This window comes from Lytechinus variegatus, chromosome 2, assembly GCF_018143015.1.
Source record: "Lytechinus variegatus isolate NC3 chromosome 2, Lvar_3.0, whole genome shotgun sequence".
NCBI lineage: Eukaryota > Metazoa > Echinodermata > Echinoidea > Temnopleuroida > Toxopneustidae > Lytechinus > Lytechinus variegatus.
The window spans coordinates 67,013,228-67,131,981 of NC_054741.1; the positions used below are offsets into that span (position 1 = coordinate 67,013,228).

The 118,754-nt window shown below is 35.8% G+C and overlaps 6 protein-coding genes and 1 long non-coding RNA gene across 8 annotated transcripts; 2 read left to right on the top strand and 5 right to left on the bottom strand.

The window, feature by feature from the left end:
* Nucleotides 1-21,832: 21,832 nt before the first annotated feature.
* Nucleotides 21,833-33,329, top strand: LOC121408726 (protein moonraker-like). Its single transcript, XM_041600335.1, has 8 exons — nt 21,833-22,556; nt 24,081-24,271; nt 24,820-25,521; nt 27,242-27,406; nt 28,332-28,477; nt 29,492-29,884; nt 31,015-31,218; nt 32,093-33,329. The coding sequence occupies exons 1-7, from the start codon at nt 21,902-21,904 to the stop codon at nt 31,172-31,174; spliced, it is 2,412 nt and encodes an 803-aa protein (XP_041456269.1). The 5' UTR covers nt 21,833-21,901; the 3' UTR covers nt 31,175-31,218; nt 32,093-33,329.
* A 3,290-nt stretch (nt 33,330-36,619) lies between these two features.
* Nucleotides 36,620-37,899, bottom strand: LOC121408727. Its single transcript, XM_041600337.1, has one exon. It carries the CDS (start codon nt 37,891-37,893, stop codon nt 36,727-36,729), a length of 1,167 nt encoding a protein of 388 aa, XP_041456271.1. The 5' UTR covers nt 37,894-37,899; the 3' UTR covers nt 36,620-36,726.
* A 9,021-nt stretch (nt 37,900-46,920) lies between these two features.
* LOC121408728 lies at nt 46,921-48,895 on the bottom strand. The gene is made up of 2 exons (XR_005969081.1): nt 47,225-48,895; nt 46,921-47,071 (listed from the first exon to the last, which is right to left on the bottom strand). It is a non-coding gene; the product is annotated as an uncharacterized LOC121408728 (long non-coding RNA).
* Nucleotides 48,896-52,928: 4,033 nt separating this feature from the next.
* On the bottom strand, nt 52,929-70,902 carry LOC121408729 (proline dehydrogenase 1, mitochondrial-like). Its single transcript, XM_041600338.1, has 12 exons — nt 70,426-70,902; nt 69,440-69,648; nt 68,583-68,617; nt 61,394-61,543; nt 59,578-59,642; nt 58,418-58,614; nt 55,975-56,056; nt 55,569-55,661; nt 55,159-55,305; nt 54,510-54,784; nt 53,603-53,691; nt 52,929-53,309 (listed from the first exon to the last, which is right to left on the bottom strand). The coding sequence occupies exons 1-12, from the start codon at nt 70,819-70,821 to the stop codon at nt 53,125-53,127; spliced, it is 1,923 nt and encodes a 640-aa protein (XP_041456272.1). The 5' UTR covers nt 70,822-70,902; the 3' UTR covers nt 52,929-53,124.
* A 2,489-nt stretch (nt 70,903-73,391) lies between these two features.
* On the top strand, nt 73,392-81,944 carry LOC121406926 (peroxisomal succinyl-coenzyme A thioesterase-like). Its single transcript, XM_041597801.1, has 8 exons — nt 73,392-73,862; nt 74,753-75,052; nt 75,710-75,944; nt 77,633-77,833; nt 79,826-79,937; nt 80,367-80,447; nt 81,111-81,249; nt 81,713-81,944. Exons 1-8 carry the CDS (start codon nt 73,481-73,483, stop codon nt 81,844-81,846), a joined length of 1,584 nt encoding a protein of 527 aa, XP_041453735.1. The 5' UTR covers nt 73,392-73,480; the 3' UTR covers nt 81,847-81,944.
* A 1,924-nt stretch (nt 81,945-83,868) lies between these two features.
* On the bottom strand, nt 83,869-94,047 carry LOC121408730 (INO80 complex subunit B-like). Its single transcript, XM_041600339.1, has 8 exons — nt 93,907-94,047; nt 91,454-91,655; nt 90,930-91,021; nt 89,394-89,560; nt 87,723-87,890; nt 86,318-86,374; nt 85,581-85,696; nt 83,869-84,676 (listed from the first exon to the last, which is right to left on the bottom strand). Exons 1-8 carry the CDS (start codon nt 93,941-93,943, stop codon nt 84,541-84,543), a joined length of 975 nt encoding a protein of 324 aa, XP_041456273.1. The 5' UTR covers nt 93,944-94,047; the 3' UTR covers nt 83,869-84,540.
* A 7,572-nt stretch (nt 94,048-101,619) lies between these two features.
* On the bottom strand, nt 101,620-115,361 carry LOC121408731 (polymerase delta-interacting protein 2-like). 2 transcript variants are annotated; one of them, XM_041600341.1, is made up of 11 exons: nt 115,228-115,361; nt 113,937-114,000; nt 113,259-113,356; nt 111,775-111,883; nt 111,373-111,442; nt 110,643-110,753; nt 107,963-108,099; nt 107,305-107,331; nt 106,536-106,661; nt 103,973-104,052; nt 101,620-102,629 (listed from the first exon to the last, which is right to left on the bottom strand). In XM_041600341.1, the coding sequence occupies exons 1-11, from the start codon at nt 115,326-115,328 to the stop codon at nt 102,515-102,517; spliced, it is 1,038 nt and encodes a 345-aa protein (XP_041456275.1). In that variant the 5' UTR covers nt 115,329-115,361; the 3' UTR covers nt 101,620-102,514. The 2 variants fall into 2 exon arrangements, with proteins under 2 accessions (XP_041456275.1, XP_041456274.1); XM_041600340.1 differs by having other exon boundaries at nt 111,775-111,886.
* Nucleotides 115,362-118,754: the final 3,393 nt, after the last annotated feature.

Consider the following 118,754-nt stretch of genomic DNA (forward strand, 5'->3'; position numbering starts at 1 on the left):
CTAGTCAGATTAATTTTTTTTTTGTATTTGTAAGAATGTAGTTAATTTTTGTCTGGGAGATGACGTCCTGTGAATTATGAGCCTACTGGGCTTGCCCCTTAAATTGTAGGAGAAAGGAACGCCCAGTCAGATTAAATTTTTTCTTCTTTTTCTTTGTTTTGTATTTGTAAGAATGTAGTTACAGTAATTTCTGTCTGGGAGATGGTGTCCTGTGAATTATGAGCCTACTGGGCATGCCCCTTAAAGTGTAGGAGAACGGAACACCCAGTCAGATTATGTTTTTTTTTTCTTATTCTTTATTTTGTATTTGTAAGAATGTAGTTAATTTATGTCTGGTAGATGGTGTCCTGTGAATTATGAGCCTACTGGGCTTGCCCCTTAAAGTGTATAAGAACGGAACGCCTAGTCAGATTAATTTTTTTTTCGATATTTGTGAGAATGTAGTTAATTTCTGTCTGGGAGATAGTGTCCTGTGAATTATGAGCCTACTTGGCTTGCCCCTTAATTTGTAGGAGAACGGAATGCCCAGTCAGATTTTTTTTCCCATATACAATTTGTATTAGAATTAAGTTAATTTCTGTCTGAGAGATGGTGTCCTGTGAATTATGAGCCTACTGGGCTTGCCCCTTAAATTGTAGGAGAACGGAACGCCCAGTCAGATTAATTTTTTTTTGGGGGGGGGTATTTGTAAGAATGTAGTTAATTTCTGTCTGGGAGATGGCGTCCTGTGAATTATGAGCCTACTGGGCTTGCCCCTTAAATTGTAGGAGAACGGAACGCCCAGTCAGATTTTTTTTTCGTATATGTACATGTAAGAATGAAGTTAATTTCTGTCTGGGAGATGGTTTCCTGTGAATTATGAGCCTACTGGGCATGCCCCTTAAAGTGTAGGAGAACGGAACACCCAGTCAGATTATGTTTTTTCTTATTCTTTGTTTTGTATTTGTAAGAATGAAGTTAATTTGTGTATTCGAACGGAACGCCTATTCAGATTATTATTTTTTTTTGGTATTTGTAAGAATGTAGTTAATTTCTGTCTGGGAGATGGCGTCCTGTGAATTATGAGCCTACTGGGCTTGCCCCTTAAATTGTAGGAGAACGGAACGCCCAGTCAGATTAAGTTTTTTTTTTTGGTATTTGTAAGAATGTAGTTAATTTCTGTCTGGGAGATGGTGTCCTGTGAATTATGAGCCTACTGGGCTTGCCCCTTGAATCGTGGGAGAACCAACGCCCAGTCAGATTTTTTTTTCGTATATGTAAGAATGAAGTTAATTTCTGTCTGGGAGATGGTTTCCTGTGAATTATGAGCCTACTGGGCATGCCCCTTAAAGTGTAGGAGAACGGAACGCCCAGTCAGATTAAGTTTTTTTTTTTTTGGTATTTGTAAGAATGTAGTTAATTTCTGTCTGGGAGATGGTGTCCTGTGAATTATGAGCCTACTGGGCATGCCCCTTAAATTGTAGGAGAACGGAACGCCCAGTCAGATTAAGTTTTTTTTTTTGGTATTTGTAAGAATGTAGTTAATTTCTGTCTGGGAGATGGTTTCCTGTGAATTATGAGCCTACTGGGCATGCCCCTTAAAGTGTAGGAGAACGGAACGCCCAGTCAGATTAAGTTTTTTTTTTTTGGTATTTGTAAGAATGTAGTTAATTTCTGTCTGGGAGATGGTGTCCTGTGAATTATGAGCCTACTGGGCTTGCCCCTTAAATTGTAGGAGAACGGAACACCCAGTCAGATTAAGTTTTTTTTTTTTTTGGTATTTGTAAGAATGTAGTTAATTTCTGTCTGGGAGATGGTGTCCTGTGAATTATGAGCCTACTGGGCTTGCCCCTTAAAGTGAACGGAACGCCTAGTCAGATTAACTTTTTTTTTTGGTATTTGTAAGAATGTAGTTAATTTCTGTCGAGGAGATGGTTTCCTGTGAATTATGAGCCTACTGGGCATGCCCCTTAAATTGTAGGAGAACGGAACGCCCAGTCAGATTAAGTTTTTTTTTTTTTGTATTTGTAAGAATGTAGTTAATTTCTGTCTGGGAGATGGTGTCCTGTGAATTATGAGCCTACTGGGCTTGCCCCTTAAATTGTAGGAGAACGGAACACCCCGTCAGATTAAGTTTTTTTTTTTTTTGGTATTTGTAAGAAAGTAGTTAATTTCTGTCTGGGAGATGGTTTCCTGTGAATTATGAGCCTACTGGGCATGCCCCTTAAAGTGTAGGAGAACGGAACACCCAGTCAGATTATGTTTTTTCTTATTCTTTGTTTTGTATGAATTTGTAAGAATGTAGTTAATTTATGTCTGGGAGATGGTGTCCTTTGAATTATGAGCCTACTGGGCTTGCCCCTTAAAGTGAACGGAACGCCTAGTCAGATTAACTTTTTTTTTTGGTATTTGTAAGAATGTAGTTAATTTCTGTCTGGGAGATGTTGTCCTGTGAATTATGAGCCTACTTGGCTTGCCCCTTAATTTGTAGGAGAACGGATTGCCCAGTCAGATTAAGTTTATTTTTTTGGGTATTTGTAAGAATGTAGTTAATTTCTGTCTGGGAGATGGCGTCCTGTGAATTATGAGCCTACTGGGCTTGGCCCTTAAATTGTAGGAGAACGGAGCGCCCAGTCAGATTTGTTTTTTTTTTTTTCGTATGTAAGAATGAAGTTAATTTCTATTTGTGTCCTGTGAATTATGAGCCTCCAGGGCTTGCTCCTTAAAGTGTAGGAGAATGTAACACCCAGTCAGATTATGTTTTCTTTTTTTTTCTTCATTTTTGGGGGGTATTTGTATGAATGTAGTTAATTTCTGTATGGGAGATGGTGTCCTGTAAATTATGAGCCTACTGGGCTTGCCCCTTAAAGTGTATTAGAACGGAATGCCTAGTCAGATTAATTTTTTTCGTATAAAGAATGAAGTTATTTCCTGTCTGGGAGATGGTTTCCTGTGAATTATGAGCCTATACTGGGCATGCCCCTTAATGTGTAGGAGAATAGAACACCCAGTCAGATTATGTTTTTTTTACTCTTATTCATTGTTTTGTATTTGTAAGAATGTAGTTAATTTATATCTGGGAGATGGCGTCCTGTGAATTATGAGCCTCTTTGGCTTGCCCCTTAAAGTGTATTAGAACGGAACGCCTAGTCAGATTAATTTTTCTTTGTTTTGTATTTGTAAGAATGTAGTTACAGTAATTTCTGTCTGGGAGATGGTGTCCTGTGAATTATGAGCCTAGTGGGCTTGCCCCTTAAAGTGTATTAGAATGGAACGCCTAGTCAGATTAATTTTTTTTTGTATTTGTAAGAATGTAGTTAATTTTTGTCTGGGAGATGACGTCCTGTGAATTATGAGCCTACTGGGCTTGCCCCTTAAATTGTAGGAGAAAGGAACACCCAGTCAGATTAAGTTTTTTCTTCTTATTCTTTGTTTTGTATTTGTAAGAATGTAGTTAATTTCTGTCTGGGAGATGGTGTCCTGTGAATTATGAGCCTACTGGGCATGCCCCTTAAAGTGTAGGAGAACGGAACACCCAGTCAGATTATGTTTTTTCTTTCTTATTCTTTGTTTTGTATTTGTAAGAATGTAGTTAATTTATGTCTGGGAGATGGTGTCCTGTGAATTATGAGCCTACTGGGCTTGCCCCTTAAAGTGTATTAGAACGGAACGCCTAGTCAGATTAATTTTTTTTTCGATATTTGTGAGAATGTAGTTAATTTCTGTCTGGGAGATAGTGTCCTGTGAATTATGAGCCTACTTGGCTTGCCCCTTAATTTGTAGGAGAACGGAATGCCCAGTCAGATTTTTTTTCCCATATACAATTTGTATTAGAATTAAGTTAATTTCTGTCTGAGAGATGGTGTCCTGTGAATTATGAGCCTACTGGGCTTGCCCCTTAAATTGTAGGAGAACGGAACGCCCAGTCAGATTAATTTTTTTTTGGGGGGGGGGGGTATTTGTAAGAATGTAGTTAATTTCTGTCTGGGAGATGGCGTCCTGTGAATTATGAGCCTACTGGGCTTGCCCCTTAAATTGTAGGAGAACGGAACGCCCAGTCAGATTTTTTTTTCGTATATGTAAGAATGAAGTTAATTTCTGTCTGGGAGATGGTTTCCTGTGAATTATGAGCCTACTGGGCATGCCCCTTAAAGTGTAGGAGAACGGAACACCCAGTCAGATTATGTTTTTTCTTATTATTTGTTTTGTTTTTGTAAGAATGAAGTTAATTTGTGTATTCGAACGGAACGCCTATTCAGATTATTATTTTTTTTTGGTATTTGTAAGAATGTAGTTAATTTCTGTCTGGGAGATGGCGTCCTGTGAATTATGAGCCTACTGGGCTTGCCCCTTAAATTGTAGGAGAACGGAACGCCCAGTCAGATTAAGTTTTTTTTTTGGTATTTGTAAGAATGTAGTTAATTTCTGTCTGGGAGATGGTGTCCTGTGAATTATGAGCCTACTGGGCTTGCCCCTTAAATTGTAGGAGAACGGAACGCCCAGTCAGATTAAGTTTTTTTTTTTGGTATTTGTAAGAATGTAGTTAATTTCTGTCTGGGAGATGGCATCCTGTGAATTATGAGCCTACTGGGCATGCCCCTTAAAGTGTAGGAGAACGGAACGCCCAGTCAGATTAAGTTTTTTTTTTTTTGTATTTGTAAGAATGTAGTTAATTTCTGTCTGGGAGATGGTGTCCTGTGAATTATGAGCCTACTGGGCATGCCCCTTAAATTGTAGGAGAACGGAACACCCAGTCAGATTAAGTTTTTTTTTTTTTGGTATTTGTAAGAATGTAGTTAATTTCTGTCTGGGAGATGGTGTCCTGTGAATTATGAGCCTACTGGGCTTGCCCCTTAAAGTGAACGGAACGCCTAGTCAGATTAACTTTTTTTTTTGGTATTTGTAAGAATGTAGTTAATTTCTGTCTGGGAGATGGTTTCCTGTGAATTATGAGCCTACTGGGCTTGCCCCTTAAAGTGTAGGAGAACGGAACGCCCAGTCAGATTAAGTTTTTTTTTTTTTGTATTTGTAAGAATGTAGTTAATTTCTGTCTGGGAGATGGTGTCCTGTGAATTATGAGCCTACTGGGCATGCCCCTTAAATTGTAGGAGAACGGAACACCCAGTCAGATTAAGTTTTTTTTTTTTTTGGTATTTGTAAGAATGTAGTTAATTTCTGTCTGGGAGATGGTGTCCTGTGAATTATGAGCCTACTGGGCATGCCCCTTAAAGTGTAGGAGAACGGAACACCCAGTCAGATTATGTTTTTTCTTATTCTTTGTTTTGTATTTGTAAGAATGTAGTTAATTTATGTCTGGGAGATGGTGTCCTTTGAATTATGAGCCTACTGGGCTTGCCCCTTAAAGTGAACGGAACGCCTAGTCAGATTAACTTTTTTTTTTGGTATTTGTAAGAATGTAGTTAATTTCTGTCTGGGAGATGTTGTCCTGTGAATTATGAGCCTACTTGGCTTGCCCCTTAATTTGTAGGAGAACGGATTGCCCAGTCAGATTAAGTTTATTTTTTTGGGTATTTGTAAGAATGTAGTTAATTTCTGTCTGGGAGATGGCGTCCTGTGAATTATGAGCCTACTGGGCTTGGCCCTTAAATTGTAGGAGAACGGAGCGCCCAGTCAGATTTGTTTTTTTTTTTTCGTATGTAAGAATGAAGTTAATTTCTATTTGTGTCCTGTGAATTATGAGCCTCCAGGGCTTGCTCCTTAAAGTGTAGGAGAATGTAACACCCAGTCAGATTATGTTTTCTTTTTTTTTCTTCATTTTTGGGGGGTATTTGTATGAATGTAGTTAATTTCTGTATGGGAGATGGTGTCCTGTAAATTATGAGCCTACTGGGCTTGCCCCTTAAAGTGTATTAGAACGGAATGCCTAGTCAGATTAATTTTTTTCGTATAAAGAATGAAGTTATTTCCTGTCTGGGAGATGGTTTCCTGTGAATTATGAGCCTATACTGGGCATGCCCCTTAATGTGTAGGAGAATAGAACACCCAGTCAGATTATGTTTTTTTTACTCTTATTCATTGTTTTGTATTTGTAAGAATGTAGTTAATTTATATCTGGGAGATGGCGTCCTGTGAATTATGAGCCTCTTTGGCTTGCCCCTTAAAGTGTATTAGAACGGAACGCCTAGTCAGATTAATTTTTCTTTGTTTTGTATTTGTAAGAATGTAGTTCCAGTAATTTCTGTCTGGGAGATGGTGTCCTGTGAATTATGAGCCTAGTGGGCTTGCCCCTTAAAGTGTATTAGAATGGAACGCCTAGTCAGATTAATTTTTTTTTTGTATTTGTAAGAATGTAGTTAATTTTTGTCTGGGAGATGACGTCCTGTGAATTATGAGCCTACTGGGCTTGCCCCTTAAATTGTAGGAGAAAGGAACGCCCAGTCAGATTAAGTTTTTTCTTCTTTTTCTTTGTTTTGTATTTGTAAGAATGTAGTTACAGTAATTTCTGTCTGGGAGATGGTGTCCTGTGAATTATGAGCCTACTGGGCATGCCCCTTAAAGTGTAGGAGAACGGAACACCCAGTCAGATTATGTTTTTTTTTTCTTATTCTTTATTTTGTATTTGTAAGAATGTAGTTAATTTATGTCTGGTAGATGGTGTCCTGTGAATTATGAGCCTACTGGGCTTGCCCCTTAAAGTGTATAAGAACGGAACGCCTAGTCAGATTAATTTTTTTTTCGATATTTGTGAGAATGTAGTTAATTTCTGTCTGGGAGATAGTGTCCTGTGAATTATGAGCCTACTTGGCTTGCCCCTTAATTTGTAGGAGAACGGAATGCCCAGTCAGATTTTTTTTCCCATATACAATTTGTATTAGAATTAAGTTAATTTCTGTCTGAGAGATGGTGTCCTGTGAATTATGAGCCTACTGGGCTTGCCCCTTAAATTGTAGGAGAACGGAACGCCCAGTCAGATTAATTTTTTTTTTGGGGGGGGGGGTATTTGTAAGAATGTAGTTAATTTCTGTCTGGGAGATGGCGTCCTGTGAATTATGAGCCTACTGGGCTTGCCCCTTAAATTGTAGGAGAACGGAACGCCCAGTCAGATTTTTTTTTCGTATATGTACATGTAAGAATGAAGTTAATTTCTGTCTGGGAGATGGTTTCCTGTGAATTATGAGCCTACTGGGCATGCCCCTTAAAGTGTAGGAGAACGGAACACCCAGTCAGATTATGTTTTTTCTTATTATTTGTTTTGTATTTGTAAGAATGAAGTTAATTTGTGTATTCGAACGGAACGCCTATTCAGATTATTATTTTTTTTTGGTATTTGTAAGAATGTAGTTAATTTCTGTCTGGGAGATGGCGTCCTGTGAATTATGAGCCTACTGGGCTTGCCCCTTAAATTGTAGGAGAACGGAACGCCCAGTCAGATTAAGTTTTTTTTTTTGGTATTTGTAAGAATGTAGTTAATTTCTGTCTGGGAGATGGTGTCCTGTGAATTATGAGCCTACTGGGCTTGCCCCTTAAATTGTAGGAGAACCGAACGCCCAGTCAGATTTTTTTTTCGTATATGTAAGAATGAAGTTAATTTCTGTCTGGGAGATGGTTTCCTGTGAATTATGAGCCTACTGGGCATGCCCCTTAAAGTGTAGGAGAACGGAACGCCCAGTCAGATTAAGTTTTTTTTTTTTTGGTATTTGTAAGAATGTAGTTAATTTCTGTCTGGGAGATGGTGTCCTGTGAATTATGAGCCTACTGGGCTTGCCCCTTAAATTGTAGGAGAACGGAACGCCCAGTCAGATTAAGATTTTTTTTTTGGTATTTGTAAGAATGTAGTTAATTTCTGTCTGGGAGATGGTTTCCTGTGAATTATGAGCCTACTGGGCATGCCCCTTAAAGTGTAGGAGAACGGAACGCCCAGTCAGATTAAGTTTTTTTTTTTGGTATTTGTAAGAATGTAGTTAATTTCTGTCTGGGAGATGGTGTCCTGTGAATTATGAGCCTACTGGGCATGCCCCTTAAATTGTAGGAGAACGGAACACCCAGTCAGATTAAGTTTTTTTTTTTTTTGGTATTTGTAAGAATGTAGTTAATTTCTGTCTGGGAGATGGTTTCCTGTGAATTATGAGCCTACTGGGCATGCCCCTTAAAGTGTAGGAGAACGGAACACCCAGTCAGATTATGTTTTTTCTTATTCTTTGTTTTGTATTTGTAAGAATGTAGTTAATTTATGTCTGGGAGATGGTGTCCTTTGAATTATGAGCCTACTGGGCTTGCCCCTTAAAGTGAACGGAACGCCTAGTCAGATTAACTTTTTTTTTTGGTATTTGTAAGAATGTAGTTAATTTCTGTCTGGGAGATGTTGTCCTGTGAATTATGAGCCTACTTGGCTTGCCCCTTAATTTGTAGGAGAACGGATTGCCCAGTCAGATTAAGTTTATTTTTCCGTATTTGTATTAGAATTAAGTTAATTTCTGTCTGGGAGATGGTGTCCTGTGAATTATGAGCCTACTGGGCTTGCCACTTAAAGTGTAGGAGAACGGAGCGCCCAGATTTGTTTTTTTTTTCGTATATGTAAGAATGAAGTTAATTGCTATTTGTGTCCTGTGAATTATGAGCCTCCAGGGCTTGCTCCTTAAAGTGTAGGAGAATGTAACACCCAGTCAGATTATGTTTTCTTTTTTTTCTTCCTCTTTTTGGGGGGGTATTTGTATGAATGTAGTTAATTTTTGTATGGGAGATGGTGTCCTGTAAATTATGAGCCTACTGGGCTTGCCCCTTAAATTGTAGGAGAACGGAATGCCCAGTCAGTTTGTTTTTCCATATATGTAAGAATGAAGTTAATTTCTATCTGGGAGATGGTGTCCTGTGAATTATGAACCTACATGTATTGGGCTTGCCCCTTAAAGTGTAGCAGAATGGAAAGCCCAGTCAGATTATGTTTTTTTTTCTTTTTTGTGGTGTTTGTAAGAATGTAGTTGATTTTTCTCTGGGAGATGGTGTCCTGTGAATTATGAGTCTAGATACTGGGCTTGCCCGTTAAATTGTAGGAGAATGGAACACCCAGTCAAAATTTTGTTTCCATATATGTAAGAATGAAGTTAATGTCTATCTGGGAGACGGTGTCCTGTGAATTATGAGCCTACTGGGCTTGCCCCTTAAAGTGTAGGAGAACGGAACACCCAGTCAGATTATGTTTTTTCTTATTATTTGTTTTGTTTTTGTAAGAATGAAGTTAATTTGTGTATTCGAACGGAACGCCTAGTCAGATTATTATTTTTTTTTTGGTATTTGTAAGAATGTAGTTAATTTCTGTCTGGGAGATGGCGTCCTGTGAATTATGAGCCTACTGGGCTTGCCCCTTAAATTGTAGGAGAACGGAACGCCCAGTCAGATTAAGTTTTTTTTTTGGTATTTGTAAGAATGTAGTTAATTTCTGTCTGGGAGATGGTGTCCTGTGATTTATGAGCCTACTGGGCTTGCCCCTTAAAGTGTAGGAGAATGGAATGCCCAGTCAGATTTTTTATCTCGTATATATGTATTAGAATGAAGTTAATTTCTATCTGGGAAATTGTGTCCTGTGAATTATGAGCCTACTGGGCATGCCTTTTAAAGTATAGGAGAATGCAACGCCCAGTCAGATTAATTTTTTTTTTTTTCTTCTTTTTTTGTGGTGTTTCTAAGAATGTAGTTAATTTTTCTCTGGGAGATGGTGTCCTGTGAATCGTGAGCCTACTGTGCTTGCCCCTTGAATTGTAGGAGAACAGAACGTCCAGTCAAATTTTTTTTTTTCATATATGTAAGAATGAAGTTAAAGGACAAGTCCACCTCAACAAAAACTTAATTTGAATAAAAAGAGTGAAATTCAACAAGCACAACACTGAAAATTTTACCAAAATCGGATGTAAAATAAGAAAGTTATGGCATTTCAAAGTTCCGCTTATTTTCAACACAATAGTTATATGAATGAGCCAGTTACATCCAAATGAGAGAGTTGATGACATCACTCACTATTTCTTTTGTATTTTATTATATGAAATATGAAATATTTTTATTTTCTCGTCATTGTCATGTAAAATGAAGTTTCATTCCTCCCTAAACACGTGGAATTCCATTATTTTAACATTTTGTGCTTCAGGCAAGGAGGTCCTAATTGTCAAATTTGTAAAAATTGAAATATTGTATAATTCAAACAATAAAAAACAAAAATAGTGAGTGAGTGACATCATCGACTCTCTCATTTGGATGTAACTGGCTCGTTCATATAACTATTTTGTTGAAAATAAGCGAAACTTTGAAATGTCATAACTTTCTTATTTTACATCCGATTTTGATGAAATTTTCAGCATTGTGCTTGTCTGATTTATCTCTATTGATTCAAATCAACATTTTTCTGAGGTGGACTTGACCTTTAATTTCTATCTGGGAGAAAGTTTCCTGTGAATTATGAGCCTACTGGTCTTGCCCCTTTAAGTGTAGGAGAATGGAATGCCCAGTCAGATTATATTTCCCTTTTTTTTCTGCTTTTTTTTTGGTATTTGTAAGAATGTATGTAGTTGATTTCTGTGTTGGAGATGGTATCCTGTAAATTATGAGCCTCCTGGGCTTGCCCCTTAAAGTGTAGGAGAACGGAACACCCAGTCAGATTAATTTTTAGCTCATCCGGCCCGAAGGGCAAGAGGAGCTTATGCCGCGGCGTGTCGTCCGTCCACAATTTCAAAATGCTACTACTTCCCCATTTCAAGTCCGATTTCATTTCTGTTTGCTTTATATGATAGCACTATGTGGGGCATTCAAAAATCGTACACAGAATTTTGAAATTCATTAAATATGCTAATTTATGTGCATTTTTCAAAATTCACAAAAAATGCTACTTCTTCTTTATTTGTTGACCGATTTTGATTTTTTTGCTTCCATCTGGTAGAGCTTCATGAGGTTCACCAAACTTCTACACAGAATTTTGAAATTTTGACCAGAACAATTTTTATGCTAATTTCTGTCTGGGAGATGGCATCCTGTGAATTATGAGCCTACCGGGCTTGCCCCTTAAAGTGTAGGAGAACGGAATGCCCAGTCAGATGAAGGTTTTTTTTTTTTGGTATTTGTAAGAATGTAGTTAATTTCTGTCTGGGAGATGGTGTCCTGTGAATTATGAGCCTCCTCGGCTTGCTCCTTAAAGTGTAGGAGAACAGAACACCCAGTCAGATTATATTTTCCTTTTTTTTCTTCTTTTTTGGGGGGTATTTGTACGAATGTAGTTAATTTCTGTCTGGGAGATGGTGTCCTGTGAATTATTAGCTTACTGGGCATGCCCTTTAAATTGTAAGAGAATGGAACGCCCAGTCAAATTAATTTTTTTTTTTTGTAGTATTTGAAAGAATGTAGTTAATTTCTGTCTGGGAGATGGTGTCCTGTGAATTATGAGCCTACTGGACTTTTCCCTTAAATTGTGGGAGAACGGAAAGCCCAGTCAGATTTTTTTTTCGTATATGTATGAATGAAGTGAGTTTCTATCTGGGAGATGGTGTCCTGTGAATTATGAGCCTACTAGGCTTGTCCCTTGAATTGTAGGAGAACTGAGGGCCCAGTCAGATGAAGTTTTTTTTTTCATATATGTAAAAATGAAGTTAATTTCTATCTTGGAAATGGTGTCTTGTAAATTATGAGCCTACTGGGCTTGCCCCATAAAATGTAGGAGAACGGAACGCCCCGTCAGATTATGTTTCTTTTTTTTCTTCTTTTTTTGGGGGGTATTTGTAAGAATGTTAGTTAATTTCTGTCTGGGAGATGATGTCCTGTGAATTATGAGCCTATTGGGCTTGCTCCTTAAAGTGTAGGAGAATGGAATAAAGTGGCTATACCATGCATAAAAAAATTTTGCAAAATATTAGGGATCAGTGGTAATTATATTTTAGTTCATTTTTAATTTCAGGGGTATTAGGATTTATTAGCCACTTTTCCCTCCTGTATTGATGAAAAGAATTATGCAAAGGCCCAAAATAATCATTAATACTCATTGTAACTGAATTACATGATCTGCAGCCATACATGTACACATCAGAAATTTTACAAAAACTGAGGACAGCATGTGATCAAATATATATGCATATTTAGTCAAAAATTTGTGTAGATGGTAGTTTAAAAGATATTCTAAAGCAGCCATTCTTGATTGCTTTTTTTGAAGCTCCACATTTATTGTTGAGAATCTGTAATGCTCCACTATCCATTACGCAAACAACCAACATATTGTGGAGGGGGTCCAGAGGTCCCTGGCGGGGGTCAAAGGGGGCAGAGCCTCCCAGAAGTTTAGGAATATGAGGCCTTTTAAATTGCCCTGAGGGACTCTAATTAATGTCAACAGAAGAAATACAAATGCCAACAAAATAAACAATATTTATTAAAAGAAAAATGATTAGTGACTTTTTCACAACATACCAATGATACCACTATTTCAGACTGTTCTGCACCAGATCTATTGGCTAAAGCAAGTGGTGCAATGAGTAAAAAAAAAATGAGGGGGCTAGGTATGGCAGCTGAAGCAAAAATGTTGAACTTTTCAACAAAAAAATCTATTTTGACATATTGAAAAAATGATACAATATTCCACTCTTTCCTTTTCCTTTTCTTTCCTTCTCTTTCCTTTTCTCCTTTTTTCTTGGCTGTGAAACACTTGGAGGAACCCCCGATCCCCACCCCCATTTATACGCCAGTGGCTGAAGTTACATGTACATTCCCTGATTTTGCAAGGGCTGAAAATCTGGCGTTGCACTGCACTAACGCCCTAAACTGCCCCCTTCTCTCTACAACTCATGTGCAGTATCATTCATTCAGTTCGTGTTAAGCAAGAGTGCATGAAGGCAATCACGGCAGGCAATACATCTGAGCATATTTCACTCTTACAAATTCGGATTTGAATTGTTTGTTTGTTTTATTTTTATTTCTGTCTTCACAATACATTATCAAAAATATATACATTGCTTGTAATATACAAAATAATCCATAATGTATACAATTTAAACATAATAGATTAGAAAAAATGGTGTGGGCATATACATGTATACTTCACATTTTAATTTTAAAAAAGGAACTATAACAAGTGAACGTAGGAGACCGCCATCGCGAGCGGTTAAGCTTGTAATTGATGGTGGCCTCATAAAAAATCACTATATATCGGCTTTGGAATTGGAAACAAAGTTTCTGCTTGTAAAAATTGTCCCAAATGTATGTTTTAGGATCCGGATGTTCCTTAACCAAAACATATAGGGGAGACCTGGGTTAGTTGGAAGATTTTTGACAAAAATGGCTGTAAAATCAAAATAGATTTTATTTGAGAAACTGTATATCAGCTTGAAGCATATATCTCGGGGCTTCAAGTTTACCCCATACAATTTTAAATTCTATTATGGTTACTGAAAAAAATCCACCTTGAACAAGACATCACAAACGTTCCAACTTACCCCCATATTGGGGTAAGTTGGAACACTGCATGGAGTAAGTTGGAACATGGTATTGGGTAAGTTGGAACACTGCATGGTCAATTATGAATTATACTAAAACTACTTATAAATAAGTGTAATATTACATGGTTTGGGCCTATTTGCTTTATCTTATTCAAGTTCAAAATATTTAAGTCTGGATTCGTTGAACTTTATGTTTTCTATTATACAGCCACTCATGCAAGCAGACTGTGTAGTAGAATTCTGCATATTTGGGTGCGTTTGGGTTTACATGCAATTAAGTGTATCAGCAATTTCATGTCCTGCATCAAATTTATAAGACAAAAATTGATAGGTTATATTTTTTTCATGATTATGCAAATAAGCATATAAAATTTTCCCGAATATTTTTTTTAATGTTTTTTGCCTTTAACTCTATTAAGCTAGTAGAATGCTAATTTTTGGTGAGAGTATCAATTTTCACATTAATAAAAAATATCTATCAAAAAATGTGATTTCTTATGTATTTTTTTATTTGTATTTTTGTTTTTTCAAACTTTATTTTTTCCGATGGACTTTGTCAAGAGTCTTTTGCGATCATAAATAGCAGAAAATGAATCTATTTGAACCAGCAAAAGTAAAAAATTATCATACATTTATGACTTGGTTGAAGAACACAATTTGCATTGACCTTGTACATGGAATCATGTTTTTTAACAATTTTGGGTCCGAACATGCACCTACAATTTGTTGTATAATTTTAAAAATCGCGCACAGAGGTATCGCATATTTGGTCTCAAATGCAAGACTTGAAAGTAAAAAGTCAGCGAGCAGTGTAGTCAAAAAAATTTGTGCGATGGCGTAGTGACAAAATTTCTTGAGGGGGGCTCAATTTGACCCCCCCTTTTGATAAGGGTTAACATTGCATTAGGTGCCTACAATAGGCCTTAAATGCACACTCAGACCTAACTGATAAACAAAACAAGCATGGCATATATGTTTTGAAGAGTGTGAAATTCTTTGCTTTTTTCTCATATCCAATGTTTTCATTCATAATCATGTTTGGGGTAAGTTGGAACATGTTCCAACTAGCCCCTTCAATTTTGTTCCAACTAACCCCGGTGGCCCATTTGACGTTTATATTAAAGCTTACAGCACAAAAAAGGGACTTCACCATGACATATCAATAACCTAATTTTGTAGCTTGGTATAATTGTCTATTATACCCCCCAAACTGGCCAACTTGATCTATTAACTTCTCTGAGATAATCAAACATTTCTGAATGAGAAAAAAATTACTCAGAAGGGTCAAAAAAAAAAACTACGCTTGGTTTAGACGGCGCTTCCGCTACGCGGGACATTGCCACGTCAATAACAGTTCTCTCTATGCTCTCAGTACTCTGCAGCAGTTCCCACTGCGTCAGGGCAATTTTTCTTTGACGTAGCGAGAACTGCATGGACGTAGCGTTGGTGTAATGGGGGTATTACTCGCCGTAGAAATAAAAATCCTACAAACAGGGCTTTCAAATCACTTGTGTGGCACATAAACTTTGTACAGCATAGAATAAATAAAAAAGGAGAACACCATCAATCCTCCATAATAGGGGTTATCGAGTGCTAAATTGGACTAAATTTGAGGAAATCAAAGTAAAGAGTTTTTGTTTCTCTTCGTATTAATCCTTATTTCCAGGTTACTGGTAGACACTTTTTCGCCCCAATTTTTCTTTATTTTTTACTTTTTTTAATACTTTCTATTTGGTTGTTCAATAAATGTACTGAAAACACGAAACAGTGCTGAAACCACATGAAAATAGTGTTGACATCCACATTTTGAAAGAATGTTGTGGACAACAAAGCATGAATTAGTTCTTAAATAGTATATTGATTATCTGATTCTCTTTAAAGGTAAGGATTATTTTTCTGTCTATATGTGGCTCACTGAGGACTGCAATTATAGCAGATCTGAGTATAAAGTCAATATCTTCCGGACAGATGTATTTCCCAAATGTGACACTAAGAAACTGCAGTGATTTGATGATCATATGTCATATTCTGAACATTCATTACCTGAGGTGGTTTTCTGAGGCCATGATTTTTTATTTAATATCTTTTATAGAAATATTATCATTCATATAAAAAATGAAAATTTATCCGATATGAATTATCTTTCGTATCGATAAAAGATATATGTGACATAGCAGCCTAGGATGTAGACATGTTCATCGTATATCCAACCATTACCCCAGGATCTAGCTATGATGCTGACTTTGCATGTTTCTGAACATCCATTGCATAGGGGTGGAGAACAGTATTGGTTAGGTGCTAATTAGGACATTTTGAATATCTTTGTCAAAATCCACTACGTCATTTGTATCAAGATTTAGTACCGTAAGGGCACTAGTATTCAACCTGTTTGGAGAGTTTCCTCAAATTTATAGAAATAAAGAATTTACCTTTTTTTTTCTTCAACCAGTCGACCGTGTGCGCGGGCGATCGCATTATAAGGCGATAGTTTTTGGCACTAGTATTCAATCCGTTGGCACTAGTATTCAACCTAGTGATGAAAGATGGCCCTGTCTCTCAATCTGCCCTTGTCCCATGCAACTATGGACTAGACCATTTGAGATGAAACCAAACGGAATTAATCAAAGCCAGAGACGTACATAGATCTAGATCTAATTTAGCAATCTAAACCCTTTTGAGATTTGCTACCTATCCTCACTAGGTTGAATACTAGTGCCATTCAATGCAAAAGTATAATTCGATCCTCCGCGCATACAGTCGACAGATTGATAAAGAAAATACCGACAACAGATTACCCTGGAAATAACAAAGGTATGAAATTAAGATAAATTAACTATTTCTAAATATTTGGGGGAATATGTCAAAATCTTTGAATTATGCCAGGTTGAATACTAGTGCCCATACGGTATGATGTTTTTGGCATGTGGCCCTTGCAGCATCTGCAAATTATAGATCTCACTTCATATTTTCCACTCATTACTTTACTGCTCGCTACACTTGTTCGCCAATGCCAGATTCTGGTCCCTGACCATGGATTGTTGCTAAGAATTTCCAATGTTCCGATGCAAGGAGAGTTACACGGAAGATATCGGTTAAATTATTAGGCAGTAGCATCTGAAAAATGTAACCACATCTGTGAAGCATAAAACTACTCCCAGCCATCTCAGATTTTTTTTTTCCTGAAAAGTTCACTACATACTGTTGAGGGTAAGTTAATCAGAGGCAACTGAAAAAAGAATGAATGCCATTCTTTTCCAAGCCACACACAGTGAACATGGTCACTTCGTGATTGTGTGTCCAGTATTTTGCATCTCATTAGAACTGGTTCTTGGCAGTGACATATTTGGCAAAATCAATCTGGATGAAAAATTTGTTTTGATCATCCTACAATGCATAATCATTCTTCTACTCCACCCCAAGAAGGGATTGCCCAGTAATCATTTGTAAGGCATTCACCTACATTTACCATACATTATATGCTCTATCAGTATACTTTATCAATGCCAATGTACATTATCTTGCCTTTTTTCTGAATGTTATATGGGAGCTTGCTACCAAGGAATTTTATAATATCGTCCTGATTAGGAATGTAATTACTAATTAGAAGGCTTTTAATGTTCATAACTATGAACAGCAAAATACAATTTTGGGGAAAAAATAAATTTCATCATCTTAGCTTCGTTCGAAGCCATCTTTCAGCCTATATCACAGTCAGCATCCCATAATAGTAATTTTGTCTCGCCCACCGGATGTGAAGGCGAGACTTAGGGATCCAAATGTCGTCCGTCCATCACAAACCTAATGACATAACTCCACAACTGTAAGTCGCTTTTCAACCAAACTTAGATAGTAGATGGACTTGGGAATTTGCATGTTATGCTGCAGTCGGAGGTCACATGGTGAGTTCAAAGGTCATTTTCAGGTCATCGTTAAAGTTTACTTACATGCAAGGCTCTCTTATGACACCTATCTCTACCTTAAGTCACTTTTCAACCAAACTTGGATGGTAGATGGACTTCGGGGACCTGCATGTTATGCTGCAGTCAGAGGTCATTTTCAGGTCAACGTTAAAGTTGTTATGCAAGATCGCTCACAACGTGCGGCGCCCTCACCAGCGCAGATGCTGATTGGCCGGCAGCATCGGCCAATCACAGCGCAGCCACACCCGAGTGGAGCCAGACAATAGCGTGCAGCCGGCCCCATGCTTAAGCGAGGGGCTGGAGATTCCATGGAGATATTCATGATATGTTTACCATGATGTAAATCCCTCTTCGATCTGTTGTATCAATCCTCCAAGAAATAAGTATTGAGAAATATTGTATATGCAGGAGCGCTTGAATTTGCAATTAGACACATTACTAAAACCAATTAACTTACATTCAGACACATGAAGAGAAAAAGACAGCACAAATGTAACAACTAATGATGTATTAATATAATAATGTTTAATGATATTAAAAGTGCACTATCTTCTCCAAAGTGAATCTATCTCACACACAGTGCAACTAAGTAGCAGAACCAAAAGGACAACGAAGCTCTACAGGAGAGGGAGAAAAACCCCTCTCGCATAGCCTGGCCTAGATATTGATGGAATAGCACCACCATCTCTAAAACGAACCAACCAACTTGCTCATTGCGTGACGAGGTCTAACAGCTTGCAGACGAAACATTGCTTTCCAACTACATTTAATACATCGTGAGACAAATTATTATTTATTCTACTCAATCCTTCAACATGATGAACCTCTTCCACATCATATTTATTTGCTGTTTGTCAATGTTGATGTCACTGAAAGAATCAACTAAAATATAATAATATATAATAATTTCAGGGGAGAAATCATCCCATCTCCCCCCTCCTTAATTTATTTTGTTTCCTGCTTGGCAAGAAAACATGATCAGATTAGAGGGAAGGGGAGGGGCAAAAAAAAATTACCTGGCTCACCTCAAAAAAATGCTCAGATGTTACACATAAATTCAGGCACCAATTCCCATCCATTCACATACACACCTAAAAAAAAAGTGTGCTACTGCAGCATATATTTGGCACTTTATATTTATTGTGACATCTGAGACACGCATTGATTTATGCATATGATTTGCATTAACAGAAATATGTGTTTTATAATTTCTAGAACATATTTGAATTATAAAAATGATGGAGTTATAAAGTGTACATTACTTTGTATGTATAAAAAAAGACTAATCCATGTCAACTCATCACTGAGAAATTCTTCATAAAATTGATGAGAAATCATGCAAATTGCACATAATTAAATATGCATTAATTTGCATATATTTAAGATAATTTTAAAAAACATACTTTAAAAATGTAGAGCATCCCATAAGATTCAGAATGAATGGTCATGACATACACATTTTATCAGTATCTCCATGTACCAATCACTTTTGTAAAAATCTTCAAAATTTTTGGTGGAATGTTGCATATTCAAGATTAAAAAAACCTACATGTAGTGTAGAGCAAGTCATAGGCCTCAAAATGAATGGTCACATCGATATACTTTTTCTGAGAATAAAAAAAATCTTGTGGCATTTCTACTATGGTATGCCAATGCAGTACACAACACACACCTAAGTATCATTTTCAAAAATTAAATTAATACTTAGGTGAACAAAAATGCTAATTTCCATACATTTGCAATGTATTTTTCATTAGTAACTTTTTTAATTAATTTTGGTAAATTTTTGTATTCACCAGAGCACTCAAAAACTTGAATTTTTGACATATTTTTGTGTACTCCCTCTATTGGTAGAAGGTAATATGGCAAGAAAATTCTCATTTTTCAATCCCTATTTTTGATTGAGAAAAAAAATAAGTAAAAGGATCAAATTTACTAAAGAGTCGAAATATATGATGATTAGCTGCAATGGAATCTGACAGTGTTAAACCAATTGGAGGCAACTGGTTTCAACTGGAACCAGTTGGATCTTCCAGTTGGAATGAACTTTAATAATTAGTTACAAATTGTACCAACCATTGCTCATGCCAACACAGAAACATTGTTATATGTCTATTAATACAGGGCATTGATAAAAATTTAGACTCTCATACATGCATGTATATATTTATTTATATGGAAGAGCTTTGAATATATGTATTTGTATTTGATGTAATTTGGAAACAGTAATTGGTGTACTAATTATCTTTTAATCTGTTAAAGGTCAAGTCCACCTCAGAGAAATGTTCATTTGAATCAATAGAGAAAATCAGACAAGCACAATGCTGAAAATTTCATCAAAATCGGATGTAAAATAAGAAAGTTATGACATTTCAAACTTTCACTTATTTTCAACAAAATAGTTATATGAACGAGCCAGTTACATCCAAATGAGAGAGTCGATGATGTCACTCACAATTTCTTTTGTTTTTTATTGTTTGAATTATACCAAATTTCAATTTTTACGAATTTGACAATTAGGACCTCCTTGCCTGAAGCACAAAATGTTTAATAAAATAATGGAATTCCACGTGTTCAGGGAGGAATGAAACTTCATTTCACATGGCAATGATGAGAAAATAAAAATATTTCATATAATAAAATACAAAAGAAATAGTGAGTGAGTGATGTCATCAACTCTCTCATTTGGATGTAACTGGCTCGTTCATATAACTATTTTGTTGAAAATAAGCGAAACTTTAAAATGCCATAAGTTTCTTATTTTACATCCGATTTTGATGAAATTTTCAGTGTTATGGTTGTTGAATTTTTCTCTTTTTATTCAAATCAAGTTTTTGTTATGGTGGACTTGTCCTTTAAAATTGTAGTCTTTAATATACTTGAGAATGAAATGATACATTGTAAATGATGATGAATCACACAATACATTAATCTGTACACATTGGCAGATGCAAATCAACTGGTTTCAATTGGATCTAGTTGGGTAACTGGAAAAATATTCCAATTTAATTGGAAACCAATTGGAAGTCATTTCCAGTTACCCAACTGGATCCATTTAAGATTTCCAGTTACCCAACTGGATCCAGTTAGGATTTCCAGTTATCCAACTGATGCTAGCGTTGTGTATTAGTGTTGTGTGTTAGCGTGCCTCACCGATGTTTTAAGTGTGGGTGTGAATGCAGTTGGAAAACAACCCGTCCATCGGAAAGGATGCAAATGTTGGTCCCGTGTATAGGAGAGTCACAACCTATGCACTTAAAACCAAGACACTATTCATCAAAGAGAAGGGTATTCACCCGGTGTATTACAGCTGACGGCCCATGGTACTACAATACTGCAAGAATCTTCAGGATTGAAGGAGGCAGTCAGTGTACATGTAGCTTGAAGAAAGGAATTACAAGTCATTTCCAGTTAACAACTTTCCAGTTAGAAGTCATTTTCAGTTACCCAACTGGTTCCAGTTAGAAGTCATTTCCAGTTACCCAACTGGGTCCCGTTAGGATTTCCAGTTACCCAACTGGTTCCAGTTAGGATTTCCAGTTGCCTGACTGGTTCCAATTGGTTTCAATTAAAATTGTTATATTCCAGTTAAAACCAATTGAAACCAGTTAAAACCAATTGAAAACAATTGAAACCAGTTGGAAATCCAACTGGTTTCAATTGGATTTTGGTCTTGAGATGGACTACTATCAAACAGAGAATAAGTGGTTGCATGTAAACCTGAGCTGTGCCACTGAGGCTGAGTCGAATCAATTTCCAAATCGATGTCATCGAGTACCGTGGTGGTGTTGCTGATTTTGCAAATTCGGTGCATTGAAAAAAAATGAGTGTGCACGTGTGAAAAAAGAAATGTGGGGGAAAATATGAACTGCCTTTAGGCCATTAATTTGAAGTTTATTTTAATCCTAGTTCGAGTTTTACTAATTTGTTTGTGCTGATATAATTTTTGTACGACGAATTTAATGAATGGAATTTATCGTCATTGATAGCGCATGCGCAATGTGCTTTAATCAAACTAGTTAAAAATTTATCTATAGAGGAAAATTATGACTATAATAAACCTTGCTTTCATTAAAAATATGACCATAGAACATTATTTCATCGAAATAATTGAACAATAACCATATGAATTTAGACCTTGATGTGAAACATTTGTATTTCATTTCCAAAAAATTGATGCATCGATGTTTGATCAAATCAAAGCTGTCGAACACCGGTTTACAAAATGACTCAGGCCTAGTCGCATGTCACGATCATCAATCACAGTGCTAACGTTAGTGCGAGGTTAGCTATTCTAACTAACCAAGTTAGGCTCTATCAGGCGCTGATTGTAATACAATTATATAGACCAACACTAATAATTATTTGCATGTTATTTACATTTTATTTGTAAATTAGATCTATTTGTATTTACAACTAAAATGTTTATTAATTCAAATCTGAAAATTTTCAAAGTTATTGCATTCAAAATAAAATGAAAGTTGTTATTTTATTTAACTTTTTTTTCATTCACTTTCCAGTTAACATGAAAAATAAGTTGTGGAGACAAAGCAGACAAGGATCTTTCATCAAGCACTAACAATGGCACAACAAAACCAATTACTTTTCAATCTGGGTATTCCGTGCAACCCCCAGAACATGGTTACCAAGTTCCACAATCCAGGCCCGGTTATCATTGAGCGTCTTGCTGGAAGCAAACAGACAAAGCCAGAAGTTACTGGTGAACGCTCAGAGCAACCAGTCGTGTTCAATGTTATCTCCAAAGAAAAGATAGCTTTCGCTATGCAGCTTGCAAGACGGGATATGAAGAACAAGATACAAGAGCAGAAACAACACCACAGGCAGCAGGTTCAAGAGAAAGGAGAATTGGCAAAGCCACGAAAGAATTTAGGTAAAAAGAAGAAGGAAGTTGAGAAAACCAGTAAATCGCAACACAGACCACACGACCGCCTCTCCAAGAAGTCAAATACCAATGCTCATAAGAAGTCAAATAACGATGCCCAGAAGAAGTCGCTGAAAACACAAACACCTTCAAATGGGCTTCCTGGACTTGTTCTGTTATCACACGATCAGCCATGTAATATTGAAAGAGAGGCAAAACGGGGTTTGACCAAGGAAGATTCTCTGTCGAAACCAAATTCAACCCTCAGGAATATCAACTTGCAGCAGAAGCAAGAGATTGCAAGACTAAAAAGGGAACTTCAAACTTACATGGATCAGATGAACACATCAAAACGTATGTAGCCAGGGTTTATATTCACATTGGGGAGGGGGTGGGCATTTCTACAAGCAGTTTCTCTCTCATATAATCTAATACCAAGTATACAAAACCTGTTTTGTTTACTACTAGTTTAGCTGGATAATTGCTGCCTGCTCTACACTTAAATAGGTCACATACCAACTGAGTCTGATTTTCATTTAGGATTATGCCCAGATTGTCTACATGTAGTCCAGTTTGACCCCTGTTAGAGGCCCAAATGCTAACTTTTGCAAAGCCAGCAGATATAGATGAACACTAAAAAATTCCCCAAGACAGAACCTATACTCGCCATCACCCATTCTCAACTGTTGAAATTTTGAAAAGGATGAATGCAGTGTTTAACGAGTTTGTAAATATCCCTCTATGTTGGCTTTGGGTAAGGGTAAGTCTCCGTTTAACAGGGTCCAAACTGGATTAGGTTCCACTGTGTCTACCAATTATTTTACACTTCGTCACAACAATTGACCAGTTAGATACTGTATTAATTAAATGGTCTTGGACCAAGTGGATATAAGATGACGGGAAATCAGGCAAAATAGTTTAGGGCAATCAGACCAAGTAGATGAACTAGGAATTTTTTATTTTTACATACCTCTGCTTAAAATTGAAGTAGTCATCAGAAGCATTTTTTTTGTGTGTGTGGGGAGGTCTCATTCCTGTGGTAATATTCCATGTGGGGATGTCATGGTCTAGTGGTTACGACTCTCGTCTTTCCATAAGAGGGATGTGGGTTTGAAGCCCAGCTTAATCCCAGGTGAATGGGTTCCCAGTAGGAAGAAATTCCTTTAAAGCTTTAGCGCCTATACTCAGCTACAGCTGGGGTAATGATACCAACAAGTATCAAGCGCAGCAGTGTGTATTTATAGTGGAGCTAGGCTATACAAATGGAACAAATTGTTTTTAAATATATTTAATTCATCTACTTTAAATTTGAATTATGTGTACTCTGATTATTTAGGGGTTATCAAGGTCAAAGGTCACAGATAATTAATGACCTGGTAAAGACCTGGGGTTGAAAAAAAGACAGTGGCCTAATTAAATTTTTGTCAATTCGGGAGTGGTCAGGCTTACTATTAGGGGTGAAGATTTTACTTCAATACTATGGATTTAGATGATTTTGTCAATGAGGTTCCATAATTGGTCCATCTCTAAATCTCTTAAAATTATTTTGGCATGAGACCTGTTGTTAATACATGAATGAATTATAATTTTTTTTTTGTGGAGTAACACTTGCACTGACATCTTGTGCCATGGGTTACCCATGGGAGTAGAAACTGGGTTCATCATCCCTTTGGGTGCATGCATATATCTTGCCTTAACCTTTGATATCTTTATGGCTAGCCCTGTATATGTTTTGGCACATCACTATATTACATCACAAATGAGAAAAAAAGTATTAAAAAAAGTGGCCTTGGATTAATTTCATCCCTGATATGTGTGTCATTTAATATAAATTACAAATTTTTGTATTCTAATACAAATTTTATTTGTATTGAATAGGTACTGAATCTGTAGATGTGAAAAGCTCTCCAGATAGAACAGCAATGTTAAGAGCGGGATTAGAGTCTCTTATGAGAGCTAAACCAAATCGTGTTGAAAGGCCTGAGGTCAGGAAATCAAGACAACAGAGGAAGGAAAGAAAACATATTCAAAGTAGCAGTGTTATCCTTCCAATGTCTGTTAGAGCAAGGGTAAGTAGTCATTTTCAGTACATGATATTCATTTACAATTGCATTGAACATAACCAGGGGGGGAGCCTAAGTCATATTTCTAGCTTATACATTTTAGCCACAAATTTTCTACAGGGGATGGAGGGATTGGCAAGGGTACAAAGGTTAGATTTTTCAAAATTTATATGAAAATTAATTAGAATTTTCTTCTTAGTAAAGTTAATGAGAGGTAACTTGTGAAGTATGCATGCTTATATCCCAGGTAAACCCATCTTTTGCTTTTTATGTTTTCCATTAAGATTAGATCATGGTGGGATGATAATCCCTGGCTGTGGTGCCGGGAGGCTGTGATTACCAATTAATCAGCCCTTTTCCAGATTAGTGAAAATCGTTTACAAATTCACTGTTTCTCACTGGGGAAAGAAAGATATAAAAATTCAGCTTTGAATCGCAAAAAGTAACTTACTTCAGATTCATGTAAAAATCTTATTTCCATTTATTCACAGTTTGAAATGGTAATATAATAGTATTTTTACTCATCGTCTATTCAACAAAATTTTCCAAAACAGCATCATAACAAGGAGTTACATGAACCAGTAGAAGGGTCCATGCACTTCACTAAGCCCACCAAGTCATCAACCTCCAAGGCCATACCTGCAGGAGATGTGGTTAGAAGGGAAAGGTCAAGGACTTTATCGAAAGGAGAGGTTAAACCATCATGGGCACCGCCGGGATCCCCTCAAAGCTTTCATAGAGTTCGCTTATCAAAGCATGTTAGGGCTCCCTCACATGGTGATAGTGATTTACATGTAGCTTCCAACGTGGAGTCTCAAGAAGGTAGAGAAAGGACCATTGATTATGAAGAGAGAAGGTTACAACAAGAACAGGAATATCACAGTGATTCTTCAGGTGACAGAGATGAGGAAATGAGGATGAGGCTTTCCAAGCATGTTAGGGCTCCCTCACATGGCACTAGTGATTTAGTTTACTCCAAGGAATCTCTGGGTGATAAATCATGCAGGACAAGAATCAGTGATATCGGAGAACATGTGTCACAGCACAAAGAGGAATATCATAGCCATTCCGCAGGACACAGGGGTGAGGAAAATGCTGGTGCAAGGCTAACCCAAGAAGGGAGTGCATCTCATGCCTATAAATCAAGTGCTGAGAGTGAAGCCAGTGGAAATAGTTCAAGGATGAAATCTTTTAAACCGCGAAGTACCCAAGACTCATGCTTTCCACCTTCTATAGAATCCGCAACTCAACATACGGTAAATATTTCTGCAAAGTACAGAGCAGCCCAAAATACCTCAGGGTGCTCCACCAGGGCAGAGCTCGTGCACATGACCAGGGTCAAGAATTACTGGGTAAAAATTTACAAAAAGAAAAGAAATCAAAGAGAATGTTTCAACTTATAAACATGGATTTTTAGTAAACTATCGAGAGGCTCCCTTCATCAAAATTTTGATTCCAGTTTCTTTTCCATGAAGATAAATAATGAAAAATGAGCATCCAGAATGTCCAATTCAAAAAGCAGTTTGAAATTGGCGAGATCATTGATGTCGTCGAGAGAGCACACATGCACAAAACACAATGCCTTTTATTCATGATATAATGTATACTGTAGGGGAAGGCGGGGTAAGTTGTGACACTTTTTGCATTTTGCATGTTAGAATTGATATGACTAGTACTATTGTAGAAATAAGTACCTTGCCTTTAAATTTGATTCTTGGGAAATGTTTTTCATCTACATATAACTTTCTACCCCCACACTGAAAGTCATCGTGACCTTTGAAAAAACCGATGTCAAATGGCTCAACTTGCCCCATATATGGGGTAAGTTGTGCCACTGTCTGGGGTAAGTTGAGCCACAAAAACTACGTACAAAATGTATGGGGGGAGAACCAGCATGTCAATTTTTTGTTTAAAGTCTTTTCACTTGCTAATTCTCTATAAATACTAACATCCTTTAAAAGGAAAAGAGTAGTCATGTAAATTTGCTCCTTTCAGCCTGCATTTCAATCGATTTTTATGGTTTGTTTGTTTTTAAGATACATTACCATAAGAATTACCATGGCTCAACTTGCCCCATGCTGTTTGGCTCAACTTACCCCAGTCCTAACTTAGTGCGATAATTTTGTATCCACACATTTATTATGCATCCATCATATAAAAGACTATAATAAGAATGAAGATCCATACCTGGACTAACAATGTTGTTATCATGTCTTTACTATGTTCAAAGACGTGTGTGTGTATGAAGCACTTATCTATTTCACACCCTTTTTTACTTTTTTGGCTGAAATTCATACTTTTCCCTCTAAAAAAACTACTTTTTGTTTCAAAGTGGAAAACAATGTGGTGGGGTTAGGGTTATGCTATGGGTCATCAATACATGACACCACCACAATGTCTGACTCATTCATTATTGGCCTGGGGCTGGTGGCTCAACTTGCCCCTATGCTCAACTTACCCCGCCTTCCCCTACATGATGGTGAAGTGGGAAGTCCCGGATTATCATGCATATTCATATATTACAAATGAAAAGCATTGTTTGCTCTCCCAACAACAATCTTGCCTTTTTTCAATCTGATGTTCGATACTCTTTGTGTTGGACATACTGAATGCCAATTTTCTCCTTTTTCATGGAAAGGAACTTGGAATCACAATTTGATTGGTGGGATTCTCTAAACAATTTACTGAAGATTCCATGTAAGTGGAAACTTTTGAATGCCTGCTTTTCTTTTTTAGACAATTTTGTTACTCTTTACCCTATGATTCTTGGCCTTGTTCAGCCACTCAAGTAAAGCCCCCCCCCAAAAAAAAAAAGCATTTCATGACTTTTTTTATAAATCCTTTGCATCTTTTGAGACCAGACTCAAAATGTCTGAATACATGACATTGAACTTCCAACTTTCCATACATGTCAGATTTAAAAAAATCAAAAATTTGATTTTATACAACTTTGTAGTCCTTTGCAATTATTTTCAGGATATGAAGGACAAAGTCTTGACGCTCTTAGTAGATGATGTCTTAGAAGATGTAGTGCAGGAGTTTGAGAGGCTAAATCATGATACAATGTTACCAGGACAGAACCAGATCGCAGACAGTACCCCAACATTTGAGAATCTCATGCAAGAACTAGAATACATGGAGGTAAGAACCTTTTATTCAATATTGACAGATTGAAAATCATAAATGAATTTCATTGTTAGTTTGATGTTTAATAATTGCCTGGTCTATCACCACCTGGGGCCTGTTGCAGAAAGGGTTGCATTTAAATGCAAGTCAAAATATCAAGCGCAAGTCCCGAATACGGGTGCTTCATTGATTGAAAATCAAGTTGCGTAGATTTTTTTAGTTGCGTTTGGTCGCAACTCTTTCTGCAACAGGCCCCTGGTGTGAGTAACCCATTGGTTTCTGACTTGGGTACTTGCCACATGCTTTGTACTTGAACCACCTAGTTCCAGTTGAATTATCTGTAGGTGTTGAAAGGTATTTGCTGGCGGTAAATATGTGTAGCAAGTAAGAGCAGTATGAAAATAGAAGTATGATACTTATAGCCAAGATTCTTTATGTAATTTGTAAAGAATTATTAATATGAGAATGCTAAGGGGGAAAGGTCGGGGCCAATTATTCTCAACCACAACTGCTTCTAAGCTTTCTACTTTGAAATTTGGGATTTATATGCATTTTGGTATACTTATTCCTCTGACTTGGTGTTGCCAGTCGTCAGTATTTCAGGTAACAGGTCAACAATCAAATCATTGCAGTATGGATTGCATGCACACATCTTTAAATATTCCCCGAACATAAATGTTTCGTAATAGTGTGTCACCAGTTTCTTTCTTTTATATGTTTAAATAAACGTGTCCTTGTAGGGTCAGGTGGCATATTGTGAATTTTGAATTGTGGAAATTTGCATCTTGACTTTTGAATTGCAGTACTAGTATGCTAAAAAAATTGTACTCTGTGGCTCTTTCATCCACAGCTTTCTATTTCACTGACTTTGTGATTTCACGATTTGCTCTCATTGGTCATTGTTATTGTGCTGTTTTTCTACTTGGTGTCATTTTTTTAGATGGAAGAAGAAAGAATACGACAACGGTGGAAGCAAGTGAAGTACCATGACCCTCAAGTTTCAAAGTCAAATGAAGGTCATGAGTCCAGGGTAAATGAAATTAATACGATGGGATCCCTACTTGATGATGCCCAGCGAATGGAAAGGTGGGTTATGTCAAATAGTATTTGACACCCCATAAGACTGGGGAGGGGGCTGATTGAGCAACCCTAAGATCTTGGTCATATATCTCTCCAATTTAACCAAACTTGGTACACCCTTTATCCTGTCACATAATCTTCAAGATTTAATATGGGGAATTACGATATCTCTACTTTATAAGCTAAATTTTTGGTTTGTTTATAGCTTTATTTAGTTCTAAAATAATATGCATGCATTGATGCTATTAGCTAAATATTTTGAAGTATGATAATAGATCATTGTCTTTATTACCAGTATGCCTTTCTCAGTGGCATAATTGTTGTGCTGATGATCATATTCCAGACTTGAAGCAAGTGGCATAACTGTTGTTTTTACGGGTCAGTAATAAATAGCGTGGATAACCATGGCTTCCTTGGTTATCCACGCTATTTTATTCATGAGTCCGTTCTTCAAACAGTAGACAGTGAATAAAATAGTGTAATTAACTATGGCAACAGGCATCAATTTGGCGCACTGTGACAAAAGCGCGCATCAGCATTGGACGTTTTTTAATAAACTTTCTAAATAAGTGTAATTTATACAGGAAATATGCATAAACCATGGGTTCAACCAATGGTTTTAAAAACCACCTTTGTGAATTTGAGTCACTGTGACTGCTCCCATCTGTGGACAAGGTTAAGGTTTATCCTTCAGCTTGCAGTAGATGTTGCTTAGAAAGAGGAATCGGAGAGGATGAAATATAAGAAAGATCTAGCTTTCAGTCATCTAAAATTTTCTATGATTTATTCAAGAGAGAATTTAAAAGATATTAAACATATTACAAGATCTAGATTTGTCTTAATGTAGTTTGAATTTTATGCATATTGCAATAACTTCAAAAAAATAAATTGTAAATAAATGAATTTCTTTAAAATCATTAATCATTAACAAATTTTTCTTTCTTTAGAAAGGAAATATGAAAATATCATCTGGCAAAAGAAAAAGATTTCACTTTCATTAATTTTCTTTTTCTGCTAAAGGTTGAATAGTGCCCCTCTGCAACACAGTATCGTATTCACCAATACTCAACACTCTGGCAACCAGAATAGAAGTAATGGCTTTGATCGTCTGTCTGAGTTGCACAACCCTGTCCATGAAGAGGAATTGAGGATTGTACAGCCATCCAACGATTCTATCCATCTAGAAACAGCTGGGCAACCTATCAATGTTAACTCTATCCCGAATGACCAGGAAACAGAGCAACCCTCGGAAAGGATTCATGGTAGCCGTAGGGAAGGTGATGGTATCCCATTATCAGCCCCAGGCAGCATGGTGACAGGGGTGCATGAGGGTAGAGAGGCATTTGAAACCCATCTAAAGCTCACCTCCCATTTCAATTATGGCACGTTTGATCCATGGAAGCTAGTTGAAAAGTAAGTATTTTTTGCAGATTGGTAACTCCTGCTCTGAAATATTTGACACTTCAATCCTAAAGACATTGGTTGATGTTTATTTGATTTTTACTTGCTACTTGTGTGTTGTAAAAATGAAGCCCTGTTAAAAAAATTGCACCTGGAAATCATAAATTATGGTGCTTTAAAAAATGAAAATGATCAGGGAACACTATCCTAATATTATCATATAATTGAATTATTTTTTAGTTACAGATAACTTGAAATTGTCTGCACAAATTTGATTTTTTTTTCTGAGCTGAGATGTTATTTGATCAATGTGAATTATACCAAGTACAACACACAACAAAGTTCAGGATTTTATTTCAACAAGACCTCTAAAGTCTTTAATGTTAAATGCATTTAAGTGAATATATCTAAAGACATAATTGATAATAATAAAGTATGATGATTGGAGAAGGTGATTGGACTAAACACCATTTCCACAAGAACCAGTATTCTTTGCAAAAGAGCAGCTGAAGGAAGACGGCATGTAAGTAACCAAGGATGTGTCTAATTGCCTGAAAGCAAACAGTGTTCTCCCCCCCCTTTTTTTTCCACATATAAAATATCTATAAAAAAGAAAAGGAAGGTTTACTGTTTCCTTCAGTATAGATATACAGTGATGCAAGTTGGGATGACTTCTAAATGATATGATGATACCAATCACATGTTGCTCTCTATCACAAGTGGCAATAGTGTCTGAAATTAAAAGGCCTTTGAAGAGAGCGTTGTTGACTCAGTCACTTATGCGTCTGCCCGTCAAACCAAAGATCGCGGGTCGGAGTCCAACCGGGGCGGATGACTGAAGCCAGTGCATTGTGTGTAAATGTCTCTCCCATGTTTCATAGATGCAGGCTATGTTACAATGGAAAACACTCTGTCTCTCGGATAGGACGTTAAATGGATGTCTCGTGTAGAGGAGAGTCACCACCTTTACACGTTAAGAACCCACTGCACTATTTGTATAAGAGCAGGGGGAAACCCCGGTGTAGTGGTCCACCTGCACTCCCCCCAATCAGTTATATCTTCCCAGGCACAGAAGATGCCAAACAAATAATAATAATAATGAAATTTGATGAATTGTTTATTGTGTGTTATTTTCTTTGCAGGATTGCAGATGACCTGGTAGAAGACATCATTCTTGATATCACTAATGAAGTCAGTGATGTTATTGGTAACTATGTTGAAACCATCTACGCAACAGAGTTTGAAATGAAGACGGAAGATGTATCTATGAAAGAAAAGGCGCGCAAAGCTCTCTTCACATAGTGTAGCCCTCTGCCTCCTCAACAGAACTAAACATTGGTCTTCTGGTGAGTAAGGAAGTTTGTTTTATATTGTGGAAGAGATTTTAAAAATGTTATTTGATACCCCTTTCCCTTTAAGATCATTCAGGCCAGCCTAAATAGGCAAGGTTAATACTAGGCCAGCCTAATAGTTTGACAGGCGTGAATTAACTGGTCTCCAAAAGAAACTTCTCAAACTTTACAAGCGCACTTCACAAATTCCACTCATTCAAAATGTACAAAATTTTGACACAGGCTAGCTTCAATAATCTTTACTCAGCACATGTCAATAATGAAGAGGCTGTAACCCCTCAAATCAATTGGTTTCACAATCCAAATTTACAAAATGGCAAAAAAAAAACAATTAAAATGAGATGGAATTAAACCAAATGGTCATTTTTTGCTTGACTGCTACTGAGTCCATTCATGCATTATGCTTCTTTGACCTCAGTGGGTATGTTTAAAATGTTAATTTTATTTTCCTGTAACTTCTCTAATTAAACATGCCAATAATCATGCTGTGAACTTTAATAAACTGGGAAGTTTGTTAGGACAGCATGAATAGTAAGGCAGTGAGCAAATGATCTTATTAGATTTAGGGAGCACAAGGTCAAAGGTCACAAATGTTTTGATTTACAAATTTCATACATTAGAAGTGCAAAATATTTTTTGTTATATCAATGGTGGAGGCAGGCATAATTTTTTTTACTGCATAAGTGCAGTTGAAGATCCATCCATTTGATGCCTTGTAACAAGAAAATATTGCTTTTCTCTGCAATATTTGATGAAGTGTCCTATTGCACAGTGTATCTAGACAAAAATGATGAAAAATACTTCTGTAAAAATCATGCTAATATATACATGTAGCTCAACCAATATCAAATGTTCTTCTAATTTTCAGGACAAATGCTCTTTGATAGTATCTCTGGACCCATCATCATTTGAAAAGGGAACACATCAGCAAGCTTACTACTCTTCAGTATCTGTGGGTAAATTGCTGATTGGTCTGCACCTGTTTGGTCTCTTCCCGCATGATCTAATCCTTCTTCGTCTTCAACCAGTTCATGTAAATGTGCTAACCATTTGGTCTAATTGCCATTAAGCCCTTCCCATCTTGTTTAATTTCATTTATGCTCTACATATTGGGTCAGATGCATAAAAAGTAGAAATTGCTTTTGCTAGGATTTTGCTAGTTAGCTCAAGCAATTGCTGTCTGGTAGGATTTGCTTGACGATTAAGCTATTGCCAAAAAAGTGTATGCATAAAGCAAACATTTTACTTGTGCGTTTAACCATTTGCTTGGGTTTTTTCAAGCTCCGTCAGAGCAGCTTGAGATATTTGCTTGATTAGAGCTTTCACATTTTTATTTTCAAGTTTATGCACGTGAGAGAGAACCCCAAGGTGTACTTGAATATGTAAAATGAATGAAAACTATATAAATTTATTAATTAGAAACAAGTTAAAGGAATACTTTGACACCAAGTAAAGTCAAAGATGTTACAAAGAGAAGCTGTATTTTTGCACTGTCACACCTTTGCACTTAAGTCCAGCACTTGTTCTGTGAGTCATGTTAGTGACGTTGCTATTGTTCAAACCACTAGCAATTGCTTTATGAAGGTAAGAACAGGTTTTCAGCATAAGCTAGTTGTTATGCATACAAAATAAAGCAGTTGCTGAGGCATGATCTTTTGCTTGGCTAGCATTTGCATGTGCTTGAAGCAATTGCTACTTTTTATGCATCTGACCCAATTTGTCCTATATCCACTTTGTCTAACACCTCTCTCATGTAACGGTTAGATAAATAGGTAATGAACCAATTTTCATTTGACAGTGTAAAAAGTGATAAGTAGACAAAATGGAAATTACTCCAACTGGGTAATAGACAAAATAACAGTTAGGTAGACTAGATGTGTATTAGACCGAGTACAGTGTAAAAGCAAATGACAATTTGCCCATTCAGCCCATGTGGTGACAGAGATAGAGAATCTATGTCAATTGTAGAAGAAAGCATGAACTTTGGGGTGGATTTCATTATAGCATCCAAAGATGATGCATTCGTCTCTCAGGTGGGTGTTTCATAAAGCTGTTCGTAAGTTAAGTACGACTGGTGATTCTTTCTTGTGGTCAACGATATTCATTGGTGATGGTTTAGCGCGTAAGAAAGGTTCACCAGTTGTTCTTAAAGTCGCTCTTAACATACAAAAAGCTTTATGAAACGGCCCCCAGTTCCTATTTATTAAGGACTGTCCCCATTATTAGTGAAAGAGAAAGCCAGTTTGTCCACTGTTGTAATGATGTATATGAAACTGAATTGTCCCTATTTTCAGCCTCTGTCTACCTATTTGTTCCATTTTCTTGGATGTTAATGGTTGGTAGGTAGAAGAATGTAACAAGGGTTGTTTTAGAACGCTGTTCATGTTATGCCCGACTTTATGTATGTTTTATGACTGTTGCGGCAGATTCCATTAAGTTATGGAATGAAATGTAGTTGTTGGTTAATAATTCATGTAACCAGTTACTTCTACAGCAGTCAATGTTTTTATGCAAAATGAAATGTTTCATTATATATCTTGCTTTATATGCACCCCTTGCCCTATCACTCTCTCACTCACTCTCTCACTCACACTCACTCTCTCTTGCTCTCTGTATACTTCCTGTCCACATATACTTTCCTGTAATGTAATATAATGTTTATGGTTATGTGCAGTGGTATACCTGCTTCAGCAACCCAAACGCACTAAGTCCATGAAAATCACTTTGGTCAATAGAATCCTTTGTTTCTTGTTTTTGACCATCCACCTTGGGGGATAAGCTTGGGCATGGATTGGGGTATGTAAAAGAAAGCCTCAATTGAATAGAAGTCAAGATCATAGACACACATGCTGTACTGGTGTGCCTGCCTTTAAGATCTCAACATTTAAGAAAGATGTTCAAGTCTATGTCCTAAGCAAAGTTGTCAAAATCCCAGATAGCCAAAAGTTATAAACTTTGAGGTGTAGCTGCAGAATCAAACCCAGAATCAACACAAAGTTCAAATGCATATCAGCAACAACACCCAATGACAAAGAATAAATCCAAGCAGTGCCTTGTACAGTTGACTGAATGTTTATTCTCAATATATACATGCACCTTTTGTGCAACGTATCATAAGCGGGTGTATGGGTGTGGTCAATCGTGAGACCATTTGTGTGTTCAAGTTAATGTGTGAGCGTGAGAACACATGTTCGTGCACACACACACAAACACACACGTTCTCTCAATTCCTCATTGGGCCAGGTATCTGTTTACCTTCTTGGAGTTGAATTGGGCCAAGTTTTCCTTTAGCTCGCATTGAGCACCTCGGAAGTTTGATCCGTTGTCACCCCAGATTTTTGCCGGCTGGCCTCTCCGATTAATGAACCTCCGGAGAGCATTGATGAATGTGTCTGTTTCGAGCGAATTGGCTACTTCAAGATGCACAGCCCTTGTAGCCATGCAAGTGAAGATACAGCCATATGTCTTCACCTGGAATCTACCTTGCTTGACGAAGAAGGGACCAAAGAAATCCACACCTGTATTATGGAATACAGGGGCCAAAACCACTAACTCGGCACATTTGAGAAATCACCAATACAGAAAAATAAAGTTTCAGTAATAAAACCATTTTTATTACAATATAAAACGTTGAATAGCAAATTTTCAAAATGTAAAATATGAACGCTTAATATTGGTCAGAAAAATCATGACTCAAGTTTGAAACAACGTGTAAAATGCATAATGTAACTTACGTTACCACAATGTCAATTATTTGATTGATATGAAAATACAAATACAAATCAGTTTTTTCTGGTCACAGTGTTTAGTTATTAACATATTCCAATAGAATAAAAATGGAGACAAAAAGAGTGAGAGTAAAAAATCTGACACGTTCCTCCCATATTCTGACCCAAAATATACCTCCTCGTTTTACATGTTAAGTCTTTATCTGAGTGAAGTCATATCTTCTTTGCTAGGCCATCACATTGACATAATATCATTTTTTTCTAAACTCTGTTTGAATGTATGAAGGTCATATTATTCCATTTTCACACAAAAAAGTGATACTAGAAGATAAGATATGATTACCAGCTGCTTGAACATTGGTAACGTATGTTCCACTGATGAGTAACGTATGTTACTGAATAAATGAGAAATGTTGTAATTATATCAGAGTTATAAAATGCAATGTCTTGTATAAAAATGGACTTCTAAAGTACATGGATTCCCTATTACTTCCTCCCACACTTAAAGAAACAGGTTGTAATGAAATTCCTATTTATTCTTTGGTCAGCATCAATCTTGCATTTGCAAATGTTTAAGAACAGTCAATTTATTTTACCATTAAATGACATTCTATGGCAACAGGCATTCCCTATAAGAGTGTGGATGTTGTATATTATCCTTACATGTGAATACATCTAAAATTCAGGACAAATAAGAACGCTATGTATCATGATAAAAAACATGATAGAACTATAGTAACGTATGTTAGTAAGTTTTTCATTAAGTCTTGTAGAAGATTCCTTCTATGTTATGAAATTGTATTTGGAAACATTGACACTAAACATCAATGAGACAAAGACTTGGTGAATGAAATACGCTATTACTCAACAAATGAGCAAAATGGATGTTCCATTTAGCATGTTTATGCCACAGTTGGGTGCTAAATTAGTTCCATATGACCAACTTTTAGGCCTATGCATAAGACAATGGTAAATTTATTGTTCTAAGTTCTCTGCTGTTTAAAAAATTAGGGAAGTATTGTTAGTTCAAAATTATGAAACTTCATCACAAACTTATTTACAGTATAACATTATTGGTAAAACGCATTCAATGTGAGGATTGAAAATGTTTTTGAGGAAAAAAAGTCTACAGAAAAGGTCAAAGAAATAGTTTATTCATTATTAGGCTATCTTTATAAGACCTGCTTATATACTCACATCATTTTCTATTGAAATATGACAATTAGGTAGGAATATAATATAGACGACATAACACACAGGCGAATCTGAAAATGGACTAAAAAACATTTCTTAACTTTGAATGAAACAAACGGTTTTAGAAATAATCCCTTTTTTTATTTGCAGTTTGGTAACAGTGCAAAATAGAGTACATTGTCCGAACTCTCGAATCACAGGCAAATAAGGACGCCCTTATAGTTATGCTGCCCAATTGTTTTTTGTTTTTTTTTCATTTCCCAGAAATAAATACACTATTTCTCTTTGATCATAGCCCTTTGCTGATCAGACAGTACATGCATCCGAGCTGAATCGCGTTCAGGAGGTTCTATGGCACAGAGAACGTTCTTCTTTGCTATCCAGATCAGATCTTTCCGTATGGGCCATTTGTATTTGTTCATTAGTAAAGGACCTGTGCATTCAGCAAGGAAGTTGACGTGAAGTTCTTTTTCGTCAGATTCCAACACTTTACCCAAGTACCACTGTTGGTCGTACACAGCGGCAATCCAGTCATCTGTGTCGTAACTTGGCAGTACTGTGGTGCTCGTTGATGGCTCCTTCATGTTGCTAGTTGACTTCTCGGAATTGGCTTGTCCTTATCCGATGCCTCAGATTTCTTTGTAGGTCTACCCGTCACAAAACGGCGAAGCTGGCATCCATCACACATTGGCCCAGTTGACATGCTTTCAGCAGGGTTATCCTCTCTGCACTTTGTGCAATAGCAGGATACATTTCTCAAGAGAACTCCTTTATCTTTTCCAATGACAGCATGCACTTGCAGAGTTCCTGTAAAGGATTTTACAGATCCCCACTGCTGAGTGATGAATTCACTGCTTGAAGAACACTCCTCTTTGGTCACAAAGAAATATTCTATCTTTGAATTAGTCTCACAACCATGCCCTTGGGTCGCCCATGTGAAGAAATCCTTTGCGTCTTGTATGACTGCTTTGCGTTTGACTGCATTGTCAGCCATGCGCTTGACGGTACCTCCAATGCCATCACAAGGACCCTTTCCATGCCCAGCTTCAAAGAAGTTCCACTGGGCACGGACTCCAGGGAAAACAATGCTGTGATCCCCTACAAGAGAGAAAATCGTTTTGTTCCGATATTGGGAAGTAGGACCATCCGTCCAGTAGTGGATTTTTGATAGATTGGGAATCAATTCCTTGAGTCTCGGAACCACTTTCTTCAGGATGGCGATGACCATGGATGAGTTATGCCCCTTTTCATCAGACACAGCAACAAAGCTCTTGTGAATGAGATTGCTACTCTCTGTGCTTCCGTCACGAAAATAGGCTACGATGGGATGGATTGTTACACTTTCCTGCGTCCAGTAAGCACTTTGAATTTCTTCTAGAGGAACACACGTATAGTTTTCAGCAAAGTCCATTTGAAGAACACATTCTCCAGGAGGCAAATCCTTCTTGCATTCCAGAATGGCTTCAAACTGCTTTTTGATGCGCTCTACATGCTCTCGGAATTCCCGGATATTGGTTTTACAATGAGAGATAAACTCTGGCCTTGTCAGTGATACGTTTGTGAGTTTAATCTTCTTTCTCCCGTCAGTCTCTACTCTGTTCCATTCTTCAAACTGAACTAGACCTGGTTGTAACTCCGCGAGGAGACGATCTACCTGCTCATCAGTAGTGTTGCACCTTATGAAATCATCTGGATTTTCGGTCACTGGTAAACCAAGTGATTTCATAGCTTTCAGTTTCAGTGACATGTTTTGATGTCTTTGGCACAAGCAGAGGTTCCTAGGCGAGAACTGGACGTGTTTGATATGGGGGCAGCGAGACTGGCGTACACGCTGAAAAGAAGACAATGATAACTTGCGCCTGTCTGGGTTTTCAGCTACATATTTGGCATGAAGATTTGCAATGTAATCACAGAGAAACTTCTGTCTCTTGCTCCCACTGTTATCTGTCTTACAGCAGTCCTTCTTTCCAGGGCACGTGCGGGAGTTGTCATCCCTCTCCAGGAAAGTTACTAATCACTGTGGAGAGAATCCCAATAACGTCTGGCTTGTCTCTGCTGAACGGTCATCTTTGACTTTCCCTTCTTGCACCATCTTAATAAGTCGGTATTTTTTCAGCACTTTAGAACCAGCAATTATGTTATGTATGTTAGATCTTGTTGATTGTTTAGATGTAGAACTGGCTGCATTGCGAATCTCCTGGATCACAGCATTAGAGAAAAGCAACCTCTTCTTTATATTTCCTGGAACAGACTCTGGATCCAAGAAGGATTTCTTCAGTTGAATGTTTGTCTTGGTGCGGGGAGTGTTCTCAGGATTTTGAATTGGTGTGGATGATTTTGGCAGACTGTGACGCATCCTTTGGTACCTTTTCTGCACATTTTGCTTTTCCCTTGTTACCTGCTGGAGCCGGAGTGTAAGACTCTCGATTCTCTTGTGGGCATTGCTTAAACATTTGCTGACCCGCTTTCTTCTTGATTTGAGCTTGAATGGCAACTTGACTGTTAGTGGAGCACGAGAGACATCTGTGTAGGATACATCTGACAATGCAGAATCTTGAGTTGTATCACTTTCTGAGTTATCCTGCTGTCGCTCATTCAAAATGTCTTGTCTCACTTTCTTGACCCTAACTCTGTGCTTTCTAACTCTAGACTTCACCTGGACCCTTCTTTCTTCTGCCTCTCTCTTTCTGCTCGGAGAAAAGCAGCCTCGCCAATTTTCTGTCGTTTCCGTTGCCTGTAGGTGGCCTGAATCTCTGCCCGTGTCTTGCCCATCCCTGTAAATATTAAGTGAAAATGAAGAGTCTGAATACAAAATTACCAACTGATTAATTTTTTTATACATGTTTGTTCGTGTAGAGTTACTGATGCTCATGATTAAGACCTAATATGGTATGATACATTTCAAGTAACATACGTTACCATTTTGGCAATATACGTTACCAAAACCGTTTTTATTTTTTTGGGGTAATTTCATATCAAGGTATTGGAATCAATTTCATTGATCACACACCAGAAATGTAATTCTCTAATCGTGGTTATTACAGCACTATATTTTCACGTTTTATTTAAAATATTTCTTTTTTATTTTAGGTTATTTAATATTCCTTCCTGATTCGAATTATTTATTTAATTTCAGGTTTGGTTAGTCCATTGATTAATAATTAAAATTAAACTTGTGACTTCCTAACTTTATTTACTCAGTTGAAGAAGTGTCATTCTTAACTATAAAAGTAAACATACTGTCAAAATTGTTGAAAAATTGTTATTATATCTTGCAAAATCAGATAATGTAAAAATTGAAACCTATGTTACCATCTCTGAAACATGCGTTACTATTACAGGCTGAAGATGTAGGACTGAAAACTGAAAAATTGTTGCAGTACAATAAGAACTAATTGCACTTTTTTATAAAGTACTATATTTATAATAGCTTATTCAAAGAATCATGACTAACCATTCATGCTCAAGAAAATTATGAAAATAATGAAAGTTAGTACTCACTTATGTTCTTTTTGACACTTTAATATGGGAATCAGGCCAGAGCACATGCTTTCATGAAGACTCCATGTGGTTGCTAAGGTTTCTTTCTGTTGTCGTAGTTGGTGTGATTATTTTATAATTGCAAGTGGCATGTATGGAGTCGAAAATTGATTGATTCACTGGTAAATCAAGTGGAAGTACAAATATGGTAACGCATGTTTCATAACGTAGGTTACAAAATTATTATTAATTGTTTATTATTCTAAATTTGAAGCAATTGTTTTCACCACTTATCTATTGGATACGTTAAGTATTTAAATAGCTAAAATTAATTAAAGACTCAAAACCCGTACCCCTTTATATAAGGCAAACTCATGGTAACGTAGGTTTTATTCCTTAAAAACATGTTTCATATTTTTCAAAAGATTGACTAATGGCAGAAATTATTTTAACTGTGTGACACCAATGTGCATGTTTTAAGTTTTTACAGTTTTGAGAACATAAAATATCACTGATAAGCCGGCAATTATGATAAGTCTTCCCCGTGTAATATTATGATAAAAAATAGTAACGTATGTTACATTAAATCTGAGACAGATTTCATTTGGTGAAAATCATAATTTCAAGCAAAAACAGTCACATCCTTCTCTCATATTTCTTACAACCGATACAAAAATGTGTATATAAAGGCAGTTTCTGGAGCATATTACAATGAATTGTTAGTGAAATTGGCAAAAACTTTACGATTTTTTGATAAAAGACATGGGGTTTTTCCTACCTTGCGCCAATTCCTCATGCAATTACTATTTTCAGGGACTTTATACATCATCAAAATTGTTTATGTTTTTATCAGTAGGTCCCATAGAATAGCTTGGATTGAAAATTTTTGCTCTGTAAAGATATTTTTTGTCAGGATGTGAGCAGAACCATCGCGGACATCAAAATCTCTGAATTGTGCCGAGTTAGTGGGTTTGGCCCACAGGTGTCCCTGGTGTGACCCTTTCCTTTGGTAGATCTGCCATGAACTGGGTGCCGCGAGGTACATCTCTCCTCTTGCACTGTAGGCAATGACCCAGAATCCTCTTGACTTCTGCAACTCCCTTTAAGACCCAATATTTGGACCTAAAGGATGCCCATGTCATCCCTGCACCAGAATGACCCACTTGCTTGTGGTGGTGCTCTATCAGCAAACTTGTCACATGATGATGATTTGGCAAGATGAGAGGATGTTTGGCCGTGTCCCCAATCAGAGCTCTGTCAAGTCTCCCTCCTACTCTTAACATCCCATCCTTGATAATGGGATTCAGCTTCCTGAGAGAAGTCTTTGATGATGATGATGATACATTAAAGGCAGATGGGAAGACCTGCCTTTGTACATGCTGAATGAGTGCTCGTTCAGCCTTCTTCAACTAATGGAGTGTGAGTAGTCTTTTTACTTGACACGGGAATGGAGATGATCCTTGACTTGCAAAATCCACGCAACTGCCCTTTTCAGGCGGTCCCATGTTGAGTACCTGTAAATCAATGACTCAATGACATTCCTCTTGACTTCAGGATCTTCTGGTAGTTCGCCATCAAGTGAATTCTTCCTTGATTGGGGAGTAATGGAGCACCTCGGCCACTCAGAATCACCTTTCTTCAAGAAGTCTGGGCCATCCACCCATCGAGACAACATTGTTGCTGGAATTCCTCTGGAACCGTCATCAGCAGGCTTATGTCCATCAGTCAATGTGACTGAGCCTTCCATCATCATTTTTGCCCTTCGATCATCAGTGGACTCAACAGGTAAATTTGCTTCATCTCCTTGCATCTAATCCATCTGCCAGAACCTTCCCAGCTGAATCGTAGAACATCGTAAGATGTCTAAGAGGCCGTGAACGTCACAAGACATAGGACGTAGCTAAACGAGGAGAACCATAGCGATACATGGAAACGTGGAGACACGTAACATCAAGAGACATAGATGAAGCAGTATTCACAGTTGTCAGCTTGAAGGTGTTCCTACTGACCACTCCAAGCTCATGTATGAGACCATGCTCACAGAGCGACACGTCACTCCCATTGTCAAGGAGTGCCCATGTTGTAACATCTTTATCTCCATTAACAACTCTTAACAGGAACTACTCTTAAGGAGACTGCCCTCCTGCCACCAACCGCATGGGAGCTACTTTCATTCAAACTCCCGGCCCCAAGTTGCAGCTCTCCTTGTTCAGGATCCTTATCCTCCTTTGGCTGGAGGTCAAGATGGAGATTAGGGTGTGATTCTTCTTTCCACATCCATCTTTTCTGCAAACGCCCTTGTTTTTACACTCCTTTACTGCATGGGACGGTTTTAAGCAATTGAAACAGAACTTGTTCTGTTTTACAAGAGCGTGCCTCTCCTTTAATGATTTTCTTTTAAAGTCTTCGCAGCTTCCTAGTCCATGCCCCTTAATAATACAGCAAGGGCACTTAGCAGTTTGTGCTTCCTTTGCAGTGCTGAAAACTGCACCACTTATTGGTTTGTTTGATGATTATGCTGGCTGCTTTTTACCAGACTGACTCCTGCCAATGTGCTTACCAAAGACATTGCTGGCCACCTTCGCAGCCTGTTCCACAAAATCAGTAATGTAACTGAAATTTGGGATGACGGGCCTTACCTGTGCAAAACTGTATGAGATAATTTAAGCACATCCTTTCATCATTCACTCTATCCCCTATGTTCACCTCAAATGTATTCATGAATTTCAGGTAATTGACTGGATTGCCAGAAAAGGGTTGAATATCTGGTTTTGGCAAACTCATAGCCGTAGCAAGCATATTTGCAATTCCTAGATCACTCCCCTTATTTGCTGGACCTTTCTTGTCCCCATCATGGCCTGCCTGCTCCTTCTGAGCACCTGCAACAACCTTGTCTGTATTGGGGATAAAATCATTTGCATGCACATTCAATACATTTTCCTTGCCCTCTTCAGGACTTTGTGCCTGTTGGTTGCACCATGCCTGCGTTCCGTGATCTATGTCGTAATGTCTGGCTCAGGCATTCCCGAAGAGCCAAATTACTGTTACCTCCTAACACATATTGTTCATTTTCAGCCTCTTGCCACAAAGCTGCTTCAGCTCTGGCGTTTTCCAGTTCGTTTTCCGCTTTCATTTTATCCATTTCCTCTTTCCTTTTTCACTTTTTCCCAAGTTCTTGTTCTATGAGCAATTGTTCTTGTCTTTTCCTTGCAAGCTCCTCCTTTATCCTGGCTTCCTGCAGCCTTGTGCTGGCAGTGGTACTGGCCCTTAATGTTGCCTTCGATGATGTCGGCCTTTTGTCTTCCTTCTCGGCAGCGACTTCCATTTTAAGATCTGCGTTCCTTCACACCTTGATACACAGTTGAAGACGTCCGATGTTATAAATTATGAGGACGTCCAAGAGTTGTAAACTTTTGAGTGACACACACACGTTCTCACGAGTGACCACACCCATACACCCGCTTATGATACGTCGCACACAAGGTGCATGTATATGTTGAGAATAAACATTCATTCAACTGTACAAGGCGTTGCTTGGATTTATTCTTTGTCGTCTGGTGTCCTTGCTGATGTGCGTTTGAACTTTGTCGATACTGGGGTTTGATTCTGCAGCTACAATGACCATTCCTTGTGCTAAAGAAGATGTCTAAAATTCATCCAGTCTTAAGAAGAAGCGCCGTGGTGTAGCGGTTCTGACTCTCGCCTTGTAATCAGAGGGTCGTGTGTTCGAATCCCACCATGGCCTAGCGCCCTTTGGCAAGGCATCAATCCACACTTTGCCACTCTCACCCAGGTGCTAATTGGGTACCGGTAGGAAACAATCGTCATTGTGGTTGGTTTAGCAAGTTTGCGCCTAACAGGCTGCTTGGAATGCTATGAATCCAGTGACCGGGTAATAATAATTGTGAAGCGCTTTGAACAGTCGTAGATTGATAAAGCGCTATATAAATGCCAATTATTATTATTATTAAAACAGTGGGAGTAAATTTCCTATAACCTTTGTTAAACTTTGAAAAATGTTGAAGGTTCCATTTAAATAGTTGTAAAAATTAGAATTTTAAACTGATAAGATCAGATTTTAAATGAAGCTGATGGGAGACAATTAAAATGTCAATCATTTGTAAAGTCAAGCATGACTTATGAACAGCTTTATGAAACACCACCCAAATGGTCTGAATGATAAACAGCTCTACTATTAGAATCAATTTGAAGAAAACAAAGGTGACAGTGAGAAGTAAGGCAGAAAAGAGAAGCATCATGATCAATGTCATAAAACCATTGAGTATTAGTAATCTAATAGTTAACATGTATCATAAGTAGTCCATTTTGAACAATCATGCGATGTTCAACTCATGACTGGAGGTTTAGTTGTTACATTAAAGTAAAAGTCTGTTGGAAGAAGTGTTAATAGTATGAAGACAACGTCATTGGGGGTGAGATGAAGACTACAGTATCAGCTACCGTGAAATAGAATTGTACTGAAGATATATTCCAGAAGAAAACAAATGCTTTGTAATTCAGATTTCTGAACAGATACCAGTGTATTACAAAACTTACATTATTGTAATCCTGAATCACTGTTGTACCTGTAATATGTTTTTAATACATTCTACAAATAATGAATATCTGGGGCGGTATTCTGAGGTCATTTTATCTTTAAGATATTTTATTTCATCTCTTAAAATGAAATTGGTATTCTGAGATGACATTTTATCTGAGAGATGAGAGATAAAATTTTCAATTTTATCTTGCATATAAATTTTATCTTGCGTAACTATAGATGATACGCAACAGAACAGTGGTTGCGTAGACATACCCATCGTGTATCTGGGTATTGCAACGGGGATGATGTGCTTGCGCTCATGTTACTTTGAGGAAAAAAATTTTTTTAAGAGGGTAGGGGCTATTTTACCTCTGCGACGTTGATTTCACCAATATTTCTAGGTGAATTAACCCCAAATTTTGACATGAAAATGAAGATAAAATATATTTATTGAGAATAACACCTTAACGTTATTCCTGTACAATCAGAAAGTATTTCGTATGATATATCTTGACTAATATTGTCTTTGAAATGATGCTTGAAAAGATGCGATGGAGACTTCGAAAAAAGATGAGAGTATTGTCCTTTTTGTTAAAAGAAATCTCTGTAAAGACGCGCAAGCGTATAGTGTAAGCGTATTTTAAGTCAATAAATTGACGCAATCTGTCCCCTTTGACACACCTCCTGGCGGAATAGATTTCAATTGGTTGAGTGACACGAGAGAACTATAAAAGCGCGTTTCTAATTGGATATTGATTAAAAAGTAGGTGTGTCTTACAGAGATTAAAATGAAGATAAAATTGTTCTCAGAATACCAATTTGGAGAGATTTTAACGGTATTTTATCTCACTGATTTTAACTGGGATGAAATATTTTATTTGAGATAAAAGGGATCTCAGAATACCACCCCTGGACATTTTCATTTGACAAAAAGTGAGAACTCACTACATCCATAGAACATAGAACATCCATCTTTATCTCATATCTTGATCTGTCTGTCTTTATATCATTTGCTCCCTCTAAGATAATGTAATATTCTAAGGACATGTTCATAGATCGTATCCCTGTTACCATCTTCTTGTGTACTTGAATGTCAACACATATATAGTTCTTTTATATATTATATGTAAAAATGTTTATACAAATTTTGATTAATATTTGTATATTTATTTAAGGGGACTTAAATAACAAAAAATAGCCATGATATCCAGTTCATGTAGGTCCCCTATCATGTCATTTTTGTTATATTTCATTTCATTATATTTCAAATTAAATAAATTTGTAATACCAGTAATGCAAAGAAAAGATGTGACATATGATTTTATTTTAGATTTATTACTATCATCTTTAGGGGTTCTCTAGGCTGAAAGTATCATCAAAATCTAATAACAAATGTTCTCCATTTCTCTTATTTTATAAAATCATAAACATGTGTGTATGATATGTCTCCCTTATGATGGAATATGTTGAAGCAATGCATATATATGCAAAAAGTCAAGTTGTCAATCCAATATTTTTCATTCTTGGAGGACATAATTTGAATAAACAATTTCATGTAATTAAATACAAAAGAACAAGTGGGGATATGACATCAGTTTGCTTATTGAATAACATTCATGAAGACATGCATAGAACTGTTTCACTGAAATATAGAGATTTTCACAGATTTCACAGCCCAGAGTACCCCTTTCAAATTACTCAAATCATACTGCTCTCTCCTATATATATATTATCCTTCCTCTTTCTACTCAATTTAAAGACCCAAATTGGAGCTGAAAGTGTAATCGACAAATGGCCAAGTTTTAGGCATATTTACGGCTTGACAGTATTCTGCTTACAAAAAAACTCACATTAACAGGCTTCATTCAGCTTCGAAACAGCCCAAACTATGTGATATCACACTGTTTCAGAAGAGTTGTGATTTCCTAGGTTTGTATGTAGAAAAGTTATCTTTTTTGTTTTTCCAGATTATGAACTCATTTTTTTTTATCAATTGCAGTGGAAAGTGGCACTAAAAATTATTCAGTGCTCAAGTGGATGGAAACCTACAACTCTTCACTAGGTCCTTTTGTGATTTCTCTGTTTGGGTCATGTTATTTGTTTTACACATAATCTGGATGCAGATAGAATTAGAAAGCTGGGCCAAATAAGCAGGAAATGAAATAAGGCAATAACAATTATAACTAGTCCAATGCTGTAGATTTCATCAATTTCAGCCTGCAGGAAAAGATGTTTATGATATCACTGTGATAGAAGTGAAGAAATTCAAATACATAATATCAAAAGAAGAAAAATCAATCAATTTTTCTGTGTACAAACAGAATCTTAATGCTTCTGATAATGACGCCAATTTAAGGGCCTATTATTTTCATACATGTAGCTTGATAATTGAGGGTACTTTACAGCAAAGTGTTCAGTTGGTAAGCAGTGAAAATGAAGCTTGCATTGCTGTATAGTACTAGTAGTATAGAAAAATTTAGATTGGTATATATGACTTGTCAATATCACTTTTTTGTTCTGGTCTGGGTCTTTTTAATGTAACATTGTCATGTCTTGTTTTCATTTGGGGCCTCAGTATCAGTTTTGCACTGAGATCGTGTATCAATCTATGGGTCTCTCATCCATGCATTCTTAAACTCCCTTTTGACCTCCCAGACAGACACCCCCCCCCCCCCCCTTCAGATATTAACCTCATCCTCTCACAGCCTCAAATCTGCTACATACTTCATTTTACAAAAAAAAAAGAAATGAGCAATTTTTACACCAATATACATCTCTTTATTGAAACTAAAATGTCTGGATTACCCTGTAAGATAAATTTCTCCCTTGATTACCATGCATGCACCACCACATAACCTGGTTGGGTCTAGCAAATAAGTGGCCTGGTGGGTGTTTCATAAAGCTGTTCGTAAAGTTACGAACGACTTTATGCACGACTGGAACATGTTCTTGGGTCATAACTCAATTACATAGGGCTATCACATAGAACTAGAAAGGATCACCAGTCATGCGTAAAGTCATTCGTATCTTACGAACAGCTTTATGAAACACCCACCTGTTTGGGCATGAAGTAATAGAAATTAGATTTTCATTTTAAAAGTTCAAATTGTTCTATTGTATATCTGGTCATTACATACCATTGAAGAGAATAGTTGAATTTATTGTTCAGTGAACAGGTTTATCACACTAAAAAAAACTACATGATAGGTCACTTTATTCAAGTAAATATATTGAAATATATGTTCAACAACTCTTATTTGTCTCTTAACATTTCTACCAATATCATACAAAACAGATGAAGTCTGTCTACATGAACATAATACCTACTAGGTATAGTTAGTACACACTTTACATAATATGTTGCTAACCAATATATTTGAAAACTTAAAACCATCAATGCTTAATGATTACCTTGAATACACATAATAGAAAAATAAAACAAAGTTTAGGACACATCTTTAGTTCTGCACATGTATGAATAATAATTTCAAAGAGCACATGAATGTTAATATTACTACATGACAATAACATAATGAAATAATAGAAATGCTTTTTCCCAGACTTCAGCATTTGAATTCATACAAAAAAACAAAATACATATCCCTACAGGGGATGGGCGATTTCTTTTGAATGATACCTTCATGATAAAAAAAAAATTCTACTTCAATTATTTAAAATGCCCATGAAGCAATTGAAATGGTAAACTTGCGAAAATAGCACAAAATTAAAATGAGCATTACATATATCAAATCTGAATTTGCCAAACATGCCAATGCATTAATTGATCAGCTGGAACTAATTGTTAATTGATTTAAAATTGGCACCTCAAATTGACCACATGCCAGAAAAAACCTATAAAAATGTACACCATTATTGAAGGATAGTATTGCCATACCGTATGTTGCATAGTTTCTGTCCTGTATATATGAACTAGTAGTTTAGGCCTGTGCTCGCTCTCATGTTTGATGAATTTTAACTTTGGGACCAGATACCTCTGATTTGACAGTGGATGAGTTCACTTTTATCAATTCAATTTTCAGATAGGGGTATTTCACCAAGCTGCAAAGTGAGCAAAGCTTGACATGTAAAGAAAATTGCAGTTCTGGCAGAAAAGGTTGTGAAACATTTCCTTGTTGAAAATCTTGTTTTATTATCATAAAAAAAATTGTACATTTTCAAGTAAGCAAAATTGGCAACCCCCTCCCCCCAAAAAAAAAAAATCTGCAGTCACATGTATTCTCAGTTCATGCTAAACTCAGAGTGATACATGTAATATGAAGAACATCTGAAAAATACAAGAATGTTTCATATTCTTAATATCAAAATTTTTGTTATGGCCTTGTTTTTCATTTACATAGGGGTCACCACTCAGGGGGGAATCATGTTCCTCTCTATAGCTTTCAAGTGACAAAAAGAAAGGAAAAGGGGGAGTATTGTAAAAACGAGTTTTGGGTTGTGATCAAAGAAATTATACAGTACATTAACTTTTCAACAGAAAAATATCCCATTAGATTTTCTCACCCTCACATCACCCCCCCCCCCTTCAAAATACTCAAATGTTGCCTTTGGTTTTACACTCAAGGCATATTAAACATTAAAACAAACAGATCTGCAGTAATTGTACAAAGCAGGACATCTATGAGCAATGAGTTTTCAATATACAGTGCATCAATTCTTGAACATGATTATGAACACACGTCTAAAAACAAAATGGTATATGTATAGTTTTACATTCGACAACAAGATGTTGGATTTTTTTCATATAATTTAGTTATATATACACACACTTGTATTAGCATTCAGAGTACACTGACACTTTGGTATTTGATATTACACAATGATAAAGAAAGTAACTATTAATCAAACCACTCGTAAGTTCCTCCATTCCATTGTTTTTTTTAATGACATCACATGGTGCCATGGTCAATGCACCATACAAACCTGAGTATGTATTCAATACCTAGCTTGTTGGTTCGCCTTTGACCAGTTAACTAAATACTACAAGTTCAATTTATTTCAAAACAAAACCATGTTCGAGATTCCTACTCCTCACTGTGTAAATATTCGCTATATATATCATAGCACCCGGTACGTATAACTGACTGACCATTTTCACAATGTAGTCAGGTTAAATGCCATTGACGTTTGCCTGGAGATGACTAGTCCTGTGCACCAGTTTGGTTGTATCTCATTGATTTGAACTGAAGGATCTCCATTCAAACGTAACTAACTAAAAAAAACTACGCAAGTCACAAATGCACCATTCTGATAGGTTAAAAATGAAGTTGCGTTTTAAATAGAAGCATGAATTTGAATGTAACTGCTTGTGTAACATGCCCCCAGGTAATGCTTCTCAATAGAATCAGTGCATACTGTGAAGGTAACATGTCTAGGACCATTTCAATTTCAAATGTCATTCAAGTTGATATCAATTTTCGGACCAAAGTTTTAATAAATTCCATGTAACTTTCAAGTCTTCAAACCCACAAAATGCTGAGTTGTATCTGAGTCTGTTATAAAACGATTCTGCATAGAATTTAAGGTCCTAATTTAGACCAAGTTTGTCAATGAAAATCAAAACTTAAGGGTTTCGGGCTTTGCACTTGATAAAATAATGTATTACACTATATTGCTTGCCTATCAAAAATGAGAACCATTGATTCATCTTACCATCTGGAATTACGAGCTATAGTCCCAGGAACAAATGTTAGGTCATTTGTAGATACATAATACATGAATTATTACTGGTGGAAGAACTTGTGATGAGAATTACATCTGTAATTCAACAGAATTCTATCAATATTTACTTTTCTAAAATGATAAAAATGTTCAAAACAATGAAGGAAAATGAGATATACATATATACACACCATAAAATAGTGATGAGAATGATAACAGTAAGTCAAAACCTACAAAAATCAACCTCTCTGTATGAAAGAATACTTCTGCACACACTGAAAGAAATAAATATGAAACTGCCTTTACACTTATATGAGAACTAATACATGTAAATACAAACAATTATCAGTATCAGAAAATACATGTTCATTCATGATCACAGGATATAGACACATCATTTTTGTTTCCTGGAGAAATAAGTTATATACAATAATTCTATGTCCATTGATATATAAAAGCTAACCACACTATTAATATTTTTTTCAACTGACACAATTCCATTCCTTTTCTCCTTTTTTGTAGGGGTGGGGTGAATTCTCATATGTTATTCATATTTCTCTACCTCTCTACATAAGAGCATTCTTATTGCTGCATACTAATTTTATCGGCTATCATATACAGCACACATGATGATAACAAAAAGACATTGGTGTTATAACAAATCTATTCGAAAATAAATGCTGAAAGGCACATTTACAAACAAGAGGTAGAGAGTAGATCACAAAAGTGTATTCACATCATAGAGCATTTGTCAGTAAAGGAATTTACAATCTATAATCAAAACTTACTGACAATTGTAATTAATAAGTGACATACATTTGGGAAGCTGAGATCGAAAGGTGAAGGGTGGATCCTAACATTATATTGACAGGGATATACTTTACGGAAGTTTCCTGTCAAAGGCCAAGATACACATAGGTGGACTGAGGCCGGCCTGGAGGCGGCTCTACCTATATATGCTCACTATGTTTTATTGATGGACCGCACTGAATACACCTAAAAGTTGGCTTGTCCACTGAACTAGAAATAGGTATAATAGCAAAAATAGAAATTGCAAAGGAACAATAGAAAATGTTGACATGAAAAGACAAGCACACATGTCACTTGAATAGTAGATGTTTTCTATAGTTGTTTTCACATACTCTTGTATAACACATTGTAATACACGGAGGATCTAGGCTTCATAAATATGTGTCATCTACTGATTATAATTATGCCTATAAAGTTATGATCAAACATCAATTTTTTTTCCATTGTTTTCTGAGCTGCACTGTACATAGCAAAAGACAAGGTGAAACATACAAAAATGAATATGTTAAACACACTTTTTGAATATATATATATATATATATATACATACTCTCATTGAAAAAAAATGTATAAAGTTTGGAATAATAAACCATCTCAGCTTGGGGGTAGTCTTTCCTCGGACACACTAAATTAATAAGGAGCAAAAGACAGGGTGACACTTGAAAATTGTGAAACAAAAAAATAATCTTATTATACATGTACATTCTGAATTGAAAAAAAGTGTGTAAAGGTTAGCATGACCCTTATTAAACCACATTTAGCTGTCAATGAAATGAATATGTTCACAAAATCAATAAAAAAATGAATAAGCCATATTTCAAAGAATGTCAGCCATGAAAAGAGCCTTGTATCATTTCAGGTAAAACATGCTTCTGTTCTTAATGATTGATGCGTAGTAAAAAAAAAGAGTTGGGGTGGATAGTAAAAATCTCGCATGAATAAACAGCAGGAAAATGTCAACACTACAATTCGGTCCTTAATAAAATGTAAAGTGAATGAATATCAAGCAGCTTTTGTCACCATGAATGGACACTCAACATTTATAATAAGATACTATTTGTAATGATCTTAATCCTTTGATATTATACATTTTAAGACATACATGATTGTTATGGTTTCACTCGATTTCCTATAATGCCATAATTATTTCATTGCCATCATTTCAGTGTTTTTATCAGTGAGTAAATTATACAATTAGTAGTTTTACAATTACTAACTGTTCCCTTTTGATAATTTAATATGAATCAAACTTGACTATCATTTGAGTAAAAATATTTTATTTATTTATGTTATCAAGTATTGTCATCTTTGACTCAGATTGTGACTTTATTTCCTTGTGTGATATTTGATTTGATTTGATTTATTTATTTCCACATTCCAATAAAATCATACACAAGTGAAATCATTTTTTTAGCATAACATAAGTAAATGATATAATTAATAACATATATACAATCTAATCAAAATATATTTATACCTGATATTTTTTTTAATTGTTACAAAAAATAGCAGAAAAGATCATATATATATATACATATATCAACATAGTACATTTTGAAATGTGGGAGACCTTCATCTTAAGCTGAGAACTTGAAATTGATGAAGGCCTCAAAAGGAAAGGGGAAAGAAAATCAGACAAACAGTGCAATATGATGATTTATGTTGTTCATGTTTTCATCAGGTCATTGATGAAAAACAGTTTTATGCTGATCTTTTGTACCTGAATAAATATGTTCTAATAGATAGATAAATAAATGAATAAATATACTCAAGGAGAAAACCAATTCTATTTTTAAAGTACAAAATGTTCAGAGAAACTTTTCAAAAAGATCTTGAATAGATCATTCTATTCAATACAGGGAAACAAATGCGTCATACTCTGTGCTTGGTTGATGTTTCCAATTTTATTGTTCTCTTCATGCCAATCGCATTGCAACAGCTGCAATGCACTACAATGGCATGTGTTAACCCTAAAAGTTAATTGTTTGTAAAAAAAATCAAAGATTTGGGAGTGGGAACAGAATTCCCAAATCCAATAAAACTTGCTGATAAGCCACATGGGACATCAGGAAGAAACAAAGTGAATATCCCATCACAGGTGCAGTTACCAGCAATTTTGTTAAGCTGTACAATAGACCATTTTGGATGGTACTTGAGCGAAGGTAACAAAAAAATAAACTTTCAGCTTCCATAGGCTCACATAAAACACACTGGGTAGACGTTGCACAACAAGAAAATGATCCGATAGAAGCACATGATTTTAAAATATCATGATTTTAAATATTTTAAATATGAAATAAATAAAACACATGACATATGGATTATAATCTAAGGGAAACATTCAGAGGGCAAAATACCAAATCACCACAGAATGGAAATGTACCGGATGAGGCTCTTAATAAAGAAGACAGAAAGCAAATGAAGAATTTATCACTAGGACTGATCCTGGGGAAAGACTTTAGACAATCAAGGTTTATGGAACAACTGTCCCGTTGTGATTCTCCTTGTCAATTCCTGCCTCATAAGCTTTCGTTCTTGAGTAACACCTTTGAGCATCCCGCTGTTCTCTTGCGCTCTACGGGATAGATATGGTAGAACATCATCCACAGGACCATATGGTACGTACTTGTAAACTGCATACCCCATCTTACCTGTAAGTAATATATACATAAACGAACAGTTACAATACAACAAAGGTACAATATATTTCATTCTCCTGTCATATTTTTAATTTCTACATGAAAAAACAAGTAAATTCTCAATTGAGTTCTAAAGTTAATCATAAAAAGGATTGTTATCTTTAAAAATATAACAGAGAGATCCAATTTGCTACTTGCTTGCTTTTAATTTGCAATAAATCATATATTTGCAATTAAAATTTGAAAATGATTGCAAATAAGTTTCTTGAAACACCCCCTAATATTAGCATTGTAGGAGTGCTTACCTAGAGGAAAGGAAACTTGATCACACATTCCTAAGAGCTGACCGAAGTAGACTAATCTATCTTTAGGACCAATACCAAGCTCCTCCATCCTGTAATTAAAATATGAAAAATACCTTTTGAAACTCAGAATAAAATATACCACTCTATGATATAAGTTACATTAGGATACCAATTGATGTTTTGTTTTTACACCAAGTATATCAGCTTTCAAGGGCAACTTGATAGTACAGTATACCACAACCATGTTTACTCAAAAACAGGTGTTGTCCATTACCTATAGTGGAATCGAGTTTCAAGACAAACTGACATTGAGTAATTCTATGTATATTTCACAAATCATCTCATATGGTTAATGGTCCAGCCCACCTCAATAAGGTTACTTGAATGAACATAATAAAAATCAAACAATCAGTGAAAATTACAAAATCAAATGAAAAATACAGTTATGGCATTTTGAAGTTTTCCTTATAAATCTTCACAAAATAGTTACATGTAGATGTAGAGTGAGGGTGATATGCAAATAAGAGGGCTGATGTCACATACTGTTTCTTGTTTTATTTCATTATTACATTTCATAGATAATTGACATTAAGGAAAATCTTCACTGATTAACAATAGTTTACAACACATAATTACAGAGGATAACATCCAGGTTCTACAATTCAATGAGAAAAATTGAAATATTTCATATGCAGACTCAGCTCCAATGAATATGAAATATCTCAAATTCACACTTAATTCCAATAAATGAATGTCATCAATATAATAAAATTGAAATATATGTTGCACAAGTATGAATAAAACTTGAATTCCTAACCCACTTACATGTATATATCTCTTAGAATCTGGAAAAGCGTATGTGTATGGTTTAACCATACGAATGGGGAAGGAGGAAATTGTATCATACCTTTGTACAGCATGCCTCACTGTATCCTGGTTGTGTGATGCCACCATGATGTTTGTCTGACCCCTGGTCTTTATAGTATCCAGTGCCATGTCAAGACATCTATGGTAGCTTTCATTGGTGGCTTCATAGGTAGGATTGATGGGATCGTCGTAGCCTATGTCCTCGGCGCGTTTGCGTTCCTGGTCCATGTAAGCTCCTCTGACCAGCTTGGCACCGAAGTGGAACCCTTCCCTGCGAGCCAGTTCCATGTCAGCTTTCAGGCAATTATAGGCATGCTGTTTGGATTCACAGAGAAGTTGAATATAACAATAAATTCTTGGAAATGTTTCATAAAGTTTAGCGGACGATCATGGTAACTATGTCATGGAAACCTTCATTTAGATCTGCTGCCAAGCCCTGTTACCATGGTAATGGCAAACGTACCATGATTAAAGGTTATTAATTACCTCTATGGATTTGGAAGTGTTGCTTTAATACAATCAATGCACCTTTAGAAATTGACTTTGGAATCAGAAATAATTGTTTGTGAGTTTCTTTTTCAGGTCACATGATAAAACATGAATATACAGGAGTTAGGACTGACATCAACATAACCATTCATGAGACTAAACCCATTCTTAATAAAGTTATTGTGAATTGGAAGACTTACCCTGAGATAGCACTGATATGTGTTGTAGATGACAGGCTTCTCGCGATTAAACTTTCTCATCATTTCTATGGTAAGTCTACTGATAGCTGGCTGAAAGTATGTCTGCTCTGCATCCACCATCACACGAACATTCTTATCTCTCGCACACTGAAGAATGAAATATATTACACAACTATCATTAATAACGTATACTAATCAGCTAGAAACATAAAGCACAAGATAAATTTTATTCATTTAATTAAATTATCAAAAATAGTGAATTGGACAACTGAAAACATAAACTGGCATTGTCATCTGACATCTCCATCTCAATAGTCAATGCCATAAGCACAGCAACAACAAAACAATTTTTTACTCTTTTTTCTGGCAGGGGGGGGAACTTTATGTTTGTGTAAAGAACAATACTTTACCTTGGCTAGTTCATTGACCCTCTGTAACATACGCTTGGTTTGTTGTTCCTCCTCCTCTGTCAGAATAAACTGAAGCAGTTCCAACTTGTCACCCTGTTATGAAAGATAAACACTTGGTCTAATTTCCAGATCATATGCTCTTCAAAGGTAAATCATAATACAGAATAAGTTTAAGAATAAGTTTAAAATAGCTATCTGTATATATGTTGTCTGAAGAAGAATAGACCATATCAAATTCATGTTCTCCATTATTTTTCTTTTGAAAGGACATTCAATCCCACATTAAAGATACCCTTTATCCTAAAGAAAACATAAATTAATCTCATAAATTTCAAAGGAAAGACTGGATTCAGCACAAATTATACCTAAATCCCAATAAATATAAAAGATAAAGCTGGGATCTAACCTCTATCCTTGGAGCTTTGAGGATCTTTGAGAGCTTGAGATCTGGTTGCACAAGACATTCCCAATCCAAAAGATCAATCCACCTGAAAGAAAGCAATCAATCACAACCAATCAGTGACAAGTATTAATATCTCTTTAAGTGCCTTTTACAATAATAATGCTTCACAGGTCAATGTCTCCTTTAGATGACTCTGCAGTTTATCTTTTTTCTATGCTATCAATTACCCCCATTGAATATGATCATAAAGAGAAAAATGTATTGAAAAGTATTCTTTTCAATAAAATGATGATCTCCAGTGCAGTATGTGTTGCCATTCCTGAATAAAAAGCTATTTATTAAAAGAGAAGCACACCAAAAGTGTTAACCCTAAAAAGACTGGGGGGGCTGATTTTATGCATAAATTAGCATAATTAATGAGACATGAGATTTTTTGCAGAATTTGGTGTTAGTTTTGTAGATAATGCCATGGGTAACGCGTGTGCCAATTTTCGTCGCGATCGCGCGATCGACGGCCGAGATCATAAGGGGGGGGGGGCTGAATCAGCCCCCCCCCCGTCTTCTTAGGTGTCGAAATAGCCCAGTCTATTTAGGGTTAATAGCACCACCTCAATTCCTCAACTACTGACATCTGGGTCCCGTAACACAAAGGTTAGCGATTGATCGTACGCTTGATTTTCATGATTGATTGTACATTGTAGTCAATGGAATCAATCGTAGAAATATGTTCTACGATCATTGCTAAGTTTTGTGTTACAGGCCCCTGGCCAGGATAATGCAACATTCTAGGCTAAGTAGTCTTGTAATACACTGTAGGCCCTTCTTGAATGATAACATACTGTTAATTCATCACTCAATACATTCATACCACAATAATTATGTTGCATAGTAGCAAAACAAGTACTTTGTTCTCAAAAACTTTTTGTAGACAGATTCAATCTCTTTATTATTGATGGTCACCACAAAGAGCATATTGTTAAGACTAGTTATTTATAACACACAGTCAATGAGGGACCACACAAAGTGTTGACCAGTCAGTTATCATGATAACAAAACTTCATTGAATTTAAATACAAGTGTGCACATTTGTTTTCTAAATATTAATGAAATTCAATTTTTTTCAAATATGGAATATATGTTATCACTGTGTGGTGAAGAAAATGTGTATATATCTCAAAGGTTTTGGCAGGGGTTAAATAAATCCAAGGCCATCAAAGGCCATGGTTTTGGATGCCCTTCTGATTGGCCTCGATGCCCCTCTTCCATTAGTCTGGAGATTTGTTTGCGCCCTTTTATTATTTTTCTAAATTGTACTGTAATATAAGAATCTTCCCAAAACAAAAAATAAAATCATCTGGATGCCAGAAAATTGGTTTGTTCAGTAGTTGGTTTGATGATATCAGCAAACTTGGAGCTTGCATCCAAGGTCAACCGATCCTATTTCAAATGCTAAAGCTGTCTCATCATTGAATGACTGATTGATCATTTCCTATGAAAACCTCAAGCCCAAAATGACTAAATATAGGCACATAATGCATATCTGTACTAGAAAAAATGCACACAGATAAACATTGGATACCATGACACAGCAGACAGAAGCATTCATGTAGAAGAAAGCACAAAATATCAAATCTAAAATACTAATACTATTACTAGCTGTGTCATCATATGACTGATTGAAAAGAATTCTTTTGGGGGACCTGTCTGATGACTCTTCAATATTACAGAGACTGTGAGAAACTGTTTCATAATCTATCTTCATGGATCATAATTAGACATTGTATCGTCATTATTATCACCATGTTACCACCAATATTTTCATTAATATTATTACCAACATCATTTCTATCTTTCACTGCACCTCTTATTCTCATTTAGGAGATTTGCAGACATGTCTTGATCCAGGTACCACACATATTTTATGGTAGAGGGTTTCTAAGAAAGACCATGATTGCTATGAATTCAAGCATGAAATCAAGTGCCATTTTTTTTTTTGTGTGTAACTTTACAATGATAACGAGTTTCAACGGGTGGACGATTTTAATGAATACTGTCTGATAGCATATAGCATGTTACAGTATCGAGAAATCTACATGTAACTGCTGTAACCTACAATACTCCTAACATATTGGGAATATAACACATTGGAAGCCCTATTTGATCTGCCTATGTTCTAAAAATTAGCAACCTTGGTAATTTTCTTTCATCCCTGCTTTGTTTGTTTTACATGGTATGACTCCATGTATGTATCAGAATTAAATAGTCATTGATAAACAATGTCTTACAAGTAAAAAGTTCATCAGTATGTGTTACTAAACACTTTTCCCCATTCCCATCATCTTGCCAAATAAATAATTTGAGTGACACCCAGTGCATTTTAACCACAGCTCTAGATACAATGTTTCCTAAGGAAGTAAGAGGACCAACATGTCCCTTTCACACTTACCCGTCTTTATCGTCATCGATCCAGGTAAACCACACACCTGATTCATCCCTAGATGTTATACCCATGGTTTCTAATTCATGTGTGAACTGGTCCTTGGTCAAGCGATGAGACATGAGGTCTACAGTCGGGTTCTCTTCTTGGCCGGACATCCTAAGAAACACCTGACGAGTACGAACTATCACCTCGGACAAGTTTAACTGGATAGATGACACAAGTGAAGAAATGGCAAATTCAAGTAAAATGGCAAATGTATAAATTAAGAAAGCTACATTCTTACCATTTAAAACTGACTATACTATGATAGCAACTCTCGCTTGAGTGTCACCTTTCATTGGAAGAGCCAATCAAGAAGCAGAATTTTCACTGTTGTCATGGTAGCTGACATTCCAACAAGAGTTACTATCATACCAACTTTTTATGAAATGGGTGGGACAAAGGTGGGCGTTTCATAAAGCAGTTCGTAAGTGAAGAGCGACGTTAAGAACAACCGGTGATCCTTTCTTGTGGTAAATGGTATACACCAAAATATTCATTGGCAATGATTTAGCATGTAGGAAAGGATCCCCGGTCGTTCTTAAAGTCACTCTCATCTTACTAAGAGCTTTATGAAATGGCCCCATGACTTTAAGAATAAAACTTAAATTTTCAAATGAATTACATGTGATTTAATGCAAGTTTACTAATCTTGAGCTGGAATTCATACATCTGGAATATTCAGTTTCTGCTCCGTGTCTCAAAATAGCCAGAGGTCTAATCATTGTCTAAGAAACTAGATGGATTCATTATACAGTACATGCCTCCACCATCACAAGATCTCAAATATTTCATTAAATTGTCAATATTTTCAGAACTCCTAATCACATCATCATTCTCATATAGTACATGAATAAAGTCTTAATTGATTTGAAGTTGTAGCAAAATTCAATTTATCGATTGTACCCTTTGACCTGATAATGGTGATCTCTTTATTATTTTTAATTTTCCATATGATTGTACAGGGGTATATAAGGATCATACAGATGGAATTAAAAAAACAGTGATCTTATCAATATTTAAATAGATAAATGTATAACAAAACTTGACTCCATTTTGGATGATGGGCAACACCTGTTTCAGGGTAAATGGTATCAAAATCCAAATGAAAGCAGATCAATGCTTACCAGGATTTGTGGTCTTCCTAATGCTGTCAGTTTCACTGCACAAAAACCATCATCTGAGGTGGCACCTGCAAATACAAATTACAATACAATCATAAAAACTCATCATTTTACAGAATTAAAGGAAAATGAAACCAGCTGGATTGTATTTCAGAATATGAAAATAAAAGAAGTGGATCCATGAAAGCTTGAAGGAAATTGAATGAATAAAGAAGTGTGAGCATCTGAATGCTGAGAACACTGTAACATTAATGAGATCCATTGACAATGTGAACAAGATGTGTGATGTCACTTAATATGAACAACTTCCTAATTATGTTTTTTACAGTACATATTTCACCTGAATTGTTTTTTTGTTTTTGATTATGACAGGTAGTCTTTTGAAAGGGCATGCATGTACAGGTTTTACAACAAAATACATCCCTGCACTAAGAAATAGAATTTCCCCTTGTTCTCCACCTTTTCCTTTTTTCCCTTTTTTTTATTGAGGGAGTAGGGTTTCAGATCAAATGACAAAACCCATGACATGTCCACATCAATTTCTGTAAATAATAGCTTTACCATCCTATTTTACAAATAAACCCCTCAAAAAAAGTTTGGAAACCTGACTGAGTTTGGCCATTAATTTCTCCCAACTCCCGATTTTACACAATACATATTTCATATCATTTAATTCTCTTTAAAATGATAACATGCTTGTTATGATCATGCCATCACGAAAAGAGCAGGATTCAAAACTGTTGGATGAGGTCTAAATTGAAAAGCTGCAAAACGAGCAGAAATGGTCAATAAAGAACATGATTCTTTTGTCTAGTGTCAATAAAGATGGTAATCAATTCAAATCAAACGACTGCTTCTTCATTTTAGATGTTTTGTTGTGGTTTATGTAGTGATGGTTCAGTGTGAGATAACATGGTTTGAGTAGTGGTTTGTACTACCCATGCATGTTATTTGTTTATGTGTGTGCTTGTGCACAGGTGTGTTTGATTCCACATTCATGTTGATGTTAAGGTGCATGAAAACAAAAGAAACCCCTGGGAAACTCACTCATCACCATGGTAAAAAGAAAGAACAGTGACTTTCAATATTGAGTCATTTTGCAACTATTGAATTTTGACCTTGCCCCACATTTCAAGGCACTGCACCTCCATGTGAACCATAATCATATCATGTAGGGTATAATTTTTAAGAGAATCAAATGATCTATTTATTGGTATCAATCTTAATATTTACTGAAACCGAGGAGTGATTATCGATCAAAGTCAGACTTCCAAACTTTTTTTGAGGAGTTTAGATCAAATTAGAATCTGTGTATTTTCCCCTTCTTTTGTTGGCTGATTACCAACCCACAAAACTTCCTGTACATAACAAACTGTACCATCCAGTACCATTATCTTCTTGGCATATGCACTGAATTTTGTGTATTGGGAAATTCCCTTCATTTTCTTATTTTTCAAATTCAAATTTAAGTACTTTGCAAGCTGTCAGTTTAATAACCCTTTGCATGCAAACAGCAAACTGGTTAGATACAGAGCTATCAAATTGTTGTCCATGAGAAAAAGTACTGGTCTAGGTAATTTTACCCAAAAATGAATTAATCCTTCGATTAGCAATCTGATGAAAACATAAACAAGAATGCTTACTTTCACAAATGGCAAACTTCTAACATCAAAACATTCTTTGTCAAGTTCTTCTTATTTCTCATGTTTAAGTGCAGTGATGTAAAGAAATGCCAATATTGCTAAGGTGAAAAATAAAGCGAATAAAAAGACTTCCATTCATTATCTTGAATTTAGTTGAACAGCCTAAAGTAACTCACCAGCAACACGAATACACTCCATCAATGTTTCCAAGTTATCATCACATTTCTTCTCATCGGTATAGAAATAGGTCCTGGCACTGGAGACTCCTTCGCGACGATCACCAAACTCTGGATGGGCCATGAACTGCTTCAGATGTTTATCATCATCTGATTACAAATGAATTAGGAAGATCATTAAAAAAAACATTCATTTCTATATTCCAAGATTTCATGATGTTATGGTGACAACTGCTCTTATAGGAATATTGCAAATTGAGTAATCCAAATACAAATTTTTACCATTACAATTACATGTACCTCATACTTACATGTATATGTCTCCTCACAATATTTTACAGCGAGTGGGTACACTGTCCCCACTCTTTAAATAAAATGTTTACTATACCAGATAATTTCCTCCTGTCAACATTTAAATGAAAAGTTCACCCTGATGCCATTGCCAACTTGATTGAGGCAAGCAGAAAGATCAGACAAAGATTGGCATATGTATAGGCCCAAGTATTATTTTTTACGTCACATGCAAGCCTGACACTTTGAAAGTTTTGCTTATTTTGTACTCAACACTTTATATTCACAACTATGTGTATATGAGAGAGTTGATGATGTCTTTCGCTCACTATTTCTTTTGTTTTTTAGTGTCTGAATGATATAATATCTAATATAGATTTGACAATAATGACCAACTTGACTGAATAACAAAATGATAAAAGAATGGATATTCCACAAAACGTCCGGGAAAACATTGTTTCACATGACAATTATGATTTTGTGGAATTAATTTAGCAAAACTAGTTAAGATGTATAACGTTCTAATTTTACATCCGATTTTGATGAAATTTTCAGCAAACATTAAATGCTTGTCCGGTTGGATGTTTCTCTTTTTATCCAAATAAACTTTTTGTTGGGGTGGACTTGTCCTTTAAGTTGGCTTTAAAGTTAAATCAATGCAGAAAAAAAAGTCAGAAAAACACTGGTGAAAATTTGATGAAAATCCACCAAAGAATAAAGAGATACTAGTATTTAAAGTTTTGAATGTGTGCCATCATATGCGAGCAGCTTCCCCATATCATAATATAAATTCCATGCTTTGTTCATGTAGAAGGGGTATGATATGATACATCTGACAATACAATCACTTTCAATTTCTCTAAAAAAAATGACTTTACGAGGGACTTACATCACACGTCATTTGAAGGAGCAGCTTGTCTGAGACATCACAAAATCAAAATTTTAAATGAGCTCTGTTACTCTTTGACAAATTTGCAAAACATTCACTAATAATCTTCTCTAATTTCTCTCCTTTTCTCAAATATGGTTAGCATGGACTGCCCCTTAAATGGAAGGCCTAAGTTTTTCATTGGGGATCGGAAGGACTGCGAAGGGCTTTCAATGCCAGGGCAAATGCTGAATGGGTGCTTCACAGCCCATTTTCCCCTCTAATAGAGTTGACCCATCAGTATGCTAGAGATGGAAGCTTTTCATACAAAATTATCCAATCAAAATGATGAAATAGTTTTCTATTGCATGTATTGCCAGACAGATAAATCCCCTTTTTATATAACTCCCATTGAACAAAAAACCTGAGAAGTTTTGCAACAAATTATGCAGTGGTGCATATTACATAAGTAACAATCAAATTTCAAAAGGACCTTCAGAATACTTTCAAGAGGGAATCTCTCAACTGTGCAGGTACTATGTAGAACTGAATGAATAGCTTTGCATGATCAATGTACTACACATTTACTACTTTGAATGAAGAGGGCAATCTTGCATGAAATAGATTCCCAGTAAATAAGCTCTGTTCAATCAGCATTACTTTTTTAACCTCTGAACATGTATGCTTTTCAATGACAAACTAAGGTTACAATCAAGTGTTGTTGTTGTTGTTGTTTTGGGGGGTTAATTTAAAGGTAAAGTCCACACCAGATAAACATTGATTTGAATAAAAAGAGAAAAATTAAAGAAGCATAACACTGAAGATTTCATCAAAATTGAATGTAAAAAAGAAAGTTATGACATTTTAAAGTTTCGCTTACTTTTCACAAAACAGTTTTTGCACAACTCAGTGATATTCAATTGAGAGAGTTGATGATGTCCCTCATTCACTATTTCTTTTGTTTTTTATTGTTTAAATTGTTCAATATTTCATTTTTTTACAGATTTGGCAATAAGGACCCTCTTGTTTCAACCACAAAGTGGAAGAAATTCAGGAAGAAATCACTCTTTTCTTCACATGACAAAGACGAAAAAATCGAATATTTCATATTCCATGTAATGAAATACAAAAGAAATAGTGAGTGGATGATTGATGTCATCAGTTTCCTCATTTGCTTTACCGACCAGGATGTGAATATAACTATTTCATGAAATTAAGCAAAACTTTAAAATGCCATAAATTTCTTATTTTACATCCGATTTTCATGAAATACCATGAGTGACCAAAAAAACATGTAAATAGGATCTCTTTTTTAAGATTACAAGGGTGTCATAAACACTAAAATAATGAAAAAAGGGAATATATTTCGCTCAGAAAACTACATGTAAGTGTTTATGGTCCAATTTGCGAGGGTATAGACTAAAATTATAAAGGATGTCGTACTTTCTGCCCGTTTAGGGTTGGAGTTGAGCAAGGTGTGTGGGGTACTTGGTACTAAACTCAATGAAAGTAAAGGTACAGTAAAGCCAACATCCGTGATCATGTCCGTGACACAACAATTAAGATACTTGTACTTGTTTAGGGGGTCAATTCAGGGAATACTTTCCAGGAAACTGTTTTGTTTCCAATACTTGTTAAGGGTAGGGTTTCACATGCCAATACTTGTTTAAGGGGTTCATTTTCAGAACATGGAAAATACTTGTTTAGGGTGCTTTTCGAAACCCCATGGTCATGCATGGTATCCACTCATAAATGGAAGTGCCCCCCCCCCCCGGGATAATACATAGCCCATGGAGGTATGTGTTGAACAACACTGACCAAAGGATTACAAAATAAATCCTCTGACCTCCGAGTAGAAGTATTTTGTCATGTTTCCCCTACCCTAAATACTGCCTCAAATGTTTTATTTCCATGATTAGAATGGAAAAGAATACAACTTTTCCTGATTTTTAAACTACATGTAATACCCTTTTTAACTGTGAGTGCATACATCGTCCAGTTAAGAAAGACGGCCCCTTTTTTTATACATGCACGGTGTCCACCTTAACGGGGAATCCAGCCTTGGCCATAAAATGTTGTTGGGAAGGAGACAAATTAATCAGAATGAATGGCGAAAGTTTGAAAGAAATCGAACAAGCGATAAGAAACTTATAGCTGCTTTAAAATTGAGATCACTATAAATACTATGTAGATTTCAAATTGGCAACTGGGTGAGTAAATTATGACAAAGGGCAAGGACAACTTTCCCATAGGCCATGTACTTTATTATCAGAGATTTGTGGTTTTCTCCCAAGTATCCATTCCCCTGGGGCAGTAATCTAAATATAACCCAGGTAGTATATTGTTTTACGTCCTCATGGAAGAAAAATAGAATTTGAAATAAAACTTTTGGGGAAAATGACATTTTAGCCATAATATGTATTGGAGTACATGGAAGAGTAGTCCTTGCCTTACATCACTATGACATCCCATGTGCGGCCAATTTGAAGTCTCCATGGGTATAGTGATTACCAATATTTACAACTTTTAAAAATTCATAACTTTCTTGTTGTTTGTCCAATATTGTTCAAACTTTCACCTATCAACTTGTCTGATTTTTCTTTTCCTTATAAAAACAAGTTTTTATTTGGGTTGGATTCCCCTTTAATTCAGCATGCGACACTGGCACTGGTCCAACAGTCCTAGACCACTAACAATTGCTGTCGGGCCAGTAAATTTTCAGAAATATAAATAAAATATATATATATATCAAACTGATAAAGTTTAAGTTTTTTTCTCTCTTTTTTTTGTAAAATGGGTCTGGCAATTTTAAAACATGGCTCTCATGAATTATGTGTGTGTGTGTACTGTTTGTTTGTTTGTATCCATGTTTTGGGGGAGGGGCAATAAAAGACAGCATGATAATTTTTCTTATTTTGGGGGACCAGTAAATTTTAGGTTCTGAGTTCTGACCCAGTAAAAAATGGAAAAGCTGGGAATCTACTGGTCTGACATGAACGGGTTGGAAGGGGTTAGTGTGGAGCCCTGCTTAATGGCAGTGATATCTTACACTGTCTATCTTGAGTAAATATGCACATTCAATCAATTATTTATTAAAGGAATTGTCTATCTTGTGTTCAGGTTTCCCTGCTATTTACATAAGAAAATAAATAATTATTTTGATACTTTACAATTAGATATTGGTTTTTAGATCAAGAACCAGTGGGGCTAAGTTCCTAAAAATCTACGAGTGGGGTACGAATCCTACATGGAAAAGTCAAAACCCCGCCGAGAATCTGCACTAAAGTAAAGAGGGCCTGGTCCCAGCCTGAGTCTACTACCCTTTATTAGCAGATCACCTCTCAATAAAAATGGAGAAAAATTATACTGGTCATGTACAAAGCAAAATGCTTGATGTTTTTCAGCTTGAACGATTCATCCAGCACTGGACTATGAATCAAACCTCAAACAACGGTATAACAGTTAGTTATGGCGCAGTCACATTTCCCCAATGGCAGCCGTACGGCAAGTCGAAAACAGCTGTTAAAACATTTTTTTACCAGCAACATATATAGGTGGCTTGAATAGAAATGAATAGAATGGCTGTTTTTGACTGGCCATACAGCTGCGGTAGGGGAATTGCGACTGCAGCATTACTGTACATGTCACCTATCCTTTTCTAGCAGCTGGGAATTTGTTATAACTGAAGTGCCCCACTGCTTGAACAAACACTCTCATCAGATCTGCTGGCAAGGGTCACAATGAATGAAAATCTCAGTAGGTGGTTTCAGACCGCCTCGAAGTTTGCCAGTTCCAGGTATTCTCTGATCGGGAAATTTACCCCGATCAGAAAATACCAGGTATTTTGGTAATGTGAAAGCAAACTACGTGTAATTTCCCCCGAAAGAAAATACCCGCTAAATAGTAGGTACTTGGCGAAATTACGAGAACTTTTGTGGGGATTTTTCCAAGGTCGCAGGTATTTTGGCGATGTGAAAGCAAATTACGGGAACTTTTAGCCCAGCATGTCGTTGGGCGCGGCGGCGTGGGTGGCTGATGGGCTAGTGATTTTGAATCTCGCGCCTTGCCTGCTTATTAGACCATACTGCGCATGCTCGTAACTTCGGGAACTTATCCCGAAGGATGTGTTTCGGGGCGGTGTGAATGCAGGAATAATTAACGGGTATTTTTTAGCCTTAAAAAGTTCTCGTAATTTAACGGGGATTCTTGTGATCGAGGCGGTTTGAAACCACCTAGTGATTCTATTTGGACATGTGGATGGGGACATGTAGCATCAGCAAGAATGTAATAGAGCGTGGAAATCATTGACCCAACATAATGACACTATACTTGCAGTTAAAACTAATCATCATGCAAGGTGGTTATGTCTACATGTACATGTAGCTTTCGCGCTGGCAGCAGAGAAAGACAAAACTTTATATTTACCATCTAATCTTCCTTTTTTAAATCAATTTAAAGTTCCCCCCCCAAAAAAAAAAAACATACTGATTTGATTGAATAGAGAAAAATGACACAAGCATATATACAGTTTATACATTGAATGTGGGACAAAATTTGTTGTACACGTAAACAAAATTTTCTAATTCAAACTTAGATCAATGCACATCCTGGTCAGTATGTAGGGAGTCGAACACTCACAATATCATATCAAATAAAATGACAATTTTCAAATTTCAATTTCATAGATCTGGTGATGAGCACAATTGTGATCAGATCATAAGAAATCATAATGATTGATTACACATTATCCATACCAAGGATTCTACATTCTCCACTACTGTTAATAGAAGGAAAATCAAAATAATCTTGTGTGTGACATCCTTGACTCTCTCATTTGCATAATTTTTATCGCTATTTTGTGCAAATAAGCATAAAGTTGTATAAACGGCATTACAGTTTTTGCAGTATCAGATCCACAAACATACTGTACTCTTTGTAGGTTTGGAGCATGGAGCTATTCTCCATGGTTTGAGGTAGTTCAACTTCAAACCATGGAGCTAAAACAGATTTTCAAACTATGACACATACATGTACATGTACCCATGATACTCTCACAGCACCCTGAAAGCTGCAATAAAACCCTGTAATATAATTTTGGTTCAATACCAAAATGAATTTTAAATGAACATTTCTTAGCAGTAAAACAGTAAAATAGGTCCTACCGACCTACATCTAATTTTTCACTCGATCACATGGAATATATGGAAGGGTATATGAACTGTTACCCCCCCCCCCCAAAAAAAAGGGGGTTATTCACTATTCAAGTTTATTAAAAATGTATGTTATAAATGTAATGGGCAATATGAAATGTAGCCCTATTTAAATTTTAATGGAGATATTATTTTATTTGATGAGTAAAGCAATTTTTACTGAGCAACTGATGGCAATCAAAGTACATGTACTCTAAAATTCAGTGTGTAATTTCTTCGTTTATAAAGTACATAAAAACAATTACTTCAAGCACGGATTGGATTGAAAATGTCATAGAAGAATCTGTTTGTATCTTACTAATACATATATATATATATATATATATATGAAATCACTAAATCCGTAAAATATTGAAGTTTAAACTGCCAGTTTTATAAAAATAAAAAAAGTCCAGAGTGGGTGCTAAATAATTTCAAATGTAAAAGTGAAATTTTCATTATCAAGAATGTTTCAAAAGTAAAGGTCATGAGTCCACTCTGGAAAATCAAAATGAAACTATTATACGGTACATATAAATCACATATCAAACATTTACCAAATCTTTATACAAGCTTCAACTTACCAAAACTATTTTATATAGTTTCCTTTTAAAGCTACTGAAATTTTGACAGGAGGCCAATGTGTCTCTTGAGAGGCAGCTTTTCTTTTTTTAACTTGTATTAAGAAAGCTTTTAAGAACAAAATAACAAATGACCAACTATCTACATGTATGTCCCATTCACTCATTAATACAATCATTGAAAAACTTATATAGCCTACATACAAGAATGGGCAACTACTATTTGCATTTAAGATAACATAAATCAATTTCCAATCTACCTTTCTCGTCGTGATCAGCTTCTGAAATGCAGGATCTACAAAAATACAAAGTAACAAAACATTAATGATTCATTTATCAATGATGGTATAATGTTTCAAACATTCACAATTCCTTTATTTTATTTTTTTACTCTATAAAAGTAATTCATGTGTATATAATACATATGGATGGAGGTCTCAATGTTTTGTGTCAATATCTTACGATAACTACAAGCTACATGTAAAGCCTACAGTCACATTGCTCCCTATTCCCAATTAATATTTATTCCTTGGGTCAAAATTAGGTGAAGTACATACAAATTTACTGAATATAGATCAAGAAAATCATGACCAAAAATGGTTGCAATATTCACTAAACAGTAATATTGTGGTGGTGTGGTAAGAGGAGGAAGAAGAAGAAAAATAAAAATGGTAATAATAACGATTTTTATGATAATGATGAAGATGAGGTCAAAATGCTGATATTATGGTGGTGATGACAGGAATAGGGATTAGGATGATAATGATGTCACCAAATTATAATGATGATAATTATGACAAATAGATATGTATGCTAATAATGGTAATGATAGCTACACCTACAGTACGATGAAGATGATTATGATATTGATGATAATGTTGATGAGGATGATGATGAAAGAAGATTACAGCTACTATCCTCACAAGTCATAATGATAATGATGGTGGTTATGGTGGTGGTGATTGTGGTGGTGATGGTGGTGGTGATGATGATAATGATGATGATGAAAGAAGATTAGAGCTACTATCCTCATGTTAAGTCATAATGATAATGATGATAATGGTGGTGATGATGATGATGATGACAGATGATGACGATCATCTATTTGCACACTTACTCCATCTCTGCATCTACAGCCTGATTGTGAGGGATATCTTCCTCGACGCTGTAATCCAAGATGGCTCCTACCCCATAGCGATTCAAACGTTCAACTTTTGGTTTGATCGATGGCTGATCTTCCCCTGCTACAAAATGGCCATAGAAGGTTGCCTTCATCAATGCTTCAAATAAACGCTTTCCAAGAATTTTCCTGGAGAAATCCAGTAACTGTAAATGGAAATATTCATAAATTTAATTTCCTTTCTACAGTGATATGTATTAATGATTACATGTAGGCCTAAACAATTGATCAAATTAGGGTTAAATTTAGTTAATATTGTGTCAACTTTTTGCCACTCTACATGTTACATGAGTACTGGGCGTTGTAGCATGTGCCTGCCCTGTAATCCAAGCTATGTGGGGAAGTTACAAATTGATGCAGAGGTTCGAGGTGCGAGCCCTGGTCACGTCTTTCGGATGGTGACGTTAAAGGTCGGATCCGGAAGTAAATAATCATATCTGATTGATACACGTCTGACAAAACTCAAATACCGGTACACACACACACAGTACTGCCTATCAACATGGTCAAGCAGAACAGGGTTGGGCTCAGTTACAAGGTAATTGATCAATTACGTAATTAATTACATCTTTTTGGTAATTGTATTAATAGCAACTGAAGTTTTGAAAGGGAAAGTAATTGTAACTGAAAAAAATGAAAATGACTTCAATTACTTTTAATTACACTCAATTACTTCACAATAAATTCACTTAATTTACTCTGTAATTTCATGACCTTTTTCATGTCCAATGGTTCAGCACACAATCAAATCCCTTAAGTTTAACCTAAACCTTCATCTTGTCAGTTTCTCTTTAACTATTATGCTGATATAGGTGGCATCAACGCTGTCCCAGAATCAACTAAATCAAAGTCAAACCAAATCCTTGTGACATATTTATTTTTAGGCCCCAAGATCATAATGTATAATAAAACTTAGACCCTACCTGTTTATTGTATTTGACAAGAAAGTCAAACTGACAAAGTTTGAGAACCATGATTGATCGTAATAGTTCCAGAGTTGTCTTGCTGCTGTATGCAATTTCAGGTTGTGAAAATGACAGATCTAAACCCGTCATGCCCTTTCTGGTTTCGGGTGCAGGAGACAATCTTTTACTTCCAGCATCTTCATGATCTTGAACTTGGTCCACAACTTCCACATTGTGATTAGTCTGACTCTGAACATTCTGAGGCTTTGTCGCAGCTGCTGCAGCAGTTTTGAATCTCACTCTCATTCCATTGCACAACACACGATGACCTTCTACATTTACTTGCACACGATTTTTGTTGATGAAGAGGAGACCGTTTCTTGCTCTTGAGAGAATGGCTAGTCGATACGCCATTTCGGGAAGATCGAGCCGTTTAATTTACTGATACTGGTTTGCCGGTGCAGTGTTGCTTTTTTAAGACTGATCCACCGGTACCTTAGACTTAGTGAGTTAAACAAGAATAATTAAATTCATTGGGTTACTCAAAATCCTGGGCGCCGGCTCCGTCAATCATGATTCACAATAACACATCCTACCAATTTTTGTATTGTAAACTCTAAATTGTCACTGGCACTGCCACTGATAATATGTTGACTAAACGACGTTTTTGCTGTTAAGATGCGATCCCGGACGCGATCTTGGTATGGTATGAAGGACATCGACAACATCGACAGATTGGAATCCCGGCCCAGCGCAGTGGAAAAACTCGACTGAGCATGGACCATGAGTCTAGACCCGCGCGATCAATCGGCACTGGTGACGTCACAAGTCCTGTTTTGCAACGAGTTGAGAGTGTAGTCTATTTTACACACCGGGAGTGTTCAAATTTAGCACTGAATATTAATTTATAAGAGATTTAATACATTCAAAATCATACATTAAAAAAATCATTACGAAATTTTTTTATTTCCAACATATTGTTGAATTAAATCACAACTAATGTTTATTAAAAGTTTTTTGTTTTCCAATAATTAAAAAAAGACTTGCAACTTATACTGATTTTTCATTGATCGCTCTGATTGGTCGAACGGGTGGGTGTGTCGAAGGCTCGCACTGTTCGACGATGAAGCAGCTGGGATTTTGCCTTGAAAGAGTTTAAATTATCAAGAGGGCAGATACCCCTTTTTCTATTAAAAAAAAACGATGTGAGATTTGTTGGATTTTTTTTCTCGCGTAAACTTGGTCTCTAAAATATATTGGTCTTGCTCAAAATTCATTTACAACAAATGATACTTTGTAACTTGCTTCCTTTTGCCAAAATACGGCAGTATAGTGGTTTATATTTTTGTCCTGCAATAAACTCCGTTTATTTACAGATAATATTTGAACTTACAGATAAGAATTATAGATAACTTTGTTTACCAATGTGCATAACCAGATTAAAATTGTTGGCTTGTATGTATAGTAGTACAGTTATAGATCGAGTAAGATACGTGACTAAATATACTAGTATTACTTTACACATTTTCTGATCATGGATCATAGCGTATCCAAGGGAGTGGTGCCCCCCCCTTAGGATTTTGATGACCATCGAGTTTATTTATCATAAATTTTATTGGAATGTGTTTCAAAGATGGTGACCTTTCACTTTTTCGTTTTTTGGTTTAGTTGTCAGAAACGGTTTGTCCCTCCTGACGAAGTTTGTCATGTAGGTACGCCGCTGCATGCTAGAAAACAAGTCAAAGCTCACCGCCATAGGACCAATATTGACAGATTGAAGAATGACAAAATAGGGGCGAGTCTCCTTTAATCGCCCCTCCCTTAATTTGTTGAGTAGCTAAGACAAAACAAGAAGGAAATGAAAATTAGAGTGTCAAAATGACTACGAACCACCTTTGATTTTCACTTGCCTATCACGGATTCATGAAATAAATGAGGTTTTCTGCACGGTGTGCTTTATTTTGTTTGTTATTTCCTTTATTATTATTGGATTAGACTTATTTCAAAAAGTTTTATGACACAGGACGCTGGATCCACATGTCAATCTAATCAATAGACCAATCAAATCGCAATCCTTACTTCAAAATCACCCCCGGCCCCCTCCCTCCCTTGTAAGTGCAGTCATTAATTCCTTCAATGGCTTTGCCGTTTCCCCTCAAACCCTTCAAAGACAAGTCCACCCTAGTCTACAACTGTAGACCCACATCTGCAGTGTGTGTCGCACAGCTGATTCAAGGAGTCTGCCTAGCAGACTAGGTCTACAGGAGCTGCAAATGGCTCGCTCCGCTCGCCCTTTCAGGCTGGTTTGCGAAGCAAACCAGCCTTCGCGCGCTGAGTTCCTACCTCACGAGCCATTCAGAGTCTGCATAGCACACTAAATCCACCCCAACAAAAAGTTGATTTGAATAAAAAGAGTAAAATCCAATAAGCATAACAATGAAAATTTCATCAAAATCGGATGTAAACTAAGAAAGTTATGACATTTTAAATTTTTTCTTAATTTCACAAGTTATGCAACTTCCTGGCTGGTATGCAAATGAGGAGAACATGACGTCATCCACACACTACTTCTTTTGTATTTTATTATATGAAATATGAAGTAATACAACGACTATTTATTTCCTCCCCGAACATGTGTAATCAGCATTGCTTAATACTACATGGTTCAGTAAAGTTGGTCCTTATTGTCAAATCTATAAAAAATGAAATAATGTTTAATTCGAACAATAAAAAAAAGAAATAGTGAGTGATGGACATCATCGACTGACTCACCTAGTTGTGCATCAGCTGTTTTGTGAAAAATAAGCGAAACTTTAAAATGTCATACTTTTCTTATTTTACATACGATTTTGATAAATTTTCAGCACTATGCTAGTTTGATTTTTCTCTATGTATTCAAGTCATCATTTTCCTGGGGTGGACTTGACCTTTCAGTGAAATATGCTTTCAACACGAGTGCATCCAACGGATATTGGCGAATATGTAGGAGTTCATAAATTTCCTATCAAAGTCCAAAGTCTAAAGCTATATACTTTTATTATGTAGCAATTTTATTTTTTTGGCAAGCTAATCAATGTATTCAGTAGCATGTCATGCGACCCGAATATACAAGTTAGGATATAACAGGATTAATACTTCGCCATCATACAAGAAAGAGACAGTCATGAATTTCAGGAATATCATGAATATTGGGAGAAAACTATTATGCGACGTAAGGATTCACAAAGTAAATCAACTAACCCGACATTTCAGTTGTAATCAAATCAGATTGTCTTCTTCAAAGCTTCATGTGTGTCCTCGTATTGGATTATCAGATCAATGTCTGGATATAAGGGCTGATGGGCTAGCAGCCGGGCAAACGGTGGAATTACGTTCAACGGTTTCCACTGAATGTGGGAGATATGAGTTCGAAGCTCATGCTCAGTATACGGCGAACGAGAAGGGGGAAATATCAGGTACCATTGTCGCCCCTGGTTGAAACTAAGTGAGACGTATGTTTTACATTCTTATAAAATAATCCGGAATCGTAATACTTGGTAAATGCACTGAAAGCGACTGAATCAACATGAACAAAACAATAATTATAACTCCGAATTTCCGATAGTCTTGAAGAAATAAATGCTCTTATTTGAACTACACCCCCCAAATCTGTTGCAATTGTATTTAGAGAAACTAGAGATGTACAAAATCTTTTATCTGAAATAGGGGACTATTATTCTTACAAAGTATTGCTTTTATTGATGAGTAACATTAATCTATAAAAATTACTTTGAAAACTTAAAAGATGTTGATGATGATATAACTCGCATAACAAGTAATTGCATGGCGAGACGACCGAGGGTGCCCCGCCCACCCTCTCGAGATTCTCAATTTCGCATGGCACACCCTATATGGGAGAGGGTTACCCCGTCCTCCCCTTCCCTGAGGGACCCCAAATCTCACGAAACCACCACCCATGGTACTTAGTATATTGTTATAAAAACCACTGGCAGATCGGGGGGGGGGGGTAATTAAAGCCGGTCCGTGCCTAACTCCCCTTTTGACAGGTACAATAGATATTTGTAACGTAATGTAAAATGCTGTTGAAAGAGAAGTGTGCCCCCCCCCCCTCCTTTGAAAGTGAAGACCTTTTTTTCTTTTGCCTTGTCCTTTTTGGTGGACGAAATGTCCTTATCTTTTTTTATAAAAACTTTTTTTGTATGGGGGGGGGCTTGTCAAATTTTTCCTCGGGATAATGTGCCCCCCCCCCCTCTTGGGAAATCCCGGATCCGCCCCTGGTAAAAAACACGAAATTGTCGTCATCATAGTTTCAGCTTCAGGCCTTATATTCTTCAATTTTATACAGTTAATGACGACCCTTCGGAAGGAGGCACATTCACAGGAATAGAGCCAATGGGATTACTTTCAAGAGTTCAGTCATTACCTGTGCATGCTGCCAAGTACCCAAGGCTATATATATTCAAACCAACCAATCCTTTGGTCTATACAATCTCAATGTATGATACAGACAGTGGCAAAAGCAACAGTATCCAGCAAGAAGAGTTGGACTCTGTCATTGTTGAAAGACACTTTGTTGCTCCGTACGTCGAGCATAGTTTCGTTGAATGTGGCAGGGCGATGGGGACACTTTACTTGCCGAAGAAAGGTATGTGTCGTCCATTACATTGGAATACTTTATTAAATCAATAAAAGACTTATCATTCGATAAATCAATGCATGTATTAATCAATCCATGTATTAATCAATCATGGAATACATCAATCGACCAAACCATCAAGCAATTAAGCAAATCACAAATCAAATGACCCAACCAACCGACCAATCGACCATTTTTTTTCTCTCGTATCATTTCATGCATCTTGTTAATATTTCATTTTGTAATTGCTGAAACGCATTAATATAAATTTCTATTATCTTTGAAGTTTGATGTATAATTTGTATAATTATATTTGTTATGGATTTATTGTACAATTTATAATCATGTTTCAAATAATTTGTACAACTTGCTTATGGAATGTGAACGTTTATTTTGATTTGAGAGAATACAATAAAACCTCCTTTAAAAAATCACTCTAATCAGTCATCAAATCAATCAATCAACGAATAGTGGATGAAACAACAATCATCAATGCATTTATTTTAGCTATCAATTCAAAACCAATCAAGCTATCAAGTACCAATGGATCACTCAATCAATCACTCAACTCAACCACTCGAACAATAAATCGATTCCCCATCCGAACAATCAATTATTTGTTCATCAATCAACAATCACTCCATATCGATTCATTCAACAATCCAGCTAACCAGTCCTCCCCTGTACCTCTTGTCATCGAGATGCCTGGATTAGGACCAACCTTTGCTCGTGATAGATTCCCTCTCCTTGCCTCACATGGTTTTGGAGTTTTCGAGTTCGATTACTTCCAGTCACTAAAGGACGATCTCCAGAATCACGGTAATGCCTACTTGAATTGCCGATTATTGATAGTAAGTTCTTTTATCAAAACTTATCAGGAAAATGTAATTAAAGCGTTGTGGTAATATAGAAATAAGAAATAAGTGAGGGAGTCAGCTGGAATATAATCAAATGAAATCTTTTAACTGTAGGCCTAATACACAGTGCGTCCCAGAAAAAAACGAAATGGAGATTTAGTGATGATTTATCATAACTTAATCATAAATCAAGTAGACAAATGACCTACCAACGTAAAGCTTAGAATCTCTTCTTTCATCTGATACTAGATTATTCCTCATTCACGCATGAGTGAGCAAAAACAATTCAAAGAAAGGATGCCAAAAACTCATTTGGCGGGGGTATCTAATTTTTTTTAAAAGTCACATGACTAAAAAGTTCAATATCTGCTCTTTTATTGGACACCTTGATAAAAAAAAATTGTCAAGAAGTAAAATAGTTATGATCCCTCAAAACAATGCTTGTATTTCCACAATTTCATTAAAGGACAAGTCCACCCCAACAAAAACTTGATTTGAATAAAAAGAAGAACATCAAACAAGCATAACACTGAAAATTTCATCAGAATCGGCTGTAAAATAAGAAAGTTATGATATTTTAAAGTTTCGCTTAAATTCACAAAACAGTTACATGCACATCCTGGCCGGTATGCCAATGAGGGGACTGGTGACATCACCCACTCACTATTTCTTTTGTATTTTATTATATGAAATATTTCAATTTTCTCCTCATTGTCATGATAAACAAAGTTTTATTCCTCTCTGAAAATGTGGAATTACCATTGTTTTAACATTTTGTGGTTCAACCAAGAGGGTCTTTATTGTCAAATCTGTGAAAATAGAAATTTTGTATAATTCAAACAATAAAAAACAAAAGAAATAGTGAGTGACATCATCAACTCTCTCATTTGCATATCTATGAGTTGTGTTGTGCATATAACTGTTTTGTGAAAAATAATCGAAATTTTAAAATATTATAACTTTCTTATTTCACATCCGATGTTGATGAAATTTTCAGCGTTATTCTCGTTTGATTTTTCTTTATTGATTAAAATAAACTTTTTCTTGGGTTGGACTTGCCCTATAAATAAACGTGTTTTCACCAGTTTCCCACAGAAGCTATCACGCGGTAACAAAAGAGTTTATGCATGGCTGATTGTCAACAAAACAGAGCGTCGAGTGAGTTTGAACGCTAGCCTGTAAAACCTCTTCATTTTATGAAAAAAATGAAATTCAAGCCTTTCGGGGTTTTTTTGTGGGACGCACTGTATAACGACATTTGTAATTCACTTGATAGGATCGTCAAAAATTGTGGATATCAAATTGATTTTGTTGGAAAAACATGAAAGTTTCAAACTTGTTTTTATTATAAATAAAACATAATAGCACAATAAACCCCGACTCTCATAAATAACTTTTAACCCCTTTTTCCTAAAAAAAAAAGGTTTCTGTCCGTTGGAATCCTCTTATAACTGTGTTGTGGGAACAGTACAAATTTTAACTTAAAGGTATTGTATGAAATTTGGCTACATCGATCACATTCATGTAGCATTTGCATGGGAGTATCTCAATGAAAAACATTCAGTTGTGGAGAGAGCTGAGGGTGGATTGTTTGTTTTGGAATTCAAGGGATAAAGTCACATTTCCTTCAACAACTGTTTCTCTACGAGAAAAATGCCTCAAATACGGGGAATGTAATGATTAGTTCATTATCTTATGTCTGTCTTAATCTTTGATATAGGATATTATAGAGTTTTCCCCGGGAACATCCAGATATAGACGAGAATCGAATTGGATTAAATGGTACTTGTTACGGTGGAACACTGGCCTTGAACGCAGTGTCTCGAATCCCCGACCTTCCGATCCAGTGTTTGGGTGTCCAAAGATGTATTGACTTTCTTGCCACGCACGTCGGTCTTGAGACTATCGATGGGAATATAATTGAACCGGCAGGGTTAGTCTTGTCATCTTGATTTTAAAAATGAGTTAATCGGTACGAAAAAGACAAAATCTCTGATCCACATGCCTATTTAGATACCAAGAGTTACTTAATTAGCTTTGGGGGCACAAAAAGACTTTCCAGTAATCGTCACATCCTTATTATTGTCAGTATTCCATTAAATGGCAATTCTCTGTAGGGAGGAAATTCTTATGTTGTAAAACCATGATTATGGTTTATATTTGGATGGTCAAGTCTGAGAGCAAAAAAATATACCTCCGTCGAAAGTCAAATGATAAATGACCCTTAACAACTACTTCATTCGTTCATTCATTCTTTCATTTCATTTATTCATTTGCTCATTTAAAGGTGTGGTCCAGGCTGGAGATATTTATATCTCAATAAAAAGAGTAAAATTCACAAAGCAAAATGCCGAAAATTTGATCAAAATCGGATAAAAAAATAAGTTATTGAATTCTAAAGATTTACATTTTTTCCAGTGAAACAGTGCTAGCCATGTCTTTATGAATATTCATTAGGTGGGCTGATGATGTCATATCCCCACTTGTTCTTTTGTATTTTATTATATGAAATTGGGTTTATTCATTTTTTTCTACCGAGAACTGGAAACATTTGGATTATATTGCCACATATTATTTCATCAGAATGGAGACACACCATTTACACACGTTTAAAACAAAGAAAAATTTGTGATTTCATGTCAAAACATATGTAAAAGGAAAGTGGGGATGTGACATCATCAGCTCACCTAATGAATATTCATGACGATGTGCACATAACCGTTTTCACAAAATATTGATAAACTTAAAAATTCAATAACTTTGTTATTTGCTACCCGATTTTGATGAAATTTTCAGCATTTTGCTTTGTGAATTTTACTCTATTTATTTAGAAATAAATATTTTTAGTCCGGACCATCCCTAATTTGGTCATTTTTTTATTGGTTGATTTATCTATTCGTCCTTAAATGCAATTATCTATCATTCTTTGTTTGCCCTTTACAACCCACAATAAGAGGAAAAAGCGTGGAACAAAACAAAATCAAAAAATCGTTCTTTTTATGTATGATTAATGTTGAAATTATAGTTTGGTTGCATATGTGCATTTGTGTTAGACAAGTCAACTCCAACAAAAAGTTGATTTTGATAGAAAGAGAAAATCAGACAAGCATAACACTGAAATGTAAAATAAGAAAGATATTACATTTGAAAGTTTCGCCTAATTTCACAAATTTTACAAGACAGTTATATGCATTGGCGGCGGAAGCCAAAAATTTTAGGAGGGGACAACCAAAAATTTTTTGACAAGCAAAAAAAAAAAATGGTTCTCAACCCCAAAATTTTAGGGGGGACGTAGGAAAATAAATTGACAAGCAAAAAAAAAAAAGGTCATCAACAACAGATTTAGGGGGGGGGACCGTCCCCCCCTCCTCAAATTTAGGGGGGACACGTCCCCCCCGCTTCCGCCGCCTATGGTTATATGCACATCTGTGGTCGGTATGCAAATGAGGAGACTGATGACGTCCTTCACTCGCTGTTTTATTATCTGCGTGAAATAAGAAACATTCTAATTTTCTCCTCATTGTCCAGTGAAACAAGGATTGTTTCCTGATCATAAAAATAGCATTGTTTAATCATATATGGATCAGTCAAGTTGGTCCTTATTTTCGAATTAAATATTATATAATTAAAAAAAAAGAAGAAATATTAGTGAGGGACATCGTCTGTCTCATTTGCCTGTCATCGAGTAGTGCATATAATTGTGATGTGAAAAATAAGCGAAAAGTCTTAAATGTCATAACTTTCTGATTTTACATCCGATTTTGATGAAATTTTAATGTTATGCTAGTTTGATTATTCTCTATTTTATTCAAATCAACATTTTTTTTCTGGGGTGGACTTGACCTTTAAATTTGGATCAAAGCTTAATTTTCAATGAAAAAGGATTAATATGAATGACTTATTGATATATGAATCATTTTTCTAGACCTATTGGTTTATACACCCGCATAACAAAAAGAGATGGCGAGGAGTGGTTCGAGTTTGATTTCGATCACATGGTTCATCATATTGATTACAGAGCAGACTTCATCCCACCAGTAAGTTTTCCATCTCTATAAATAAAGCAATGAAGACCATCAGCTAATTATCCATGTAATCAATGGCGGATCCAAGGGGGAGGGGGCACAACGGGCTCGTGCCCCACCCCCTTTAGAGGCAAAATTAAAGTCTGTAGTGTAAAAATGCCGTTAATACACAAGTGTGCATCCCCCTATTAAAAGTGAGGACTTGGGGGGGGTTGTCAAAATTTTCCTTTGGCAAAATATCCCCCCCCGTCCTTTAGAAAATTCAGGATCCGCCCCTGCATGTAATGAGAATTTACCACTAAAGGTGCATAAATCTGATGAGAACGATATTCATCAATCAATTATTGATTAGGTGACGCACCAAACTTGTTATTGATTTGCGAATTCTTTCTCAAATATTGGGTGCGAGTTAAACAAGAATTTCTTATTTTTTCTAATCAGGTAGAAGACATATCGATACCAACACTGTTATTGGTTAGTGGTGATGATCAACAATGCGCTTCAGAAAAGTGTCTAGCAAGGGTATGTTAATGCTTTCATCTTCTAATTTCTTCTATACCCCAGGGGCTGAAGAAAAGTGGGGGGGGGGGCTTCACCCCCCTTTCCCAAAACCTTGTACAAGAATTTAAAAATTACCATAGGATTGTGATTTTTTTTTTGCATGGTCAGCCCCCCTCCCCCACACATTGAAAAAAGTTCCGCGGCCCCTGTACCCATAATAAATGACCGGAACATGAGCATGATACCCGGGAATTTTCCTTTACTTTCCTTTAATACATTTCAAAAATGTTTATCTGCATGAAAAGACGATTTAATCAATATACCCATGCGGCATAAAATTCCTAAAGAATACCCTGACTTTTCAAGAAAACTTAGAAGCTATCTGCATTTCACATAATTCCAACTCGGGCGGGACAAGGGTTGTTTTTTTTTTTTAATGGAAGCAAGGTGTATTATGGTGACATGTTTTTAATATTTTTCACACTGGAATGAAATGTGCAATATTGCATTACGCGACCCCCACCTCTCTTTAACAAAACCAAACAAAAAACTCTTCACTTTTTTCAATATTTTTATTTTTCCTTCTTCCCCGCTACATGAAAAAGGTAGAGGGCAGTTGCCCCTCTACACCCTTGAAGCAATGGTCCCAACTATAGTGTGTAAAAATATCCGTTTCTCGAACAGGTTGCATCTCGTATTCACAGTGCAGGAAACAGCAATCTTCTGGAAACACATTACTTTGAAGGAGCTGGCCATCTTCTAGATTCACCCTACTTCCCTCTCTGTCGTCAATCTAAAGTTTATATGCCGAATATTGATGGAGGTAAATATAATCACATAATTTTCATGTAAAGGTAGAATGTCTCAGCATGCTATTTTCTAGATCTACCCTCATATCTCTGTCACCATAGAATTCTAAAGAAGGTATCAATACAACCCCCTCCTTATCCCCCCCCCCCCTCTGAACTGTTTCTGGCTATATGCCTCTCTCTCTCTCCCTATCTCTCTTTGTATCCTTCCTTTAATGCATTAGTTTGAATCTTCAAAATCATACAGATATCAATATCCCATATTATTCAATAATTGACTGATGTATAGAAAGCCTTTTAACATTCATTTATATTTCTTGATATAAATATAAACCCTGGGATATTATTTTTCTAGGTATCAAGCGTTTTATCAAGATATCAAGGTTATTATGACTTGCCAATTGCCATCATGGGCATTTTGCCACAGTAAAGCCATGATGGCAATCAATATTATTTCAAATTATTTTACCCTAACAGCCAAGCTGGTAAATTGGGGTGGTGACCCAGCTCTTCATGCAAGGGCTCTGGTGAAATCGTGGCAGAAAACAATCAGTTTCTATCAACGTCATCTCAGACCAGAGGAAGATTGGAGACAAGATTGGCATGATTAATCTTCATACAACAATAGCGGTACAAAGAATACTAACTGAAAAAATATATGAAAAGACTACAGCTACTACTACTACTACTACTACTACTACTACTACTACTACTACTACTACTACTACTACTACTACTACTACTACTACTACTACTACTACTACTACTACTACTACTACTACTACTACTACTACTACTACTACTACTACTACTACTACTTCTACTACTTCGTCATCTCAGACCAGAGAAATATTGGAGAAAAGATTGGAATGAATATCTTTCATACAACAATAGCAGTACAGAGCACAACGTATACTAACTTAAATGCATGCAACTACTACTACTACCACTGCTGCTACTACTGCAAATACTTCTACTTCTACTACTACTACTACTACTTCTACTTAGTAGACTACTACTACTACTACTGCTACTACTACTACTACTACTACTACTACTACTACTACTACTACTACTACTACTACTTCTACTACTACTACCACTACCACTGCTACTACTATTTCTACTACTACTACTACTACTACTACTACTACTACTACTACCACTACTACTACTACTGCTACTACTACTACTGCTACTACTACTACTACTTATATTACTACTACTACTACTACTACTGCTATTACTACTATTTCTACTACTGCTGCTGCTACTTCTACTACTACTACTGCTGCTATTACTACTATTTCTACTACTGCTGCTGCTACTTCTACTACTACTACTACTGCTACTACTACTACTTCTACTTCTACTACTACTACTACTACTGCTACTACTACTACTTCTACTACTATGTGTTTATGTGTACTATCTATCCACAAATGCGGTTTACAAAGTTTGCTTGCTAAAATATTTGGGTATTCCATCTGGGGTCTAATTGCAAAATAGCCACAAAATAATCATTCAAAAAGATAAAGCAAACTGCTTGACAGCTTGTTTATTAACTGACCCAAATTCAAATGTACCATCAAAATGATTATATGTATAAGATAGCTGCAACATTTGAAGTTTGAAGAGTTGAGGCAGCCATGGAGAACAGAAACTACTTTAATATCTTTTGTGAAAGTTAGACAATGTAGACACAAACACTGATTTTTATTTGTTCATTTGATTTTATTTACAAATGTTGACATCAAGATAAATACATGATGTATTGGATAATTGCACGAGGCATGTATTTGTTACCCAGTATCCCCCCCTTCCATTCCTAAGTTTACTAGGTTGATGCATGATGCTACTTAACTCACTTCCAGTGAAAGAACATAAAATAGCAAAATACTGGTCATTCTAAAGAATGTAGAAATAATTTATTCATGTGTACTGAAATCATAGCAGTGTTGCCAGTTCTATAATAATTATCATATTTGTAGCATAAGTTGGTCCTCATCTGATCAATATTTTGAAAATAGGTCTAATTTACTATAATTTTACCTTTTTTGACAATTTTCTATTTGCGCTATTGCTTTTCTTATTTGCAATTTTGAAAAACATTTCGCACTCTATTATAAAAGTCAAAATCAAGATGAAAATCAATATTAATGCTTGGCCCGATATCAGAATGGGATAAAGGATTACATAGGCCCTCATTCACATTCATTTTGTTCTTATTTTCATGACTCATGAGTTACGGTACTGATATACAACATGGCACAATTTTCTCAGAAAAACAATATTATTGACTCTGGTACGATAATTCAATATTATGAACCTGGTAACAGAGAGTCACAGTCACTGCATCTTAGAACAAACAAAAACCTGTTTTCAGAGATAGATAATATGTTAGAATCCAGATTTTACACCAAATAGTAGACATAAATTTAAGACCAAAACACTTAAGAGAATCAGTAGTAGGTTTGAGTAACTGAACTAAACAAACCTAAAAACAAGTGCTGGGTTTTTTATTGTAAAATATGTACATCTTTATGTTACTTTGTGGGGGTTTTTTTTATAGATTTTTCTAGAATATTGATACTAACTTACAGTGAGTCAGGATAAGTAAGTTTTTAAAGACATTTTCTTCAGAACATTTTAATAATTCATATTCATATTTGTACTTTGTGACTGGTTTTCAGCAATGCACAACCTTTACTTTTCAAATTTTTGCCTTTACAAAAGGCTGATAGAAAATAATGACGGTATCAATTCTAAAAGTTTAGTGAGAGTGCAGTATTTTATACCTTTGTAATAAGTTTCTACTTTATCTGTGTGCATATCAATACTTCATGTTCCTAAGGTGCTTCCTCGTGGTACACTAGGTGTAGAAGTTGACCACTGAACATATTGTCAGCTAATATGAAGATGATGGCTGCATAAATGGACTCTTTTTCATAAGAATCCTTCCTGACATGATGGTACATTGTTTTAATTTCTCACTTTAATGATCCACAATCCTGCCTATCACATGAAACACCATCTTTTCACAAGAATCTTTATAATAAATGTATGTTTCATCTGTCACTTGATTTTCAAGTCCACAGTGGTTTACTGTATAGAATGTCACCTCTTGATATGTAAAGATGCCAACGGCAATCTTGAGGTGCCACTATAATATACACTTTTCTCAAATGGGGGCAGCATAGTAGACTTCCATCTTTTTGTGTCAGACTGAAGAGAAAGACGCCTTTCCTCATATCAATAAAATATCCACAAGTCCATTTTCAAAGACACTTACAGACCGGAGACTATCACGTTGCACATAGTAATGTTTGATTCTTCCTGTAGCATTCTAGGCTGCAGAGAGGAACACCAGTCTTCGAGCAAGAATACTTTTTGGCATTGAGACATCCACTGACTCCACATTTTGTGATTGGTTTTATTGTCCTACAAAGAAAGAATATATAAGAACAATCCAAAAATAAAATGTAAAGAATACCAAGACATAAAGATAGAGACAGACTTCAACAAGACTTTAAAGGCCTATTTGCACATGGTAATAAATATAGTCGGGGTTTATTTTTCTCCAATAACAGTATGAGTATAACATTTGAGGTGCGTTTACAAAGGAAGTATTTTAAAGAACACTATAACATGAAGAAAAAAAGTTCCTGCCAATTCTGTGTGACCCAATAGTTTGTAATTAAATGGTTACAGTAATAATAGTAGCTTGAAAGGATAATTTTCTCTATTTTCAACCCTTTCAAAATACACATGGCTTTTCTCAAAGATATATTTTCTCTGAAAAGATTCATCATCTCGAATACCAATTTGTAGTTAATGAAAAATCTACCAATCCATCATTATAATGTCTTTTGAATGTCTCCTTTTGTAAAACATGATGTTCTTGTGGGATGTAGCAAGAAATAATTATTGCAGACGGGCAAATATCGCATGCAACAATAAGTTACAATAGCCCCCCACCTCTTGTAAATTTTATTGTATTTTCCAAGGAAGTTAAGAGAACGTAAAGATAAGATAATTTTCGGAATACCTTGTAACTTGATATTTTATCTTGCGCACAGACATAATATGCGCCATTTATACATTTACGCAATATCATATCTCTGACATCATACGCGCTCAGTGAAAGTTACAAGAAAAGTTAAGACAATTTTCGGAATACGGATTTTATTGTAACTCTAAAGATACAAGAATATTTCTCTTAAGATAATTTTCAGAATACGGCCCCTTTACTAAATTACTCACTACCTTAAAGGGAACTTGACAAGTCAAAGGCTTGGATTAAAGGCTACATCATATATAAGAGCAATATCAATGGATTACTTACAGAGGTTGTGTTGTTGGTAGAGGAAATTCATAGCCAGCTGGGTAAGAGAGAGATATACATGTGCTATTGTCACAGTATCGTATGTGAGGAACTTCCAGGTTTCGCTTCAGTTTAGCCTAAAAAAAATGAATATTGGATTAGTGGAGATTTAAACATGATTTTTTTTCTTCAAATTAATATAAGCAGCAAATGAGAGCAAAAAAAGAAGAAATTTAAAGCATTTACCACAAACGAGGCAAAGTAAAAAATAAAAGAAATTTCCTGACCACCCCCATCATATATTTACAAATGTAGGCGTCAACACTTGTTTTCTTTTAGTTTTAGGCAACGAAAAAGCGTGAGGCGGTTATATGCAACTGCTACTGTATAATTTGTAATTCCTGCTGCTCTGTGGTTTGTAGCCCATGTAATCCAACATGTCACATCATTGACAAACATCCGTTACAGACATAATTATAATAGTCAGTTCTTGTATAGTGCATAACACATTATGAATAACATCTCTATGTGCTTCAAAAGGACTTGGATATTATTATTACATAAAAAAAACATCCTTTAAAAGACCGTAATTCACCTAATTTGAGGCAAAACTTTGCAGTAGGCATTCTTATTTGTAACAATATGTTATGTATTAGTGGTGATAAGGTCTCCTGTTTGAAATGCACAACCTGGACATGTAGCCAGTCCATAACATATTTATTTAGTTCAAAGTAATTTCTTTACATAAATCTTCTTACCTTAGCAGCCTTTAATTTAGCATCCTGTTTCTTGAGCAGTTTCTCTATTGTTTGTTTCTGTAATAAAAGAATATATAAAGGCTTGATTCCACATTTGTATTTTTTTCTGTACCTCAAGAAGGAATCTTGATAAGAGCATAAAGAGCAATGATACAAACAATCTGGTGTTGAAGTATCTGATAGAATTACACAAGTGAGCTCATGGAAAGGTTCGACTTGGAAGAAAATGCTGTTGTGGAGGGGTGGTGGTTTGAGATGGATGGACCCCATATTGAGGAGGAAAGACAATGAACATATGAAGAGAACACATGTGGCAGCTGAGAGTGGACGGCATTAGAGGAAAGGGAAGAAAAAAAAATATGTGGACAGATATGGTGAAGAAGGAAAGCAATAAGGTTTGTCTGAATGAGGAGGATGCTTGAAGTCCCCATCACATAGTTCCATTCAAGCCTTGTGTGTGACTTGCGGGTAATTATTTTTGCTACCCGCATGTCGCCCACACTGACAGTATCTCGCATGCATCTCACATTCAGTTGCCTGCAGAAGCGCACACAAGTCTGATTTGCAGGCAGAAAGGTTTTGAACAAGCTCAAAATTCTGTTGCAGGTGAGTTGCAGGCAAACACCTGCAACTCAACCACAAGGCTTGCATGGAACAGTGTGACAGGGCCTTAAAGCAGGAAGTGGAAGGAGGGAAAGTCAATGATCCTTTACTAACAGGAATATGCAGAAGTCACTGACATAAATGACAACTGTTCAATGACTTTTAAATAAAGTACAGTAATATGCAAAATGAATAAAACATGCAGATTATATTGGGCATCCACAGGAATGGGCAACTTTTTTGAAGTAATTCGTTATGTATCACGATATTGACATTCCTGGGTCAATCTATGTGAAAAAAGTAAATAGTCTGGCTTAATTGTAGATATGAAGTTTCAAGCAATGGAAAAAAAATGTTTGGGAAATTACATGGGTTGCACAAGACTTGCTCACCATACAGCAATTAATATTCATGGATACTACTACATTTGATAAACAAAAGTAAGAAAACCATCTAGAATGGGCCCTTGTGAAAACAAAAATTTGTTATTTCCTATGGCCAAAAGTGTGTTGAGTTATTTCCAATTGCAACCCTAAAATAATTCTGAGGGAATACTGTCATTTTTTTTATTTGCTATCGCATTAGTGACACTGGTTATCATACTGATGATACTTAAACATTCCAGCCGTTTGTTTGCTTCTCTAGTACAAATGTAGCATGATAATTGTGATGATCATTGAATCTAATTGTCGGAATTTCGAAAATTGCAATATCTGCAGGGAAAAGTTTGTTAAAGACACATCCAAGAATTTGAATAGCTTAAACCAATCCCATCTATTGACCTTGATTTTAACATGCGTACCTTGCTCTCTTCCTGTTTACGTCTTTCTTGTACTCTCCTCCTCTGAGCTTTTTGAGCTTTCTTCTCGATCATTTCCTCGGTCATCTCTGGAATCTTGCCCTGAGCACCGAAGAAGGGCGATGGTATTAAATCATCTTCCTCTGCTGCCATTCTCTTCAAGAGGGATTTCTACAAAACAAAATGGAAACCAACAATCAGATAAGGGGCACAAAGTCTGATGAAAAAGCACAGTTGAATTCACAGTTGCTTTTGGCATAGATATCACATTGATTAGATCTAGCTTATGGGATTTCCACTCCTGCTATCTTCATATTATATTGGATGGCTCAGAATGGGACACCAGAAATATTTCATGATTCACATACTATAGCAAAAATCAAGGATGGGTATGATATCAGTCACAAGGAGTGAAATATTTCTTGTATCCTATGAGAAATAGCCATGCAATGTAATCATGACCTTTAGTATGATAATTTTTACTCAGTAGACCCTGCCATATGGCAAGATATTACAAAGCTAGTTTTGTAGACAAACCTATGGGGGAAATTATTAGATTTCAGCACATTGTACAACATGCTCTTATACTGCACAGGCAAATGATACAACAAAATATAAGTCGTGCTTTAAATGGACCACTAAAAGACCTATATGTGATTAATCATTCAATATCATGTGCATGTTTGCACTTAAACTTGACGTCACATCAGACTTCTAATTCAGAACTTTTCTAATTCCCCCCTTCACCAGAGTCCAGCAACATAAAACATGTATGTACTATTAATGGTAACTCTCTAACCAACTATAACCCTGCTACACAAGTAATGGGTTTCTATGGGATTTTACCTGAATGACAAGCTACTATGATAAAAGAGCGCTGAAGTGATGATGTCACAATAAACTTCATAGTAAATGAGGCAACTTCTTTTAACTTTTATAAATAATGAAAGACAATCACAATGATCAGCTTTTGCAATTTTCATGAGGACAGACAAATAAAAATATCAGCTTTAATATTATATACAAACAAAACAATAAACAAAGAGATAATTTGGTTGAAAGGTAAAAACTCAGGGTATCTGTGAAGTATACATTAGAAATTAACTTGAACGACTAAATTTTCACATGAAGATATATTGTAAGTTAGAACTGGAGACTGCGATCTGGTTTCTGAGATAAATTCCATACCTTAAATAGATAAACAATCCAGCTGAAATTTTATGAGGACTGAGTCACAATATTCATGAGCAAACAACCACATAAACATATACACATTAAAATACACTTTCTCTCTTTTTATATTTTCTTGGTCTAATTAACACTTTGTCTAAACCCACATGGTCTAACATCATAAGACCTGGGGCAAGTAATACAAAATAAACATGGACAAAATGGTTTCCCCAGATTAAAACGGCCAATCTAGAAATCACACTAAAATGATTTCAGATCAAATGATTTTAGCCAACACCCATATGATCTTGTAGTGCCAACCCTACCCCCCCCCCCCCATTTGAGACAAATGGGAAGACATAGACTATAAGGTATAGTGCCAACAGTCCTACACATGAATATTGACAGATTTTTCGCAAATGGGGACACACTGGTTGAAGTGGCTCTCTCATTCACAAATTTTGGGCTATTCCTAAATAGGGACAGTTGGCAGATATACATTACCTGTCTAGCTGTAAGGAGAGATTCATCTTTGGGTTTTGGTATCTCTCCATACTCGTCTAACTTGCCAGCCTCTAGGGCATCTAACCAAGCCTCTTCTTCTGCTTCTTCTTTAGAAAGCTTAGATATTGATTTACTGCTACCTTGAGATACGGGACTTGGGGTAGCTCCTATGAAGTAAAATTGATAAATAAATGAAAGGGCAGTGTACAAACTTTACATAAAAGGAGATTTGAATTATGAGAATTAAAGTAAAGGGATGTTCACCATACAAAATAAATGAAAGGCTGAAAATGATCTAGTTTGGTTTGACAGTCATCTTTTTCTACATAACAAATTATCATGGAAAAGAAAACTCCATGACATATAGAGAAATTGTGGCAAACACCAGTGGAAAACTATTGCCAACATGTAACAATTTGCATGATCATTAAACAAGGCACTCAAAACTGGGTTAGGAAACACCTGTGAATACTCGGGACTAGCTGAAACATATATTGCATTGGAAAGAAACTGGGCACCATTTTAAGTTGTGATTGATCTAAACGATATCAAATATGGAGAGCTTGTAACCCAATCATTTAGATATCATGTGCACATACATGCATTATTGACAAACCAGTATGCTGATTTTCATTTACAAGGGAATGTTGTGTAAAATTCTTATATGAAGTAATGAAATTTATGGACATTCCTATTTGAGATTGATTAGATCGATTGCAACTCTTGGTGAAATGGGGCCCTAAGGCAAAAAAAAAAAAGATTGGATCATTTCCCAGTGCAGTTTTGGAAATGATCTTTCAGAATTTCCTTGAAGAAATTGAAAGTTTCATTTTTGTTTTCACCTGTGATTTCCATAACAATGGAAAATCACTGTCACTGATCATTCGCAAAATAGATTTCCATTCATCAGAGTGCTCACAAAAACATACTACACCAAAATAGCATTGATTGACACCATAATTCCTCAAGATATTAATATAATATCAATGTTGCAGTGTTGTTTGAAATCAAAAGGTTTTTTTATAAGACATCTTTTTTTAAACTCAAATATGAGGTGCTTTATAAAACTGTTCGGGAAATTACGCCTGACTTCATGCATGGCTAGAACCTGCTCAGTCATGTCTAAAGCAATTTGTAACTTTATGATAAGTTTGTAGCTTTATGAAACAGACCCCACCTCCTGGAATGGATATTTACTATCATTCGGGAAAGAATCAGGGGGTTTTCCGTCTTGAAAGTTGTTTGCAAAGTCATGCATGACTTTATGCATGAGAAGAATAGAAAGTGCCAAAATGTGAGCTCAAATAAATTAATGAAATATCACAAACCACGACTTTATTTCAAACGATTTCATATAGAGGTAAAAAAAATTATATACCCAGAAAGTAAAATTGTCAAAGTTTGTAGACTTCAGCTTGAGCTTATATGATTGACTCACACAATTCATGTGCATATTCCAGTCATTCATGATGTTGTGGATAACTTTATGAAGAGGTTTTTATATGAAACAGCCCCCCATGATGAGGATGGACTTACCCCTCCATGTGTCATTACTGCTATCACCATGCAATCTATCTTCATCCTCACTCGGTTCATCTGATGATGCAGTCACGCTTATCTTATCAAAACTGAAGAGAAATAGCACCATTTCCATTTAGCAGTTTAATCACTTGGAGTTCTCCAGTATGTACACATAATTCAAATAAATAAAATGTGACATGTTAAGCTTTTCTGCAATATTTATTGTTCTAAAATGTCTTAAGATTAACATAGATGACATTTTTAGCATTTTGGCTTGTATAATTTTACTCTATTTATTTATATATAATTATTTTCAAGCCGGAGTTCTTCCCTCATACTTGCAAGAAATTTGAGATCTATTACTGGTCTGCTTCTTGCTAGGAAAATCAATTAATCAAATGTGTTTTTTCATCAAAATTTGCAATGGATTAAAAATTCATGACTGAAATTTGTGCCAGACTGCAAATAGAGTTTCTTGTACCCTTAGGAGAATAAGTGCTAAATGTGAAAAATATTCACAGAAAGTCTGTAGTCTGTACCTCTTCGTCCTCAATGTCTGGCCACCAATTTTGATCTTGAGTTTTAGCTGAGGTTTGCCAGTCAATGAATCGGTGGCTTCTACAAGTTCACTTTGCCCTGTATCTGAACTTTGACCTCCACTTCCAGACTCGCGATGCTTCTTATGCTTCTTGTGTTTATGTTTCTTGTGCTTCTTGTGAGGCTGGGAACTGCTAAGATCATCTAGAGCAAAAATAATAAGTAAAAGTTATGAAAACATTGCTACCGCAATCGCGTTGATTATAAATAATTATTAGTAGTATTATAATAATTATTTGTAATCACGTATTGAATTTTAATTTTTGTGAAATAATAATTTTTATCTATAAAATATTATTCAAAACGGCATTTTGTAACATCACTAAATCGAAGGTACGTCATAACGAAAAGGTTGAAGGGTCAGGCCTATTGTATTTGCTTTGTTGACAAATGGATCGAGGGATCTACACAAGATTGGTCTAGTAAGAAATCTCTCATTTTTGCCATTTAAAGTGAAATTATTGTTATCCCTTTCTACGCATTAGGCATATGAAGGTTCATAGATAAATAAAATTCACTCGTACAAACCGATTTCACCCTCCAAATATGGATTTCCTAGGGGAATCCATCCTGGCGTGTATCTCGCTTGCGTGTCTATGGGAAGAGTGTCAAGGCTCCATGTCTATGTCAAAACATATATCATTATGTCAAAAAATATCATTATGGAGTCCTCAAGGCTAGTCTGACTGAGAATTTGAATAACGTCGAGATTGGAGCAAATTACAGCCGTTCCTGAATGTGATATTTGGAAAACCAATATGCATAAGGCTTTGCAACCAATTTTTGAATTCTGGTGGGGAAATTTGCTCCAAGTCAGCCAGTGCGAAAAGGCGGATCCATGATTTTCCAAAAGTGGGGGGGGGGCATATTTTGCCACGGAAAAATTTGACAAGAAAAAAAAGGTTTTTAACCAAAGAATGAAAATTCATTCACAAAAAAATTTAATTAAAAAAACAAGGTCTTCACTTTCATTAAAGCCTTTAAGGGGGGGGGGGGTACCGGTACTTCTGTTTTAATGGCATTAGTCATGTTAGTAATAACCTACTCAAAAGGGTGGGTAAGGGCCGGCTGTGCCCCCGCCAACTGGATCCCGATGGATCTGCCACTAGGCCTACCACCACTTGTTCACTGCTACCACCCTGCCTGTGTGGAATTTAGAGGTAGGACTATGGTATGCCAATGTTGTACAGAGCACACACTTTAAAAAAACATTAAAATATCACTTTTGTGACCAAAATTACTAACTTCCATACAGTTGCAATTTATTTTTCATTAGTAACTTGGGAATATTTTTTTTCATTCACCAGAGCGCTCAAAAACTTGAACTTTGGGCATATATTTGTGTACGCCCTCTATTGGTGGAAAGTAATATGGAAAGAAAATTTTCATTTTTTGATCTCCATTTTTAATTAAGAAAAAAATGATTTAAGAATCAAATTTAAATAAGAGCCAAGTTGTATGAATAATAGGTGTAATGGAAACTGTCAGTGCAGTGTAAAAAAAATCAAGCACTTGCCCCAAAGAAAAAGAGAAAATAAGCCAAACATTGCCACCCTTATTTCGCCACACATGGAGATATAACTGAGAACAAGGTTATATTATAACCTTGTTCACTGAATGAGTGCCTACCACCAGTGTTTTGGGCTGTGAGAAAAGGGAGACAGTGTGAACATGACACCAGGGCCAGCGCCAGGCTAGCAGCGGTGAAAGCGCAAGAAAGAATAAGATTAAGAAAAGAAAAGAGGTAAAAAAAACGGCCAAATCGTGGTTTTGGGAACCACTCGTACTAGATTTGTGTACGCGCACTTGTGTAGGCCTACAAAGTGAATGGAGGTGGAAATAGGGAACCGTGCGTGTGACTGAATAAAGCGCTGCTGTATGAAGTGAACGGTGGTTCCCTATATCACGATAATGCCAAAAAAACAAGACAAAGAAAAAAAGGAAAGATTAACAGAAAAGAAATCAAAATGGGAGAAAAAAATGGGGAAAAATAAGAAGGAAAAAAAGAAAGTCATGAAAAAAGTAAAAAATTTAAAATAGAAAAAAAGGATGAAATTTAAAGAAAGACATGAAAGAAGCTTTTCTGCCATAGAATCAGGGCTCCAAATCAAAGCAGTGGCAAAAACTGATTGCCAACAAACCACACGACAGAAGAAGGAGAAGAAAGAAACTTCGAAGCTCGCGAAACGCGAAGCCGGCCCAATTATTGAAATGCCCGGTCGTGGACATGGTGAGGTAATCGGCAGTTGAGCTACCGCCTACGGGCTGGCCCCCGCGCGCCACGGCCCAATCTGTCCATCGGCATCGATCAGTGAGTGGGTCCTGCTGACTCCTGAAATAAAAAATATTTCACCATTACTTAGTCCATTACATCAGTCTTGAATAAGAAAATTACCATTTCCAGCAGCATTTGAGTCCTTCCATTTTCCCATAGTTAACAATTTCTTACAGGTACCGGTACACTTTATCTTGATCAAGAAATAGAACCAAAATCAGAGACGAGGCAACGCATCGTAATTCAGTAAAAACGCCAAAATGGTACGGTATCTTGAAGAAAAAAAAAAATGGGAGGGGCTGGGGGGGTACCAAATAAAGGGAAAGACAGCACCAGGCCAGGGGGCAGCAAGAAAAAAAAAGAGAGAGAGAGGTGAATATAAGAAAGTAATTAACTTTTCTAAGTAAAGTAAATACATAACCATTACAATATATAAATGAATGGATGGATGGATGGGTGCATGGGTTGGTGCAGTCCCGGATGGGTGGGTGAGTCGAGTGAATGAATGAAATACATAAATATATGAATAAGTCAATGAATAACTGAATATTTAAACAAATTTATAAACAAATAGATAAATAAATAACACAAGGCAAAAGCAATTTTGTGTCTCGCCCACTTTTTGCGAGGGCACGCAAGAGAATTATATCAAACTTCATTGTGAAATGACTGGGAGGGAATAACACTTGTCATACACTTTAATGTTGACCTGAAAATGACCTTTGACCTTACCATGTGTCCTCCGACTGCAGCATGTACGTCCCGGCCCCAAGTCTATATAACATCCAAGTTTGGTTGAAAAGTGACTTACAGTTTTGGAGTTATTAAGTGTCATAAGAGAGTCTTGGATGTAAACTTTAATTTTGACCTGAAATGAACTTTGACCTTACCATGTGACCTCCGACTGCAGCATGGCATGCACGTCCCCCAAGTCTATCTAACATCCAAGTTTGGTTGAAAAGTGACTTACGGTTGTGGAGCCGGGTTGTGGAGTTAGATGTCATAAGAGAGTCTTGCATTTAAACTTTAACGTTGACCTAAAAATGACCTTTGACCTTACCATGTGACCTCCGACTGCAGCATAACATGCAGGTCCCCCAAGTCCATCTACCATCCAAGTTTGGTTGTAAAGCGACTTACGGTTGCGGAGTTAGGTCATAAGACTGAGAGTCACGTTGACCTGAAAACGACCTTTGACCTTACCATGTGACCTCCGACTGCAGCATAACATGCAGGTCCCCCAAGTCCATCTACCATCCAAGTTTGGTTGAAAAGCGACTTACGGTTGTGGAGTTAGATGTCATAAGAGTCTTGCATGTAAACTTTAACGTTGACCTGAAAGTGACCTTTGACCTTACCATGTGACCTCCGACTGCAGCATAATATGCAGGTCCCCCTAGTCCATCTACAATCTAAGTTTCGTTGAAAAGCGACTTACGGTTGTGGAGTTATGTGTCATTACAGGTATGTGATGGACGGACGACATTTGGATCCCTAAGTCTCGCCTTCACCTCTGGTGGGCGAGACAAATATAAATGAGAATGATAGAAAGAAAGAAGGAAAGAAAGAACGAACGAACGAACGAAGGACGGACGGAAGGAAGAAGGAGGGAAGGAAGGAAGGAAGGAAGGAAAGAAAGAAAGAAAGAAAAAAAAAGAAAGAAAGAAAGAAAGAAAGAAAGAAAGAAAGAAAGAAAGAAAGAAAAAAAAAAAAAGAAAGAAAGAAAAAAGAAGAAATTATGAAAAGATGAGAAAGAAAAAATTAGGCAGTTTGACGACTAATAGCAGTGATTGTGTTCCTCAAGGACATAGTTCTAACCATTTTTTGGGGAAATTATTTGCAGTGTTGTGATCCACAGGCCATAGCAGCCTCCTCAGAGGTTTAATGCTTGCCATCAAACCATCTGGTGTGCCCAACACTGATGCATTCATGAGCTAAGTCAATCCATCAGATAGTTATCAATTAGTGTGAGAAAGATTTTTTTTCATTTATAAATGACTCTGGCCCAAATTCACAAAGGTGGTTTCCATTGCACAAAACCATGGATATGCAGATTTAATGTCCATAAACTGCATTTATTTCATTGTGTGCACAAAGAAAAATCCAATTATAAACATACTTTTTGTAACAAGTGCTAAAATCATGCATGAATTAAGCGCAATAATATGACAAATTTGCACAGTTCATAGTTAGGTACAATGGCTCAATTGAAAGCACCTCTATAAAATCAGGCAAGAAATTCCTCAAAAAGGTGGTGGCACCAAAATTGGTAGCCTAGCTACAAAATACGAAAAGTAAAAAAGCCTTTAAAATACCCCCCCCCCCCCCCCCCCCCAAAAAAAAAATGAAATAAAAAAAACATTACTATGTCAGTCAACAGGTCACACAGCAAGGGTGAAAAACTTCGTATTTCAAAGTAAAATCATATGAACAAAAACAACAGCAAAACACAAGCGATAGAGACTTAATAAGAAAGGACAACCTATATCTGAGATCTCTATCTCAAAAAGAGAAAACTGTTACATTATGTCAAAGGGAAGAGTATTCAATGGGATTGAAATCAAAGGTTGACTGCAATTTTCCCAATATATTTCACTTAATATCTGATCTAGAATTATCTCACCATGCCCACCCCTGAACAAACAACATTTCACATTCATACGGTTTAATCATCATTTTATTTACAATATATCAATTAATTAATCAGACATTACACTCACATTTTACAAATAAAGAAGGCATAAACAATAAACATACCAATTTGACACATTATTGTTCCACTAAACAGAAGTGAAGATGATATTGGAACCATAGTGAATAAATCCACTTTACAAAAGTGGTATTATTTGTGTTGGGTAAGATACTTTACATTTCCAGGGCATCTGAACAATTTTCAAAATTTGCATAGAAGATTATTTTCCATTCTGATTTTTTTTATGGACTATCAAACCTTAATTTCAAATAACTATAACCTTCTGAATAATAAAATCATTTTTTCTTTTTATCTAGATTATTAAACTTATATAACAATGCAACAAATATTTTGGTTAATGAATCTTTTTTTTCGCATACAAACACCTTGGTACATGCCTTTAGCGTATTTCAGAAAAATAAATCTTTCAGAGTATTCAAACCTTTGGAATAATGTCACCTTTCAATACACATTTTCAATCACTCTGTGATGACTCTTTTTTTTATAAGTTTGACCTAAGACAGGGACAAAACTTTACCTTCCATTATAAAACAAACATTACATCTCTTAGATTTGCTACTGTTATAACGAAAATGGGTATTTAATATATATTGGGTTGCCCTTTAACTCTTCCATACAATGATAATGTAGTAGGTGTTCTGCTAAACACATAAACAAGGGAAGCATGATATAGATATTCAAGAAAATAGAATAATAACTGCCAAAGTTTTTAACATATATGTATGATCATGAATGATCGATTAAATAACTTTTATGAATGAATTTTAAAGTAAATTTCATGTCACACACTAAATACAATCATTCAAATTGTACACAATATGTGCAATATATAAACAATCCATAAATTTTCAGTCCCCTATTTGGGAAAACTTGAATAGTTTGCTTGAGATTCTACTTCAGATTAAAAAACCATAGTGAAAATAAAACATTTAATACTTCACACTTAACAATTCAACGAAACAGTCCTCAGAAAAGTTATCAATTCTCGAACCTTCAATAGTCTACAGAAGTCATAACCCAGGAAGAGGGCTGGCGCCCAGGAGCTCACCGTGTATTTACCCATACTCACGGGACAAGGGTAGATTATGGTCAAAATATCTAGCAAGATAAATTGTGAAAACAGAAATGATTATGATTCATAAAAAAAATGGCAGATCGAGACTGGGGTAGGAGAGAACTTCTCGTTTTTTTGAGGTTCCAGTCTGTGCCTCGATGTCAGGATACTACCACTCGTTAGACCTTCATCCATATAATCATGGTAAGTGCATAATTTCTGTTTTCACAATTTATCTTGCTAGATATTTTGTCCATAATCTACCCTTGTCCCGTGAGTATGGGTAAATACAGGGTGAGATCCTGGGCGCAGGCCCGCTTGCGGGCCGTCGCTCCCTGGGTTACAGAAGTCATAGCTATGTCTTTTAGTAGTCTTTAAGCACAGACTCGTATTTGATACTTTAACAAATCGTCGTACGCACCACGAACCGTCCTCTCTGGAATAGATACAGTGCGCTATCGCGCCTCGCGAGTTCACCACGAACCGTCCGCTCTGTTACGATGCCCACTGTAGCGTAAATAATTCACTTCAAGAAAATATAAAGATACGGGATGGAACTTTGGAGCCTGAACTTTCGAACGAAGACACCGGTAAATAATTTGCTCTCCTTGTAGGTGCACTTACTGCTGATTTTAAAAAAAGCTTTTCTTTGAATGCGTTTTCTGCAAATCTTTCGCATTGAAGTGCGCAGAGAGGACGGTTCGTGATACGTGCGACAAAATAACAGGTCTAGAGTGAAGACTAGACGCCAAAGGCTCTATCTGTGTAGTCTCACTACTTCAGACTCTGCATTATACGCTAAGCAAATTGCAAAAACAAAGGGACTATGCCTGTACACTAGTCTTTTAGGATAGTCAAAAAAGTTTTTTTTTTTTTCATTGCCAATGCCTTACATTACAGCATACACAAATGATGGGGAAAACCCCTAGAAAAGACGCTTTGTATGATTCCTACTGAATGAATATAGCACACACTTTTCATGTGTCCTATAAAGCACTGAATATACAGCAAGTAAAGGAAGAAAACCAGTGTTACCAGCATAACACAAAAAGCAAGTCATGCATTTTTCCCGGGGGAGGGGGGGGGCCACTTACATTGACGAGTGGATACCATGCGCGACCAAAAAAAACACGTAAAAAGGATGTCTTTTTCAAGATAGATAAGGGTGACAAAAACACAAAAATAATGAAAAAAGGGTATCTATTTCGCTAGGAAAGTTACGTGTTTAGGGTCAAATTTGCGGGGATTATAAAACAAAATTAAAATGTTTTATAAAGATGTCCTTTTTGCCCTGAGACTACGTGTTTAGAGTCCGATTTGCGCGAGGTGTGGAAGGTGGGGTCTTAGTAAACCAAACGAAAACCGACGACCGAAGGACCCGTGACATAACAATAAAATATTTCTGTACTTGTTTAGGGGTTCATTTCAGGGAATATTTGCTTAAGAGTATCGTTTTGTTCCCAATACCTGTTCAGGGTAGGGTTTCACATGCCAATACTTGTTAAGGGGTGCATTTTCAGAATATGGAAACTACGTGTTTAGGGTGCTTTTCAAGACCCCATGGTCGCGCATGGTATCCACTCGTCAATGGAAGAGGCCCCGCGGGGCATTTTCAAGATGGACTATGTAGAGTGCTGAGATATTTTGTGATTAAAAAAAATGTTTATCCTACCTCCATACACAGTTAATTTTGAGTTAACATAGAGTCCTGATCCCCCCCACACCTCAAGACCATCACTAAGCCACCGGGAGGTTCTCTGCAAATGGCCAAAATAGTAATTTGGGTCCCGTAACACAAAGGACAGCGATTGATCCTACGTTTGGTTTTCAAGATTGATTGTACATTCTGTCCAATACAATCAATCGTGAAGATATTATATGATGATTGCTCAGTTTTGTGTTACTGGCCCGGGGGGGGGGGGTGTTTGACAAAGATTTAAATACGACTTAAGTCGCACCTAAATGCTAACGCATACATGATATGTAACATGAAATCTTATAGATCAATTCGCAAAAGTGCGCTTCCTCTTGTCATGATCTGACCAATGAATGCAGTCATTCCTTTTACACTGTATGCAACTAGACATTTAAGTGTTACTCTAAGTCTTACTTAAATCTTTGTTAAACACCCCTCAGATGTTCAATTGGTAAAAATATCAAAGTAGCTTATCTGAAAGAATAATTCTTCTTCTTGATACTGTTTGAAATTTGAAGTTGTAAAGCTAAATAAAAGGGGAGATAAACAGTTTCATTGACCATTTTCTTTTCAGACTACCTGGAAGTTTCACCAAGATTGCACAGTGTGCATACCTCATGCTTGAGTGAACTTTAAAGCTTGTTTTCCTTTAATATTTCTTTAATCTCTAATTTGAGCAAGTTTGACAAGCTATACCATCTTAAAGCTTAGAATGTACCTTTTGAAGCACAATACAAATATCACAATTCATTTTGAGTGACTTATTGTTGGTTTTGGGGTGGAAGGTGACATGCATCTTATTATGAGACATTTTCATCTAGTATACATGAACTAAATTCCAAATTGTTAATTTTGTTCAGTCATACTTGCATCTTTAAGTTTTACCACTAAATCAGCCTATATTTCCTAAATGTGACTGACAAACATTAATCAACTTGATGATGGAAGTCATAATCAATTTTAACCAAATAGCTGAACCTTTGCTTAACATAAACATGCTCTTATTACATGGAGAGTCATGCAGCTTATATTGTTTTTACAAATATTACCCAACTTATTTAACAAATAAACCACACTCTACTAGTGTGTTGTTTCACAAAGCCTTGAACATTTGAAGTCTGACTAAAAATCACTCTTAAATTCCCAGCTTCATGTGGTTTATTGTCTCTCCCCACTGGTGAGATTGGATGCACTCTATTGTATATTAATTAACGAGATAATCACATATTATGGGCACTGATGTTAGCACTTAAAAAAAAATGATAGTTGAGGGCTCACACTTTGGCCAATATTGCATTGTTTCTTTGTAATATGACCCTTCTGACCTGAGCAGGAAGTCACAGGAAAAGATTATTTCAGGTAATTTACCAATTACATGTATTATGCACTTTGATCAAAGTCTATTTCTTTAAAAGCGAGAAGCATGCATGGTTTACGGCACTCTGCATGAAGACATACACATAACATGCTAGGTATTTCAACCGTTCTTTATAAATATTAAGATGTATTAAATATATCAATATTTCCTCTTTTACATTATTAAATTCAGGCTTATTAGAACAAAGGAAAATACATAGGCCATAGGGGTAAAATGTATTTCACTGTAAACAAACAAAATAAACTTACGCATCCATTCTCATCATCATATCAAAAAGAATATCAATCTGCTATTATATGTATATGACATGCTACCCATGGAAGACACTTTACAGACTCCCAATTTATATGAGCTCTTGAAAATGGAAATGAAAATTTTCATTTTCAGAGCCTATAATAGGACTGTTATAACAGGCCTGACTAGAATTTAAAAAAAAAATGAAGTAATTCAAGCATAACTAATAAGGCTGCTTACAGCCACTGTATTAAATATACTACACTACCTGCTGTTGACATTATTCATGTCGACATAATTAACCTATTGCCTACTAGAAAAGGTGGCCCCTGTACAAAACATAGGGGGATTGAAGAATTAAGTAGTTAACAGGTTAAAGCTGTTACCTATCTAAAAAATGGTGGTCTGTGTACAAAGCCTATGAGGATTGCAGAATTTGTTAGGTAACAGGTAAACCGGCTACCTAAATGAAAAAACGGCAGTCTCTGTGTAAAGCCTATGGAGATAGCAGAATCCAGTAGTCAATGGCCCTGACCTCCGAAGTCAGGTTAACTTAGATGGTCTAACCCTGGACTAAACTTATGGGAAACCAAAAATTTTAAAATATTGTTTACATCGTGTGCTTTTAATGTTTACTGTGCTCTTTTCTAACACTTAAATGGTGAAGACAAATATCTTATCTATCCTCCACAGACAGTTAATTGAGACTCAAATCAGCTAGTAAATCGAAATTCTACTGTTTGAGATTTATGTCACAATTGGCTATCCATAGTTAAATCACAACTTTAGACCCAAGTTTAAATTGAACCCGACTTCACATTACAGGCCAATGGGTTTAATTTGGCCAACCATTACAAACAATATAAATAAGAAAGTTAACACCATTAGTGTGTCTAATATATAATCTATAGCAAAATTGTCAGGATCAAAACTGTACTAAACAAGTAGACATGTATCAGAAAGCAAAAGAGAATACTTTACATTTTTCTTCTCTCAAATAATTCACAAAACATAAAGTTTTAGTGGAAACTCTGCTATCAAGAGTACCAACATTGAAATTAACTGCACTGGACAGCTTAACAAGTTAAAGGTGTGTTGTTTCATAAAGCTGAACATTCAAAATGCTTGACTTTTGCATGATTTTTAATCACACCACCCAAAAAAAATTGCAGATTCACTTCTACCTTTACACAGATTTTTTGGTGGTACATTTTCTACAATTACAGTTCCAATTTCTTAAAATATGGAATACGATAGTTATTATTTCCATTAAATGTGGCATTTGATATTCCTGCTGTTTGCTATTACAGTCATTGGTAAATTAACCAACAACTTTATGAAACACCCACTAAAGATCGTGCATGTTTGTTACCACTGATGACAGTGTTACTATTAATTGTAAGTTTTTAGGCAGTGGTTTCCCAGGCTTTCACCACTACATCAATTGGTGAAGCACTGACCACTTGGATGAATTACATTCAGACCGGGGCCTGATCAAATTTTGAATGGAAACAATCCTACATGCGTTTTGTTGGACATTTGTAGATATCCAGTGTCTCTTTCAGTGATATGGAGAATATTATCGACTGACAGAGCATTGGTAGGTGAGGTGAATTCAAGAAAGTGACCTTCATCCTGTCCTTGAGATGCCCTTCACCAGAAGAAGCTATGTGGACTGGAGTGATCATCTTGTTTACTTTCTAATGTGAAAGGAGGGATTCTGCAGTCAAAGGTCTGACCATCGCTCTTCTCCATGCGGAATGTCCCCCTGAATTTACAAATTGAAGCAAGAGAAATGTGAAACTCATCACTAATTTTGTCTGCAGATTAGTTTTGATTACAGACCTTACTTCCTATCCACAAGCAGGGGCAGCAGTTCATGGGGAAGAGAGGGGGGTTGCCCTGCCCCTGGTGGCACCACCCCTACAGGTAACTCTGCCCAAATCAAATCTCTTGGGACAACAAACACATATATGACCAAGGAGCAAATTTGTCATAATTTATTAAAAGTAAAGAAAAAAATCATAGCTTTGTATGTAAAAAAAACTCTGATGATTTAATTTATAATAATAGGTCAAGTTTATGCAGATTTAACTGCACTTCTCAGCATTTAAAAAATATGAATAACTGAACATCTAAAAAAAAAAAGTGGCTTCCATTATCTGTATAGCAAATTCATTACTGCCCCCAGTCTTTCACCAAAAGAGATACAGAGCTGTCCACACTAAGGAATAAATAACATTTTCTTTTTGTAGCATTTTTTCCCTCTGCCTTTTTCATCCATATTCCTTTTTAGATCAAACCAGGGTATATTTTAAAAATTATTGAGGATAAACAGCCCTCAGCCTTGACAAATTCCACCTTGGGTTTGTATTCAGTTAGTTCAATAGGGGGCTGTTTCAAAAATATCTTTTAAATCAAACATGTCGTAACACAAGACTGGTAATCTTTTCATGTGCTAAAAGAAAAATATCTTTAAAAAAATCCCCCTATTTCAACATAATATGGAAGAGTATTTTCTATAGTCCTAATCAAATTTTGAAGAAAAAAACACATTGAATTTATCACTTGATGCTCGCAAAAAATTTTCATCTCCAAAGATGGCATTTACACATTTCCTGATGAAATGATTGAGAATCTAATTTAGCACCACCAGTCATATATGGTTTGCCTTACGAATTACCCCAGCATGTCAAATTCCCAACATTGTCTAACAACTATAAAACTTTCTAAAACAACTGTGCATCTCAAAAAAGGAACATACTTGGATGGTGGTACATAAATCAATGCTCCACACTAACTTTTTATTATTGGTGTCCCGATCAGCCCATCAAAATCATCAATTTCATATTTTCGAATTTGGTGGTCCTAAAACAATAGAAAACATTACAATTTATCAAAAATTTTGGAGCCCACCTGGGCCACTAAGAGTGGGCTTTTACAGAATTTTGGTGGCCCCAATCTCATTTTTGGTTACCATGGGCTACCGGGCCACTGCTAATGTCGAGCCCTGCATAAATGCCTATGACTGCAATCATTATTGTTTGGTCCATTAATATCAATTAGTCATGCTATGTGTGGAATGGGCTACATAATGTCTGTTTTACATACCACATGTGTCCACTCGGTGCCTGCAATGAAACATGACTGCTATACTGAAAGGCTGGCTGCTCCTTTGATAATATGGGTTCCTTTCAAAATAAAAGGATATTAAAAATCTAGTCCTGGTGTTTTTATCTCAAGTGATTGTATAAAACTGTTTACTTCTAGATCCCATTTCACAAAGATATATGACAATAGCAAATCCACAATTTCTATAACAAGTTCACAATTAGCTAATTAGATTGAAGGGTTTTAGGGCAATTCCACAGGTTGGTGGACATGAGCTTAAAAATTCAAATTCAATATTTTCTTGAATTTTTTAATACTTTAAGTCCTTCATACATGATAGTTTCAGGAACAAGAAATAAAAAGTTTATTTTCATATGTATACTTTGGAAAAAAAGGGTCAAAAGTTGTGTCTTCCATTGTGTACCAAAATACAAGAAAAATAGTGAAAAATGAAATATGCCTTATTACCATTTTGTTGTTGCAACAACATACCACTTTATATATTTCTGAAGTTTAGAAGAGTCAAATTACTTAAAATACACAACCCCTTTTCAAGTAAATTTGTAGTACTCATTCAAAAATAAATATTGCAACCTGCTCAGGTGATGTAACGTGAGTAACCGAAAAAACTGACTTTGTTTTCTGAGAGAAAAATTCTTCACAGTTAATTGGTGGGATTTTAAATTCTCTTCCTTCAAACAATCTTTGACACAGTGATGACTATCAAAATCATTAAAAAGTACAATTTTTTAATAAAATTGATGAAGAAAAACTGTAACGTGAGTAACTTTGTAACGTGAGTAACCATCATGTAATGTGAGTAACCAGTAAAAATTATTCAGTTCGGTAACATTTTCTGTGGGATGTCAAGTTTTAAGTCTCATGGTGAGTTGTGAAGTTATTTTTTATTAATTAAAAGCAAAATGAGGGTACATCTCTTTGATGCGACTCTTTGTTCATCAAAATATCAGTGGTCATACAATCACACAAAAAAATGAATATTAGTAGAAGTATTCACAATGCGAGAGTGCATTAGTAAGACTTGGTTTTGATTAACCTAACTTTAAAGAGTGTTTGAACAACACATTGAATGCCCTTACCTGTAACCCTATCTAGGCCGGGGTATTTTGGGAGTTGATATGGCCTGGGGGTGGGGGGAGGGGGGGGGCTCCCAGGCCCCCCTTGAGATCTCGGCCATTGGCCGCACAATCACGCCGAAAATTTGCGTGCAGGTTGTCTTGGACATAATCTACAATACTATACAGTAATTTATTTCATGCAAATTGGTATTAAGCGATTATGCTAATTTATGCATAATTAGTAAGCGAAATCATACTTTTCCCTCCTACTCCCTAATAAAGCTACAATTGTTCCAATTTTTGGTATAAAATCTCTTTTAGATGTTCCTAGCAATGAATTTTACACACATTATTGAATTTTTAATGACATGTGTGTTGTTAACCATACATGGACAAAATGTAACGTGAGTAACCGTAACGTGAGTAACCATATTATCTGCACCCCAAGTAAAAACCATGTGTTCTTTATTTTTTTAATTATATACAAAGTTTGTCTCCCTAATATACTTCTTCGAAATGGATATAATCAACTTTCATAAAAGCCTTGTATGAGGAGACTTTTCACTTATGTTGACTTTTCATTTTATGCATGTCCAAATCATGTAACGTGAGTAACCGACACATTCCAAATATTTGCCAGGAGCATAATAGAATTTCCCAAGTTTTGTTTTTATACGAAGGATAGTCAGACTGTGTACTTTGTTGTGATAAGGAGATGTTTAGTTCCTATCAATAATAATGGAGTTACAGCTCCAAGTATGAGTCAAGGTGTCTCCAAATGTAACGTGAGTAACCGTGGAATAGCCCTTTAGCAAATTTTAATAGTTACAAATTTAAGTAATTATAACAATTTTGATGAAACGGGCCTCAGAATTTGTTTGCGGAAGAGCAATGATTGAAACTGATTCATTTCTTTCGAAGGTCATAATCACTGCACACAAACAAGCATGCATGGAAATACATCAAAAGTTTCATCCTGACAGTTTTAGCCGATATATATTTTAATGTGAGGGCATTGGAAGAGCAATCCTTTTCATTAGACAATTTCTCTAATGATATTCTTCTTGAATATCACGAAATGAATTAAATAGCTCACAGTAATTATTCCCATCTTTACCATAACTTTCACATATCTTTAAATAAAAACATAGATCATAAGTTCTAGCAGCCTCTAAACAACTGTGCTATTCTTAATCAGATCATGAAACAATGATCATTCACACCATTTTTTAAATATTTGCTGTGTAGAAAAAGTTTCTCATTTTGGATATCATAATTATTCAATAATCGTAACCAGGCAAAAAATCAATATTGATTTTCTAGGGCTAATTTTCACCATTTGCTGCCTTTCCCTACATGTGGCCGCTACGGCTCTTTTGAATATATAAGTTAGTAATTTTTAGAAAACAATCAGATTTAAACCCTATTCATGAAGTGCCATAGTAATTCTCTCTCTTTCTCCTCTTATTATTTAAGTGATTTACCTGTCCAACTACTCCTCTCCCTCTGACTGTCTCTAATGTTCCTGACAGACTAAATATTCTCCAGTGTCTTTCTCTCAGCTGTACTGTCTCATCTCCAAGATTCTCAAGCCTGATGCAGTACCTCCACTGAAACGATCATTTTTCAATAAAAGGCATCAAATAAAGTGACAGTTTTTAGTTAAGTCCACTAACTCACAATACAGAGCAATAAAAAAAGGCAACAAAATCTACATATCAGTGAGTCAAGTATGATCAAAACACAATGTGAATTATAGTACTTACAGTTTCTGGTGGAAATGTGTTTTGCATAAAAGCCGATGGCCCGTATTCAGAACTCGGACTTACATTAAACCCCGGTTAAAAGTTGTGGTTTAACTATGGAGAGCCAATCAGGGTGCAAATCCCTAACAATACACATCCAAATTACTAACACATTTAACCCCAATTGTCTGGGAATGATAACTGAAATATTTTACTTCATTATGAAAGCAAAATGAAACAAAATAGTAAACATAAGAAATATACAATATGAACAGAATTTTTGAAGTTTTGGCTCGCCATCATTTTAGCACAGAGTTCGACCGTGGTTTAAGTTAAACCTGACTTCACAATATGGGCCAAAGGATTCAAGAACAATTTGTGATGAATGCCAGGTAATCTAGCCAGCTGGCATAGTGGATCAAATGAAATCTGTGGAGCATCAGAAGTGTTATATCTTAAACAGACATGAGCACTGAATAAGATGTTATTATTAACATAATTGACTTACCCAGTATACACTTGAATCTTGTGAAACCTACAGTTAATAAACAAATTCAAAGCTCATTAATAATTTTTTACAAAGAAAAATAAACAACAATAAGCTATACATGAATTGGATCAAATTTACCAATTTGAATTTGATATATTGCAACTTTGAAATAATACCAGTACATACTTGGTAGTAGAATTCTTATAAATTCCTTGATTTATTAACAAAAGTCAAGATTCATGAATGACCACTTTTTTCAAGGCATGAATTAATCAGAGACCAATATGGCCATAGCCTTGATGCCTGTCTTTTTGGCCTTGGATATTATTGTGCCCCTATTTATATTACCCCACCTTGCTGTAATACAAAAATAAAAGTGGCGTTGAACTAAATATGAGAATATGAACTTGGCTTGCCATTTTCGCAGTCATGTATTTAGATTTTATCAAATACATGGCTGCCCAGATGCCAAGCCAAGTTCATATTCTCCTTGCCTGCAATTCTAATTCATGATTTTCTTACTTTAATATAGTAATCCAATTTACAAAAAATATTCATAACATCACTTATTGGTTTCTTTCTATTAAGTTTTCAACTTCTACAACAACTACACATATAATCTAATAGTGTCTGATAGATGCTGTGCCATTCAAACCATATGGTAAAGATTGCCTACCCTAGCACCCATATAGAATGGTATGACAGTAACTCTTATGCCATCAGTAGTCTCTCTATGCACATCTGATAACTCCAACCAGGGATGGTTCTTCTCCTGCCATGCACGCAGGGTGTCTTTAGGGGTGAAGTGGGGATCTAGAGGGGGTAGGATGTCAAATACACAAAAAGTGAATTTTTTTTAGTTTTGAAAATCAAGACATTTCACTGATTAACAACAAATAGGTGGATTCTCTTTATCATGTCTCAAGATATCATGACTTGGTTTAATATGGTTGCCAAACTACACAAAAAATAATGAATTTGTCACTGTTTACCCCTCTAACTTCAGTAAATTATTCAGACTTGCACAAGTTGGCTCATCATATCTGAGGTACTGAAAAGCAGCCATCTTGGAGAATGAACAATAAATACTTTGCAAATCAAAGTAATGAATTATTGTTTTATGCACAGGAGTTTTCTAGTACTCCATCATGTCACATGAAGACCCTCTTTTTTTTGGATGAGGCTAAATATAATGGCCACCTACATAGTGTTGTCAGTCGGTCCGGGATCGGGATGAATTCCCGGCGGTCTGAGGCTCCGAGACGGTTCCGGGATCAATCAACTTAGACCGTATCCCGGCAGGAAAATAAAATCAATAATGGCCAAATTCATGTTGTAATATTTCCCTAATTAGTAATTGTACTTACGAAATACGAGAGAACAATTTAGTTTCAACTGGCTGTGTGCACATGCACCTCGAAATATTACGCAATCTGTACTCGTCGATCGCATGAGCATGCACGCAATCTAGCTTTGCTCATGTGCAGACCTCTTTCACCTCAGTTCGTTTTACTGAGTCATTCATTTACCCCATACTTTCGAGTTGAATCTGCTACGATATGTATGGACTAGTGAATTTATCATGAAATAATTTACTAACAATTGACGATGATGATCTATGAGTATTTGCAAATTTAGTCATTTAAAAAAAGTCGCCATTAATTTTGTGATGATTGTATTTGTTGGGGTATTTTTTGCGAAAGGGTTTGCAAATAACAACTAGACGAATGCGCATCATGTTTCAGCTGGTTAGAGCCGGGAGAGAGAGAGAGAGAGAGAAGGGGGGTTACGGGAAGTGCTTGGTCGTTCACGACTGGGGACCATCTGTCATCTGTTGACTTGATGCTTACAATTGCAAACCAGTCGGTCAAATCATGGAGCTGTTAATAGCTCTATGGTCAAATCATTTCTCCTAGATATATTTCGACTTAAATTATAAAATTGTACCAAAACGCTGTTAGAATTGGCGATGTTTAAAGTGGCGTTGTTTAAACTTTGAAACAACATTGTTTTGAAAGTCATATCATACCCTATATGTTGTAAAAATATGTTGTTAAATGCATCAAACAAATTATCAATGATATTAACAGTTTTAAATGATATCGTTGGAAATTGCAAAAAATATTTAAAAACAAACTGTTTAAAGTTTAAAAAAAATTCTATTGGTTTAATAGTTTAAAAACAGTTGTATATTGACTGGCTTAAACAATGTTTCTTAATATTTAAATAGTTGTTCAAAATATTTTTTTTTACTGTGAATAGTCTGAGTATCTATTCAAATAATGTTTTCTCGATCGAAAGTAATTCATGATTAAAGAAAAAATGAGTTTGTTTTGATGCGAAGTGCCGGCCGCCGGGACTAATCTTGTGTAAATTTCCAAATAAGCTTCTCTGATAAGATAGTATTCACTTTTCTCAGTAGTAGTGATATCAAGGAGATATCTCCTTGGTGATATCATACTGTTCAGAGTTACGAGAGAGGGAGAGAGAGTGAAACTGAAAGTTAAAATTCCGGGCTAGCTAGGGCCACAGGCGCACTGACAAGACATTACGCAATTTGCTTATAACTGTCAACCACGTGCGCACCGACCACAGATCAGTGGCACCGACACGTGTGTTATTGGACTGTCAGATCAGCAGCTGGGTCGACTCAAACATAATTCGGGTCATGTCAGTGGTCATTAATGTTTACAGTTTGCGGTGGTGGCACGCTTTGACTGTCTCATCATTATTTTCCCCACGTTTTGAGTGAATGTTTACAATTTGCGGTGGTGGCATGCACACTTTGACCATGGAGCTAACAGTTCATAGTTCTATGCTTTGACTGTCTGGTGCACCGCCAGTGCGCAGTGTTTAAGGCTGGAAATGTAGGTATACACTTTTGGATTGCATTTGTGCGTGGAGATATGTTTCAGGATTCGGGACGAGCCGGGATCCCGATAAGGAAATTTTGAAGTTGTCGGGACGGTTTCGGACAGGGATTTTTTTTCTAGATAACAACACTACACCTCCACCCCCCCCCCTTCCCTTCGCAACATCATAAAATATGTCCACAAAAACAAAACTTTACAAAGGTTTGTTGATATAATGCATTCCCACCACAGGAAATTCAGTATTATCATAATTTTAATTCATTTCGGTAATGAAGCATACATCCATAAAATGAGTACCATGTTGTACAACGCAACTTTAGAAGGCAAGTGTGAAAGACCGCCTCGTCTCAGCCAACCCCTTAAACAGTTATCTTTCTTCCCTAGGGCCCTGATTTTATTAATTACAAAACCAGTATAAACAATTTATCAAAATCAAATTTCATTAATGCTGTCAAATTCATATGCAGCAATGTATATTCTCACCTTGGCCAGGATTAAATTCTAAGAATTTATCAAAGAGTTCATGACTGATCGGACTTGCTTCACCAGATGATGAATATGGTAAGACATCTTCATGAGCTACATAGTCCAAACCTGACAATAAACAGATCAAATACACAGAGACTATTAATGACAAAAGGGTACTCTTCTACAGTGTACATGTATACTTCACTGTACAGGCAGATGTATTCAATCCGATAACCCTTTAAGAAATTTGGCATTTTGCAGAAATAAATATCATAAATCATTCCAGTGGTGACCAGGTATTTTATTCCGATTCAATACCAGAGCAAAAGTCAAACTTGATCATTAATTGTCAACTTACCACATAAATATGGTATTAAATGTTTTTGGAGAAGATACTCTTTCAATATTTGACTGACATATTATTTTCCTTAAATTGGGAGATTTGTGAGGTTTAAATTTGTTTTCTCACTTGGTACATGTACCAGTATAATAAATACAATTAAAGCAGTATGCAGATACAGATTGGAAAACATGTGCTACACACGTCAAGTTTTTTTCCATTGATATGTTCTTTTTAATTGGATTTTACGTTGATTTCTCATGATTTTCATTGTAATTTTCATAATTGAATTCCTTCGTCCTGAAAACATTTTTTTTCTATGAAATTTGTATTTTTCCTGAATTCATCTGTTGTGCTTTAAGAAAACTGGGGATTTAATTCACGATTGAGTCAAATAATTTATACCTGGTATTGCATATAGAGATCTGTTGTTATCTTGGTTTCCGAGAAAGGTGACTGCTTCTGTTTGTGCCCTCTGTCAAAAGATTTTTAGTAAAAGAGAGGAAGGAAAGTAAACAAAATACATAGTAATTTCATCATTAAATCATAATACATCAATGACTTCTAAAGTCACATGCAAGTGATACTGTAAAGAATGGTAGATTATTCCAAAATGTTCACATCTTTCAACAGTCATCATACAATATCTCAGAGATACTGTCGTCAGGCTTTTATCTAGTTATCACAAGAACAAATACAGGATGGAAAGACAGATGGATGACCCCAAAAAATAATGCTTAAGGTAGATAGGGTGGCCATAAAAAGCCTAGTTGATATATCTTAACACTAAAGCACGGGATTACTCACGATGAATGGGCAATCTCTTGAATCAATCAGAACTTGGTAGTAGACATGTGTTTTTCCCTTCACTTCTTTGTTTGTATCTAAAGGCATTCCATCTATCTTCTCAGTAGGCCTGCTGAACAAATAAATGACGAATAATAGAACAATGCATTTATGATAATTACATGTTAAATCTTTGAAAAGTAAATAAGGAGATAACAATCATAAATCATAGGGAAATGGAATCAATCATAAAGAATTTTGAAAAGGTTCATTTACAACAAACTGTCTGTAATGTGAGTTCCTCAGACAGATGCAAACCTTTGGACAGTAAAAATTTGACTGAACTCAGGATCTCCATTTATTTCGGTTTTCAAAGTATTAGACTGTTACCAGGTATAATGATTGTTATACCCAAACTTACACCCTGTAGCATTTTTTATGAATGTTTTTCTACTTCAGTCAACTTCTGGTTGGTTAGTCTATATTGCCCTTATTTCATTTCCCCAGACATTCTGGAATCGATTATGAAACACGCTCCAGGTTCTCCATATTAGCACCTATCTGATTGATTTCTCATTACACTAACTTTGAAAGATACAGCAATCAGTATATGGCCCTTAGCATAGATTATCCTTGTATCAAATCTTAGTTGAGCAAGTCCTCTTTCAGTTTTGAAAATGCCAACACCGCACTTTTCCCTGTAAATTCTCAGATTTAGATTTTAACATTACGTTGAAAATCTTGACTTTTGGTTATTTTTTTCTAAAGTTAATATCAGTTTCGCCAAATGACCTTTGCCTAGTCACCTGAAAATTGCATTCACCTATTTACTGAAGTTTGACAATTATACATAAATTTTATGACTGATAGGGACTAATGATTTCAATATTTTCTTGAAAATTAGAAATCATAACCTGGGTTAGGTTTTTTATGTTAATACCACACCATCGAATTTCATTGACCCTAAATGACCTTTGACCTTGAACAAGTGACCTGTAGCTCACCCCACATACGGTAATCAGTGAATCTTCATTACCCTCATGTCTAAGTTTCATGAAATAGGTCCTCATACTTTCAAATTTATGACATATAAAAAAAAGCTTAACCTTGGTAAAGATTTTAATGTTTACAATGTTGCCGCTGCCGGAAAATCAGCACCTATGTCTCACTTATGCAGGGAGCCCCCCCCCCAAAAAAAAAAGGCTTGGATAAATATCACTGTAGACACAAATGTCGGATCAATATGCAATTAAAATTTTACAAAAGAATGTAAACTCATGCCTAGTAAGCTATTTGTCTATTATTTAGTCTTTATTCACAACTTTCAGACCAAAAAAATCACACAACTAAAAAACAAATGACACCTAAATACTACAAAAATATCATGCAAATATTATCTTAAAACCTCATAATGATCAATTTATTAGGGTTACTACAAGGTCTCCTAAATTCCATGAGTAATGGTTTGAAATGATAGTGAAAATGGGGCACTGACCCCTTTATACCTTTCTTGTTTGTTTCCAGATATATCTCTGTCATACAGTCTGGCTAACCAAGGGAAAAGTAGGATGCCTCGATAGCCAAAAATTCTATGCAAAAACAACTGGAAAACAAAGACAAAATAAAAGCTTCTTTTATATACAACTAGTTGGATTGAGGTCTGCACAATAAACAGCACAAAGCAACTGCATGCAGTAAGCATTAAAGGCTATCAAACAAAAAGTTGATGTAAATACATCAAGAAAAATCAAATATGCATAATGAAAATTTCATCCACATTGGATGCAAATTATGCAAAATTGAAATCTCTGAATTTCCAAAACTATAATTAGAGAACTTTGACCCAATTGTCCTCCTCCGAGAAGCTGAATAACTATTGAAATTGCTTTATTACTCTCATATGAAATCATCTTCCATTGTGACATATGCATTTTTATTTCATGATAAAAAAAAAATCAATTAGATCATATATGAACAAGTCTGAATGTCTTTACTAATCACTTTTAACCTTTGACCCATTACCTCGGCTCTAACCTCAAATCTAAACAGAATATCGGATTCAATTTTGCAACCCCTTAAACTGTGGAACAAAAATCAATATGGACCATTTTGTTTACTGTTGTCATTTCTGAATCATCAAATTCCAATTTTCTTACAATCATGAACATATGAGAAATTCTTACTTGTCCTGTGATATATTTTCCGTGCTGTTTTGGAGTTTCTAGTTTACCAACTGTCTGTAGTTTCCTGAAAGCAAAGAGAAGACAAAATGTGGAAAACAAGAACAATCTTATTCTCCCTTTTTTACATCACCAATAAAAGGTCACAGCCCATTCAGCCCCTAGATCAATCTCTTATCATGACAATCACATCGTAATCTATTATTTGGTACAAGAGGAGGCATCGTTTTTAGGCTTGCTTCTAGATTCATAATTTTCTTGAAAAAAACCTGCTCTTTCTTCTAAAGTTCTATATCTTTGGTTGTTTTCTCTTCTTCTTCCTTTTTTTTCTCTATACATTTCCTTCCCCTTCTTTTCCTTCTCTCTTTCCTGTGTTTTATTCTATATTCCTTTATCCTCTGTGTTTATCTCTTTATTATTATTATGAAAAGGGGAAGCATCTTGATGAGGACTGGATGTTGCAGTTTCGGCAGAAATCATTTCATTTTATTTGAATTTCTGTTAACCTCCAAGCTGCCCCTCTCACCCTTTCTTCTCTTTCTCCTTTTCTATTTCTCTTTCATTTTCTTCTCCTTCTCTTATCCATCTGTCCCCTTCTTTTCTTTGCTCTCTCTCTTCTCCTTTTCCATTTTCCATGTGGCTCTCCCTCATTTACTTTCTTTTTTTCTTCTCTCCCAATCCCTTCAAATTTTATCTTTTTTTCTCTCTCCCCTGCCCTTACATGCCTTAGTCTTTCTCTCTTGCCCCTTTTTTTCTCTCCTTTGTTTCCCCCTAACTCTGTAGTGAACGTTAGGGATCCTTTCTCCTCTTTAGCTTACCTTACTGGCCCTCTCCCTTTCATTTCCTTCCCCTTTTCTCAATGATTCCTCTGTCTCTCCCTTTCCCTTCTTTATTTCCTCTTTTTCTTACTTCCCCTCTCATTGTACATTCTTTTCCCTCTCTCCCGGTACATTATTTTCCTTCTGTTCATCTCTTTCAAACTTGTGACACCCCCCCCCCCTCTATTTTCCTTGGATAAATCACTATTTTCACTTTTCTTTCTTCTTCTCATGGATCCGAGCCTGAAAGCACTTACACATAATAAAAGTCTTGGGCAACTTTCTTTTCGTGGGACCCCAAACTTGAAAAAAAAAATCACTCATCATATTATTGAATCACACCACGTCAACAGTACCGTACACATTTGACAACGAGTGGGACTGAAGAAGACTATTGGCTAGCAATGTCGCACTTGACAAAAATACATCCACATAATCGAACAATACGAGGAGAATGTAGCTTCTAAAGAACTTACTTTGATGCCAGTGTTCTGTGGTTATTCCTAAAAAGATTCTGAGCTGCGACACATAAAATAGCAGGCCTCTGCCGCAACAAAATTGTCGTTGTTGCCGCCATTCTTATCTGCAACAGTAAAAGAACGAATTCCGCAAAAAATACACTAGAGTGGCTCCAAAAAATGAAAATAGATATTTTTATCGCTTCATCGTGTCCCGCATGATACATGTACATTTAATAAAGGGGAAGTTCACCCTGACAAAAAGTTTATTGTTAAAATAATGAAATATATTGCCAAAGGTTTGAGAAAAAAATCCATCAAAGAATAAAAAAGTTATTAGAATTTTAATCATTTGATTTGTGACGTTTTATGCTAGCAAATTTCTTAGCTATATTAAACAAAAAAAAAAGTCAATGAAATGTAATTTTCTCAGAAAATTTCAAATGGTTTTTACTTTACCTTTAGTATATCGATGCACAAACCATTTCACACCCGTTTCCGAAAAGAATTAGTTACCACGAACCATTAAAAAACAAAATTTCTGCATTTTATATTTTACGGGGCGGCTGCTGACGTCACAAAATATCCCAAACTTAAAATTCTAATAACTTTCTTAATCTTTAATGGATTTTCCTCAGACCTGCACCAATGTTTTTTTTCTGCTATCAATTTTTGCAACTACCTTTTTTTTCAGTGTGAACTTCCCCATTAATCACGGGCGTCACTCTGAACTCAAGCCAAGGTTGGATGGGAGATGGATCGAGGGCCGAGACAGAGGCCTTTTCAACTATTTAAAAAGTTCGCCTCACCCCTTTCACTCTATATGATGCTCTTTCACGCAGTTTAATTTCATTAGTGACTAGTATCATATGTCTTATTGTAAGGTGCCTTAAAAAATTTGGGGGACTGTCGAAATTACTTTTTTGTCATGTTGGTCACTTGTCAGTTAGTATATAGGATGCCAAGAAATCTGTGACGGGCACCAACTTGTATTTTGACTTACGCAGAAAACACACGTCTATTTTTTCTTTATGTGCAGAAATAATAAAACCCTAATTTACCGCATCGGGAAGATGGGGGATCTTAACATTTCCTCATGATGCCTCCGATGAAGATCTATCATGAATTCATAAAGGGCCTAGTATATATATGAAATGCATTGAAATGGGGGAAAAACGGAAAAATCCATCAAACATATATTTTTAAATATGATTTTAGCAGCTTTTTACAAAATGTTGCACTTTTGATATGCCCTGTGTACTATAGTTGGGCATTTACTTGACTCATCTGCAGGTTTCTTGCTCAGTATCAAGTATAATAATTCAACAGTTGATGATTCAGTTAATTGACAGATTTATATTTTAAACTCTAGCACATCAATGATGTGGAGCTCATCCGGCATCTCGCAACAAAATTTAACACAATTTTAATTTCAGCCCAGTTGACACTGTATTCATTATTTGTATATTATTATATATTGGTGACATGAATTGAGGATATAGAATTGAAATAGATGAAGAAATGACACAGAAGCATTTTTTGTGATCTATGAATAAATTTCATATGAATTAAGTATTCTTATCTAGTCAAGTTTCTTAACTCTGTGTAGAACCTTGGTGAACCTAATGTAGCTCTCAGATGGAACAAAAATAACCAAATTCAATCAACAAATAAATAAGTAATTTTTGTGAGTTTTGAAAATATATGAATAAATTAGCATATTTAATGAGCTCCAAAATTCTACGTTGAAATTTTGTATCACCACCTCGAGCTATTATTTAAGGCAAACAAAATTGAAAATGATCAACAAATGAAGAAGAAAAAACATTTCTTTGTAATTCTGTGTAGAAGTTTGGTGAACCTCATAAAGTTCTACAAAATGGAAGAAGAAAAAGAGTAAAATCGGGTCAACAATTAAAGAAGAAAAAGCATTTTATGTGAATTTTTAAAAATATGAATAAATTCCCATAAATTAGCATAAAAATTGTTCTAGTCAAAATTTCAAAATTCTGTGAAGAAGATTGGTGAACCTCATGAAGCTCTACCAGATGGAAGAAAAAAAATCGGTCAACATATAAAGAAGAAGCATTTTATGTGAATTTTTGAAAATATACATAAATTAATTTCGAATATATTAGCATAAAAATTGTTCTAATCAAAATTTTGTGTAGAAGATTGGTGAACCTCATGAAACTCTTCCAGATGGAAGAAAAAAAAATAAAAATCGTTCCACAAATAAAGAAAAAGAAGCATTCTATGTGAATTTTTAAATATATGCATAAATTAATTTCGCATAAATTAAATTGTTCTAGTCAAAATTTCAAAATCCTGTGTAGAAGATTGGTGAACCTCATGAATTTCAAAATTCTGTGAAAAAGTTTTGAATCCCCCACCTAGTGCTATCATATAAAGCAAACAAAATTGAAATCGGACTTGAAATGGCGAAGTAGTAGCATTTGAAATTGTGGACGGACAACAGACGACGGACGCCACGCCACGGCATATTTTATAAGCTCATCTTGCCCTCAGTGTTGCCATTTGAGGATCTCCATCCCCAAATTTTGAAAATTTGGGGATTTTGAGAAGCCTTTGGGGATGAAAAAAATTATTTAGGGATTAAAAGAAATTGGGGGATTTTTCATGCAGTTTAGGGGATTTTGAAGGTTTTGATGAAAAGCACCAAGATTCGTTATTTTTCAGTAATATGATGAGATATATCACTCTCTTATGCTGAAATATAGAGTGGACTTGTTTATTGTCAGTGCAAGGAATCAATTTAGATATATTTCCCCGGGGGGGGGCACTTCCATTCACGAGTGGATACCATGCGCGACCATGGGGTCTCGTAAAGCACCCTAAACATGTAATTTCCGTATTCTGAAAATGCACCCCTTAACATTAGTTACAAATTAATTAGCATTTGCACTAACTATTGCTCATGCCAACACAGAAGCAGTGTTATTTGTCTATTAATACCAATGTAAAGGGCATTGATAAAATACAGACTTCCATACGTGTATAATTATACGGGAGATCTTCAAATATATGTATTTTTATTTGATGTAATTTGGTAAGAGTTAGTGGTTTACTAATTATCTTTGAATCTGTTTTAAACAGTTATGAACATGGCTTTCACTGCTAAGTATTCTAAACACTTATTTGAAAAAAGTGTGGTACTTCAAATTGAAAAAAATTAAATAGATACATTGTAAATTATGATGAATCTCATAAAACATTAATCTGTGCACACTGGCAGAAAATATGCAAATTCACTGGTTTCAATTGGATCCAGTTGGGTAACTGGAAAATTTCCAATTGGAAATCATTTTCAGATACCCAACTGGATCCAGTTAGGATTTCCAGTTACCTAACTGGTTCCAATTAGAATTCATTTCCAGTTACCCATCTTTCCAGTTAGAAGTCATCTCCAGTTACCCAATTGGTTCCATCTAGGATTCCCAGTTACCCAACTGGTTTCACTTAGAAATAATTTCCAGATTTTTTTTTTTTTTTTTTTTTTTTTAAAACAAGTGCACACCTAGTTA

What these genes read in the sequence shown, in the direction of transcription:
- LOC121406926 (XM_041597801.1), top strand. Translation starts at nt 73,481, where the DNA reads ATGTATTCAGTAGCATGTCATGCGACCCGAATATACAAGTTAGGATAT. An exon ending in CGAGAAGGGGGAAATATCAG is followed by an intron (nt 73,863 to 74,752) that starts GTACCATTGTCG and finishes AATTTTATACAG; the next exon opens with TTAATGACGACCCTTCGGAA. An exon ending in TATGCCGAATATTGATGGAG is followed by an intron (nt 81,250 to 81,712) that starts GTAAATATAATC and finishes TTACCCTAACAG; the next exon opens with CCAAGCTGGTAAATTGGGGT.
- LOC121408731 (XM_041600340.1), bottom strand. Translation starts at nt 115,328, where the DNA reads ATGGCGGCAACAACGACAATTTTGTTGCGGCAGAGGCCTGCTATTTTA. An exon ending in AAGATTCAAGTGTATACTGG is followed by an intron (nt 106,662 to 107,304) that starts GTAAGTCAATTA and finishes TGATCGTTTCAG; the next exon opens with TGGAGGTACTGCATCAGGCT. An exon ending in GCACCGAGTGGACACATGTG is followed by an intron (nt 102,630 to 103,972) that starts GTATGTAAAACA and finishes TTGTAAATTCAG; the next exon opens with GGGGACATTCCGCATGGAGA.
- LOC121408729 (XM_041600338.1), bottom strand. Translation starts at nt 70,821, where the DNA reads ATGGCGTATCGACTAGCCATTCTCTCAAGAGCAAGAAACGGTCTCCTC. An exon ending in TTGTCAAATACAATAAACAG is followed by an intron (nt 69,649 to 70,425) that starts GTAGGGTCTAAG and finishes TTCCATTTACAG; the next exon opens with TTACTGGATTTCTCCAGGAA. An exon ending in AGCTGATCACGACGAGAAAG is followed by an intron (nt 61,544 to 68,582) that starts GTAGATTGGAAA and finishes ATTTGTAATCAG; the next exon opens with ATGATGATAAACATCTGAAG.
- LOC121408727 (XM_041600337.1), bottom strand. Translation starts at nt 37,893, where the DNA reads ATGTCACTGAAACTGAAAGCTATGAAATCACTTGGTTTACCAGTGACC.
- LOC121408730 (XM_041600339.1), bottom strand. Translation starts at nt 93,943, where the DNA reads ATGGGAAAATGGAAGGACTCAAATGCTGCTGGAAATG. An exon ending in CAGACATTGAGGACGAAGAG is followed by an intron (nt 91,022 to 91,453) that starts GTACAGACTACA and finishes ATTTCTCTTCAG; the next exon opens with TTTTGATAAGATAAGCGTGA. An exon ending in GTAAACAGGAAGAGAGCAAG is followed by an intron (nt 86,375 to 87,722) that starts GTACGCATGTTA and finishes CTTTTATTACAG; the next exon opens with AAACAAACAATAGAGAAACT.
- LOC121408726 (XM_041600335.1), top strand. Translation starts at nt 21,902, where the DNA reads ATGGCACAACAAAACCAATTACTTTTCAATCTGGGTATTCCGTGCAAC. An exon ending in TCAGATGAACACATCAAAAC is followed by an intron (nt 22,557 to 24,080) that starts GTATGTAGCCAG and finishes TGTATTGAATAG; the next exon opens with GTACTGAATCTGTAGATGTG. An exon ending in CCATGGAAGCTAGTTGAAAA is followed by an intron (nt 29,885 to 31,014) that starts GTAAGTATTTTT and finishes TTTTCTTTGCAG; the next exon opens with GATTGCAGATGACCTGGTAG.